The sequence below is a fragment of the Gorilla gorilla genome, chromosome 11 (genome assembly GCF_029281585.2).
Source record: "Gorilla gorilla gorilla isolate KB3781 chromosome 11, NHGRI_mGorGor1-v2.1_pri, whole genome shotgun sequence".
NCBI classification, from domain to species: domain Eukaryota; kingdom Metazoa; phylum Chordata; class Mammalia; order Primates; family Hominidae; genus Gorilla; species Gorilla gorilla.
The window spans coordinates 135,195,070-135,316,965 of NC_073235.2; the positions used below are offsets into that span (position 1 = coordinate 135,195,070).

Sequence of the window (121,896 nt, forward strand, 5' to 3'; positions counted from 1 at the left end):
TCCCAAGTGACCGGGGTGGCAGGGAGGGGGTGGAGGAAGGCCGGAGCCGCCGTGGCCGCCACAGCCGCCACGGTGCTGACTCAGGTTCATCTTGGAAAGCTCGGGGCCCACAGCCGAACTGAGAGACCCCAAAGGCCCAGTACCCCACCACTCTGCCCCAGGCCTCCACTCCTCCCCATTGCTGTGACCAGGTGGGGTGACGGGTGCCCGTTGGTCCTGCCTGAGCCTCCAGTGGGGCCTACCTCTGGCAGGGCAGTGGTGGGGACAGCCGGATCTGTCCTCCACTGGCTTTCAGATTCCTGTGCCTCAAGGGCAGCCCTTGGGCTCCCTGGCCTGGCCTATCACCTCCCCACACTCCCCGGCCCTCCTGGCCTGGCTTCCTCCACCCTGTCCAGACCTCTGGCTGAGCTCCTTTGCTAGGTCCTGACCCCACACCAGGCCCACTCCGGCCTCGACTGCTGGCACTGGCCTCCACTGCTGGACACCTGGCCTCTACTCCGGCCTCCACGGCGGAACCCCTCCTCACCCCTCACGGTGGAGCTCAGGCATCTTAGTGTGGCCCACAAGGCAGGGCCTCCTCCTGGCTCTTCTCTGTCTTTGTCCCTCTCTGCCTCCCCACCCCCATACCTCCCTCTTTCCTCTGGTCACTCTGATCTATTTCCATTTCCCAGAACATGGCTGGCTCTGTCATCCCTCAGGCCTTAGCACTTGCTGTTCCAGCTGCCTGGAACACCCTTCCTCCATCCCCTCTTACAGTGGCCAATTGCCAACCATCCTTCAGGGCCACCTGGAAGTGGCCTCTCCCATCTGGTCAGGTGCTGCCTCCCCAGGCCCCTACTCCACCAGATGCAAAGTCTCTCCTATGGCAGCCCCTGTTCTTCCCCTCCAGGTAGCCCGCGGCCCCTTCTGGAGCCCAGGACAGGGGACGCATATGATAAACTCAGGTGACGGCCGCGATCAGTTCATGGAGATGCCCTGTGTGAAGTATCTCTCAGCGCCAAGCCATACACCAGGCACAGCACCCAGGCAAAGCTGCCCAGGCTCTCAGATCCTGAACACCTTTCCTTTGCTCTGGAACCCACCAGATGACAAAGTGGGGGACATTTTTCCACCCTCCTGCACCCCTCCTCTCCACTCTGAACCCCGTGGTAGGCTTTGTCCTTGCCATGCATAGACTCCTCTTGGGGTCACCTCCCAACCTCTGGAGCAATGTTGTTTTTGTATAAGAAACATGTAAATATTCTCTTGTTTTAAAATATTGAAGCCACACAAGTTTGTAGAGGAGAAACATGAAAGTCCTCGTTCGCGCAGCCCCGGCCCTCCCAAGGTAAGGCCAGGTAGGCTCTGCGACCACTGCAGGGGGAGCATCTAGGCCCATCTGGGTATCTGTTTATTTTATCGTATTTTTTGTTGTTGTTTTAGAGATGACGTCTTGTTGTGTTTCCCAGAGAGAGTGCAGTGGTGCAATCATACCTCCCTGCAGCCTGGATCTCCTAGGCTCAAGTGATCCTCCCACCTTGGCCTCCAAAGTAGCTGGGACTACAGGTGTTCCTACCATGCCCCGCCAATTTTTTTTTATTGTGTAGAGACTGGAGTCTCGCTATGTTGCCCAGGCTTGTCTTGAACTCTGGGTGATCCGCCTACCTCGGTCTCTCAAAGTGCTGGGATTACAAGTGTGGGCCACTGTGCCCAGCCCTTATTGATTTATTTTTAATAAATAGGACACAATAGGATGGATGGTTGAGTGCCTCTCCTCCCCATGTGGCCTGTGCTAGTGTTTCCAAGCCAGAGGTCCTCGGGGTCACCCTCCGTGACTGAGGGACACTTAGGTTGTCTCACTCACCCCGTCTGGTCTCCAAATCCTAAGGCCTTGGCCCAGAGTTTTGCCTCGCACTCTCCCTCTCTGCCCGCCCTGTCCCACCTTCCCTGCCTCCTGCCCTTCCTCCATCCCCTGGATGCTGTGTCCAGGTGTTTGGCTCTGGTCCCAGGTCCCACCCACACCTGCTGGCGCTGGAAACTCACTGCACTCCAAACCCAGCCTTGGAAAGACTTCTCACCTCCTCCTCTCATTCTTATCCCTTTCCTGTCTCCAGCTCTGGCCCTCCTCCTCCCTTTCTTAGTGGAGAAGGGGGTCTCTCCCTCCTTGCCTACCTGGGTGGTGCTGCAGTTCTGCCTGTTCCCAGCCACAGCCTCTGTGTAGCCATGGCCATTGCGGCTTCTGAGGCCTCCTGGGTGTGCTCATGCTCCCCTGAGTGTCCCTCCTCTACCAGCATGGCATACGCATAGCACAGCCTTTGTTCGAGCTGTCCCCTCTGCCCAACTTCTGTGTCCCCAGATCTGTGTCCCTCCTTTAGGTCCATCTCAAGCTTCCAGGATCCCCCTGACAGGCCCCCACCTGAGGAAGCTGCCCAAGGGCCCCTGGCAGGGAAGGATGCATGCCCTCCAGTGCCCAGCCCGGAGCGTGGCACGTGACCCCAGAGCAGGGGTGCCCAGAGCCTGGGCCAGGCTGAATGGAACAAGGCCCCAGCTCCAACCTGGACAGGCCTGTCGCCAACTGTGGGTGGAACAGCCACTGTCACATGCGGAGCGGCTCCCAAGCGCCATGCTCTGCACCAAGACCTCTATCCCCTCCACACTGAACCTCACGCTGAGTAAGCCCACGAGGGAGCCCTGTCATTGTCCCCAGTTTACAGAGGAAGAAACTAGGGTGCATAGAAGGAAAGGAAGATGCCCAGGTTCACGCAGAGACTCAGTACTGAAATGGAGGCTTGACCCTGTGTCTGCTGCATTCAGAGTCTCAGGGCCATGCACACTGTGAGCTGGGAGATGGAAGAACAGCTCTGCAGAGGGCAGCAGGGCACTCAGGAACCCAAGTGACGGCAGCTCAGAGCCAGGGTCCCAGCCTGGGACCTCAGGCCCAGAAACTGCATTGGAGGTGCCAAAGGTGGCTTTGCTCAGCGACCTCAGGAGGCATCTCAGGGCCTGCAGCCGGGACCTTGGCCTCCTTTCCGATGTCGCCACCTCCACAGGCCCTTCCTGGATTTCCCTATCTGAAGAGGCCAAGCCATCTTCTGTCTGTGGCACTGGGTACATCCCATACCGCATTTGTCCCTACCTGACGTTATCTTGTGACTCGCTATTTTCACGACAGCCTCTCTTCCTCAGCTCTGCTGGAACCCTAGATTTTCCTATTGCCTTGTCCTTCCTACCCAAACTTTAAGTGGCAAGGCCTTGGCCACAAGGCAGGGAGTCAGGAGTGGGGGCCAGATTTGCAGAGTCAAAGTCGGATGGTGGCTATGGGGGACAGGAAGGAGGGGGCAGTGGAGAGTCTCCGGCCAGTGGTCTCTAGCGCTGACAAGCAGGTCCCTTGGGCTCCCCATCTGATGGACAGGCCACGACAGGAGCTCAGCTCCTGCTGCAAGAGGGATGCAAATGAGGCTGTGGGGGCTGGGGACACCCCTTCCTGTCAGGGTCTCCATGGCACATCACCTGGGACTGCAAGGAAGGGCGAGCCTGGGACAGGCAGAGAAGCCTGAATGGCCTGGAGGGCCTCTTCCTTGGCTGCCAGGGTCCTGGGCCTGCAGTCCCCTCCCCCAGCACTCCATCATCATTTCAAGTGATTGGAGCTGAAGGGGATCGTTAGCTAATTAAAGCTGAGGCCACTAATTGTCCCTTTTGGAGAGAGAGCAGGGCCGTGCAGGGGAGGAGACAGAGGGTCTGGGGAGGGGGATATTGGCAGGCGGGGGGCTGGGAACAGGGCCATGGCCCCTTGTGGGGCCTTCTTCCAGACTGTGTGTTTGAGGGGTCAGGCATTGTCAGAGGCTCCTTAAAGTGGGTAAAGGACTAGAGAAGCAGATCTGGCGCTCCCGTGATTCACCCTGCGTCACTGTGAATATCAGTGCCCACCTCTGCCCCACCTCTACCCACTGCCACCCACCCTGGGGCTGTGGGCTGGACAGCACGTGGCGGGGCCTCCCACAGGCCTCCTCCTCTGTTGTGTTGGTAGGTCAGATTGGAGGACGGGCAACTGGGTACAAGGTTCCCCCAACTCCAGCACGGCCCGGAGCAGGAAGCCTGGGTGCCAAGTTTCTGCCTCCCCTTCCACCTGTGACAGCCTCTTGGGGAGGTGCTCAGGCCTGCCAGGAGTAGCCAGCTGCAAGGTGCATATCCACATGTCACCGGAGAGTGCCAGCTATGCCTGGGGCTGCCCCTCAGCCTGGCACCAAGCTCCCCTCTTGGCAAGAGGTCCCAGAGCCTGTGACAGAACTACCAAAGAGGGTTATTAGTTTTGTATTGCTGCAAAACAAAGTAGCACAAACATAGCTACTTACAACAGCACCCTTTTATGACCTCACAGTTTCTGTAGTCAGTGGTCCAGGCACGGCGTGCGATTCTCTGCCCATGGCCCCGCTGCGCCAAATCGAGATGTCGGCTGGGGATACGGCGCTCATCTGGGGTTCAGAGGCCTCCTCTAAGCTCAGGGTTTGTGGCAGAGTTCAGTTCCTTGAAGTGTTAGAATCAAGATGTCCACTTTGGGGTTCTGCTGTCAGCTCCCAGAGGCCCCCTCCATTTCCACAGCCAGCAACGGAGAATTCCCTCCAGTGGAGTCTTCCACTTGCTTCAAGTTTCTGTTTTCCTCACACTGACCAGCCCGGGAAACTCTCTGCTTTTATTTATTTATTTTTTAAGAGACGGGGTCTCACTGTATTGTTCAGGCTGGTCTCAAAACTCCTGGGCTCAAGCAATCCTCCCACCTTGGCCTCCCAAACTGCTAGGATTACAGGCGTGAGCCACTGCACTTGGCAAAATTCTCTGATTTTGAAGGGCTCATGTGCTTAGGTCGGGCCCACCCCAATAATCTCCTTACCTGAAGGTCAAGTCTTTTGGAACCTTAATCACATCTGCAAAATCCCTGCACACCAGTCCCCAGATTTGTGTTCAGTTGAATAGTGGTGGGATACGCATGTGTACACCAGGGGCTGGGAATCTTGGGGGCATCTTAGGAGTCTGCCTACCACAATGATGTGGGTCAGAGAACAAAGACAGCGCTGAGGATAGAAGCAGCTGACTTCCAGGCCAGGCCCTGGGCATTGGTGCTGAATTATCTCATTCACTCCTCAGGACAATCCTAGGAGTAGGTGCTACTATTATCCCATTTTACAGAGGAAGCAGCTGAGGCCCTGAGAGATTAAGTGACTTTCACAGTCACACAGCTGGTAAATGACCACACTGAGAGATTAGGGGTATGTGGGGTCTGATCCAGACCCGGCTGTGTGTTCTTAGGAAAGTCATGTACCTGCTCTGGGCCTCTGGGAAATGGATGCTGAGGTCTGTTCCCCATAGACAAGTGGGTGAGACTTGGGGCCATGTTGCAGGGACTCAGCAGTCTAATCTGTGCCCCCACCACAGGTAGCTGGCATCTGTGACACCCAATGAGCTGGGGTCCCTGCTGTCAGCTGTCCATTCACTGCCAGTCTGACTTCTTTTTTTTTGAGACAGAGTCTCACTCTTGTCGCCCAGGCTGGCATGCAGTGGTGGGATCTAGGCTCACTGCAACCTCTGCCTCCCGGGTTCAAGCGATTCTTCTGCCTTGGCCTCCCGAGTAGTTGGGATTACAGGCACCTGCCACCATGCCCGGCTAATTTTTGTACTTTCAGTAGAGATGGGGTTTCACCATGTTGGCCAGGATGGTCTCAAACTCTTGACCTCAGGTGATCCACCCTCCTCGGCCTCCCAAAGTGCTGGGATTGCAGGCGTGAGCCACCTCACCTGGCCCAGTCTGACCTCTACAACCCAGTGATGATATTCCCTGACATTGAGGCTGGGAGGCTTCACAGTACAGGAACCCCAAGATTAATGGCCAGGAAACTGCTGCTCCTCCATGGGGGTTGGGCCCCTAGACAACTAAGTGGAGGCTTGCAGACCTTTGCCCAGGGGTGGTCATGCGTGTCTGTGGGGCGGGTCCCTCCTACCCCTGGGGCCTGGCTCTCCCCACTCATCTGGCTGCAGCTCTGGAAGGTAGGGGACTGCAGAGGTGTCAGTAGCTGCCCACTCCCCCTCCCATGAGAAAGGCTGTCAGCACCCCATAGGCGGCCTCCCCCCCAGCCTCCACCCCCATGCTTCAGCGGCCTCCCTCAGTAATGGGGCTTTATCATAGCATGCATTAGCTAAGGCCTGCTGCCTGCAATTATCCCTTCAATCAGCCACCCACCACCCACCGCCCCCAGCCTCAGGCCACCCATGGGGACACCTCACCCGCCCTCCCTGCCCCATCCCCAAGTACAGCACAGGTGCCCAAGTCTCTGCAGATGGACAGAGCAGTGACCCCTGGCAGCAGGCGCCTGGGGCAGGGGCAGCCAGCGGACAGAGAGCTACTGCTCAGGGTCACAGGCAATTATTTTAAAAGCCTGTTGCAGGAGAATGTGCTGCCTGTCCAGCACAGCCTGCTCATCCTGAGGGTTGCACCGCCCCAGGTTGCTGCCAGGCTCACGTGCACACACGGGTGTTCACACGTGCCAGTCATGCATACAGGGACGGGCACTGCCAGGGCACACGTGGTGTGGATGCAGAGCCCTGTGGTCTGCACGCAGACCCCAGAGAGATGGGGTCCTGGCCACCCTCAAGGTCTGCGCAGAAGGAGGCCCCACTTGCCCAAGCAGCCCTCGTCATTTGGGGGCTTTCCCTGCAGCCCCTGGCACCCTCGCACCCCCATCCCCAGCACAGACCACCTCCTGACCTTTGACTCGCCCACCCCACGCCTGGGGTACAGGGACGGGGGCCTGAGCTGAATGGGAGGACTTCCTGTCACATCCAGCCTCACGCTGGGGTTGCGAGGAGAAATAGGCGAGAAGGCGGACCTGGCTGGGGGAGTGGAGGAGGGGACTGCTGTTGTGCTGTGATTCTCTCTAATTGCTGTTTTGCTGAGAGGTAATTAAAATCTCTTTTTATTTCACACGTCAGAGCCTTCGCTAGCCTGTGGAGAGGGCGCAGGGGGAGGCTGGGGGGTGGGGGCAGTGGAGAGCCGGCGCATGGAGGGGTCAGGGAGGTGAAGCATCTGAGCCCAGCCTGCCTGCCAGGAGCCCCCAGCCCTGCCCGGGCCTGGCCTATGACCATCCCGGGTGCAGCCCAGGCCAGGGTCTATGCAGCCCATCAAAGTCAATGAAGGTCATGATAATGAAGTCAGTCAGCAATGTCTCTGGGGTGCCTCCCAGGTGCAGGTGTTCTGCTGACTGCCCAACCTGTGAAAAATACAATCATGACCCCATGTGTCAGGACAGAGATAAAGCTGAGACTCGGGGAGATTACGAAACAGCCAGGGTTTCTTAACCTATGGCTCTTCAGTGGTGGAACTGGATGTGAACAGGTCTGACTCCAAACTCGGAAGCACCGCAGCCGCCTGCCCATCCAGCCCACATAACTGTCTCCTCCTGTGGACCCCACTTGAGGTCCACAGCCCTACCCTGACCCTCCTCAGAGCCCATGGGATGGGCCACAGCCTTGGGACTCCTGCTCAAGACCCAGGCACCAGTCCATGCTTGCCACTCTGGACCCCATGATCACCTGCTGACAGGTCCTTTGGGTCTGGAGAACCGGGACTCACATCGGCCACCAGGACTTGTGGGTGCTTCCCAAAGACCTGGGTGGGGCCAGGGGGCCATGGCGAGACCAGAGCCCCAACCAATGCCCAGCCAGGGTCAGGCAGGAAAGAAGAGAAACCTCTGCCTTCTCCTGGGCTGGCTGGAGGCAAGGGAGTTAACAGTAGGTGGGGTAGGCACAGGATCCACAGAGAAGCACCCTTTGGCTTCATACCCCTGCATCACCAAGCTTCCTATGTGCCTTGCTGTCTTTCTTCTCTAGATCTGAATTGCAGCACCCCATCCTTGTCATCCTCCCCTTTTCTACCACCATCAGCACCATCACCTTATCTAGATCATCCTTTTCGCCTAATTCCCCAACATCATCACCACCCCCATCATCATCATCATCATCCCTTTCAACAAAATCGTCACCACCATCATCGCTATCAGGACTCACCTTGTACCAGCACTGTTGCATCTCACTGAATCCTTGCAACACCTACCAAGGGGCAGGTACCATTATTATCCTCCCACTTTGCAGGGTGAGGAGACCATAGCTTACAATGAAGGGGCTTTTCCAAAGTCATGACCAGGAAGTGTCAGAGGTAGGACTTGAACCTAAACTGCTTGACATCAGAGCCCAAAGTCATAACCACTATACTTTACCACAGTCCATCAAGGGGTTCTAAGGAATCAAGCTGGGGGAGGGGGGCAAGGGGGAAGGAAAGTGGGAGAGAGCAACTTGCCACTTGGACTACTCAGGAGCAGCAGCATCAGAGGCAGGCCCTCCCTGCAGCCAGCCTGTGCTCCACGCCCACCGGTGCGTGGCAGTTGTGCCCGAGCCTCCCTAGCTGAGCTTTCTACCCTGCAGAGTTGCATAGAGGGGATGTTAAAAGGGACTATGTTGACTTGAGAAGCTGAATCCTAGTTTTGTCTCCAGTCAGATGGAGGCCAGCTTGCCCCACCTCCCTCAACATCCCCTCACTTCTGGGCCACGGCTGGCTCTGGGGGCGCTCATTCGCCTCTCGTGGGTGGCGGCCAGGCTGAGGATGGACGGTGTGTTCGTTTGGGCTGCTACAGCAAACACGATGGGCTGGGTGGCTTCAACAGGGCGCGTGTATCCTCACAGTCCTGGCGGCTGGGTGTCTGAGACCAGGGTGCCGTGCTTCCGCTGGGGGCCTCCTGGTTTGCAGATGTTGTCCCCTGGTTGTTTTCTCCCACAGCAGAGAGCAGAGGGAGGAAGGAAGTTCTCTCCCATCTCTTCTTAGAAGGGCACACATCCCATCATGAGGGATCCACCCTCATGGCCTAATCACCTCCCAGAGGCCCCAACTCCAGATGCCATCCCACTAGGAATTAGGGCTTCAACATAGGAATTTGGGGGACACTAATATGCAGTCCACAATAGACAGTGAGGCCAGGGCCACGCGGCAGCCCAGCCGGACACTTGGTGGTGTCTCAGGACAGGTTATGGCCAAGAGAAGGCTCTTTCCTCAGCCTGCCAGCCTCCCTCTCTTCAGCCTTCCTTGTCCCCAGCCACAGCCCAGGGCATTGGCCTTGAAGTATTGTTCCCTTAGGGTGGTTGGAGTGGGCAGCCATATCCCCAGACACGAGCCATCTGATGGGGGTGCTAAGGTGGGAAATGGGGGCCTGGGGGACTGCAGAGTAAGAATTGGGGGTCCCTACTACCCATCTGATGGGGGTGCTGGGGTGGGAAATGGGGGCCCGGGGGACTGCAGAGTAAGAATTGGGGGTCCTGAGGCCCACTGGCAGGTGCTCACCTCTTACAGGCAGGGATGAGGACCCATGTGTGCAGGCAGCTGGGTGGACTGACTCAGAATTAAGCAGATCCGGGAAGCAAGGGACAGAGGGAGAGGGGAAGAGGCGAGGACTGCCGAGCAGCCCTGAGAGGGGAAGCCGGGGCTTCCTGGGGCTGCAGGAGTCGGGTAGGGGCTGTCTCAGCTGTGTGCAGCAGCCTGGGCCTGGGGGTAGGGAAGGAGCTGGTCCATCTCTGCATCCCCAGTGCATAGCGCTGGCACTAGGAGGTACTTCATATGTATGGAAGGAAAGAATGAATAAACACATTCTCAGGATTCAAACTGTTCTGATAGGACACGACACCCATGGAGGTGCTCCCCATCATTGAAGCAAAAGGGTTGAAAGGCGATGATGAGGGATGATGATGTCAGGACCAACCTCTCAGGGCTGTCATGGGGTTTATGAGGTGATGCTGTGAAAGTCTCGAGTGGTAGCATGTCTGGCACACAGCAGGGCCTGAGCCACACACACACCCACCCACACACATGCATACACATATATGTGCAGAAACACACACAGAGCTGGCTCTGGAGCCCCTTCCCCCTGCCCCTGGCACATCTGTGGTGGTGATGCTCTCCGCTCTCCCCTCCTGTCAATGTTCCCTGCCAGCTAATGGACCAATTTTTTAGCATTACGGAGATTTGGCCAATTTGGCGGCCTTGACAGAAAAGCGCACAGAGAACCGTTGCCTGGGGGCGGGGCGGGTGTGGAAGCCAGGGTGGGAGAGGAGGAGGAAGATGGGAAGGAGAGGGGCTGTGGGCTCCACCACCTTCGGCCTGCTGCCAGCCCAGCCCCTCCTAGTCCAGGCAAGGCAGGGTGGAGCCACTGCGGAGATCACAAAGATAATTAGCCCTACTTATGGGCCCCTCCTGTGCACTGGGCCCTGTGCTAAGCACTTTGCATATATTTTCTCTTTTAATCCTCCAATAACCCTATGAAGTTGGTTCTATTATTTGCTCTATCCTTCCTGGTGTGGAAACTTAGACACAGGAGGCTCGGAGCTTGCCCAAGGTCACAGAGCCAGGAAGTAAGGGAGCTGGAATGGAAGCTGAGGCTTGAAGCCAGGCCTCTTAACCATAACTGAGCTCAGTTTTTAACTAAAGGCTGAAAATTAGGACAGGACACCCTCCACCTAGCCACTCAGCCCCTACCGCCCACCCCCACCCCACCTATCCATTCCTCCACCCCAACACACACAGTCTCCAGGAGCCTCGGCTGTGTCACCAGCCTCTCCGAGCTCCAAGGGCAGGGGATCCCTATCAGTGACACATGGGCCTCATTTCCTTCTCGGGCTGAGGATGCTGTCACACCTCAAAGACCCCCAGAGCCAGCTATTTCTCTGCAGGGAGAGAGCCCTGCGCACCACAATTGCTGGGCATGGGCAGGGTTCCCAGCTCCTGGCTGGGCTCTCCTCTCCTGCCCAGGCTGTGGACTGAGGTGTCCTGGCCAGCTGTGGCTTTCAGGGCCCCTCCTGGGGTCAGTGCCAGGGTGGACGTGGGTATCAGCTGTGTCCTCCATTAAACATTCAGGGCCCTTCTGGGAGCAAGGAGGCAGATCTGCCAGGGAAAGGGGGAGGGGCGGGAGGAGGGGGAGGGGAGGGCTGCCACGGGCAGGGGGAGGGGGCTGCGGAGCTCCGTGCATTAAGCGATCAGAGAGCACAATATTTCATTGCCGGCAATCGCAGCCAAGACATCAACTACTTGGGGAGAGCAGCCTTAAAAGCCTTTTGATTTTATTTCTTCCACTTTATTATTTTTTTTTTTTCCTTTCCCTTGCTGGTGTCCTTGACAAGGCTTCCCTTCCCCCTATCCTGCCCCTTCCCCAACCCCAGCTGTAACGCTCCTCAGGGGCCCAGAAACCTGGCTGGGGAGGGGCTGAGGCTATGGGCTCGGCTTCTCTAAGGCTGAGAGGGTCCCCCTGGGGCCTGCAGCACCCCCAGCCAGACCCAGGACTGTGTGTGCGCACGCGTGTGTGCAGGTGTTGCTTGGAGACTCCTGTGCCCTTGCGTGCATGTATGTGTCCCTGGGCACCACGGCGTGCATGTCTGAAGTATGCTCCTGCTGACACACACCTGTGTGCGCACAGGCCCCCGTGTGCACACGTGTGTGCATGCTTGGGTGTCAATGTTCACGCGCGTATGCGTGCGTCCTCACCGTGCATGCGCCCACAGAAAATACCACCGAAGTAAGAGACGGAAGAGACGGGAGGTTGGGGGGAGTGGAGGGGGGTGGTGTTGGGGGAGGAGAGGGGGGCGGGGAGGCAAGATCAGACGACAAAGAAAGGGAAGGCAGAGGCAGGGGCGGGAGGGAGGTTTATCCGTAGGAGTCAGCCCAGTTGGGTCAAACTAAGGACCCAGTGCAGACCCCGAGGCCTAGAGACACAGGTGTGCGCACAAACACGCACTCTGCGGAAGGCCGGGGCGGGCCTGGCCGCTGCGGGACTCCTGGCCCGGCGCCCTTGACGTCAGCGGCTGGGCCGTGACGTCACCTCACCGCCCCCGCCGCGCTCCCGCCCCCGCCCGCGGGCACTCAGTCTCCGCTAATGGCAGGCGACGGGGAATGGCACATCTGTCTTGCCGGGAATTAGTTCATTGAATCAGGCGGCCCGAGCTGCGGCAGCGACCTTAGCCCTGGCCCCAGAGAGGGGTCTGGGCGGGCGGCGGGGGGGAGGTTCAGGCTGGAGGGCTGAGTGCGGGGACGGGAGGAGGGGACTCACCTGGACTCGCGAGGGGGACCGAGCGCTCTCCAAATATAGGTCAATGTCCCGCTCAGCCTCCCTCCCCCAGCACCGTGAGGACCGAGGCCTGGGGCCTGGCGCCCGCCTGGTGGACCTTGGGGGCAGGCTGGGGACCAGGCCCCTGCGGGACGCGGCGCGGCAGGACGCTCCCCGCGCCTTTCTTTCTGCACCTGCCCCTCGGGGTGGGTCCCCCTCTTTACCCTCGCTTCCCCCCGCGGGTGCCGATAAAGGCGGCTAATTCCCGAGCCCGGGGAGGGAGGGGGCGACTGTTCCAGTCAACACTTCCCCGCGCTCTTCCCCGACCCTCCCAGAGCGTTCCCGCTGCTCAGGGCGAGGAGCAGCTGCGGCCAGTTTGTCCTAGCGGTTTAGGAGGCAGGGAGGTTTCCTCCAGCCTGGAGCTCTGGCTCGGGCCCTCGGGCCCCAACACCTTCCCGCTGAGACCGCGGGCGTTGTCCCTGGGTCTCTCTGCCTCCATTTCCCCCACCTCCATTCTGGTTACCCCTTCCCCCCCACTCTTTCCTTCCTAACCCATGAGAGCACTGGAAAGATGCTAGAAAGTCGGGCTTCTAGAACCCCAGCCCTGCCTCTTGTTCCTGCGAGACTGTGGGCAGGTAATTTAGCCTCTCACCCCTTTCATCTGACGCTGGGAAGTAATGAGGAGACCTCACTTCTCTGGGAAGTTCAATGATATGCGTAAAGGGCTTAGAATTAGCAGGTTCTCGTAGCCAGTACGTTATGGTTTTGCACTGGGGAGGCAGAGCTACCGCGGGAGTGTGGCTTCTCTAGAAAGATCCCTGGGCACTTCAGTGATGAAAGTACCACAGTGAGGATTGTGGTGATGCAAAGGGCGGAAGAGTCTGGTGGGGCTGCCAAGTGGGTCCCTCGAGATGGAGTCCCTTGAGATAGGGAGGCTCACCCACACCAGGGATCCCATCCCAAACTCAGGCTTCGCCTCCCTCTGCTTCTACCAGGTTGCGACACCCACTGGGCTTTTCACATTACTTCCACACCTTTGCCTGGCCCTTCCCACTTTCACCCATTGGCAACTTAATTTTGAATGCTTAATCCATGAACAGTATCATCCCCATTTCACAGACAGGAGAAGGTTCAAAGAGGCAGAGGTTCAGAGAGGTTAAGTGGCTTGCCAAAGATCTCACAGCTATGACATGGCATAGCTGGGATTTGAACCCAGTGCTCTGGCCTCAAATGTCAACTACTCTCTAATACTCTGCCTCACCTCTGAGAACCACTTAGTTGCTAGGAGACAGCAAGCTGGCGGTTACTATGGGAACTGGGCTGATGTGGAAAGTGGAGAGTTGGTGTCCAGGCAGCAATGAGAAGGCTCCAAGTAGGTTCCACACCCCTCCCCTGTCCCTTCCATGAAGGCAGCCCTTGGCGTTCAGCTCTGGGTTCCAGATGGCACATGTCCTGATGGGACCTGAGGGAGGTGCATTGATGGTGAGTTACGCTGGACACTGCCCTGGCAAGCCAAGAGCCCTGGTGGAGGATGTGGTCCCAAAGATGGGTCTGAGGGGCGAGACAGGCCAGAGAACCTCACGATCCTGCTTTCCGGACATTTGCTGCAGTCACACCTGCCCTGCAGACAGTAGTGCAGAGCAGAGCTTTTCCTTGTGAAATAAGAAAAAGGGAAGGCAGGACCATGATGGGGCACAGACCCATGCCAGAGAGTTCTGGACCCAGGAGAACACCTCAGTTCTCTCAACTGTAAAATGAGGATGATACCAGCCCCTCTCTCATAGTGTGCTGAGAAAATTGACAAAGATACAAAGCACTATGTCTGACACATAGACTTCACTGACTGTGTGACCTTGGACAAGTCACTTAGCCTCTCTGAGCCTCTGTAAAATGGGGATATTAATAGGACCTGCTTTATAGGGTTGCTGTAGGGATTCAACATGTGCGTACAGGTAAAGGTCCTCCCAGGCTTTAAGGACTATCTACAGTGTTTGCTCTTCTGTTTTTGTTTTGTTTTGTTTTGTTTTGTTTTTTGAGACAGTCTTGCTCTGTCGCCCAGGCTGGAGTGCAGTGGCACAATCTCGGCTTACTGCAACCTCCACCTTCCAGGTTCAAGTGATTCTCATGCCTCAGCCACCTGAGTAGCTGAAATTACAGGAGCGTGCCATCATACCCAGCTAATTTTTGTATTTTCAGTAGAGACGGGGTTTCACCATGTTGGCCAGGCTGGTCTCAAACTCAGCCACAAGTGATCCACCAGCCTTGGCCACCCACAGTGCTGAGATTAGAGGCATGAGCCACCATGCCCGGCTGGCTGTTCTGTTTTTAGAGTAGATCTCCCCAGCCCCAGGAGTCCAGGTCACTCTGAACCCCCATGCTTTTCTCTCTTCCTGTCTCAGGAGAAAAGCCTCCTCCTGCCCCTAACCTTTTGCCAGGTGCATGAGGAGCTGAAGTGAGAAACAGGACACTCTAAGGCCCCAGGCCGCCCCTACTCCAAGGCCTGAGGTCCCTGCCAGGCCACACTTCAGGGACCCGGAGACTGGGAGGCTGGGGCAGCAGGGAGTGAGAAGTGGGGGCAGCGCTGGCAGCTCCATTTGCTCCTGGCCAGCCTGTCAGTCCCTTAATCTGATCCCGGAGGAGCGCGCAGAGGCTTCACTCTGGATGACAAACGAGGAGGGGAGAGTCCTGCTCTGCCTGGACTCCGGGTGAATAATGGCCATGCATTAAGATATTAGGTCGGGGCGACAAGAAATGTGCCCTCCCTTACATGGCTGTGAAGAGCTCAGAGAGGGGGAGGCTTCCTGAGGACTGAGCCCCTGGGAAGGGCCGGGGGAGCGGAAGGATTTCCGGAGAGGGCTTGGGAAGGGGGAGGGCGGGGTGAGGGACACAGAGACAGGCCACTGAGATGCCCAGAAACAGAGACACCGCAGGGAGAGAAGAAGCAGAAAGGGAGGGTGACGGGGGGAGACAGAGGCTCCCTGAGAGACAGAAAGAGGAGCAGGGGTGTCAGAGGGAGGCAGAGGCAGAGGCCCAGATGAAGGTGGTGGGGAGGGAAAGGGAAGGAGAGAGGAAAGAAGGACAAAGAGACAAACTTGGCGGGAGGGGAGCAGGGGGAGGGGGGAGGCCCTGCGCTCACACAGGGCAAGGATGTCTCCATCAGGGGCTTCAGATTCCCACTGGGGGCTGTGTCCCTAGCCCTCCAGGGAGGGCCAGGCTGGAGACAGAACTTCAAGGCTGGCCCCTTGATGTCCCTCTACTTGATCCTGAGCCTCCTGGGTGGGGAGACACTGGCTGGGGATGATTGTCCTCTCAGAAGTGGCTCAGGCGAACGTGCTGGGCTTCCAACCACAGGGGCAGCACCCTTCTGTGGGCAGCCTGCTTCTGGAGGAGAGGGGTCCTGGCCCCCAGGGAGGGGGGACACAGGGGCCAGCACAGAGGGTGAGCCCCAGCTCTGGGCTCCTGCACTGTTCTGCAAGCCCCATATCCCACGGCCTGAGTCCTGAGATGCAGGTCTGCCTGGGTCAGGGACCTCGAGATGAACCAGGCCCAGAGCAAGGCGTGGGGAGAGCGAAGCCTGGAGAGAAGAGGCTGGGAGAGCAACTCAGGCAGAGGGGATTCCTGACACGCTCTGGGGGGAGCCTGCCTCTCTGTCACCACAATTCAGCCTCCCTGGCCCCCACAGGCCCGGGTACAAATCCTAGCTCCATCCCTTTCTGTTCTGTGACCAGGTGCAGGTTGTGTGACACACTGTGCCTCACTCAGTGGCCCCGCGTGAAAAGGGGGATGATTATGATTACAGCCCCTCCTGCATGCAGCTTCTGTGGGGGTCACTGAGTCTGTACCTGGAGGATTCCCGGAGCCAGGACTTCCATGGGCTAACGGTTCAGCGAACCCCACAAATCATCATTCATCTTATTATTTCTCTAGGCCCAGCCATGTCTGTGTAAACAAGATGATACTGAAAACAAGTCCCTGCACCTCCTTTTTCTTCCATTCTCCCCAGCGGCTCTTGCCCAGACCTGAGAGTCCTGACTTACCTTGCCAAGCCATCCACCTATCCATATCTCAATTGCCGCATCTGCAAAATGGGTACACTGTGAGGCTCCATGGAAGTGGTGTGGGTAAGCACTGAATGAGGCCCACAGAAGCCTTGTTCAGATGCCCTCTGCTCTGAGGACCCCTCTCCTCCAGAAGCAGGCTGCCCAGGGAAGGGTGTTGCCCCTATGGTTGGAGGCCCAGCACATTCGCCTGAGCCACTTCTGACAGGACAGCCATCCCCAGCCAGTGTCTCCCCACATGTGCACACAAATGGAGGAAGGACTGGGAGCCTCCCAGAGTGGAGATGCTCAGGCACAGCTGTCAGATGAGGGAGACCCCCAAAACCAGGCCTAGGGCCCCACGTACTTGGGAGTAGAGGACCCCCTTCCCCTGCAGCCCTAGCCCCTCCTCATCAGGACCCCCTTCCCCTGCAGTGCTAGCCCCTGCCCTGCTCAGCTCACGGAGCTGCCCGCTGCAGACGGCCCCCACCTGGTGTCCCGCTGTGCTGTTGCCCCTGTGAATTGCTTAATAACTGTTGAACAAGGAGGCTGCGGCGTTGGTAGTGGACCCTGCACTGTGCTCACTTGGGATTGCACACGTGGGCAAAGCTGCCTGGTGGGCAGCTTGAACAGAGAGGGGGTGATTTGGAAACAGGAAAGGCAGCTTTGGAGAAGGAGGGGGGCAGAGTGGAAAGATAATGGGGAGTCAGGAAAAGCAGAAGGCTCACCTCCCTGAGCCCCAGAAAACTCCGAGGCAGAGAGGCTGTGTCCTGCTGGGTAAGCTGAGGGAGGAGGGTTGGGCTTTTTGTGGGGAGATGGGTACTGGGGCAACCACAGCCACTGAGATTTTCCTTCACTTGCCCCAAGATCTCTCCCTAAATCTCCCGGCTTGGACCCTTTGGTTTTATTTAGCTCCCAGCCCTTGTGGGGTCCTGGAATTTGGCCCAGGGCTGCCCAGGACTTCCTAGTCCTTTGAGGCCTGTGACTCTCACTGAGCGCCACCAGGAGGCACCCCCACACCTGCTCACCCAGGTGGGCCCTGGGACCCTCCAGCCTGGCAGGTGGGGAGGAGGGGCTTCCTCAGGGTAGAGGTGGGGAGGGTCTTCGGGCCTCAGGCCTTGCGGCTCAGAATCCAGCGGTTCAGTGGTTCAGCGGGGAACCAGCATGTCCCCACAAGGTGATCATTTATCTCTCCTGAGCTCCCAGTGCTTCTTGCCCTGACCACAGACCCCTGCCCCCCAACCAGCTCACACACACACCCACAGCCACACTGGGTGAGTGACAGGTGTCCCACCAGAGACTCGCTTCCCAGTGCCGCTGCAACTCCATCCACGGTCAGCTTTTCTGGTCACTCCCTCAGTCCCTACCCTCCGAGTCCTTGGCCTTAGTGTGGCCGGAGGGCCAAGTCTGGGGCCCGATAGGGCCACACCTGCTGCACACCCTCTTCTCTCTGAGCCTCCATCGCTTCCTGAAGGTTCCATGGACCAACTGTTCCTAAACATGGTTTGTTTGGACTCATCTGGCACTTTGATACTTTGATATTCATTGGGCACTGCCAGGCCACCTCAGGTTGAGGTAAGGCCTGAAGTCACTGTGTTTATCCCTGAACCAGCTCCCTACCCCAGCACCTCCAGTCATGTGCCCTCTGCCCTCCAGAAAGAAACAAAGTCCCTGAAATATCTTTACATTTTTTTTTCTGTGGATAATACAACCATATAATTAAAAAATCAAAGCAATTCAAAGTTCCACTCCCGTTCCCATATACCTGGTTTCCTCTTCCACCCCATAACCCCAGGGGGCTACTTTAATTCTGTGTGTAGTCTAAAACAAATTATGTGCTTTTCTTTTTGTCCTTTCTCACACAAAAAGTAGAATGTTCCTCATTTGAGTACACTGTTCCTCATTTTGTTTTCACTTAATCTATCTTGACATTCTTTCCACAGCAATAGATTCCTTATTCTTTTTTCACAGCTGTATAGTATTTCATCTCTCTCTGTCACCCAGACTAGAGCGCAGTGGTACAATCATAACTCACTGCAACTTCAAATTCCTGGGTTCAAGTGATACTTCAGCCTCTTGAGTATGTAGGATTACAGGTGCATGCCATCATGCCCAGCCTATTTATTTATTTTTATTTTTATTTTTGAGACAGAGTCTTCCTCTTTCACCCAGGTTGGAGTGCAGTGGCACAATCTTGGCTTACTGCAACCTCCGCCTCCCGGGTTCAAGCAATTCTGGTGCCTCCGCCTCCTGAGTGGCTGGGATTACAGTCGTGCACCACCATGCCTGGCTAATTTTTGTATTTTTAGTAGAGATGGGGTTTCACCATGTTGGCCAGGCTGATCTCGAATTCCTGACCTCAAGTGATCCACCTGCCTCAGCCTCCCAAATTTCTGGGATTACAGGCATGAGCCACCGCAGCCAGCCAATGCCTAGCTAATTTAAAAAAAATTTTTTTTTTTTTGCAGATATGGGGATCTCGCCATCTTGCCCAGGCTGGTCTCAAAACTCCTGGCCCCAAGCAGTTCCCACCTCAGCCTCCCAAAATGCTGGGAAGACGGGCATGAGTCACCATTCCCAGTCTCGTACACAGTTCAACTCAGTCCTTCCTCCATCACTACCTGAGTTGTTGCTACTTTTCTTTTTTGCTCTTTCTGTCAGTGTTGCAGTGAACATCTTTGTACATCTGTCATTTTATAACTGTGTTTTTATACATATCTGTAGGACAAAATGCTCTGAAGTGGGAGTACTGAAGAATAAGAATGCGTGAGACCAGGCACGATGGCATGACACTTTGGGAGGCCGAGGCATGAGGATTCTTGAGCTCAGGAGTTCAAGACCAGCCTGGGCAACACAGCTAGACCTCTTATCTATAAAAAATTTTAAAAATTAGCTGGATATGGTGGCAAACGCCTGTGGTCCCAGCTACTCAGGAGGCTGAGGAAGGAGGATCACTTGAGCACAGGAGGTCAAGGCTACAGTGAGCCGTGGCCACGCTATTGCACTCCAGCCTAGGTGACAGAATGAGGCCCTGTCTCATTTAAGAGAAAATAAAAATTAAAAGGAGAATAAGAGTGTGTGTACTGTGGGTAGGTATTTGTGTAGGCATTGTCAACTCTCACTGTGACTCTCCCAAAAGCAATGAATGAGACTGTTTCTCAACAGACTCACCAAAATCAAACTGTTGGATTTTTTGCCATAAATTCACTTGTGTTCAGTGCCCTCTCCCCCAGGAAGCCTGCCCTGACCTCCAGAGTGTAAGCAAGTCCCTTCCCCTGTCCCCAGCACTCAAGGCTTCTCCTACACAGCGCCATGTGCATTTGAGATGACTTACATAGTCCTTACTTTTTTTTTTGGTGTTTTTTTTTTTTTTTTGAGACAGTCTTGCTCTGTCACCCAGGCTGGAGTGCAGTGGTGCAATCTTGTCTCACTGCAAGCTCCGCCTCCCGGGTTCACGCCATTCTCCTGCCTCAGCCTCCCGAGTAGCCTGGCTAAATGTTTTGTATTTTTAGTAGAAACGGGGTTTCGCCATGTTAGCCAGGATGGTCTTGATCTCCTGACCTCGTGATCCACCCGCCTCAGCCTCCCAAAGTGCTGGAATTACAGGCGTGAGCCACCACACCCGGCCAGTCCTTACTATTATTACTTCTTTACCATTTGTCTACCACCAGGCTATTAGCTCCATGAGGGCAGAGACTGTGCCCCAGTTCTCAGTGCAGCATGGGCATGTCATAGATGCTGAGCACACCTTTGTCATCTGGGACAGCCCCCTGTGTGCCCAGCACCCTAGCAGCTGCTTTGGCTGGGTGGCCTGAGCTGAGCCCCTCAACAACCTTCTGAGGGAGGCCCTGGTATTAGCTCCACTGAGCAGATGAGGAGACGGAGGCTCAGAGACAGGAGGTAGTTTGCTCAAGGACTCACAGCTGGCCAGCTGGGAAGTCCTTACCCCTCACCCCCACCCCTCCTGCCAACATCCTGGCTTGATTTCTTCCCTGCTCTGGTCCATGGGGTCCCCAGTCCCCAGGAGGCGTGGTCCGGCCCAGGTCACAGTAGCAAGCCCAGGATCGGCCCCTCCACACCACCTGCAGTGATGCAGAGCCAAGCTGGGGGCCAGCCTGAGTCCCCAGGGGCCTTGTCAGCCTGCGCGGTCAGGTCCCCTGTGCAGTGGCAGTGGCAGGGACCACAGTGACCCTGGTAGCCATACAGTTGCTACAGCCCTTTCCCGGAGGCCCCGTGGCTGTGCTGGCTTTGTGCCCAACTGTCACTCTGTCCCCAGTGGCTCCTCATGCTGGCTGCCTGCCTCCCTGCCTCCCATTAATCATGTGTGCGGGATTTATTTTCTCCAGCAATTTATTTCAGCAAATGCAATCTGGGTGTGCCCGCAGGTGGGCAGGATGCTCCGTTGCTGCCAGAGTCACAGAGCCCAGCTTTATTGTCAGGCTGACAGGCATGATTCACCAGCGAGCACCCCCACCGCAGATGCCAGGTCTAGCCAAGCCCTGGGGCAGGATGCTAAGGACCCCTGGGACTGTTGCCACCCCCACATCACTGTGAACCTCAAAGTCCCATAGGCCTGGGAGCCCAGCTTGCCCCACTCTCTTTGTTGGTTTTGCTGCCCCTACCAATGCTAGCTGGCTAAAGGGGTGTAGGGGAAGATTAGCCCTCCTGTCCTTGGCCTAAAACAGGCAGCCAGAGGTCTCTTCCGAAGATCCAGGTGGTGGCTCTTTTCAGTTTCCTGACCTGGGGAAGGAGGAGGTCCTTCCTCTGGAGTCCCCTCCTCCCCAGAACTGCTGGGCAGCCCAGACCTGATTCCCATGACAGTCACGGAGGGAAACAATCAGCTAATGCAAACCCTGCCACCCCCTCACCACCCCCGCAACACGCATCCTCCTTTCGGGGGCTCCCTTTCATTCCTTAATCACCCCATGCCCCTCTCTCTAGGCCACCAAGTGTGGCCTCCCTGAGGCTAAGGAAAAGGACGTGGCTTTCAGGCCAGGACAGGAGCAAGTGGCTGCTCAGCTATGATTTCAGGTCCTGAGACACTGCTGCTCCCAGTTATCTGCCCACTTACAGGCCTTGGAAGTAGAAAGGGAAAGAGCTGTGGGCAGGGGTGGGCAGGGACCCTCCACTTGGCCTGGCCCTCACCAAGCCCTTTGCAGCCTGCACCCACTCCCCCCAGCCCTGCAGTGTTTCCAGGGGCCCAGACCCTAGCCTGCGGGCACCTGCTTCCTCTCTTAGTATCCCCCAGGTTCATCCTGAGGCCCCGCCCCCAGCTTGCCCTGCCTGGCCAGGCTGCCTCTAATGCTGCAGATAATTTCTGCTGTCGCAAAGCCATTACCCTGCAAATGGGCTGGCTCCAGCATGTGTGTGTGTGTGTGTGTGTGTGTGTGTGTGTGTGTTCCCGTGTGTGTGCATGCGCACGTGTGTGCAGGGGAGGGTTGGCTGCGGCAGGCAAAGCGCCTTGTTTATGCCTCGCTCATCACTGTAATTGCCTTGGGGGATTTATTGGCTTTGTAAGCTCTCCCTGCACCCTACATGGCCTCCACCTGGCCCTGAGTGATGAGGCTGGGAGCTCTGGGCAGGGGGCTGGACATGCCCAGCGGGAGGGTAAGTGAGGCCTTGCGGAGGGCCCCCTGACCTATGCACCCACCCCTTCCTGCTCCATGCCTGGTGGCTGGACATAGAAGGAGATAGTAGCTGGGGCACCCCCACGAGGCCTCCCCAACCTCAGAGGCTCTGAGGAGGTTGCCAGTCTGGGGGTGCAAGATGGATGCAGAAGGGACACTGGAGGAACTTTGGTGGCACCCGTGTCTCTGGTTTCTCCTCTTCCTCTCCCCTTTAGGTCCCTCCCATCATCTGCTGGCCCCAACCCCACGCCTATGTGTCTTCTCAGCTGTTCTGCCTCACCCACTCCTGCCTCACACAGCTGAGTCCCCTGGAAGGGAAGACAAAGCCTCGGCCCCAACCGTTTCATCCATTTCAAGAAGCTTCAACCTTTGTGTGGCTACCTTAGCAAACCCCTGCAGGGTTAGCAGTCAGAAGGCACCTGTGGACTCCCAAGGCAGGGCTGGGCAGAGGTTGAGGGTGTGGACTCCCAAGGCAGGGCTGGGCAGAGGTTGAGGGTGTGGCCTCTGGCAGCAGGCAGAACAGCCTTCCATCTCTTCTCCAGTTCCTAGCAGTGTGGTCTCAGCTAGGTCCATCAACTTCTCTGAGCCTCAGTGGCCTCATCTGTAAAATGGATCTGATGACACCTGCCTTAAGCAGTTATTATGAAGGTTTGATACATTGTAATACATCGAACTACATGAAATTCCCTTTACTCAACCAGCTTTTGACATTAATGAGTATTTACTCGGTGAAATATTATATCAATAAACTGTCTCATTGAAAAGATTTCTACTTGGTGCCTGTCCTTTTCTTTTTTACTCTTGATGTTTCGTATTTGTATAAATGCTACCTGCTGATTTTAAAGAATTCAAATAACACAGGGAAGCACACAGAAGAAAGTGAAAAGCAAAACACAATAAAATAAACCTCAATTTCAGAAATTAAGCCATCATTAATAAATAACCACCATTTCCAGAAATTTCTTTTTACATTGATGCAGATAAAAGTTTAGAGAGATAGATTGCTAGAAATTTGCTGTAAGGAAGGATCCTAATGAAAATTTTAATATGACTTATTAAATCTAATTTGAGTTTATGTTGGCAGCAGTAAATGAAGCAACCATGAAGAGAACCACATGACTCCAAGAACCATCTCTGCATCAGAGAGATGGTGTTTTCTAAAAAGATCATCTAAGGCTGGGTGCGGTGGCTCATGCCTGTAATCCCAGCACTTTGGGTGGCCGAGGCGGGTGGATCACTTGAGGTCAGGAATTTGAGACCAGCCTGGCCAACATGGTGAAACCCCAACTCTACTAAAAATACAAAATAAGCCGGGCATGGTGGCACACACCTATGCTACACAGGAGTCCCAGCTACTCAGGAGGCTGAGGCACGAGAATCGCTTGAACCTGGGAGGCAGAGTTTGCAGTGAGCCCAGATCATGCCACCGCACTCCAGCCTGGGTGACAAGGGCGAAACTCCATCTCAAAAAAAAATCATCTAAGTTAACAAAAAGATTTGAAAGCAATAGCAATGGGAAATACTGATCAGGGAGAGCCTACTATGTAGGAGGAGGGGAAAATGTGAATAGTAGCGTAGAAATTGAAGGTGTTAAATTAGCAAATTTCAAAGAAACACAGCCGTCAGCCAGACTGAAAAAAAGGAAAGGAAACTTATGGAGATCACAAGAAAAAAGACAAAAGACAAAAAAGAAGAACAGGAGAGGAAACAAGCAAAATTGTGAAATGGTTTGCATTCTTTTATCACAGGATTGAACAGTGGTCTTCAGTGGCATCAGTGGTGGTCTGGATGTATCCGTGCCCAAAATATTGAGTAAGGGGAGGGCGGGGAGGCCAGGGGTCTCACCTACTACGGAAAGCCCTGGATACAGTTCCAGGATCACTCCATTCTCAGAGAACCACAGAGCCTGCAGGCGCCCCAGCTTCAGCAGTGCTCCCTTCTGGGCTAGACAGCACCCCTGCCTCTTCAGAGCCCTCTTAAAGTCAAATACAGGCCAGGCATGGTGGCTCATGCCTGTAATTCCAACACTTTGGGAGGCTGAAGCAGGAGGATTACTTGAACCTAGAAGTTCAAGACCAGCATGGGCAATATAGCAACAAGTTGTCTCAAAAAAAAAAAAAAAAAAAAGCCAAGTTCAGCCCATGGGGAATAGGGAAGGTCAGAACAGAAAGCAAAGCTGAAAAGCTGAAAGGGACAGGCAATCCGTGAGGAAGGCCCCGTGGGGAGAAGCGAGCCCCTACTCAGACAAACTAGGGCCCAGGCCACACACAACCTGGGGAGCCACCGCCCCTTCTGCAGTTTCGCATCCCATCCTGTCTCATTCTCTGCGCTCCCACAGCTGCCTTGCTGTCTCCCAAGCTCAGGCCCTCCCTGCCCTCTCTATATTCATGCAGGGAAACAGCATTTATCGATTCCGTCACATTTACAAAGAGCTGATCTAGAGCAACGACCACAGTCCCCGGCAGCCCTTTGCTGGAGGCCTAACTGTGTCAGCTCCTTGAATCCCCACCAACAAGATGGGGGTTACTAGCCCATTTCCCAGATGAGGACATGAGGTTGAGAGAGGAGAAGTATATTTGTTTCCGAGGGCTGCTGTTACAAGTTACCACAAATTGGGTGGCTTCAGACCACAGAAATTTATTCTTTCACAGTTTTGGAGGCGAGAAGTCTAAAAACAAGGTGTCACTGGAGCCCTGCTCTCTTGAAGCCTCTCCAGGAGAACCTGTTCCATGCCCTTCTCATAGCTCCGGTTATTGCTAGCTGTCCTTGGCATTCCCCAGCTTGAATTGCATCCCTCCAGCCTCCGCCTCTCTTGTCACATGACATTCACTTGTGTGTCTCTGTCTCTGTGTCTTCTTGTAAGGACACCAGCCTATTGGATGAAGGGCCTGGTGTGACCTCATTATTAACTAACTACAACTGTTGCAACCTTATTTCTGAATAAGGTCATAGTCTGAAGTACTGGTTGAACTTCCACATGTCTTTTTAGGGACACGATTCCGCCCATAACAGGAAGAGATTCACCCAAAGTCACATGGAGGTGCAATTGAATCTCCATGCCAAGCTCTGAATCATGGTCTCAGGCCAAGAAGAACTTACCTCAACCTCCCCTCACACCTTCATGGGGCAGCCACACTGTAGTCAGCAGACCTGGCCTAGCTGCATGTCCCACCCTCCCATCTAGGGACACGGCCCCAAAGAAAGGCAGCCTGCTCAGCTGCTGCTCCCACTCTGCCTTTTTTTCTTTTTTTTTTTTTCTTGAGACAGTGTCTTGCTCTGTCTCCCATGTTGCAGTGCAGTGGCACATTCTTGGCTCACTGCAACCTCTACCTCCCAGGCTCAAGTGATCCTCCCACCTCAGCCTCCCCGAGTAGCTGGGACCACAGGTGCATGTGAACATGCCCAGCTAATGTTTGTATTTTTTCTTTTTTTTTTTTTTTTTTGTAGAGACGGGATTTCACCATGCGGCCCAGGTTCCTACTGTGCTTTTGTCCACTTCATTGGAGAGGCCTAGGAGGTCAGGGGAGTTTGGGAAGGAGGGAAGGACAAGCACCTCCATGACATGGGGGGTCTTCAGGAGCTTGGAAGAGGAAGGCCCTTCCCCAAAGGACAACTGCAGAGATGCTGCATCATAGGTGGGTGCCCTTCCAGGTGCCGGCTGTCTCCTTTCCATTTCCAGAGGCCCAGCCCTTCCCACATTCATTCCTCGTCTGAGGAGGCTGCAGGACTGACTCATATCACCTAAGCCCACTGGAACCTCCTGACAGGAGTCTGCTGGGGTTTTCCAGAGATAACAGTGACAAGGTCCAAAGTTCTTTCCCTGTCTCTTCTTGAAATGGGAAGGTTGAGACCAAGGCTTGCCTCTGCCTGTGGAAGGATGGAGATGGAGCATCTGTGACCTCGGAGGACACCCAGGTGTGGAGAGAGGGCCTGCAAGTGACAGACCAAGACCTCTCTCCTCCCAGGGAAGAGATGTGGAAGCCTGGAGTGGAGGCAGTGAGGGAGGAAGAGGAGAACTAGGGGCTTTCCTGGTCATCTTTGCATCCTTCCTGCAGCCTGGACTGTCACCAGGCCCCACCCAAAAGGAGAAGAAAGAGGGAGAGCCTGGGACAGCAGGGGTGGGGGTGAGCTCTGCACCTCTCTGAGCCACATTCTCTCCCTGTATCTGGAAATAGCTGCCTTAAATTCCCCTCAGAAAGCATTGCTTCTCTTTGCCTGACACAAACTCGAGAGAAGAGGAACTGCTGGGCCTGCCAGAGGCGGGCAACCGGGACTGAATAGGCTAGGTGTGGCTGTGAGAGCAAGGGCAGCAGAGCATGGACAGGGAGCTGGCAGGGGAGGGGAGACCCCAGCACTGCTTTGGGCAGGTTGAGATTGAAGTGCCAGGAGGCAAGAGATGCAGCCCTGGAGCAGGGGAGGGGCCAGCGCTGATCTTTTTTTTTTTTTTTTGAGATGGAGTCTTGCCCTGTCGCCCAGGCTGGAGTACAGTAGTGCAATCTCGGCTCACTGCAACCTCTGCCTCCTGGGTTCAAGCAATCTCATGCCTCAGCCTCCCAAGTAGTTGGGGTTGTAGGCGCCCACCACCACGCCAGCTAATTTTTGTATTTTTAGTAGAGATGGGGTTTCACCATGTTGGCCAGGCTGGTCTCAAACTCCTGATGTCAAGTGATCCGCCTGCCTCGGCCTCCCAGAGTGCTGGGATTACAGGCGTGGCCACCGCATCTGGCCGTCAGGGCTGATCGTTCATTCATTTAGCGCATGCGTGAGTCGGACTCTGGTCTAGACGCTGGGACAGCACGGAGCCGGACAGACAAGCCCTGCACCCTGTCCTCCAGCTGGGCACCGAAATGCGAGCCTCTCCCTCTTACCATCTTCCTTGATTCCTGATCAAGGAATTCAAATTCCATGATTCCTCCTGGGACCTCACCTGTCCTTTCCAGCTTGGCTGGGGAAGTGAGGGAAGCTGCTGTGCTGTGCCAAGGCCCCCCTCCCCTGTCCTGTTTTCCTATTCACTCGGGGAAGGGGCCATAGAGGATGGCATGGATTTCGGCAGGTCCCTGGCATTGAGCTGCTCGCTGGGAGGAGGTCTGGGGCCAACTGCTGGTACCCTTTTAACTAGACTATGGGAGACTGAGCCCCTTATAACAGCCAAGAATCCCCATCAACATCCTGCAACATAGGAATAAATACTCTAAAGAAAATACAAAGTCCGAGGCCAGGTGCAGTGGCTCATGCCTGTAACCCCAGCACTTTGGGAGGCTGAGGTGGGCAGATCACTTGAGCCCTGGAGTTCCAGACCAGCCCGGGCAACACAGGGAGACCCTGTCTCTATAAAAAATTTAAAAATTAGCCGGCATGGTGGTGTATGCCTGTGGTCCCAGCCACTCAGGAGGCTGAGGCAGGAGGATCACTTGAGCCCAGGAAGTCGAAGCTGCAGTGAGCCATGACTTGTGCCACTGCACTCCAGCCTGGGTGACAGAGTGAGACCCTGCCTCAAATATAAAGAAAGAAAGAAAGAAAAATAAAGAAAATAGAAGAGGGTCATATTATAGAGAATGAGACTGCAGGGACAGAGGCCTGGAAGTCTCTCCATTGCATTCCAATGGAGGAAGCAGACAGGGAGTGAGTGCACGCTTAAACAATAATAAACAAAGTAATTTTATGAGGTGGGATTTTAATGTGGCTTCTAAGAGGTAACCTGTGCGAGCAGATGAAATTGAGCCCGACTTGGTTGGGTGGGTCCGTACAGAAGAGAGGAGAGGGCTCGGGACCCAGCTGTGGGCACAGGAACCAGAGAACAGGAGAATGGGGTTAAGCAGAATTGCAGTCCACGCAGAAAGGTCCCTCCATTTTCTTTGGCAGTGGCTGGATTCTCACCCTGCCTCCCACCTGAAGACCAGAGGCAGGAGGGAGGCCCAGGGGCTCTGTGTGGGCTTGCTGTGGCCTGGCCTGCGTGACTCGGCAAGAATGGGCAGGACATACCTTCCTGGAGGGATTCCCTAGGGGAAGCGTCCATAGAGCTGCCTGGGGGGCTGTCTCCATCCCCTTATCCCCTCAGCTTGGATGCGGTAACCTGCAGGGCAGAAGCTCTGTTGAAGCTCTGTCGAATCCTCACAGAGGCCTGTGAGGATTTCCCACCCACCTTCTCTGCTCCTGGGTCCCCTGCTTCAGTGGCTCTTACCGGGAACCACAGGTGATCTTCCTTTGGACACTTTCTCTGTTTATGCTAAAATTCAAGCTGTGTTGAGCTAATGCCTTATCTACCAAGATTTTGGAGGTCATGGATAAAAAGATACCCTGCAAGATGGACAGATACTCTGGTGAATAGAGTCCTTTCCAACTTCACCAAATTCACTCACCAGAATCATCCGCAGACAGTATTTTCAGAGCATTCCTGAAGTAGAGGTATTGTCATGGTGAGGTGCGATGGTAACTGGGGAAAGGGGTCCTTAGCATGGTGTGCTGGTGACTGTGGAACAGCTGGCTCTCCAGGGGGAAAGAGCCCTGGGTCATAGCATTTGCTGATAAATATTCCCACCAGTTCACCTCACATGAATTGGGGAGCCTGGGCAGCGCAGATGGGCACTATCCTACCCCAGGTGGTAACTCAGTCCCAGGAGAGCTGTGTGGCCCTGCCCATGAGACTCCAGAGGACTCCAGAAGAATCCCACTGCCAGATCAGGGTCACAGAACAATGCCGGACAGGCAGAGCGGGCACCGTGCAGGGCCGGGGGTCTGGGAGAGCGTCAGAAGCTGCTAGGGCCTGTCCTCCCGGAACTGGGCCACTGTGGGCCTTTCATCTCCCGCCTCCCTTTCTGCGCCACTCCTGCGGCTGCCTGCCTCTGCCCCTTCCCACCCCACCACCCCCAGTGCAGCAATTACGGCGCTAATTAGGCTGCTTTGATCATCTTTAGAAATGGCCACATTGGGGAGGGACTCTGCCAAGCAATTAGGGGCAGAGGGGTGGGGAGCTCCAGGGCTTCCTCAGGGGGTGGGGCTGCTGAGAAACCCCAGACACCCCCTGCCCTCCTCCCTCCAGGAGTGTCTGCCCCGTCATAGCTGTAAGCTCCTCAGGGGGTAGAGGCAGATGGGGATCCCCCCCAATCCCAGCCCTGGAGCCAAGGCCCGCCCCCACCCAGCAGCCCCCCTCTGCCTGGCCTGCAGCCCAACCGTCAGCTCTTCTTCCCTGTCTTGGCCCCTTTGATGGAGCCGCAGAAACAAGGGCTCCTTTGACAGAAGGGGGGCTCAGAGCTGGGATGATGAGACTTCAAAGGTGAAGGTCAAGCCCACTACCCCACTCCTCCCCCAATCTTGGCCACCGTCCCGTGCACCCCTCCCCCAGGCTGTCCTCTATAAAGACCCCGCAGCCCCATTCCCCTGTGGGCTCCTAGGAGTTAAGGGCCAGGTGAGGGCTGACCAGGGAGGCGGGTAATTTTGATGTAAGAGAACGGGGTCAGATGATTTGAGGGACAAGAATTCAGTGCCTGGGGGCCGAAAGGCAGCAGAAGGCGGGCACCAAAGGATAGGCACCCAGAAGGTGGACTCCGAGGAGGAGAGAGGACGGGGGTCTCTCACCCCAGCTCCTGCTCACCATGCTGCTGGCTGTGCTGCTGCTGCTACCTCTCCCAAGCTCATGGTTTGCCCACGGGCACCCACTGTACACGCGCCTGCCCCCCAGCACCCTGCAAGGTAAGTCCAGGCTGGTCTGAGAGCCGCGGAGTTGGGAGGAATGTAGAGGAAGTGGGACCCTGGGCGGGCGGGGACAGAAGAGCTTGTCACCCCCACTCATAAGGACCTTTGGCCCCTTCTGCCCACCCTGCTGCGAGAAGGGGCCAAGAACTGAGATATAGGTGGGAGAGGAGGGGTGTGGCGGGAAAGGGAAGGGGAGCTGTTGAGCATGCTGAAAGGAATGGAGAGAAGGCCCCAAGAAGCAGAGAGAAACGGCCCGGGGCAGCACCCTGCCCTTGGCTGTCCCGGCCGAAGGTGGGCCACTCAAACACAGCTACTTTCAGTCAATAAAGCTGAGTTTTGCGATGTCTGTATCTTTGGGGTGGTGTCTTTAAAAAAAATTGTGAAGGAAAAGCACCTTTCAAAGATTCCAGTCCAGCTCAGTTGAATTAGGGAGACATCTTGGGCTGAGAACCTGGGACCACGGGCTCTGAGTGCTGGGCCCGGCGTCCCCGGGGCTCACTTGCCTCCTCGTTCTGTCCCAGGCGCGTGGGTCTCCCGAGGCAGGGCTCAGGGCTGGGGCCAGGAGGCTGAGGCTGAGGCTCCTCCCCAACCACGCATGATTGTGTGCCCCCTGTCCCAGCAGTTCTGTCGGCCCAGGGGACTCAGGCGTTGCAGGCAGCCCAGAGGAGCGCCCAGTGGGCAATAAACCGAGTGGCGATGGAGATCCAGCACAGATCGCACGAGTGCCGAGGTGCCCACCCTGCCCCCCCGTGCCCCAGTGAGCTTGCTGCCTACCCTGGGCCCATTCTGCTGCCTCTGTCCCTTCCCTTCAGTCTTCACTCCCCTCTTGGGGGCAGAGACTGTGTTGGGCCGCAACCTAGACTACGTTTGTGAAGGTCTGTCTCTCCGAGTGGAAAGAACACGCTAGGCTTGGGGCATGGCCTGGGCAAAGGCAGGGAAGCGGAAACACTCTGGGCTCCTGTGGTGACCAGAAGTTCATGGTTGCTGAACTAGAACCCTTGTGGGGTGGAGGGCTGAGCGCAAAAGGAGAGATGGGGAGAGAGAGGCTCGGCCCAGCCTGGGGTGAGGACAGGCGAGAGGGCAGCAGTGAGACTCAAAGGTCTGTTTCTCTGCAGGATCTGGGCGCCCCAGGCCTCAAGCTCCCCTCCAGGACCCACCTGAGCCAGGTGAGGCTGAAAAGGCTCGAGGGGGCAGGCCTGAGAGCCGGGTGGGCCTCGAAGGCGAGGATGGCCAGAACATGTCCCTCGTGACACCCCTTGCCCCTTTCTAGGGCCGTGCGGCGAGAGGCGTCCGAGCACTGCCAATGTGACGCGGGCCCACGGCCGCATCGTGGGGGGCAGTGCGGCGCCGCCCGGGGCCTGGCCCTGGCTGGTGAGGCTGCAGCTCGGCGGGCAGCCTCTGTGCGGCGGCGTCCTGGTAGCGGCCTCCTGGGTGCTCACGGCAGCGCACTGCTTTGTAGGGTAAGTAGGACCCCCAGGCCTTGCCCAGCTGGGGTCCCCGGCGCTGGGCCCCGCACCTGCCGGGTTGTCCGGCGGGCGACGCGCGGGAAAGGTGGTCTCTGCTGCCCCCTGGCGGCGGCCGGCCCCGGGCTTCCCCGTCTCAAGGCGCCGCGCCCGCCCCGCCAGGATGCCAGCCCGGAGGGGGTGGCACGGCCGGGCGAGTTCGCCCCCTCTGGGACGGGACCCCTCCCCGGCCCGCCCTCCGTGCCCCCCAGGTGGAGAAAGCCCGGCATGCGGGCGGAGGGGCAGGGTCTCCGAGGGGCCTGCGGGGTGTGCCCCTGTCCTTCCTGCGTCTCAGCTGCCGCTCGACCCGCAGCGCCCCGAATGAGCTTCTGTGGACTGTGACGCTGGCCGAGGGGTCCCGGGGGGAGCAAGCGGAGGAGGTGCCAGTGAACCGCATCCTGCCCCACCCCAAGGTGAGAAGGCAGTCCCCAGGCCCCCAAGGCTGGGCACCGCACCCCCACCCGTGCCTCCTTGACCCTGCGCCGCCTCCCCCTCCTCAGTTTGACCCGCGGACCTTCCACAACGACCTGGCCCTGGTGCAGCTGTGGACGCCGGTGAGCCCGGGGGGATCGGCGCGCCCCGTGTGCCTGCCCCAGGAGCCCCAGGAGCCCCCTGCCGGAACCGCCTGCGCCATCGCGGGCTGGGGGGCCCTCTTCGAAGGTACTGGGCGTGGGTGAGCCGGCGCGTGGTGGGAAGAATTGGGGGTCCGAGGTAATAGAGTGTGAGGAGGCCGGGTTGCCTTGGAAAAATGCTGCCTGCCCTTTCAAAGGGGGAGGAATCAAGGGGGGTGGTGGGAAGGGGACCCTCAAGGCGGGGCTCTTGACCTCCAAACCTGAGCCTTCCACCCCTTCCCTGCAGACGGGCCTGAGGCTGAAGCAGTGAGAGAGGCCCGTGTTCCCCTGCTCAGCACCGACACCTGCAGAAGAGCCCTGGGGCCCGGGCTGCGCCCCAGCACCATGCTCTGCGCCGGGTATCTGGCGGGGGGCGTTGACTCGTGCCAGGTATGAACCCAGTCTGATGAGAAAAGGCCGGCTGAGCCTTCCCAGGGCCACTACGGCCTCTTTTCCTTCCACGTCTGTCTGTCACTCGACTTCTCTGAGCCTCTCTGTCCTCATCCCTAAAATGGACACAAGTGGCAAGCTCACACCTGCCAGGCGTAAGGCAGGCGTCATAGGGGGCAGGTGAATGCAGCGTCCTCTCTCTTGGCCCCGCAGGGTGACTCGGGAGGCCCCCTGACCTGTTCTGAGCCTGGCCCCCGCCCTAGAGAGGTCCTGTTCGGAGTCACCTCCTGGGGGGACGGCTGCGGGGAGCCAGGGAAGCCCGGGGTCTACACCCGCGTGGCGGTGTTCAAGGACTGGCTCCAGGAGCAGATGAGCGGTGAGCGCCCTCTTTTCCAATGCCCCGTCCCCAGTGCCCCAACGGACAACCGTGGGACAAGCCCGTTTCCACCCGGCCCATGCCCATTCCCAGCTCCCTTCTGCCTCGGGAAAGCCTGTCTCCTTCCGGGGAAGGAGTGAGGGGGCTAGGGCCCCAAATAGAGGGTGAGCTGACCTCTGTCCCGCCCGCAGCAGCCTCCTCCAGCCGCGAGCCCAGCTGCAGGGAGCTTCTGGCCTGGGACCCCCCCCAGGAGCTGCAGGCAGACGCCGCCCGGCTCTGCGCCTTCTATGCCCGCCTGTGCCCGGGGTCCCAGGGCGCCTGTGCGCGCCTGGCGCACCAGCAGTGCCTGCAGCGCCGACGGCGATGCGGTCAGTTCTGTTCACCCGGACCCGGACGGGGGGCGGAGGGGAGGGGCCTGGCCAGCCTCTGACCGCCGCTCCGACTCCTGTCCGGTCCGCAGAGCTGCGCTCGCTGGCGCACACGCTGCTGGGCCTGCTGCGGAACGCGCAGGAGCTGCTCGGGCCGCGTCCGGGACTGCGGCGCCTGGCCCCCGCCCTGGCTCGCCCCGCTCCAGCGCTCAGGGAGTCTCCTCTGCACCCCGCCCGCGAGCTGCGGCTTCACTCAGGTACCCCGCGCCCTCCAGCCCAGCCCAGCCCTGGCCCGGCCCCACCCGCGCGGCAGAGCCACTTTCTCCGCCGAGGCGGGACCCTAACCCTGTGCCTCCCCAGGATCGCGGGCTGCAGGCACTCGGTTCCCGAAGCGGAGGCCGGAGCCGCGCGGAGAAGCCAACGGTAATGACGCCCCCTGCCGACCTTCAGGAGGGGATAGGCTGAGGGCCTGGACGAGGTCGGAAGCGCTTCTACTGCAGCTCCGGAAAGCGCTTACCCCGTGGGGCAACAGGGTGGACTCGCTCTCCCCTCCCTGCCATAGAGCTTATGACTCTTTTGGAGTACTTGTGGTTTTAGCTCTCATCAGTGTCAAACAGAGATGCTTTGCCTGGTGTTACTGCTTAACTTCTCCGAGCCTCAGTTTCCCCATCTATAGCATAAGAGGATAAGTGTGTCCCCTGGGAGGCCATCCTGAGGTGCTGGTGGGAGTGCCACCCCCAGTTCCATACCGCAACCGTTCATTATTCCCGGGGCCTCTCCTCTTCCTCCAGGCTGCCCTGGGCTGGAGCCCCTGCGACAGAAGTTGGCTGCCCTGCAGGGGGCCCATGCCTGGATCCTGCAGGTCCCCTCAGAGCACCTGGCCATGAACTTTCATGAGGTAGGTCCCCAGGCTTCCGGACTCCTTCACGATGGCCTGGGAAGGCTGAGACCCAGCCCAGAGAAGATGCAGAGGGCCCAGCCCCGATACCCTCCCAGCAGCCTGGGGTCGCCTCTGCCCCAGCTCTGGGGGTAGGTAGAGGGTCCGAGGGGAAGGGAGTGGGGCCTGCGGAGTGTAAGCCAGGCCACTGGGGGTGGTGGTGGGGAGAGTGAGTAGAGGGGTGGGTGGGAGTGTCCATGTGAGCGGGAAATGAGCAGGGTTTCCGGGTCTAGGTGAGAGTTTCTGGGGCCCAGGGGGAGAGGGGGTGACCTCTGGGGTTTAACTCAGGAGTAAGTTTCTGGGCCCCTGATGTCCACTCCTCCCTGTGTAGGTCCTGGCAGATCTGGGCTCCAAGACACTGACCGGGCTCTTCAGAGCCTGGGTGCGGGCAGGCTTGGGGGGCCGGCATGTGGCCTTCAGCGGCCTGGTGGGCCTGGAGCCGGCCACACTGGCTCGCAGCCTCCCCCGGCTGCTGGTGCAGGCCCTGCAGGCCTTCCGCGTGGCTGCCCTGGCAGAAGGGGAGCCCGAGGGACCCTGGATGGATGTAGGGCAGGGGCCCAGGCTGGAGAGGAAGGGGCACCACCCACTCAACCCTCAGGTACCCCCCGCCAGACAACCCTGAGCCATGTCTGGGCCCCCAGCCCCTGGGGAGGACCTACTGCTCCCAGGGGCTGAGAGGGGTTCGGGAGCATAATGACAAACTGTCGCTGCCACAGTGGCTGGGTGTGTGTGGGTGGGATGGGGTGGGGGTCCTGGGCCCCCCGTGTCTTCCCAGGTTTACAATCAGAGAATCACAGCTGCTTTAATAAATGTTATTTATAATACACGGAAACAACTCTGGAGCTTTCTTGGGATGGGACCTGGTGGGTGGACATTCAGTCTCAGGGGTGGGGCCCAGGCAGGGCTGCCTCTGGAAGCAGTTGGCAAGGGTAACAGAGGCTGGAAAGGGGCTGTGAGGCCCCCATCTGAGCCTATCTCCTGCCTCCTGAGAAGCAGCAGCAGCTGGCCTGCCTGTTGCCCCGCCCCCGTGCATGGCTGCCCAGCGCTGGCCCCAGTGCCCAGCGTCTCCGCCCAGCACCCCCCCCCGGCCCTCCCTCCCCACCCCCCGCCTCCGAGCTGCAGGGAGTCCCAGCCTGGGATCTTTGCCTCATGTCCTTGGGCTCCTGCCCTGGCTGGCCCGTCTCCATGAGGTATCAGATTGTGTTTCCGGCTGCCTCTTCCCGTTGACCCCCTCCTCCCCCAACACCTGTCCCCTCTTCCGCCCACCCTCATTCCACAGCCCTGTAGACAGGAGGGGCAGATGCACGTCCCAGTCAGAGGGATGGGATGGAGGGGCCAGTGCTGACACTGGGGCTGCTGGCTGCCCTGGCGGTGTGTGGTAAGGGAAGACACCCTCCCCACCCTGGGGTCCCCCGTGATGCTTACCCAGGCCCCACACCGCATGGCTCCTCACTCACTCCACTCCCACTCTGCCATCTCTCCCTGTGGGGGGCCGCCTTCTGGGGTCCCCACTCCCAGGGAGCGGTTGGGTTCCCCCCTGCTCATCCCAACCTCATGGTCCAGCAGGACCTCAGGGCAGCTTCCTTCCTGAGTCCCCTGCCCAGGGCCCCATTCAGTCCTTGTCCCTGACCCTCCCCAGGCAGCTGGGGGCTGAACGAGGAGGAGCGGCTGATCCGGCACCTGTTTCAAGAGAAGGGCTACAACAAGGAGCTCCGGCCCGTGGCACACAAAGAGGAGAGTGTGGACATTGCCCTGGCCCTCACACTCTCCAACCTCATCTCCCTGGTGAGAGGCCCTCCGGTGCTGGGTTGGGAGGGAGGGCAGGGATGGCTTTCCAGGACCAGGATAGCCATGGAGGAAGCTAGAAGCCCCCACCTGGCCTATGGCCACTCCCTTCCTGGGAAACGTGCTGCGGCTGCTCTGTGCCCTGAGAGGCTGCTGTCCTGCCCCTCCAGTGTCAGCTCTGTGGTGTCCCCCAACCACACCCATAGCATGCCCCATCTGTGACACACTTCAGAGGCCACCGGTCCTCTCTGCTCCCTGGTGGCCTACCCACTCCTGACTGCGAGTGATCACGGCCCAGATGCCACGGTTTCCCTGGGTGCCAATTGACAGTGGGTGAATGTAGGCTGGGTGTGGTGGCTCATGCCTGTAATCCCAGCACTTTGGGAGGCCGAGGTGGGCGGATCACCTGAGGTCAGGAGTTCGAGACCAGCCTGGCCAACATAGTAAAACCTGATCTCTACTAAAAATACAAAAATTAGCCGGGTGTGATGGTGTGCGCCTATAATCCCAGCTACTAGGAAGGCTGAGGCAGGAGAATCGCTTGAACCCAGGAGGCAGAGGTTGCAGGTTGCAGTGAGCCGAGCTCGTGCCACTGCACTCCATCCTGGGCAATTGAGCAAGACCCTGGAAAAAAAAAAAAGAGAGAGAGTGGGTGAATGTGTGCGGATAAAAGAATGATATGGCCCTGAAGGATGGCCCTACCGTCTAATTACAGAAAGAAGTTGAGGAGACCCTCACTACCAATGTGTGGATAGAGCACGTAAGAATGCCCCTCCCAGCCGGGCGCAGTGGCTCATGCCCGTAATCCCAGCACTTCGGAAGGCCGAGGGGGGTGGATCACGAGGTCAGGAGATCGAGACCATCTTGGCTAACATGGTGAAACCCCGTCTCTACTAAAAATACAAAAAATTAGCTGGGTGTGGTGGCGGGTACCTGTAGTCCCAGCTACTCGGGAAGCTGAGGCAGGAGAATGGTGTGAACGCAGGAGGCGGAGCTTGCAGTGAGCCGAGATTGCGCCACTGCACTCCAGCCTGGGCGACAGAACAAGACTCCATCTCAAAAAAAAGAGAATGCCCCTCCCAGAGCCAGTGGGGTCGGGAAGGGAATGCAGGGCACCAGATTGCTTCTGCATGGAGATCCCGTCTGCCTCGGACACTGTTCTCCAGGAGGGGTTGGTGCCTCCCTACAGGGAAGCCCCAGGCCCAACTGTCCTTCCCCCACCTAGTGCCCTCACCAGCCCTGATGTCACCTTCAAGTGGATTAGGATTCACGTGTTGGAAAATTGCCACTTTATCTTGATGTTTATTAGAAAACATTCTCCTCCTGCCTGTCAAAAGTCCACAGTACAGACACAAATCGTCTATGCTCACAGTAGAAATAATGCTCCCTTAGTTGTGCAGTGAGCATCCTGCACAGCTGTCCATGACAGACCTGAATCCGCACTCTGTACCTGCCTTCCCCAAACCTCTTTTGTCACAGCTCTCAGACCCTGTTCAGTCTTCTGTCAGGGAAGTGGGGGGAGCTAGGAGCCTGGATGGCTGCAGAGTGCACTGGTGACATGCCTTTGGGATTCCAGGGCTGGACAGACAACCGGCTGAAGTGGAATGCTGAAGAATTTGGAAACATCAGTGTCCTGCGCCTCCCCCCGGACATGGTGTGGCTCCCAGAGATTGTGCTGGAGAACAAGTTGAGCCAAGCCCTCCCTGACCTCCCCTCTGTCACCCTGCCTCCTTTCCTTAAGCCTCCTCTGCCTCCCCCAACTCTGCCAGTCGTGAGTGGCCAGAGCTCACTATGGTTCTTGTCCCTGTCCCCCAGCAATGATGGCTCCTTCCAGATCTCCTACTCCTGCAACGTGCTTGTCTACGCCTACGGCTTCGTGTACTGGCTGCCACCTGCCATCTTCCGCTCCTCCTGCCCCATCTCTGTCACCTATTTCCCCTTCGACTGGCAGAACTGCTCCCTCAAGTTCAGGTGTGCCCATTTCTCCAGCCACCCCTCACCCCAAAGCACCCTGCCAGAGGCCAAAGAAGGTGACTGAAGCGCCCTCAGACAGAGGCCCCTGCCCTGTCTGGATTAGTGCTGCCCTCCCCACAATGGTCCTCCCTTACCAGCCCTTCCCCACTCTGTGGCCCCAGCCACTGGCCGAGTGTCACTCTCTGCCCATTGCTCTCCCCAGTTCCCTCAAGTATACGGCCAAAGAGATCACCCTGAGCCTGAAACAGGATGCCAAGGAGAACCGCACCTACCCCGTGGAGTGGATCATCATTGATCCTGAAGGCTTCACAGGTGCTGGGAACAGCCGCCAGTGGGTGGGCAGGTCCCTCAGACACACACAGACACACTGGCCCTGCCCACCCCAGAGATACACACGTGCACACACACACACACTTAGGACACCAATACACAGCTACTCACACACGCAGCTAGACACAGAAGGGCAGACACATACCTGCCCACAGAGGAGCACACAGACACTCACACTTCCTGAATGCAAAGCTATCCCAAAGGCAGAGAGAGAAGGTGCCAGGGCCCTCCCCATGCCTCTGCCCAGGCCCGGAAGTCATGCTTCTCCCACATGAGATGCCTGTGGCTGACAGGGGTTTAGTCTTTCCTGTGCCTGGTGAGCCCAGGGGTGTGGTTGTCATGAGGGCTGTGTTATCCTGATGGGGGTGTCTGCCACCCCTCCTGACATCCTCATCCCCAATCTGTACCCAGGCTCGGATCCTCCATGGGGCCTACCACTCGCCCTGTCTATCAGAAGGGACCCTGTCTCACTGTCTCAGGCTGGCACATCATGGCAGGGATAGTTTTACTGTCACTGGCTCATTATCCCCAAGGCCCAGGCCGAGGAGTGGATCAATTAATGTCCAGGAGGCTTTTCTTTGTTACTCAGGAAGACAGGCTCAATGTCTGAGAGCATTTGTTTGACTTGGTGTCTTAATATGCAATACCTGTTTTTGGCTCGTGTATCTTTTGAGCCAAAAGATACTCCTTATTTGAGTCATGTATGGCCTCAGCTTCTATTTTTTCCGAAAAGGTAAAAAAGAAATCAGTCACAGAGGAAGATTTCCCCTCACAGATGGAAACTTCCATCCCGACCCCCCAGGGAACGACACCCAACGGGACCCCGTAGACAGCCCGTCTGTGTCTCTGGACTGGCTTGCCCTGCCCAGCCCCTCATTCTGTCCCCAGGACCTGCCTAGCCCCCTTGGCCTGGCCTGACCCTAAGATGTCCATGTGCCGCCCTCAGAGAACGGGGAGTGGGAGATAGTCCACCGGCCGGCCAGGGTCAACGTGGACCCCAGAGCCCCTCTGGACAGCCCCAGCCGCCAGGACATCACCTTCTACCTCATCATCCGCCGCAAGCCCCTCTTCTACATCATCAACATCCTGGTGCCCTGCGTGCTCATCTCCTTCATGGTCAACCTGGTCTTCTACCTACCGGCCGACAGTGAGCCTCCAGGCCCCGTCCCCTGCTCCCCCTCCCCAAGCCCACCTGAGCACAGCCAGCCCCAGCCCTGCCCCCTCACTTCCTCCTGGGAGCCACCTGGGGTCTCCATTCCTGGAGCTCCCTGCCTGGATCCAGGTGTGAGGGCCAGGTGGCCACCCAGAGGGAGGGCTGTATGACTCTGGGCAACATCCCCAAATGGACAGGGCAGGGCATCTCCAAGATGCTACTCCCCACGGACTCTCAGAAGAACTGCTAAACTGTCCCTCTGTCAGGGCAGAGACCAAGTCCCTCATGGTCACCAGTGTGTGACCATGGGCCTGGCACACAGGAGGCCCTCAACTGTTGAACCAGTGGGTGAATAACAGGGTCTCTAGGACAGTAGGGTGTGAGGCAGAAAACCCATCTGTGCTCACCTGACTCTATGAGGCAGTGGTTTACAAGTTCAGAATATTTACTATGAGCAGGGCATAGTGAGTCCCAGGGTCAAAGGCCACCCAGCCCCTGCCCCTGGCAGGACTTGAGGAGGGAGAAGTGGGGCACCTTCCATCTGCAGTGGGGTTGGGAGGGCTTCTAGAGGAGGTGGAGTTTGAATGGACTTGAGCAGGATTGGGTGGGGCTACCACAGGCAGGAGGAGCAATGCCAATAAGGAGGGGGCCAGGCAGGGGCTGAGGGGACCTCAGCAGGGGAGCCCCCCTTCCCGCCCTTGCCATCACGTGCAGGAGCTCAGGTGGGAAGAGCAAGACAGCACTGGGCTGGGGTCTCTGAGTGAGGGGCTGGGAGTTGGGGTGTTATCCTGGTTCTACAAGGACAACCTGGCGCTTTCTAAGCGGGGAGTAACGCACGCAGGTCTGTGCTCCAGGAGGGTTCAGTGGCGTGGGTGGGTTGTGACAGCTGATTTTCATGAGCACTTACCCAGTGCCAGGCAGAGTGATGCGTGTTAAACACACTCTGTCACCACATTTAACAGTTGAGAAAACTGATGCACAGAGAGGTTGGGCTACTTGCCCAAGGTCACCCAGCTAGTAAGTGGCAGAGCTGAGATTTGCACCCAGGCACTCTAGCTCCATAACCCATAATTTTCATCAGGGTACGATGGTACTACAGAGGTGCCAGGGGCCACAGCGGGACCCTCTAGGACCGGTGCCCCAAGGTCACAGCTAAGTCTGGCTTCCCCAGGTGGCGAGAAGACATCAGTGGCCATCTCGGTGCTCCTGGCTCAGTCTGTCTTCCTGCTGCTCATCTCCAAGCGTCTGCCCGCCACATCCATGGCCATCCCCCTTATCGGCAAGTGAGTGATGCTCAAGCCCGGCCTCACCCTGCTTGCCCAGCCCAGCCCTGGGAGCTCCAAGCTGAGTGTTTGCCCACAGGTTCCTGCTCTTCGGCATGGTGCTGGTCACCATGGTTGTGGTGATCTGTGTCATCGTGCTCAACATCCACTTCCGAACACCCAGCACCCATGTGCTGTCTGAGGGGGTCAAGAAGGTGAGTACTTGGCCCGGCGCAAGGCTCACTACTGTAATCCTGGCACTTCAGGAGGCTGAGGCAGGAGAATCTCTTGAGCCCAGGAGTTGGAGACCAGCCTGGGCAACATAGAGACACCCCTGTCTCTACAAACAATCAAAAAAAATTAGCCAGATGTGGTGGCGCATGCTTGTATTCCCAGCTACTCAAGAGGCTGAGGTGGATCACTTGAGCCTGGGAGGTCAAAGCTGCAGTGAGCTGTGATCACGCCAGGGCACTCCAGCCTGGGCAACACAGTGAGACCTTGTCTCAAAAAAAAAAAAAAAAAAAAAGAAATGAGCACTCTCAATAGCCAAAAGCTGGAGACTGAGCCAGGTACAGTGGCTCACACCTGGAGTCTCAGCTACTCGGGAGGCTGAGGTGGGAGGATCCCTGGAACCCAGGAGTTGGAGGTTGCAATGTGCTATGATCACAGTTGCACCCCAGTCTGGGCAACAGATCGAGACCCCATCTCTAAAAAAATAAAATAAAATGAAAAGCAGGGGCTGAGCATGGTAGCTCACACCTATAATCCCAGCACTTTGGTGGCTGAGGCGGGTGGATCACCTGAGGTCAAGAGTTCGAGACCACCCTGGACAACATGGTGAAACTCCATCTCTACTAAAAATACAAAAATTAGCCAGGCGTGATAGTGTGCGCTTGTAATCTGAGCTACTCGGGGGGCTGAGGTACGAGAATCGCTTGAACTCGGGAGGTGGAGGTTGCAGTGAGCCGAGATCTCACCACTGCACTCCAGCCTGGGCGACAAGAGACAAGAGCGAAACTCTGTCTCCAAAAAAAAAAAAAAAAAAATCTGGAACTTGTCCAAAGGCCATCTGTAGAATGGGTAAAGACACTGGACATATACTCCCACGGGAGTGCTGCTCAGCCGTGCAGAAGCACCTGCGGCTGCTGCAGCCCTGCACGTGTGAACCTCCTGGCACAGTGTTCTGTGAAAGAAACCAGACGCAGCAGCACATGCTGCAGGCCTCACTTTGTAAGAAGTTCAAGAACAGGCCAAATCAATGTTTGGTGATGGAAGTCAGAATGGTGGCTATCTCTGGGGCTGGGAGGGAACTGAGTGGGGGCAGGTGTGAGGGAGATTTTTGGGGATCATGTTCACTATCTCATCACTGGTGATTTACCCAGTGGAATGCATCTGTAAAAATTCATCTAGCTATATACTTAAGATGTGCTCATTCCACTGTATGCTGCAACTCAGAAGGAAAAAGGGGAGGACTGAGTGCAGGGTGCTCAGGAGGGGGCTGCCCTTGCCTCTTGGCTGCTGCAGGGCTGGCTGGCTGTTCTGGGACAGCTGAAGGCAGTTTAGCAACTCTTCTTTTTCTTTTTTGAGATGGAGTCTCCCTCTGTCGCCCAGGCTGGAGTGCAGTGGTTCGATCTCAGCTCACTGCAACCTCTGCCTCCCAGGTTCAAGTGATTTTCATGCCTCAGCCTCCTAAGTAGCTGGGATTACAGGCGCCCGCCAACATGCCTGGCTAATTTTTGTATTTTTGGTAGAGATGGGTTTCACCACGTTGGCCATGCTGGTCTCCAACTCCTGACCTCAAGTGATCCACCTGCCTCGGCTTCCCAAAGAGCTGGGACTACAGGCGTGAGCCACTGTGCCCGGCCTTAGCAACTCTTTGTCTTTCAGCATTTGATGGGGGAGACTCTAGCATTTGGAGCATTTACCTTAGTTTTTGGTCTTTAATCATTTTTAGTGAATGGGTTCTGCTCCGCACCATGGGTGATGTGGGAGAGCTGGAAGCAACCTGCATGTGCATCAGTAGGAGATCGAGGAATCAATGACAGAGTCAGACGGGGGAGCACTTTGTGGCAGCCAGGAATGAAGTCACAGATGTTAGCATGTGTAAAGGTCACCCCATGCTTGTAAAATGGCCTTTTTGGCCAGGCATGGTGCCTCGCCTGTAATCCCAGCACTTTGGGAGGCCAAGTCAGGTGGATCATGAGGTCAGGAGAGCAAGACCATCCTGGCCAACATGGTGAAACCCCATCTCTACTAAAAATACAAAAATTAGCTGGGCATGGTGGCGCGTGCCTGTAGTCCCAACTACTTGGTAGACTGAGGCAGGAGAATCACTTGAACCCGGGAGGTGGAGGTTGCAGTGAGCCGAGATCGCGCCACTGCACTCCAGCCTGGTGACAGAATGAGACTCCATCTCAAAAACAAAAAACAAAAAACAACGCCTTTCTTGTGGCCCCTTGACATGGCCCCAGCTCTTCCTGGAGACCCTGCCAGAGCTCCTGCACATGTCCCGCCCAGCAGAGGATGGACCCAGCCCTGGGGCCCTGGTGCGGAGGAGCAGCTCCCTGGGATACATCTCCAAGGCCGAGGAGTACTTCCTGCTCAAGTCCCGCAGTGACCTCATGTTCGAGAAGCAGTCAGAGCGGCATGGGCTGGCCAGGCGCCTCACCACTGCACGTGGGTCCCCGCTGGTCTTGGTTTTCAGCCCATCTGTGGGAGGTGGGTGGAGGCAGGCCTCACACCCACTCTGGCCCATCGTCTGTAGGCCGACCCCCAGCAAGCTCTGAGCAGGCCCAGCAGGAACTCTTCAATGAGCTGAAGCCAGCTGTGGATGGGGCAAACTTCATTGTTAACCACATGAGGGACCAGAACAATTACAATGAGGTAAGGGACCACAGGATTGCCATGTACAGGTGTTCAAGTAGGGCACTGATTAAGTGTATTCTATCTTAAGAGGGCAGGGTTCCCCTTAGAGGCACACACCAACTTAGATGAGGGAGTTAATGTGACACAGATTCCAGGCCCCCCCCCCCCCAGGGAGAGAGAACTCCTGCCTGGCACCCTATAGCAGCACTGGGGCCGGGCACACACACATAGGCACACAGCTCCACCCTGTCCAGGCCACACTCTGAGCATCCCTTAGGATCCCTTCTTTCTCCCAGCTGCCAATCATTTTCTGTCCCTACTCAGTTCCAAGCCTGATACTCCAGACAGAACCAGACATTTTAAAGGTAGCCGTATATGGTTATTCAATATTATACCACTTCTAAAAACTATCTCTTGAGAAAGGGCACCTTTTCCCAGTTCACATATGGGCTGGCAGCAGCCCTGACTTGCTGAGATGGGGGAGAAGAAGAGAGGGGTCTATCCACCTTCCTCAGCCCCTAGGAGAGACCCCTGGGCCTCAGTTCCTCTCTAGCCCCAGAGCCCTGTGCTACAGCTGAGAGGGAGGCTATGGTCTGTTCCTGCCTCCTCAACAGAGTGATCAGCCCTGCCTGTGGCCAGAGGGGCCTGGGACCTTCCTAGGGACAAGCCAGCACTATCCTGCAAGCCCGAGGCAGCCTCTGCAGGCACACTGAGCCGCCCTCTGCCTCCATGGCTGGGCCCCAGCTTGGGGGTGGGGCTTTGTGGCCTGAGGCCCTTCTCACCCCACTCTCTCTGCCCCTACCCACAGGAGAAAGACAGCTGGAACCGAGTGGCCCGCACAGTGGACCGCCTCTGCCTGTTTGTGGTGACGCCTGTCATGGTGGTGGGCACAGCCTGGATCTTCCTGCAGGGCGTTTACAACCAGCCACCACCCCAGCCTTTTCCTGGGGACCCCTACTCCTACAATGTGCAGGACAAGCGCTTCATCTAGGGTGGGCCTGTGGGGGAGCCAGGATACAGCAGGGTCTGAGAGAGGAGCCACGGTCCCTAATGACACCCACTCCTAGCCCTGAGGCTCGTGCCCCTCAGACTGGGGAAGAGTCCAAGGAAGGGAGGGAGCAGCCACTCCTCAATGCTCAGTGGCTCCCCTGAAATCAAGACAGGGGCCACCTGAGACGGTCTGAGGGTGGACATCGGCTACAGCGGGTGGGCAGGACGATTTGGGGGGAGGCCTGAGGCTGGCTCAGGGGCCAGGGGAGAGGCCACTCAGGGTGGCCTCAGGGGGAGAGCTCTGATAGGGGTGAGACAGATAGGGCCCCTTCTCTGCTTCTCCTCCCCCAAGGTGTGGGGGAGAGCTCTGATAGGGGTGAGACAGATAGGGCCCCTTCTCTGCTTCTCCTCCCCCAAGGTGTGGGGTAGAGCAGGCAGGAATCTGCGCCTTCACTCTCTGGCCCCTCCAGCCTCCCTCTTCCCACCTACCCTTCAACCTCAGGCTTCTGAGGCCTTGCCTGGGACTGAGGTTGAGGACACCTCCCTCCCTCCAGACCCCAGAGTATCCTTTCCTAGCTCTTTCTGCCTTGACCTCTCTGCCTAGGTCCCTTTGGGAAGTTGAGGACTGGAGTGGAAAGGTCAGGATCGACATCCACAAAGACTTGGGGTCAGCCTGAGGTTGCACACACAATCCTAGAGGACCAGAATGCAGCACCTCTCCCCAAAGGGTCCCTGCCCCCCAGCACCTACTCCTCTCCAAAGTAGGGTTGTCATGCATTATTTGGGGCATACATATTCTAAAAAATCATTCATTGTTTCTCTGAAATTTGTCCTGTATTTTTATTTGCTAAATCTAGCAACCCTATCCCAAAGGCAGCCTCCACTCAATCTTATCCTGAGGGCCAAAGGCCAAGGCTGCAGGAATTGGGAGACAAGGGTCTGTTTGTATGGCAGTCCACCTCCAAGATGGCCCCAGTGATGCCCAGTATTCACAACCTTGTGCAGTCCCCTCACTCTGTACCAGGGTGGGTCTGGGTAACCAATAGAATGAGGCAGAAGTGATGGTACCTCACTTCCCAGATTTGGTTAGGAAAGACACTATGGCCTCTTTCTTGCTCATTAGCCCTCATTCTCACATCAGTTGGATCTCTCACTTTGGGGAAGCCAGCTGGCATGTTGAGGAGCCCTATGGAGAGGCCCACATGGCAAGGAACTAAGGCCTCCTGCCAACAGCCACGTGAGTGAATGTGGAAGTGGATCCTCTGCCCCAGTAGGGCCTTCGGATGAGATCACAGCCCAGTAGACATCTTATGTGCAGCCCCATGAAAGTCCCTAAGCCAGAACCACCAGCTAAGTGACTCCTGGATTCCTGACCCCCAGAAACTGTGTGAGATAATAAATGTGTGTTGTTTTAAGTGACAACGTTTTGGTGTCATTTGTTACACCAGCAATGTGACCTTGAGTGAGCTGCTCCTCATCTCTTACCTTCCATCTTCTAATCTGCAAAATGTGTGTCTAGTAAGTCCTAGTCATGGGGTGTTGTGAAAATTGAATTTCTAGTAGGAGCATTTTCATGTGACCTGCACATTTAATGGGTGGTGATTTAACCCATTTCCCTCAGGGCGGAATTGGTGACCTCATTAACTCAGATATACAGGAGGTGAGATTTTTAATGTTTAGATGTAACCAAGGAAAAAGAAAAACCATTTAAAACCAAAACTGACCCCAGTAACCTCTGCCTTCCAGCATCAGCATGAACTATTCACAAAATTCAAGGTACAAATCTTTAATTGTCCTGTCTAAATAGGAAAGCCAGTTTGTTCTCACACCTGTCAGGTGAGCAGGAAGTCTGAGACTTCCCCAGGAATAGCCCATCAACTCAGGGAGGGTCCGTCTAGGGCCCTCAGCCACAGTCTTTGCTTCTCTCTGCCTCATGGTGGCGCTGGTGGCAGCAGGTCTTGGTTCAACCACCAGGTGAGTCCTCAGTTCTATTAGGCCCTGCTCAAGTGGCTGTGGACTTCCAGAGAAGACAACCCCAAAATGTGACACAAAACCGGGGGGGTGCCTCCTGCACAGGCTCCCAGGGTCACCACAGTTTCCACCAGAGGCACCCACTCCCCCAGCACGGTGGTGCTGTCAGGACTGGTCCACTCTGACTGACATGGAACTCCATCTTCTGTCCCCAGGAAGCCATGCTCACAGGCACAGCTTTCCGGGAAGCCAGAGAGTGTTCCTTACTCTCTCCAGACCAACAGGGCTACCCTCTCTCTTTCAATGGACAGCGAATCAGTAATACACTGGCCTGCAAGGAACAGAAAGCTCAAGGAATTGTAGCTTAAACACATAAGGTTTCCTTTTTCTCACATAGTAATAATAGGGAGGCAGAGGTGATCACGTTGGCTCAGCTGTCTAACAAAGCTATCAGGGACCCAGGCATTTTGCCATCTGCCCAGCCCTGCCTCCATGGCAAGTTGGCTTCTGTCCTCAGACCTGTTGGCCCCAGTTTGTGAGCTGACAGCCACAGCTGCACGCTTAGCACCTATGTTCAGGCAGAAAAGGGCCAGCCATTTCTGACCCCTTTCATCAAGAAGCAAAACTTTTCCATAGGCCGGGCACAGTGGCTCACGCCTGTAATCACAGCACTTTGGGAGGCCGAGGCGGCTGGATCACCTGAGGTCAAGAGTTCAAGACCAGCCTGACGAACATGGTGAAACCCCCTCTCTACTAAAAATACAAAAATTAGATGGGCGTGGTGGCGCCCGCCTGTAATCCCAGCTACTCAGGAGGCTGAGGCAAGAGAACCGCTTGAACCCAGGAGGCAGAGGTTGCAGTGAGCCGAGATCAAGCCACTGTACTCCAGCCTTGGCGACAAGAGTGAAACTCCATCTCAAAGAAAAAAAAAAAAAAAAACTTTTCCATAAAGCTCCAGTAGACATCCCGCAGGTCAAAACATCACATGGCTAGCCTATCTGAAGGGAGACTAGGAAATGAGTATCTTGCTCTACCAGCCATTATAACAGAGGGTGGCAAAGGAGAAGTAGTGTTAGACAATTCTACAGATGATTTTCTCTGAATGGGTCCTGTCCCTGCACACGTAACCCCTGCAAGAAACTTCCATTCCTCATTGATGATTTACCCTTCGGAGAACACCAAGAAGGCTTCTAGGCCGTCTCTCCCAGAGCAGAGAAAGGGAGAAAACAGGAGGGTTGGGGGTAGGGGATGCAGGGACAGGTGGTCCACTGTTTGGCAGTGCTTCCTGATCATGGAGGCCATTGAATTTGGTAAAATGTGGGCATGGAGGAGAGTAAAGAGGTGGAGAGAAACTGGTCTGCAAAAGAGGATAAGAAAACTGCATCTAGGGGGACCAGAGGGCAAAATGGAAAGGCAAGGGTCTCAGAAATGAGAAGGAAACGAGGGCTTTGTAAATTCCAGGAAAAGTGGGCCACACAGAGAGAAGCTCAGGGAGGGGGATGCCCAGGGAGGGGGAAGCTCAGGAAGGGGGAAGCTCAGGGAGGAGGAAGCTCAGGGAAAGGGAAGCCCAGTGAGGGGGAAGGTCAGCGAGGGGGAAGTTCAGGGAGAGGGATGCTGAGTGAGGGGGATGCCGAGTGAGGGGGAGGCCGAGTGAGGGGGATGCCCAGTGAGGGGGATGCCCAGTGGCAGGCCAAGATGGGCGGATCACTTGAGTTCAGGAGTTCAAGACTGGCCTGGCCAACATGGTGAAACCCCGTCTCTACTAAAAATACAAAAAAGAAAAAAAAAAAAAGAAGAAGAAGAAAAATTAGCCAGGCGTGTTGGCGCATGCCAGTAGTCCCAGCTACTCAGAAGGCTGAAGTAGAAGAATCAAGGTGGAGGTTGTAGTGAGCCAAGATCGCACCACTGCACTCCAGCAAAAAACAAACAAACAAACAAAAAAAACCCTCACATGCCTACCCAACAGCCTTCACACCCACCCAAATCCTGACTCCCTGGAGGGAGTAGGAGGGAGTCCACCTCAGCCCTCTCTGGAGCCGCTGTCAGGTTCCTCGGCGACCTGCCTTCCCTACCACACCCAGCTGGCCCTGGCTGTCCTTGGCCCCCATGTGGAACATGGAGGTGGGGCTGGGACAACTGAGTCCGAGTCGGGGCTGGAAGGTGGATGTCTCTTTTGGGGCAGACGGGGCCCCTGTCTCCCCTCTCCAGCACAGGTAACCTGAGCCCAGCATTGTGTCCATCCTGGAACAGCTGACAAGGCTGTGGTCAGACAGCTGGTGGGGCTGGGCCAGGCTGGCCGGGCTGGCTGGGCTGGCTGGGGTGGGAGTGTAGGCTGTTATATGACACCCAGAGCCCATCTCTCTCTGCCCCAGACCTTGGAGCTGTTGTCCCACCCCTGTCACTGCAGAGAGCTGAGGCACCATGCATGGGGGCCAGGGGCCGCTGCTCCTCCTGCTGCTGCTGGCTGTCTGCCTGGGTGGGACACAAAGGAATCTCAGCCTGGGGAGTCCCAGAGCTGGGGTCCACAGCCTCAGGGGATGGAGGGTCTGAGGGCTATTGGGGCCTGCCCTGGACCCAGTTCCCTGAGTCCCCACTTCACACCCCCAGGGCCTCCCCGCTCTTTCCGCCTCCAAGCTCCTGCTAGGCTCACGCCTGTCTATTGCAGGGGCCCAGGGCCGGAACCAGGAGGAGCGCCTGCTCGCAGACCTGATGCAAAACTACGACCCCAACCTGCGGCCCGCGGAACGAGACTCGGATGTGGTCAATGTCAGCCTGAAGCTAACCCTCACCAACCTCATCTCCCTGGTAAGCCGCAGGACGGAGGAGGGGTCAGCGCACCAGGCCCTGGGACCTGCTGGGGATAGCATGGGGTGGCTCCAGCCACCAAGAGGTTGGAGGGCCCTAAAGCGGACAGGCTGGGGTCTGGAAAACCCCCATGGTTGTGGGGGGAGTAGTATCAAGAGGCTGGGGGATGCTTGGCCCCATTGGTGGCCTGTGAGGACTGGCACTGAAGTCGGGGGCTGAGCCCTCCATACTACACCCTTGCACCCCCAGAACGAGCGAGAGGAAGCCCTCACCACCAATGTCTGGATAGAGATGGTAAGAGGCCACCCTGCCACCCTCCTTCCATCAGGGGTCCCACCCCACCACCCCAAGGCCTCCTGAGAGTTGCCTGCCCCGTTCCTGCCTCTTCTGTCCTCTTGGGCCGGATGCCCACTCCTAGGGGTGTGGTGCAGCAGAGGGCAGAGGCCTAGCAACTGCCCCTCCCCCTGCAGCAGTGGTGCGACTATCGCCTGCGCTGGGATCCGCGAGACTACGAAGGCCTGTGGGTGCTGAGGGTGCCGTCCACCATGGTGTGGCGGCCGGATATCGTGCTGGAGAACAAGTGAGGAGGGGGTGCAGGCAGGGGTGTGGGGGACAAAGGACACAGGGTCTGGGCCCAGCAGAACAAGGGGCTCTGGGAAAAGAGAAAGATGAGCAGAGGGTGCAAATCGGGCACCTGTGGGGCTAGGGAAGAACTGGATGGAGCAGGTGCCGAAGGCAGGGCCCTGGGTATGCCCTCTGACCCCAGGGCCAGCAGACCAGACCCTACGCCAGGCTCCATCTCCTCTGTGCTGGGCCACCTGGGTGGGCTGCTCCCTTCCCTGTAACATGGGGCCGCTGATGGGTCCTATAGAAGCTGGCGAGAGTCAACAAGACAGGCATGAAAAGTGCATCACTCGGGGGCTGGCACATGGTGTGGGCTTAACACGTTAGTCGCTATTATGACTATTATTATTATTATTAAAACAAGAGAGAGAAAGATAAGCAGAAATTAGGAGGTGGTGCCTGAGGAAGTCTGTCTGGGGCGGGGGGTGGCAGGAGGATTGCTGGGGGGACCTAGTGGTAGGGGTGGGAACCAGTCAGGGGGTGACAGGCTGGTAGGGACTGGTGTCCCCAGGCCCCTATCCACATGGGGCACAGGGGCTGGTCTGGGGCTGGGGTGTCGGGGGCTGAGCCCACAGCCTCGTGGCCTGGCCTGTTCTGTGCATACAGCGTGGACGGTGTCTTCGAGGTGGCCCTCTACTGCAATGTGCTCGTGTCCCCTGACGGCTGTATCTACTGGCTGCCGCCTGCCATCTTCCGTTCCGCCTGCTCTATCTCAGTCACCTACTTCCCCTTCGACTGGCAGAACTGCTCCCTTATCTTCCAGTGAGGCCATTTATTGGGGAGGATTAAGAGAGCTGCTCTCAGAGGGGCCTGGGCAGTGGTGGGGTAAGGCCTGGGCAAGGCTTCTGGCCTTGGCTCTGGCAGCACCTAGAGGCCTGGCTCCATCTCCCCTGGGCCTCTGTGCCCATCTCAGGCTAAGACACCTGAAGGTGCCCAAGCTCTCCCTGCTAAGCCCGAGTCCCCTCACTCATCCTTTACTGCCTCAGTTTCCTTGCCTGTGCTCCAAGGGGAGACATTCACGCCTGGGGTGCGTGGGTGAGAAGGCACACATGCACACAAGATGCGTGTCTGGGCACACACGAAACCACTGCACACTCCAGGCCCACAGGGAGGCAGGGCTGTCCTGTGAGAGAGGGGCCCTGGCAGGGAATCCAGTGGAAGCATGTATGCAACCAAGCCACCCCTGGGGGTCTCTGGGTCTGTTTCCTCAAACCTAAGTGTGGGGAGGAGGGCCCAGGGGTGGGTTCTCCTGTATCTTAGAGGAGCAGTCTTTCCATGAGCAAACTTGGCAGGGAGACTCCCCTCTGTAGACACAGGGCTCCTCGTTAGGTAGGCATGTATTTTCCACATTGCCATCATCAGCCCCTCCTGCCAGACAGCAGTGGGAGAGACAAATGCAGAGTGACCCTGGGCCCATCAGCCAGGTGAGGGCCCTGCAGCCTCCTGGGCCTTCAACTCCATCTTCCTGACCCCAAAGAGCCCTAGGTCCTCCTGCTCTCCATATCTCACCAGTGGGGTTTTATAGAGAACTCAGAAGCATGGGGCTGCATTTTGTTGAAGAAAAGCTGCCCACACTTGTCCCCAGAAGGTCATCCCCATGCAGTCGTGGCAGGTCTACCCGCTCACATTTAGCCTCTTTCCTCGGTGACTCCCAGGTCCCAGACTTACAGCACCAATGAGATTGATCTGCAGCTGAGTCAGGAAGATGGCCAGACCATCGAGTGGATTTTCATTGACCCTGAGGCCTTCACAGGTAACCCCCACCCAAGGGCTCCCCAGGCAGCCTCATCCAGGGCTCCTGCTGGACTCAGCTGTGGTCAAGGCTGGACCAAGGTCAAATCCCTCCCATGTAACTCAAAATGAAAACTACAGCAAACCATAAAATATGCTTTTTAAAACGTCCAACAAAGCTCTGACTTTCCTCATGATAATGACTCCAATTTTAGAAGAGGCTCGAGCATCCAATCTCCCACCCCAGTTCTGTCCCTCAAGGGTGCCTCCCCTGCTGGTGCTCCTTAGGGCACATGCTGCCCTTGCAGCTGGGTCACTCGGCTGCAGGGGATCTGCCTAGCTCACACTTCCTGTGCCCACTCCTGCCTGCCTGCCTGCCCGCAGAGAATGGGGAGTGGGCCATCCAGCACCGACCAGCCAAGATGCTCCTGGACCCAGCGGCGCCAGCCCAGGAAGCAGGCCACCAGAAGGTGGTGTTCTACCTGCTCATCCAGCGCAAGCCCCTCTTCTACGTCATCAACATCATCGCCCCCTGTGTGCTCATCTCCTCTGTCGCCATCCTCATCTACTTCCTTCCTGCCAAGGGTACCTGGAGCCTATGGGAAGGAGCCATCCAGTAGCACAGGGGACACCTGGGAGGCCGGGGTGGGCCCTGCCTGGGGAACAGAGTGGCATTACGACCCAGGACAGAGGCAGCGGGCTACTTCTGGGGTAAGGGGTTCCTCTGTGGGTGGGGGAGGTAGGAACCTGCTCTGAGAGCCTCTCGGTCACGGATAGCTGGGGGCCAGAAGTGTACCGTCGCCATCAACGTGCTCCTGGCCCAGACTGTCTTCCTCTTCCTTGTGGCCAAGAAGGTGCCTGAAACCTCCCAGGCGGTGCCACTCATCAGCAAGTAAGGCTGGTCTTCATGTCCACCCGCCTATCCCACTCTCCCTTCTTGGGAGCATGATGGCCTCCTGCATTGCCCTCTTGCCCTCCATCCACCCCCCCATCCTCAATTCAGGAGGCCTGAGGGGTGCAGCCACTAAGGGTGGGGGTGGCATCATGGTATGGGCTGCCAGCTCCTGCCCACCCCACCCTGACAGGTACCTGACCTTCCTCCTGGTGGTGACCATCCTCATTGTCGTGAATGCTGTGGTTGTGCTCAATGTCTCCTTGCGGTCTCCACACACACACTCCATGGCCCGAGGGGTCCGCAAGGCAAGGACCCTCCCCGCCCACTTCAACATCCCACTGCCCACTCCCCTACGCCTCCCTCTCGCACGCCCCGGCCGTACTCACCTGTGGCATTCCACAGCACACCCATCCTGGGTGTATCTGGAAGCATGGACCAAAATCGATTACAGTAATACAGGAATGAAATTGCTTCCTAGGTGCCCGGGATATTACAAATGTTAATGTATTTCATCTTCATAAAACGCATATCACCTCCAATTACAGATGAGGATGTTGAGGCACAGAGAGGTTAAGTAACCTGCCCAAGGAAGTGCACTACAAAGTCGAAAAAGCAGGAGTCTGCCAGGGCAGTCTGATTCCAGTCTGTGTGATCTGTAGCCCACCTGCAGCCTTCAGCTTGGGCCCCTGTTGCACATGCAGATTCCCAGGCCTGCCCCAGGCATTCTAGGCCAGAATAGCATGAGGGCTGGGGGCAGGAATCTGTGTTTATAACAAGTGCCCTGGTGATTCTGATGTGCACTGAAGTTTGGGGACCCAGGCTCGTGTCCAGTATAGAAAGCTTTACCAAGGCCACGTCACTGCCCCGGTATGCTGCCTCCATGGTCCCTAGCAGCACAAGCCCTTCACGCCAACCTCTGGCTTCTGCTCTGAAGCTCGGCCTGCTGCCCTAGTGAAGCCACCCCCTCTCTAGGTGTTCCTGAGGCTCTTGCCCCAGCTGCTGAGGATGCACGTTCGCCCGCTGGCCCCGGCAGCTGTGCAGGACACCCAGTCCCGGCTACAGAATGGCTCCTCGGGACGGTCGATCACAACTGGGGAGGAGGTGGCCCTCTGCCTGCCTCGCAGTGAACTCCTCTTCCAGCAGTGGCAGCGGCAAGGGCTGGTGGCGGCAGCGCTGGAGAAGCTAGGTGAGACACAGCAGGTGTGCCTGGGGACAGTCCTCCCCTGGGACCCCAGCTGGGGAGCCAGGCACAGCAGATGAGTGCTGGAGAAGTGCCCAGGTCAGGGAGAGAGGAGCTGGGGTCCCTAAGGAGAAGCCATCTTCTCTGCCTGTTTCTCTTCCATTCTACTCCCAAACCTTATCCTTTCTCTTTATCAGAGAAAGGCCCAGAGTTAGGGCCGAGCCAGTTCTGTGGCAGCCTGAAGCAGGCTGCCCCAGCCATCCAGGCCTGTGTGGAAGCCTGCAACCTCATTGCCTGTGCCCGGCACCAGCAGAGTCACTTTGACAATGTAAGCTGAGTCAGGGTGGGGTGGAGGTGGAGTGAGTACCTGGGCTTGGAACCGTGATAGAGACAGGATGAGTGGGGTTGCCAAGATAGGGCAGTGGGATGGAAAAACAGGAGGCCAGGTGCAGTGGCTCACATCTGTAATCCCAGTACTTTGGGAGGCCGAGGCGAGTGGATCACCTGAGGTCAGGAGTTTGAGACCAGCCTGGCCAACATGGCAAAACCCTATCTCTACCAAAAATACCAAAAATTAGCTGGGTGTGGTGGCGGGCACCTGTATTCCCAGCTACTCAGGAGGCTGAGGCAGGAGAATTGCTTGAACCTGGGAGGCGGATGTTGCAGTGAGCCAAGCCAAGATCGCACCATTGCACTCTGGCCTGGGTGAAAGAGTGAGACGTGAAACTCCGTCTCAAAAAAAAAAAAAAAAAGAAAGAAAAAGGAACAGGGGCAGGGGGCCATGGAATTAGCCACCAGTTGGGACCGGGACATAGGTAAGAAGGGCCCCAGGAAATGGAGACATGGGCCTGCTGGAAGCCCAAGGATGAGAACAGGACCCAGGGAAGACCTGAGGCCGCCGCTGATTATCCCACACCTGCCTCCCACCCTCAGGGGAATGAGGAGTGGTTCCTGGTGGGCCGAGTGCTGGACCGCGTCTGCTTCCTGGCCATGCTCTCGCTCTTCGTCTGTGGCACAGCTGGCATCTTCCTCATGGCCCACTACAACCGGGTGCCGGCCCTGCCATTCCCTGGAGATCCACACCCCTACCTGCCCTCACCAGACTGAGCCAACCAACCACTGCGGGGCATGTGGGAGTCACACACGTGGGTCACACTGAGTCTTATCAGCCACGTTCTCCTACTGAGGTCCTAAGTGTGCTCTTTGGGAAGTGCCTTTCAGGGCTGTGTGAGCCAAACAGCCCTGAGAAAAGCTGGGGAAAGAGTCTGAGCTGGAGTCCGGGAGTGGTTGGGGGTGGGCTGTGGTTAGTGTCCTGCTGCAGTCAGCACACACGCAGGATTGGCTAGCTCATCCTGGCACCAGCCACCCCTCCACTCAGTGCACTCCCCTCACTTAGGCAAAGCATTATTCATTCCCATCAGTCTGAAGCCCGAAGGACTGTTTTGTATAATACCTTCGGGCTTGGGACTGGCTCCCCTTTTACAAGTTCTCCCTGAAAGAGGGCAGTCACAAGAGGTGTGAAGAGTAGCAGCCGATGCTCTCTCCAAAGCAGGGCAGCAGCCCATGCCAGCTGGCATCTCCCCCCGTGCCTTCTGGGTACAATAAGCACCCAATTCTCAACAGCCCCAGTGGCCTTTCCATTCATGTGCATTTTTCTGCCACTGACCACAAGACGATTTCCTGAGTTTTGTAATCCTTTTTTTTTTTTTTAGTTTTTGATGTGTTGTTGTCGTTTTGTTTAGTTTTGAGATAGAGCCTCACTCTTGTCATGCAAGTTGGAGTGGAGTGGCATGATCACAGCTCATTGCAGCCTCAACCTCCGGGGCTCAAGCAATGCTCCTGCCTCAGCCTCCCAAGTAGCTGGCACCACAGGCATGCACCACTACACCCAGCTACTTTCAAATTTTTAGTAGAGATGAGGTTTTGCTATGTTGCCTAGGTTGGTCTTGAACTCCTGAGCTCAAGTGATCCTCCCATTTGAGTCTTGGGATTACAGGCATAAGCCACTGTACCTGGCCTCCTTTTTAATTAAGAGCTCCTCACAGCAGTATGGACAAGCAAGAGTCATTATTCCCTGTGTTATATAGGCAAATTGAGCCTAGAGTAAGCGGGACTCCACATAACAGTGGTGGTTAAACAAGGTTTGAAGTCCAGAATTCCTGACTCTGACCCAATCTGACACTCTAAGATTCTACGGCCTGAAAAACAGGCCCTTCTTCCCAAAGGATGGTTAAGACAAGGAAGAGCTAGGCAAGAGGAGGTGTGGAGTTAACAGAGAGCCACTGAGCTCTTCATTCCAGGAGGAGACTTTGACTGGCCTCCCTTGACCCCACTAATCAGGTAGTAAGGCAATAAGCTGGGGTCTTCCTGGGGGAGAGGCAAGGTCCTGCTCTGAGATTACAGCCGGCACACGAGTTTGGCTGGTAACCAGGGGACACCCTTGGGCAAGTTACCTATGCTCCCTGAGGCTGTTCCCTCATCTGTAAATAAGGTGCAAAAAATAATCCATTCCTGGCCAGGTGTGGTGGCTCACACCTGCAATCCCAGCACCTTGGGAGGACAAGGTGGGTGGACTGCTTGAGCTCAGGAGCCCACGAACCCAGGAACCCAGCCTGGGCAACATGGGGACACCCGGTCTCTACCAAAAAATAGAAAACTTAGCTGGGCGTGGTGATGCATTCCTGTAGTCCCAGTTACTCGGGAGGCTGAGATGGGAGGATCGCTTGAGCCCAGAAGGTCTAGGCTGCAGTGAGCTGTGATCATGTGACTGCACTCCAGCCTGATGACACAGTAAGACCCTGTCTCAAAAAAAAAAAAAAAAATTACAAAACTGAAAAAAGAAAAGTGAAAGTGCCACATAAAGGCCTGACAACAGGATATGCTGGCAGGAGGGGACCTTGGAAATATGCCCTCCCTCCAAGCACAGGATTGCTGTCTTTGGGATTCAATCACCAGCAAGTTCGTATTATTTACTCCAGTGTGAGTCTGTGTCTGTGCATGCACAGTGTGTTTGAAGCAAGAGCAGAGTCAGAGCTATAGAGTCCTAGAGGAGTTAGGGAGAGTGGGGGAGAACTTCAATCAGGGAGGGAATCTGACGACAGTGGGGCCATTTCAGGTTCCCATCAGCCCCTTACTAGTTGTGTATCTGGCACAAGTCTCTCAACCTCTCTGAAAGCCTCAGAGGGCAGAGGATTAGCTCCTTGTACACAATAAACACTCAAATGTTAACATTAGCTGCCATTACTATAGGTTACTGTCTCATGGGATCCATACAGCAACCTAAGGAGGTAGGTCAAGGCATACCTCAAAGACATTGCAGGTTCAGTTCCAGACCAACACAAGAAAGCAAGTCACATGAATGTTTTTGGTTTCCCAATGCATATAAAAGTTATGTTTACACTATACTGTAGACCAGCAAGAGTGCAATAGCATTGTCTAATAAAACAATATACATACCTAAATTTAAAAATACTTTATTGCTAAAAAATGCTGATTATCAATCTGAGCCTTCGGTGAGTCGTACTCTTTTTGCTGGTGGAGGGTCTTGCCTCGAGGTTGATGGTTGCTGACTGGTCAGGGTGGTGGCTGCTGAAGGTTGGGGTGGCTGTGGCAATTTCCTAAAATAAGACATCAGTGAAGCTTTTCGCATCAGTTGACTCTTCCTTTCATGAAAGATTTCTCTGTAGCATGCGATGCTGTTTGATAGCATTTTGCCCACAGTAGAGCTTCTTTCAAAATTGGAGTCAATCCTCTCAAACCCTGCTGCTGCTTTATCAACTAAGTTTATGTAATATTCTAAATCCTTTGTTGTCATTTCAACAATGTTCACAGCATCTTCACCAGGTGTAGATTCCATCTCAAGAAACCACTTTCTTTGCGCATCCATAAGAAACAACTCCTCATCTGTTAAAGTTTTATCATGAGATTGCAGCAATTCAGTTACATCTTCAGGCTCTACTTCTAATTCTAGTTCTTTTGCTATTTCCACCACATCTGCACTTTCTTCCTCCACTGAAGTCTTGAACCCCTCATAGTCATCAATGAGGGTGGGAATCAACTTCTTCCAAACTCCTGTTAATGTTGACAATTTGACCTCCTCCCATGAATCACGAATGTTTTTAATGGCATCTAAAATGGTGAATCCTTTCCAGAAGGTTTTCAATTTGCTTTGCCCAGATCCATCAGAGACATCACTATCCATGGCAGCTAGAGCCTTATGAAATGTATTTCTCAAATAATGAGACTTGAAGGTCGAAATTACCCCTTGATCCATGGGCTGCAGAATGGATGTTGTGTTAGCAGGCATGAAAACAACATTAATCTCCTCGTATATCTCCATCAGAGCTCTTGGATGACTAGGGGCATTGTCAATGAGCAGTAATATTTTGAAAGGAATCTTCTTTTCTGAGCAGTAGGTCTCAACAGTGGGTTTAAAATATTCAGTAAACCACGCTGTAAACAGATGTGCTGTCATCCGGGCTTTGCTGTTCCATTTATATAGTACGGGTAGAGTAGATTTAGTATAATTCTTAAGGGCCCTAGGATTTTCAGAATGGTAAATAAGCATTGGCTTCAACTTAAAGTCACCAGCTGCATTAGCCCCTAACAAGAGAGTCAGCCTGTCCTTTGAAGCTTTGAAGCCAGGCACTGACTTCTCCTCTCTAGCTATGAAAGTTCTAGATGGCATCTTCTTCCAATAGAAGGCTGTTTCATCGACATTGAAAATCTGTTGTTTAGTATAGCCACCTTCATCAATGATCTTAGCTAAAGCTTCTGGATAACTTGCTGCAGCTTCTACATCAGCACTTGCTGCTTCACCTTGCACTTTTATGTTATGGAAATGGCTTCTTTCCTTAAACCTCATGAACCAACCTCTGCTAGCTTCAAACTTTTCTTCTGCAGCTTCCACACCTCTCTCAGCTTTCATAGAGTTGAAGAGAGTTAGGGCTTTGTTCTGGATTAGGCTTTGGCTTAAGGGAATGTTGCGGCTGGTCTGATCTTCTATCCAGACCACTAAAACTTTCTCCATATCAGCAATAAGGCTGTTTCGCTTTCTTATCATTCGTGTGTTCATTGGAGTAGCACTTTTAACTTCCTTCAAGAACTTTTCCTTTGCATTTACAACTTGGCTAACTGTTTGCCGCAGGAGGCCTAGCCTTCGGCCTATCTCGGCTTTTGACATACCTTCCTCACTCAGTTTAATCATTTCTAGTTTTTGATTTAAAGTGAGAGATGTGCGACTCTTCCTTTCACTTGAGCACTTAGAGGCCATTGCAGAGTTATTAATTCGCCTAATCTCAATATTGTTATGTCTCAGGGAATAGGGAGGCCCAAGAAGAGGGAGAGAGATGGGGAACAGTCTGTGGGTGGAGCAGTTAGAACACACACAACATTAAGTTCCACGTCTTATAAAAGACGCTGTATGTGGCACCCCAAAACAATGACAATAGCAACATCAAAGATCACTGATCATAGATCACCATAACAGACGCAGAAATCATGAAAAAGTTTGAAATATTTTGAGAATTACCAAAATGTAACACAGAGACACGAAGTGAGCACATGCTGTTGGAAAAATGGCGCTGATACAATTGCTGGACTCAGGGCTGCCACAAACCCTCCATTTGTTTTCAGAAAGCCCTATCTGCGAAGCGTAATAAAACGAGGTATGCCATAGTACAGTGGCGCCCCGCCGACAAAGGAAAGCCTCCGGGAGGTCAAGAGAGATACCAGAGAGTGCGTCCCGCACTGGAGGAAGAGGAAGGTTTTTACCAAGCAGCGAGTCCAGAGCCCGCGCTGTCAACGACGCGGTGCTGCCTTTTTTCCGAGCCGCTGCGGGAGGGGGCCAGGACACGCTCCCTTAGGGGAGCGGGCGGGTCACAAGGACCTGGACAGAGACAGAACTGAGGCCAGCAGCCAGCTCCGCCGCTGAGTCCAGCCCTCTGCGCAGCCGCCCTGGGCTGGCGTCCCGAGATAGCCGCTTCCAAACCGGGCCTGCGCGCCGACGTTCCGCTGCGCCCCGCGCAAAACCGGAAGTACCCGGTCCCAAGGCTGAGGGACCCGGTGGAGCGGAAGTCACTCCCTGAGGCAGTGGCGACAGCGGCGGCGAGAGGATGAACAACAAGTTCGACGCGTGAGTGGCTCGTGGCCGCCCCCGGGGCCCCTTCCCCAAACAGTTCCCCCGCGCCCGCCCCCGCTGGGGCTGGGGCGGCGCAAACCCTGCGGCACCGGCTTCCCTGCTGGGATCCGGCTGCGGCCGGACCTGGCCTGGGCTGGCGGGGAGGAGGGGGCTGGGGAGCAATGGATACCGGAGTCCCGGAGACCCCAGGGCCGTCCGAACCGAGGGCGAAGAGCTGGGCCCGGGGGAGGGGTGGCTGTGCCGCCCGGTAAGGGGAGATTTTCGGACGCCCCGCCCTGGTGGATGCGGATTGCCTGCGACGTGGAGGGGTGGGGACCTCGGCGGTTTGGGTGTTTCCGCAGTCTGGCAGCGCTGCCTCTGAATCCAGCTTTCCCCACACACTCCCTCTCCCCTCTGAGCCTCAGTTTTCTCATCTGCAGAGTGGGGACGGTAACACCCTTTGTCGTAGAGTTTGGAGGATGCAATGAGGTAATGTGGCTGCTGCCCTCGACGCGGTGGAAGGCTGGCTTAGGAATTATCTTCCTGAGACTCTTCCTACTTTCTTTCTCCTCCGCTTCCCGTTCCCGTCTTCCAACACACTCGCCAAGACCTAAGTATACTTGTTGCCCTCTCCTGCCCGCTCCGGTTTCTAGTTTCAGCATCAAACAGTTTGGAGGTACAGAGAGAAAATGCAGAAGTATTTTTACTTATCCCCCTCCAAGGATTGTATCTTGAGGTAGAATATGTTCCTTCCTCTCTTCTAGTAGTCTAGTAAATCGACTGTCTCTTCATCCGAAAACCTGGATTTCTAGTCCCAGATTCACCACTTACCATCTGTTTGACTGTAGAAAAGTTACCCAGCCTCTAAGCCATTGTTGCTCAAACCACATTAGTGGCTAGTATCCTGCTGCCACACCGGGGTGTGATAAGGGTCAAATCACACTCAGCAATGCTTAAAGATGCTTGTGAACATTGCTAGCTATTGGGATATAAACGTAAAGTGGAATTACTATTAGTTTAGGTTGTGACCTGGTGCTTTTGATGGGAAATTGGGGTTTTTCCAATACAGAGAGTACTGTGCAAATTCAGGGAATACTGGATTTCCAACACTCCAGGCAGGTAGGTCCTCAGGAATGTTTTCTGGTTGCTGAGAGGTCTCTGCTACTTGAGAAAGTCTTTGCCCGACCTCTTCTCTATCCTGCTGTTTAACTGAGCCTGTCCCTCTACGAACCTCTCCCCCGCTGCCGCCCCATTTCATCTCTATTGTAAACCCTGCAACAACTAGCTCCAGATCCAAATCCTGCCTCAGTGGAGCTTTTTGGAACCCTTATACCCCTTCCTCCATGATTTGAACAAATCAAATGTCATCCTAAGAAGACATCTTATGGGTCATCTAGCTCAAGCCTACCCAAATCATTTGGGAGTCTGCAGTAAGAATGGTAATAATGGACTTCCACAGGGATCATATATATATATATATTTTTGAGACAGGGTCTCGCTGTGTCACCCTGGCTGGAGTGCGGTGGTGTCATCACAGCTCACTGCCCACTCAACCTCCCGGGCACCAGCAATCCTCCCATCTCAGCCTCCAGAGTAGCCGGACTACAGGCATGTGCCACCCTACCTTGCTAATTTTTTTGTATTTTTTGTAGAGACGGGGTTTCGCCGTGTTGCCCAGGCTGATCTCGAACTCGGGCTCAAGAGATCCACCCACCTTGCCTCCTAAAGTGCTGGGATTACAGGCATGAGCCACCACCCCCAGCCTCATATGTTATTTCTACTCTAACAATTCTGTGAAGGGGATCTTGTTGTCTCCTTTTACAGATGAGGAAAGTGAGACTCTGAGGTTAAGTAATGCCCAACACAAAGGAAGGGCTATCCCAGGTTTGTTGTGTAACCTTGGTTCAAGCACCTCTTGAGAAAAATTAAACTTGCCCTCTTTTTTTTTCTTGCCTCTTCTACGATTGAAGAACCTGGGTCATTTTAATTACTTTGAATTATTAACTATTGTATTGAGCCAGAATCTTTTAACATCTGCCCTCTAGCATTGCAGGGAAAAAAAAGAAAAACAAGCTTTCTTTCATTTGAAATTAGCAATTGAAAACAGCACTCCTGCCCCTAGTTTTATTTTTTTATGTTGTTTTTCATTCAGAAATTCTGCGGTGTTTAGGCCATTGCTGCATATTTGGAGTCTTTACCACATTGCTCTCTCTAGTAATCTGCACTTTTTACCACATTGCTCTTAAGGACATGTTCCAGTTTGCCAGAATCCTTCCAGATGTCCAGTGGCTGGAGCTGAGTACAGTAGTATATAATCTAATGGGCTCATATTAAAAATTAGCTCTAATCTCCGTTACTGTATGGACTCAACTTCTCTGAATGAAACCTTTGATTGTAATTGCTTTTGTGGAGAAGGGGTAGACCTATCAAGTCGTTAGATCTCATTGCCATTGATCCTATTGATACGTAAAACCGTAAGATGCTTTCACGAAAACTGCAGTCCTGACTTAAACATAGTTTTCAGATCTACACAACTGTACTTGATTTTGTCCGTATTCTACATCATTTGCTTTTTATTCTATATCGTTAACTTTGGGCCCATTCCTAACTATTGTCTAAACCACTTATTTGGCACTCATTGCTTTGATTCTATAGACCCATTCATTAAACGGAGATTTTTTTTTTATGCCACTGTCTGATGGTGAGGGTATAAAGATGAATTGAACCAAGGTCCTGCCCACAAGGTATTGGTCTAGTTCAGAGGGTGAGGAAATACGTGGGCAGAAGCTTAGCAAGCTAACTAAAGTGCCTCTCAGTCTGGACAGTCTCAGAGTTGCTAACTGCCTGAGTTTAGGGAGCACTGATTTTTCAGTCTGAGTTGTATCTTGACTCAAATCCACCTTGAAGCTGGGAAGAGTAGCTTGTAAGATTTGCCTTCAATGTAGGCTTAGAGGGCAGAGTGGTTGGTTAGTTCCACACTCAGGTAATAAAAGCACCAGATATAGGTCCATTAGGGTTCCCATTAGAAAGGAGCCCTAAGTGGTCCAGGGATCACAGGAGCATTGTTTCTTCTCTGACAATTATTTTTGTTTACTGGTAGTGATCAGCAGCAAAACCACTAAAAAGAAAGGAAGGTATATACTTTTCTTGGGTCTAGCAAAAACAAGATGCTGGGATGACTGTACCCCTCTTCAACCAAGATCTAAATGCAAGGGACCCCAGAGGCTATAGTGGGAGTTGGAAGCTAAGAAGAGAGGAAAAGGGTTTGCATCCCAGGGGTGTGCCCTAAAGAAGAGAGTTGTCCTGGGCCTAAGCAGAAGAACCTTTGAGATGTTTTTGATCAGGAGACAGAACTGGCCATGAGAGTATAGCTGGAACAAGTACAAACATTTATATGGGCAAGTTCAGAAGAGGAGACCCCAACTCAGCCTAGGTTGGAAGAGGTTAGGAAATGTTTCCAAGAGAAAGTGGCCCTCAATCTGAGTGCTGTAGGACAAGTTAACTAGGCAAAGAAGGACTTCTTGAGGAGAGACCACATTATGAGCATAACAGAAGGATAAAATGGGGGCACCAAAATTAGGGTGATACAACTGGAGTGAAAAGAGTTTGTTGGGACCAGGAAGGAGATGATATTGGGACATGTGAGCAGAGCAGGGGCCTTTGCACCGTGCTGAGGCGTGGGTATATATGTGTACCTTTTCTCCTCAGCTAGGTTCTTGGGGACAAGCACTCTGGTAGCTCATACACACCATAGATGCTTGGTAGATGTTGGTAATTTTTAATCTGTAGATCTTGTGTGCTAGACAGGCTCCTTTTGAAAAGGAAACCAAATGTTTAATAAAGGGGAAGTTTAATAAAGGGGAAGGGAATATCATAAGTACAGATGATGGTCTCCTGGAAGTCCAGGGAGGCTGAATAAAACCAGAGAGATGGTAGCATTAGCAACAACATGAAACTCCCCTCCATTTTCTCTGCTCATCTGCTCCATTCTTTTATCTCATACTGGCTTTCTGGGCTTTTGCTCATTGTCTTAATTCTCTCAGGGCTTTTCTTGCATGGGGCCCATATGGCTGCCCCAGCTCCTGAGTCTATGATCTTTCATCTGCTGGATGAAATGCTGAGGGGAGGAATCTGCTCATATTTTTGAGCAAGGCTCTGGGGCATAGGTTATTGCCCAGGCTGGACTACCCTTTGGTCAGGTGCACTTCCTAGTTGTGTCTTGACCAGGGTAGGGATGGGAAGGTTCATGGCACAGGGCATAACCTCCTGGGTATATCCTACAGCTAGGGCTGTGAAATGGGCAGAGCAGGCACCCCAACATGTGACTAGCTCATTCATTCTAATATTTATTGGATACTTTTAATGTACTAGGCACTGGGGATTCGTGGGCAAAAAAAACCAGACAACAAATACAAAGTACCCTGCAACGTGTTTATGTGTCAGCATAGGGTAGTATCTGAATTATAACTGGAGCATTTCTAGTACCATTCTTGAGAACTGCCTAATTGCGTTTGACCACACATATGGTTATTGGGGCGAGAAAGATGATTGGAGAGAAGATCTGTGATGAATTAATGGTCCAGCCCTAGAATAAATAGCTTTCTTATTGTCTTTGCAAACTCACCTTCCATTTATCTTTTTGTCTGGATCCGGTGATTTTAGGTGTACCTGAAAGCCTTGGGGTAGTTTCACTGCTCATGAAAGGGTAATCCCTAAAGTTCGTTTGACTCTGTGCTTATGAAGCAAGAACACATTTATTCTTTCTTTCAGTCATTTATTTTTCCTTTTGGTTTACCATTTATTCAGCATCTTCTAGTGCCGCATGTTAAGGCAACATCTTGCCCTGGGTGCTGGAGATACCGAGATGAAATAAGACACTGCTCTAAGGGAACTCTCTCTCTAGTAGGGAAAGCAGACATGGGAGGAATGGTGTGACAGACCGAAGGGGTGGTGTTTGCAAATGGCACCGATACGGCAACATAGATTGCTAGAGGAGGAGGATCCTGGCTGGCAGGAGTCAGATTCTAGAGGATCTTACATTTTGCTGTACTTTATCTTAGAGGGTAGGCATCAAAAAGCGAGGGACAGTTGAAAGTTTAAAGCATGCAAGTTAAACGTCAGATTTGCACTTAAAAACATAATGCTAGTGAAAGGATGGATAGAGAGTGAGAGATTTGTGTCAGGAAGACCACTGAGGAATTTATTATATGATTGACGTGTCAGGAGAAGAGGGCCTAAACTAAAGTAGTGACAGTGAGTGTAGAAGAGGTGGTAAGGAGAAGTGGCAAAGCAGATAGTACGTTTTTAACCTCCATTTGAAATGCCAAAGCATTAGAGACTCTTCTCATTTTTTACTCCATTTTTGGCAGGGAAAACAATCCCTTAAACTGTATACCTTAAACATTCCCTTTAACTGGTTCTTTGTGTGGCTTTTTAGAAAACTGAAAGACAGTGCTTTGTGGAATTCACAAGTTAGCTGATGGGTGTTTCGTTTTTGTTTAATCCTAATTTGCCTGTCTGTGTTATTTTGCCCTTCTCACATCTCAGGGCCTGAATTTGAGTGACTTTGGGTTGGTTACATAGTAGTTCGTATGACCTGGTGGCTTTGTTAGGTAAGCAAGAATTGACTTCGTCACAGAATTGTATTGTGTTGCCTTTCCATTCAGTTTGAAAGATGATGACAGTGGGGACCATGATCAGAATGAAGAAAACAGCACACAGAAAGATGGTGAGAAGGAAAAAACGGAACGAGACAAGAATCAGAGCAGTAGCAAGAGAAAGGTGAGTGTTGGCTGCACAGATGTAGTTGCCTTTGAACTTGAGACTTCATTATCTTGTGGAATCTGTTTATCTGGAAGATACCAGATTAACTTGATGGCATCCTATGTTGGAATATCTGACTTTGTTCTCAGAAAAACATTGTGCAATCATTGATGTTCATTTTCAGACCTAGAACTTTTCTCTTGCCACAGAATCTTGAGATGCAGCCTTGCTTTCAACATTCTCCTAGCCTGAGATGGAGATTAGTCCTGGAGCTTAACAAGGCTGTTAGCTGCTTCATAAGCCACTGCTGAGTGTTTCAAATCCTACATACCCCTTGAAATTGTAGACAGTTTAGTCAGCAATAGTCTAAGGTGAAAGTGACTTGGAAAAGGGAAAACTTAGGGAATGAGAGAGAGAGAGAGATCAATTTTTTCCTTGAAATATCAAAGCAGGCTGGGTGCCATGGCTCATGCCTGTAATCCTAGCACTTTGGAAGGCCAAGGTGGGTGGATCACTAGGTCAAGAGATCGAGACCATCCTGGCCAACATGGTAAAAACCCCATCTCTACTAAAAATACAAAAATTAGCTGGATGCTGTGGCACGTGCCTGAAGTCCCAGCTACTGGGGAGGCTGAGGCAGGAGAATCGCTTGAACCCAGGAGGCAGAGGTTGCAGTGAGCCGAGGTCACGCCACTGCACTCCAGCCTGGCAACAGAGTGAGACTCCGTTTCAAAAAAAAACAAAAAAAGAAATATCAAAGCAATCACTAATTCATTTATTCTACAATATTGAGTAACCCTCCAAGGGCAAGCCATTTTATGCTAGATGCTAAGAGGACACAAAGGTGAATGAGACTGTGGAAGGGGCTTACGTTTAATAGTACCAATAATAATACTGACATCTGTTGTGCACGTACTCTGTGCCAGGCACTGTGCTCAGCATTGTATATCCACTGATTCGTTTGATCCTCTCAGCAGTATTGTGAGATGGTTGTTACAATTTTCCTCATTTTGCAGGTAAGAAGATGAGGCACAAACAGGTTAAGTAACTTGACAGTGATGAATCTCATAGAGGAGGCAGTGCTTGGACTGGGCATATGCTGAGATAAGATACAAACATGAATACCTATTATATGAGGGAGAAAGTTACAAAGGCCAGAAGAACACAGGTAAAGTGTTTCAGGAATTTAGAATCAGTTAACCACTGAGGAAATGTACTGTGTAAGCAGAATCTTTGGCACATTGCAGATAGTTGAGGTTGTATATCCTTTTTTAATTGTGGAGGTGGTAAGGATTGACACTGCAAAATGTTCTCTCAGTCTTAGACCACGTGACAAATGCCCAGGACTAACACACCTTCTTTACTTCCCAGGCTGTTGTCCCTGGACCGGCAGAGCATCCCCTGCAGTACAACTACACTTTTTGGTACTCCAGGAGAACCCCCGGCCGTCCCACGAGCTCACAGAGCTATGAACAGAATATCAAACAGATTGGCACCTTTGCCTCTGTGAGTTCTTGGTGAATTAATGGAGTGTGCCTTGATAGTTCATTCATGCCTGTATTGATATGATGTTTATTTACCTTCCTAGTAACCTATTTAAGATTCTGGTTTTCTTAATTGACTGACCTGAGTCTCCAGAGTCAGATTTGTTCATTCTTAGGTTTCTCACTAGATATCCATGGTTAGCATGTAGGTATCAACAAATATGAGAATTGTAGAGTTGATCAGAAGGGCATAATACAAAAGAACAGATTTGGGTTTTTTTATTTTTATTTTTATTTTTTAATTGAGACAGTCTCTTGCTCTGTCTCCCAGGCTGGAATGCAGTGGTATCATCTCAGCTCATTGCAACCTCTGCTTCCTGGGTTCAAGCAATTCTTCTGCCTCAGCCTCCCAAGTAGCTGAGATTACAGGCATGTGCTACCACGCCCAGCTAATTTTTGTATTTTTAGTAGAAACGGGGTTCCACCATGTTGGCCAGGCTGGTCTGGAACTCCTGACCTTAGGTAATCCACCCGCCTTGGCCTCCCAAAATGCTGGATTACAGGAGTGAGCCGCTGCACCTGGCCCTGTTTTTTTTTTGTTTGTTTTGTTTGCTTTTTTTTTTTTTTTTTTAAGTATATATTTATGGAGTCCTTACTAAGTTCAAAGTGTCATGGATACAGAAGTTTATAATACATGGTGTCTATCTTCATGAAGTTTGACAGTAAAGTGAAAAATTTTGAAAGTTTTGTATTTAAGAACCTCCCATTAGGGTTTTGGCTGTGTTAATGATTATGCATAAAATATCTTTTTCCTGTGTTCAGAAAGAAAATGAAATCTCTAATAATTGCTTTTGTGGGTACTGGCAGTCAGAGAGCCCAGACTGTCTCATCTCTCTCCCAGGTGACTTGGTTTGTGTACCCCAAGAATCCATCTGCAACTAACACCACTCTAGTTGAACAAAGGTTATTATGTACCCAGTGTGTGCTGTACATTCAATCTCTGGGCAGAATCAAATGTGGGGTTTGTCATTTTCTTGAAATTGGTGAAGTATTAGTCCTGTTTAAAATGCAGAAACTAGAAAAGAATACTCCAGTAGGAAATACTACAACAAACTGCTAAGGAGGAAGGACATATAATACATACTTTATTTGTATAATTTCCTTCCAACATTATGATAGCCCTATGAGGTCAGTGATATTATCCATGTTTTACAAATGAGGAAAGTAAAACTTGGGTTAAGTGTCTGATCTAAAGTCTCAAGTTATGGTGGGGCACGGTGGCTCATGCCTGTAATCCCACCACTTGGGGAGGCTGAGGTGGGAAGATTATTTGAGCCCAAGAGTTTGAGACCAGCCTAGGCAACGTGATGAGACCCTGCCTCTACAAAAAAAGTTTAAAATTAGCTGGCTTGGAGAAAACGGGAGCATTAAAAAAAAAAAAAAAGGCTGGCCATGTTGGCATGCACCTGTGGTCCCAACTACTAGGGAGGCTGAGGCAGGAGGATCAGTTGAGCCTAGGAGGTTAAGACTACAGTGAGCCATTTTTGTGCCACTGCACTCTAGCCTGGGCAACAGAGATAGATCCTGTCTAAAAAAATTTTTAAATTCTCGAGTCAGTCATAATTCACTGGATTAAGTCGAGGAGCCAGTATAATTGAAACTCAGGTACAGAAGCTTCCAGATAGCTGAACACATGGAGGTGCCTGGAGGGTGGTGCGCCTAGAGGGGACATAGAAGCTCCCTGAACCTTCCTCCATACCTTCCCCCATACCTTGCCCTACACATCTCTTCATCTGTATCCTTTGTTTATAATAAACCAGTAATGTAAGGTACCAAGACAATAACTGGGGAAAGAATCGTCTTTTCAACAAACATTGCTGAGACAACTGGATTTCCAGGTGCAGAAGAATGAATTTGCATTCCTTCCTGACACCATACACAAAAAGTAACTAAAAATGGATCATAGACCTAAATGTAAGAGCTACAATTATAAAATTCTTAGAAGAAAATATTAGTAAATCCTAATGACCTTAGGTTAGGCAAAGCCTTCTTAAGTAACACACTAAACGCACAAGCAGCAAAAGATTAAATACTTGGCTGGGTGTGGTGGCTCACGCCTGTAATCCTTGTACTTTGGGAGGCCAAGGCAGGAGGATGACTTGATCTCAAGAGTTTGAGACCAGCCTGGGCAACATAGTGAGACCCCATCTGTATAGGATTTCATCAAAATTCAAAACTTTTCTGCTTCAAAGGACGCTATCAAGAAAGTGAAAAGATAGCCTACAAAATGGGAGAAAATATTGCAAATCATATCTAATACTTGTATCTAGAATACTCTTACAACTCAGTTATAATCTGCTTAATATGAAATCAACATCATTACTATGCTGAGCTGATAAAATTTCAGCCTAAAGCAAAGATCTTGTTTAGTTCGCCAGTGCTATCTTAGAATCAGCAAACTTAGGGGTTTTGTAATAATAAACTACCTTGTGCACTGGTTCATATTTGGTTCAATAAATGCTTGTTGAATGAATTCCAGGCCCTAGTAGGCTTCTAAAAGGAATGAAGGCACAGATCCTGTCCTTGGGGAAATAAGATGTGCCCAGGAATTTCTAATACAGGGAAGACAATAAGTGATACTGTGGGAAAGGCATTTAGAGTGCTCTTGGAGTTTGGAGGAAAGAAGGAATTGATTCCAGTTTGGGGAATACTGCCTTGGAAGAGATGGGTTTAAGATTGATTTTAAAGAATTTGGCCAGGCCTGGTAGCTCATGCCTGTAATCCCAGCACTTCGGGAGGCCGAGGTGGGAGGATCGCTTGAAGCCAGGAGTTCAAAACCAGCCTGGGCAACATAGTGAGATCTTATCTCAAAAAAAGATTTTTTTGGAGTAATTATGCATACTTCTTGCATTTTTATTTCCCTCTTGTGAAAAAAAAAGCATATAAGAATTTACCCAAATTGTACAAGGAGGGTTTTTCTTTTGTTTCAGTGTATATGTTAAGGAGTGGTTTATCATCAGGACTATCTTGGGTTAAGGCTTCATCCATGCTCACTGGATGTGTGACAGTATTTAAAGTCTGTCATTTTGACTCTGTAGGTCTGAACCTGAAAAATAGAAATAAAGTCTGTCGTGTAATTCAGGTCACTAGGAAATGGCTCACAATATTAAATGCATCACAGATAAATAATTACATTATGAATCCTTTTATCAAATTGAAAGCAGTGTTTCCCAGTGATTCTTAGCCTAATCATTAATAACATTTAAAAGTTCTTGAAGTCAGAGTGACTAGGAAGGCATCATCTTGAAATGGAAAGAGCACTAGACTTGGTAATCAGAGCTCACCTATTCTGATGCTTGACCCTCTTGGTTAGAGCAACTCAGTCCTGAAACCTTTCTCAACTATAAAACAAGTTGTTGACATGATTTCTGAGGTCCTTTCGGCACCTCATATTCTGAGTCTGTGAATGCTTATTTTTTTTTGGTTTCAATTAGAACTGTCAAATCTTTTAAAGTTTAATGATATTTCTCAGGCCAGGCACAGTAGCTAATGCCTGTAGTCCCAGCACTCCGGGAGGCCAAGGAGGGAGGATCACTTGAATCCAGGACTTCAAGACCAGCCTGGCAACAGTGTTAGACTTCATCTCTACAAAAAAAAAGTAAAAAAATAGCTGGGCGTGGTGGTGCCCACTTGTGGTCCCAGCTACTCAGGAGGCTGAGGCAGGAGGATTGCTTGAGCCTGGGAAGTCGAGGCTGCAGTGAGCCATGATCACACTGCTGCACTCCAGCCTGGGTAACAGAGCAAGACCCCATCTCAAATGATGAATGAATGAATGATAGTCTCAAGCTGTTTAACTTCATCTCTCTTATGGTTTGCATATAAGATTGTGCAGTGGGGCTGGGCGCGGTGGCTCACGCCTGTAATCCCAACACTTTGGAAGGCCGAGGCAGGTGGATCACCTGAGGTCAGGAGTTCGAGACCAGCCTGGCTAACATGGTGAATGGTGAAACCCCATCTACTAAAAATACAAAAATTAGCCAGGCATGGTGGTGTGTGCCTATAGTCCCAGCTACTCGGGAGGCTGAGGCAGGAGAATTGCTTGAACCCAGAAGGCAGAGGTTGCAGTGAGCTGAGGCAAGGCTGCACCATTGCACTCCAGCCTGGACAAAAAGAGCGAAACTCCATCTCAAAAAAACAAACAAAAAAAAGATTGTGCAGTGTAGTTGTAAGATTGGGGAGACCAAACTGTTAAAGTGATTATTGACTGGGGAATGGAGATGGTTGACATACTTTGTCCTCACCAAGCCCCTTTCAGTTCCTTATTCACAATGAGCCACTAGTGGGTGTACTTGGTTCTAGTGGGTGTATGTGGTTTTATTCAACTATGTTAGGGTGGATAAAGGTTTACATTATTGCATGATTGTATTCATATGACCATTTACTATTCCAAGTCACTACATGCAGCTAAGCTTAGCAGTTGCTGAGTATAAAGCACTGCCTTGAAGCCCTATTATAGATGGCATTAGTTCTGACTTCTTTTTACCATGTAAGATGCATCACGTGTTCTTGTGCTAGAGAGGAACTAAAGGGACAGCCATTTCACGCAGTGTAAGGCTGATTTCTCCTTAGGTGCTCCCCACATCTAGAAGTATGACCTGAATCTTTGTCTACTCAATACCCATTGTCAGCTCCATAGTTGTGGTATCTTGCTGTATGTTGATTTAGAGCCTGCTCAGCAGTTTGGCAGATACCAGCTATTTCTCATCGGAATGTTCCGTGTTTTCTCTTTCCTCCTAAAGTGTGCCGCTTCACTGGCCAGTACTTACTACGTATCCTCTGTGAATAAGGAAATAATCTTTCCTATCAAGACACTAGTGAACCTGTAGTCCCAGCTACTTGGGAGGCTGAGATGGGAGGATCCCTTGACACCAGGAGTTAGAGGCTGTGATGAGCTATGATCATACTGCTGCGTAGACCCTGTCTCTTTTTTTTTTCTTTTTTTTTTAAGGGGGGGTGGTGACACTAATGAGAAAAACGGGACTACTGTGATGAATACAAATAAGCATATACTTGATGGAAAAATATAAATCTAGTTTTCTCACGGGATTGTGAAGGAGCAGCAAGGAGAAACATAATTTTTCTAGCTAAGAAGAGGGCCTTAAACCCTAGCTATGAGAAGCTAAGTCCTGTATGATTTTGGATTGGCCTGGACTTAGCAACAGCACCATGATGTAGAGTGGTATGTGTGGTACATGTGGTTGATTCTATCACTTATGCTTAGTAACTAAACAGGTCTAAGAGGTATTTCATTCAGCAAATGCTATATTTGCCAGTTAAACAATCTTTCATCGGTAAGTGATTTGGTTCTAAAAAATGCATTCAGGCTGAGGCTGTGTGACACTTACATACCTCAAGGCTAAAGAGTTTCCATTGTGCAAAAACCTGGTCCTCTTACTGCACGTGATGACTACCCTGCAGCTTGAGTGGAAGAGTGCGTATTAACATGGTTTCACCAACTAAAGCTCCTGGTGAGGCTTGCATTTCTCACCAAAGATTTTATTCTTGAATTGCCAATGTTACATTTTTTATTTTGTCAAACTAGATGGTATGTTTTTCCTCTAATATGTCTTCCCTCACAACGCCACACATGAAAATGAGTCCTCTGAAAAGGGCAGCCTGTAGTATAGTGTCTTCCATGCTTATGTTCTTAACTAAATCTCAACCTTGGGATGCATTCAAAGAAAAGTAAAAGACACATCTTTTTTACTCTGGGGTCTTCTCTCTGCAGGTGGAGCAGTTCTGGAGGTTTTATAGCCACATGGTACGTCCTGGGGACCTGACAGGCCACAGTGACTTCCATCTCTTCAAAGAAGGAATTAAACCCATGTGGGAGGTAAGGACTAATGGCTTCTGACTGCTTTTTTGAGCAAGTTTGGGTTTTTTTGTTTTGTCTCTTAGCCCTGCCAAGGTTAAAAGTATTTTATTTTATTTTATTTTATTTTATTTGAGACGGAGTGTCGCTCTGTCACCCAGGCTGAGCGCAGTGGTGCAATCTCGGCTCACTGCAAGCTCCGCCTCCCGGGTTCACACCATTCTCTTGCCTCAGCCTCCCTAGTAGCTGGGACTACAGGCGCCCACCACCGCGCCTGGCTAATTTTTTGTGTTTTTTAGTAGAGACGGAGTTTCACCGTGTTAGCCAGGATGGTCTCGATCTCCTGACCTCGTGATCCGCCCGCCTTGGACTCCCAAAGTGCTGGGATTACAGGCGTGAGCCACCGTGCCCGGCTGGTTAAAAGTGTTTTAAAGTCTCTCAAAACTGCATCACTCTCCAGTATATCCTTGGAACCCGAGCCTCTAGAGAAATGCACTGATGCCATTTTTTGTCTGTGTGGGTTGGTGCTGGGTGTTTTTTAAAGACTGTTTTATGACTAAAATGGTATTAGAACATTAAAGGATTTTTGTTTTCAGTTACCTTTATCCTTATAGAACTTGTTTGTGCGTGTGTGTAATATTTTTACATAGTACACATATGATTAAAGTGGGTAAGAAAATAAGTTTAAAGGCAGGAACTGGAGACCTAGAACTGTTTGCAGAGCCAGTATTCGGCTGCGCCCTGGTGTAGTGCATCTTCTATTCTGATGCCATGGCATTTTTCGAGAAGACAAATGTGGTCACATCCACGCCACCCATCTTACACAGCTCCTCATTGCTCACATGATCTTGCACCTCATTTACCTTTCAAGCCTCATCTCCCATCATCTCTGAATCTTCCCTTCCCTGCAGGTGGACCCTCCTGTCAGTTTATGCACAGACATGTTCTTCCCAGTGCCCGCAGTGCCCTTCAGCTGCTTTTCCTGACTCACTCCTGTTGACCTTAAGACCCACTTCTTGGCAGGGCGTGGTGGCCCATGCCTGTAATCCCAGCACTTTGGGAGGTCGAGGTGGACAGATCACCTGAGGTCAGGAGTTTGAGGCCAGCCTGGCCAACATGGTGAAACCCCGTCTCTACTAAAAATACAAAAATTAGCCAGGTGTGGTGGCACGCGCCTGTAATCCCAGCTACTTGGGAGGCTGAGACAGGAGAATCACTTGAACCCAGGAGGTGGAGGTTGCACTGAGCCAAGATTGTGCCACTGCACTCCAGCCTGGGTGACAGAGCGAGACTCCATCTCAAAAAAAGAAAAGAAAAAAAAAAGACCCACTTCTTGACCGTTTCCAACTATCTTGTTCTTCCTTAACATAGTGTGCATATCTGTTAACAGCAGCACTTATAATTACAGTATCATTGCTATAATTAATATCCTTGGCTGTCTCTTCTACTGGACTGGATCTGAGTAGAGACTGGGGCTTCAGCCAGGCGCAGTGGCTCACTCCTGTAATCCCAGCACTTTGGGAGTCCGAGGTGGACAGATCACGAGGTCAAGGGTTCGAGACCAGCCTGGCCAATATGGTGAAACCCTGTCTCTACTAAAAATACAATAATTAGCCGGGTGTGGTGGCATGTGCCTGTAGTCCCAGCTACCCAGGAGGCAAAGACAGGAGAATCGCTTGAACCCGAGAGGCAGAAGTGGCAGTGAGCCGATATCGCACCACTGCACTCCAGACTGGGTGACAGCGGGAGACTCCATCGCAAAAAAGAAAAAAAAAAAACTAGATTGGGGCTTCATGTCTGTGTACTTGGTATGTAGTGACAGTCAGTACTTTTTTTTGTCGTTGTTGTTGTTTTGTTTTGTTTTTTGAGACGGAGTCTTGCTGTGTTTCCCAGGCTGGAGTGCAGTGGCACGATCTCGGCTCCCTGCAAGCTCTGCCTCCGGAGTTCACGCCATTCTCCCGCCTCAGCCTCCCGAGTAGCTGGGACTACAGGCGCCCACCACCATGCCTGGCTAATTTTGTTTTTGTATTTTTAGTAGAGACACGGTTTTACCGTGTCAGCCAGGATGGTCTCGATCTCCTCACCTCGTGATTCTCCCACCTCAGCCTTCCAAAGTGTTGGGATTACAGGCATGAGCCACTGCGCCCAGCAGACATTCAGTACTTTTAGCAAGTAAAGGGATGATCTGTGCTTGAAATATGACATCATTTCGTTTTGATTCCTAAAGTATTTCCAGTAAAGGGGATTATTTTTAAAAGGTCTGTTTAGCCATTTTAATAAATGGCTTATGCCAAGGATCCCAGCCTTGTTTTTCTTTTTTTCCCCATTTCTTCTCTCCCTAGTCCTACCATCAGTTTTTCTATAGAGTTGAATAATTGGAAAGTGATACGACTTCTTAGTGTTTAAGAGATTCTTGGCTTTTTACTGCCTTCATACAAAAAGAGAGCTGTGAAACCATATTTTAACTTCAGTGCTTTCTGTCTTTTTACAGGATGATGCAAATAAAAATGGTGGCAAGTGGATTATTCGGCTGCGGAAGGGCTTGGCCTCCCGTTGCTGGGAGAATCTCATTTTGGCCATGCTGGGGGAGCAGTTCATGGTTGGGGAGGAGATCTGTGGGGCTGTGGTGTCTGTCCGCTTTCAGGTAAGCCACCCATAAGCCAGGCTGGTTTCTTGTGTTGCCTTTGCTCTCCTCGATGCCCCTGATTTGCTTTGATGATTCCTTCTGTTCCTCTGGTAGGAGGACATTATTTCAATATGGAATAAGACTGCCAGTGACCAAGCAACCACAGCCCGAATCCGGGACACACTTCGGCGAGTGCTTAACCTACCTCCCAACACCATTATGGAATACAAAACTCACACCGACAGCATCAAGTACGTGTTGGGGGGTTATGGGAGGACGTGTCCCTAAGCTTAGTATAAGTAGATCTGTAGTTGGGCCCAGAGGAATATGGCCGGACAGGAGACTTACTTGTGGAGAAGGGACAGACCAGGCCTTCCCTCTAGGGCTTCTGGCTACTTGCTGCAGTTCTTTGTCAGCGAGGCTCCCTGCCACCTATACTACCAGGTGCTTTGTAGCAGAGAGAGCCCATCTGCAGAAACCCAGTTGTACTACCTGGGCTTGCTTAATTTCTACAGGCTGTCTTGTCTTTCATATGCTAACCACTATCTTAAAATGAAAGACAAGTGCTTTTCTTTTTCTTGCTGTTTTTTAAGATAATTTCACCCTGCCCACCCTCACCCCACTTCTGCATGTCTTTTTAACTTGTTAGCTTCAGTCTGTTTTCTTTGTCCTGGGATACTGACTACTTATCAGGAATGACTCCATTTCCTTGTGTATAGAGCTGACTCTTAGAAGAAGGGGGATAGTGTGTGTGAGAGAGAGCAGAATCAAAGGGAAGCATGAAGGCCACAGGGAAAATAAGCTTTGCAATCTCCCTAGGACTCAGGGAAATAGAGCTCTCTGTCCACAGTGAGAATCACTGTTAGGCTTGCTCCTCAGTGATTGAGTGTCAGAAGTAAGCTCAGGCTATTGTGAAAAAGTGTGGGGAGTGGCTGTCAGATTGTCTCAAAGCTGGAGGGAGAGCTAGCCAGCTAAGAGTTAGGACTCTTAGGTTTAGTTCTCTCATATGGCCCCATACCAATATGTGCCTTTGACAAGTGTCTTTGCAACTTTGCTTCAGTTTCTCCATCTGTAAAGTGGGAGACAGTACTTTATCTAACAAGGCTATTGTGAGGCTGATTTAATCTTTAACTGAGGGTCTTCAGATGGAGAATGCTTTTACGGGGCCAAGTAGTAGTATTGCTATCATCATCATCATCATTAGTAAGAATATCATCATGTTGTTATTATTGAAGGCTAGTAGTGAGCCCAGCAATTATGTTCAGCAGACAGACCATTTGGGAATCTCTTTCCCATGCATTCATAGATAATGTTGAGTGGAGTTGGCTTAAACCAGCTAAGTGCCAGTTTTTAAGTGGGAACACTGCTATGGGAGTTGGTCCATGATCAAACGGCTGGCATGACTCATCATAGTCACCAACAGTTATTAGCCAGCCATGGCCGTGGTTGCTTGCCTTAGCAGTCCTGTGTTAGCATTGTTTTACTCTAGGCACATTTTTCTTATTCTCTATTCTGGGATAGAAGTAGTTTCTGACTTCTAGCCACGTTCAGTCCAGGCTGGAGAGATCTACACCTGTTTCTAGGATTCTTGTTTTCAAGGTTTCTGAATATCCCCTACTCCCACTTACCCCCAAAATAAGCTTTTTACCTGGATAGGAGAGGGAAAGAGGTATTTTTCATCAATTCTCCCCTTCTCTGCTCTTCTCCCTTTCTAATACCATAAGGCAGTTCTTCGTGACTTTTACAGAAACATATGTACACGTCATTACAGAGTTTAGGAGAGCCTGTGAGCTTTTTGCCTTAGTCTGCTAGAAAGACTGGCCTGCTGCTCTCTGCTTTATCCAGAGGTCTGCCTCTGGGACTTCAGCCCTGTAGCTGTAGAGACCAGAAGACCAACCCTCTTTGAGACCCAGATGCTACTTTCCCTTGCGCCCCCCTCTCTTTCCTCTCCCAATGAGCCAACCTTTTGCACTTCCACTAGAATGCCAGGCAGGCTGGGCCCCCAAAGGCTCCTTTTTCAAAACCTCTGGAAGCCGCGGTTGAATGTGCCATGACCCTCTCCCTCTCTGGATGGCACCATCATTGAAGCTGGCGTCATCGGAGTCTCTTGTTCTGTTGGCGTGCTACCTGGAAGATCCTTCTGTCCTGGACAAGAGGAATTGGAAGAGCATTTTATGTTTTAAGAACAGGCTGACACGCAGCAGCTACAACAACAGCTGAGATCACTTAATAAATGGTGCTAAACTAGCTTGTCTCATGCTCTTGCTCTTTATGGTGCATCAAAGATGTGGCCTTTCGGACTGACTGTCACCATATTAAGGGATGGCACAGACTTTTCCATGGAGGGCCATCCGGGGAATGCAGCCTCATTTCCATAAGCCCATTGTGTAGTGTCATGTGGTGTTTTGTTCCAGGACTGCTGAGGCCTGACATAATAAGGTGACATCTAGCTTAGAAAATAAGACCCCATTTTCTGGTACTTAAATTTGAGTTCCCATCTAGTCACGCCGATGACCAGAACAGAGTGATTTCTGATATAGAATTCAGCTTGAAAGTCTGTTCAGGTTGGAAAGGGGGATCCTTGGCCTTTGCTTCGCTGACTTCCATTCGCCTTTACTTCAAAGAAATCTCTTGCTTGGAGGTAAATCCCTGCTTCTGTCTGTGTGGCTGTGTGTATATAGCTTCCTTGCTTTGTGCTAATGGGGTTTTCTCGCTGGTGCCAAAGCTGCCCAAGCCACAGCTCTTTTCCAGCCTTCTCCCTTCTGCTTTCCCTTTAGAGCCAGGTCATCTTCCTCTTTGAGTCAGCCCTGCTTGCAAGATCTCAGGGTTACAGCCCTTCCCTTTCTCCTGGGCCCGGTGTTACTGCACATCAGGATCTGGGGTAGGGGTAACGTCTTCATCCCGTGTGAGTTTGCTCTGTAGGATATCTGACCGTAGCACGTACGGACCCCTTGTGTGCTTTGTGGCTTTGGCTTGTATGTGCTGCAGCTTGGCCTTTAGGCCCCTAACCTGCATGTAGAGTTTCAGCAAGCCTCATGCTACTTTAGGTTTTCTTAGGAGCTACCACCAAAAACATAATAAACAATCATTTTTTTGCAAACACTGGGTCAGTCTGCCTGAGAGGATCTGTGAAAGTGTCTGTGGACTTAAGGTTGAGTTTTCCAGAGTGGCTGTTCCACTTTGGCAGTGATACCCTGTGCTTGTACCTCTGATCTCCATGTGGCCCAAGATCCTGCATAACACCTATTAGGATTAGCACTGTGGGCTCAGTATTCTAGGGGTGTTTGTGTCATTGCATCTTTGTTTATTACATATCCAAAATTGGTTGAAGTACCTATAAAATGAGAGATTTGCTGGAATATGGAAAGGCCCATTCTCTACGTTTTTAGTATTTGTCAAAGAATTACCTTCTCTGGCCCTTTCCCTCTTGCCTTCAAAAATTGTTACATACATTAACTTTAATTTCAGCTGTGTTGTAACTGCTCCAGGGGATAGGCTTGATGTCACCTCCCAGAGTAAGACTTGATTAGAAGCACCAAACTGACCTTGAGACCCTTCTGATCCTTGTCAATATGAACAAGTCAGAACTATTTCTGCTTTCTTCTATTCCTTGTGGCTCTTCCATGGATATGGCTTTGTTTGAGCCAAGGAACAGCTGCTACTGAGACTTAAGAATTCCAAGGAGGCCGGGCGAGGTGGCTCACGCCTGTAATCCTAGCACTTTGGGAGCTCGAGGTGGGCAGATCACAAGGTCAGGAGACCAGCCTGGCCAACATGGTGAAACCCCATCTCTACCAAAAATACAAAATTAGCCGGGCATAGTGGCAGGTGCCTGTAATCTCAGCTACTCGGGGAGGCTGAGGCAGGAGAATTGCTTGAACCCAGGAGGTAGAGGTTGCAGGGAGCTGAGATTGCACCACTGCACTCCAGCCTGAGCAACAAGAGCAAAACTCCATCTCAAAAAACAAAGAATTCCAAGGAAAATGAAGGAAGAAGGAACCAACATTGTTTTCCTCCGAGTACTCTGGAGATAGGACTGCTGGTGGTGAGGGGAGTTTTTTAAGAGTAGCTTAGATTTTTCAGTCAGGTGTTCCTGATTCCTGCTTGCTATTTTTGGCCCAGTTCCCAATGTCCTTCTTCAACCATTGGGTTTTTCCAGCCTTTCCCCAGTCACACTGCTTGTGGCCTTTTCCTGCTGTTCCCCTCAGTGTGCTACAAGGCACTGCCTGCCGCACAGAGCAGGCGGGTGATGAGCTGCTGTGCTGCAGAGGGCTCCTGCTCTTGTTTATTGCTGACAGTTCATTCACCCCTAAGACGTGGACAACTTGTTAAACTGAGTTCTTGCTCAGGTCATAGCTCCTTTTAATGAGGCCAACTTGTAGTCGAGTTTTCATAGATGTGGGTTCCCCATATTCTCTGCTTTGAGGAGAAATCTCATAATACATTCAGAATCGTGGGGCTACCAGGATAAAACTGGGCTTGGAGCCATATGAAACAGCAATGTCTTTTGTGAAGAAACTCCTCTTTGGATTAGTCCCACTGATTCCTTTTGCGCATCTAGCCTGGAATGGAAAAGGAAAACAGGCCAAATTCCCATAGTGGGCTACAGCACTGGGAAGGACTGGCCCGGCTTCTCTGCAGGACTGGAGGGTGGGTGATTCTCTTTATTCCTTTATCTTAGAGAAGAGACAGGTCAAATTGTGGAGGCTTTCCCACATCTAGATATCATTGTATTTCAACACTGAACTTTTATAGGCAAGGACCAACCCATTCCCTTCTCCTGGCATGGCTAAATCATAGTCCAGTAGCACCAGGTTACCCCAGCTTAATTGCTGGCCTGGCTTTGCATCTGTGATATGTACCACCGAACTGGTAGTCAAAGCGAAGAGAGCCCAGATTAGCAGGAGGCTGAGCCCCTCCCTAAGTATAGAGAGCCAGTGAGTGCAAGGCTATGAACCTTGCAGCCTTTGGGTAGAGGTAGGGGGAAGTGTAGAATTGCACAGGATTTGCTTTCTGGTACGTGCGATGGGCCAAGAGTGGTCTTAAAAGAGCTCTTTGTTCCTCTGTCTTTTGAATCTGTTCAGAATTCCTTGTTGCCTATATTAATCTCTGATTAATTTTTTCTGTTTTTAGAAACTCCAGTCATGACACTTCTTACATTTAACTTGTTCTTTCTTTACCTTTAAAAGAAGGAAGTTTTAATATTACCCAGTATGCCCGGAATGCCAGATGGAAAATAGCTAGACTATTCACACCTAGTTTTAGGTGGTAGATTTGCCTCTTGGCCGAGCTGTGGGCCTATGAGAATAAGAGTGATTATACCAAAGATTATGGCCCACTATTTTATTTCCACTGAATCCATGTGAAGAAATTTCTTTTTTTGTTTTGTTTTGTTTTGTTTTTCTGAGATGGAGTCTCACTCTGTCACCCAGGCTGGAGTGCAGTGGCGTGATCTCTGCTCACTGCAACCTCTGCCTCCTGGGTTCAAGCGATTCTCTTGCCTCAGCCTCCCGAGTAGCTGGGATTACAGGTGCCCGCCACCATGCTTGGCTAAATTTTTGTATTTTTAGTAGAGACGGGGTTTCACCATGTTTGCCAGGCTGGTCTCGAACTCCTGAACTCAGGTGATCCGCCTGCCTCAGCCTCCCGAAGTGATTACAGGCGTGAGCCATGGTGCCCGGCTGTGAGGAAATTTCTTAACCCGGGTTCTTCATGTTGAGCTTTAACATATAGTGAAGATACTAATGAAGAAACTGGGAGGGGATGTAATACTGGAATGGAGTAGGAGGGAGCTGTGAAGTCCGTATTTCTTCAGGTTCTTGACAGAGAGAACTGCTCGGTGTAGGCTAGTGTAAGGATGGCCCTTCCTGGAAATAAAAGGATAAATGACATGAAGCTTCAACACAGCCATGTAATTTCTTGTTGACACCTAAGTGGTTTAAAAAGGAATTTAAATCTCAGCATTACAGTGAGGGGTTTCCCTGGGTCATTGCCAAAGCATTGGACTTTGCTTTGCCCTTGTCTTCATTTGGAGTAAAGAGTCAAATTGCCTTCTGATGTCACTCAGGGATTCACAAAGTACATCACATCACCATCTTTCCAGAAAGAGCTCTGAAACAGGTGTCTTGGTGTGGACACTGAGTTTGGGAATTGACAAAGACTGGCACACTTGTTTGGCGTTCTTACATTTTTCCTTAATTTAATTAGCACATACACTAGGAGCTTTGGTAATAATTCTCTGAAGAAGCCATGAACTGCAGGTCTACCTCCTCTAAGAGGTAAATGGTTAACTTATAAATGTAGTGTATTGTCACCCTGGGTACTGTGTCACCAAATTAAACCAAGAATGGAGTAACAATAATGAGGAACTTCAGACTTAGAAGCACCATATTTTATATATAATTCCCAAGGAACTCCTCATTTTGGGGCTGAAAAGTGGCTAGGGCTTAGGTAGGAAATCAGCTCCCCTGAGAAAACTTGAGTTTGAGCCTCCAGAAGCATAGGGGGTCTGATTTTCTCCTGTGACTAGTCCAGCAGTCACCAGGAGTCTTTTCTCTGTAAGCGAAAGGCCACGTACCCCTTCTGTCACATTTCTTATCCCTTCCCAACCCTAATTTCATAGTTAAGCTAGTCAGCATGAAAATTGTAATGGGCATTGTTCCCTGGAAATTTTGAACTGCCGTGACTTTAAATTTTCAGATGGTAGTTACATAAGCACTTAAGAAACAGGTGGAACTTGACACATTGAAGGTCTGAGTGTAGAAGGGTTAGAAGGTCGGAAATATGAAAGCAGAGAAAGTGTATACTTTCCTTCTTGCATCTTTAGACATCATAATGCTGTTGGGAACTAGCCTTTACCCTCAGTGAGGCCTGATGAAGAAAAATTGTTTCTACCACCTGTGCACACATAGCCAAGGCAGAAAGTACAGGGAGTGCCACTGTAAATTGGAAGTGTTTTTGGTGACAGTTGAGCATTAGCTCTGACCTTACTGGCCTCCCCTGGAGCCTTGTTGAAGGAACACTGGTGCAAATCCTTGAGGGAACAGGGGCAGACTTCTCAAGTGAAGCAAGCAGAAGTGCCCGCTGGCCCTGAAAGGGTAGGCTGCTCTGCTCCTCGGAAAGGAAAGTCCAGTGGGACCTCGCTGCTCTGCTCCCAGGTACCTGTGGCTCCACTCGGCTTGGAGGGCATCTGAAGGGGGATGTGGGGTTATTGTGTCTGCTCTCTGTGTTCAAAAGCTTTTGATCTGAATGTGCTATTGTGTTTTTTGTCTCTGGTTTGCCAGGGCCTGGGAGGAGTTTCATGGCCTGGTGAACAGCAGCGGCCGCTGATCGGACGCTCCCCCTCTGTCTCTCACACTCAGGGTAGGGCCTTGTCTATCTTCTCTGTAACCCTGTGACATACCTCTCATCCATAGGACCCCTCTTCCCATTTACCCCCAAACTTGCCTCTGCCAACATTGAGCCTCAGAGAAAAATATAAGTCCCAAACCACTGGATTCTCATCCTCCCTGGGTCCCATGTCTCCTGGTGAACCCCTGAGCAGGCTACTTCACCTTATTATGCCCCTATTTTCTCATCTGGAAAATGAGGCTCCATGGATGAACAGGTCTCTGAGATCTCTTTTGATGCTAACATTTCATGATGGTAAATGTGCCACAGATGCTTTTTCTTTTTGCTCAAATGTGGCCATTTTTAAGCCATCTGGCAATGTCCTGTGAGTAAAAGGGCAGTTCCACAGGCCCCAACATGAGTTACATGAGAGGTATGTCTCCTGTTTGCTGGTGTCATGTGTCAGTTGTGAGGAAACAGTAATATAAATTCAGCGTTTCAGCAATGTCAGTAACGGGGCTGATTTCAGGACTGTGTGAGTAGCAGTTGTTCCAAGCTGTACTTTCACTAGACCAGCACAACTGTACTAGTAGGGAGAGGCACTGAGGTACAAAGACTGGGCCAACTAAAGCATTGACTTTGGGAATATTTGTATTTCAGTTAAGAGAGTATCAAGTCCATGTTTGTCTCTGTAGCAGAGGGAGCTGGGTAAATTTATTCTGAATGAGAGGAATGGATGAAAGGCCAATATCTGCATGTGCTAGAGATGACAGCCTTTTCCTGGACATCAAACTACCCCTGCCACTAACATCCCTAAGAAATAGAGTAGTTCTAAAATTGGAACAGAACATGTCAACTGTAGTAGCTACCTCAAAATTCTCCCTTCCCTCGAAGGAGACAAGCGTTTTCCAGAAAAGGAGACCTGCATCCCTTCCGTGGGCTAGAAGAGACAAGATGACACTCTGAGGGACAGCAGCAGGTGGCCAGGGGCCTGAGACATGGGCTAGAAGAGACAAGATGACACTCTGAGGGACAGCAGCAGGTGGCCAGGGCCTGAGAGCTCAGGGGTGTAGGTATGATATACAGATAAAACACAGTTGCAGAGTTCCTGCACACACAAGTGATGCCACCCGTACCTTTTTTGTTTTGATAGTTTGATTTCTTTATTATAAATTCAGTCTTCTGGTGGCTTAAAATTTAAAATGATTCTCTTTAAGATATAGTCAACATTAGTGCCTGGTATCATGGCACACGCCTATTGTCCCAGCTACTTGGAGGCTGTGGTGGGAGGATCACTTGAGCCCAGGAGTTCAAGGCCAGCCTGGGCAATATAGTAAGGCCCTTGTTTCTAAATATATGTCTGTGTATGTGTGCATATATATAAGTGTCTGTATATATAGTCAACATAGAATTCCAGGAGTGCTGCTAGTATACACAAAGAGGGAGGAAAAAGGTACTAGCTTTAATAGTAGATAAATCATTGATTTTTAGGCTAAAAAATAGTAAATATTTGAAATAAGATATTAAGTTAAATTTTCAGAAGCCAGGTGCTATAATGGAGCTGTTTTAAAAATACTACCATATTTAATTATTTCTAAGATTTTTTTGGCTTTTAATATTTTTTTTCAATCCTGTTCCTTCTGTAAGCCTTTCAATATTCTTAAAATTGGGGTGCTTTGCTGGGCACAATGGCTCACGCCTGTAATCCGAGCACTTTGGGAGGCCAAGGCGGGCAGATCACGAGGTCAAGAGATCGAGACCATCCTGGCCAACATGGTGAAACCCCGTCTCTACTAAAAATACAAAAATTAGCTGGGCATGGTGGCACACACCTGTTGTCCCAGCTACTTGGGAGGCTGAGGCAGGAGAATCGCTTGAACTCAGGAGGCGGAGGTTGCAGTGAGCCAAGATCATGCCACTGTACTCCAGCCTGGCAACAGAGCGAGACTCCATCTCAAAAAAAAAAAAATTGGGGATGCTTACAGTGAATGTGATTTAAAAAGGTTTTGTCATAGTTTAATGGGCAGTGTTTACTTCTTAAAATACATAAAATGATGTACCTTTAAAAATTGATGGCATCTGAGGTTCAGTGAAAAGTCTTTAAAATGAAAGCGGAATAGTCAGAATGGAAGAAAATTCAAAATAACTCCCACCCCTCTTGGCAGATTTAATCCCCTAGGAAAAATATCTTTGAATTGCCGTAAAAAGTCATATATTTGCATAATTGCCATTTTGTGGTCTCTTTGTGGCCCCCGTGTCTTTTTTATACAGTGTGGGAGGCAGACGAAGAGAACACTCGTGGTTCAGGTATTTTCCTTAAAGCACAGGCTTGGAAGTCCGTGAGGAGTGTTTGAATTTAAACCAAAAATTATTCTGAAAGTAGGGGGGAAAAATGAATTTACACAGCAACAACAAAAAATCCACTCACTTCATTGTCTTAATAGACTTGAAGAGGACTTCATGTCGCATTTCTGTTGATTTAACCTCGCTGTAAGTGAAAGAGATGTTCGAGAAGATATGCATCCCTAGCTTACGTTTGTTGGGTCTGCCATTTTAGAGGCCCCTTAACATTTTAGCCCTCTCTCCCTTTTCTTTTTCCTCCAAATAGATCGTGATCTATAAAGAAATTTGGCAGAGAAACTGCTATTTAAATAATTCTTCATGAATCACAAATATTTTTCCTCAATTTATCTGCTATTTTATGTCATTACCTGTGACTGTTAGTATTTTAGGACAATTTCATTTGACTCCTGTTGCAAGTAAGTGTTGCCCTTTTAACTATGACTTCAGTAAAACTCTCAGTGAGCTGATAGGAAAGGATTCTGATTACTTAGCTGTCTAGGCCGGTATACACAGAGCAGTGAGTCTATATTGTTGGGAAATGAAGTTGGAATAAAATAAAGTTGAAGACGAGAGACTGGAATTTGACTCACTGAAACTAGAAAGAGTTTGCAGCTTTACTGAATATGCAGGGAGAGAAGAGGAAGCCAGAACTGGCCTGGGGTGGACAGCTAATGGCCAAAGAATGTTCTCCTGAAGACTATGTGCACTTAGGTCTACGGGACCCCTCAGAGCCAATCTTCAGAGCAGAGACATAGGTAGCCTTCCTCCTTGGATGACTCCCAGCTTTCACTTGAGAACCCAGAATCACTCAGGTGCCTTTGCCAGGCACCAGCACAGTGGCAGTTAACTCCAAGAGAGGGGAGGACATTCTGAATGACCACTTTGCCCCCCGTCATCCATTTTCAGGAGTTAATCTCTGCCGTAGTTCATTGTTTTCAGAGTTGGAACTTGTCCATTTCTCTAAAAGTACTAAAAGATGACCATTTTAAGGTAGAGCAGATTGGAAAGCTGTTTCAGAGTATTTGGACAACCATTTTCCCCAAGATACCTGGGAATGTGAAGTTGGAAGCCAGTCTGAATGGGGCTCTCGGATATTTCTGAGACATCATCAGGACAAAGGAACATCCGGTAGAGAAAGAATTCTTTTTTTTCTTCCAGCATTGTGGGACTGTCAGCTTCTGTGTCCTCTTTGGTGTCCTAAGCATAGCCCATGTGCTGTCACAGTTTTGCCAGATTGTTAGAGGGCTAGCTTTCAGGAACTCACTGTGGATTTGCTAAATTTTAGTTTGCTTTTAAAAGAACAGAAGCACATTGTTTTTTAAGGGGTCGCCTGTGGCCTCTGCCCCTTCCTTTCTACATTCTCCGTTTCTCTGCCTCCTAATCTCTCTGCGCTGAGCCTAGGGTGAGGGATGTGATGGAGTATCACTTCCCAGCTGGCTTGAGGTGAACACATTCCTCAGACCAAATTTGGCATCAAGCTGTTCTCAACCCACTTTTTTAAAGAAGGCTGGACCAAAGCCATAGGGCATCACTGCCACCAGCCTGTGTTAGTCTGTCACTGTCAGGAGCAGGCCACCCCCATTTGCTGTTCTGTTTTCCTCTTAAATCAAACTGGAAAAACTCAGCTGGATTCTCCTGGCTTTTCCTTTACTCTTCTCCTCCCCCTTTTCACTTTGCAAGTGGACCTTAGAATATGATTTCTTAGGTTTTCTGACTATAAAGTGGTCTATATTAACAAAAATATTAAGTATCTGAATGAGGCTGGGCACGGTGGCTCACGCCTGTAATCCCAGCACTTTGGGAGGCTGAGGCAGGCGGATCATGAGGTCAAGAGATCGAGACCATCCTGGCCAACATGGTGAAACCCTGTCTCTACTAAAAATACAAAAATTAGCTGGGCGTGGTGGCGCACACCTGTAGTTCCAGCTACTTGGGAGGCTGAGGCAGGAGAATCGCTTGAACCCAGGAGGTGGAGGATGCAGTGAGCTGAGATTGTGCCACTGCACTACAACCTGGTGACACTCCATCTCAAAAAAAAAAAAAAAAAAAATCTGAATGAGAAAGTGTTTTTAGAGCTCTCCAGTTTATCTGCTACAGAGAAAGAATTTATTTCTGGCCCACCTAGTATAATAGAGAAATTCTTCCAAAAGATAAGATGACCTGCTTATGGTAATGATTACCCTGAAAATCCTTTTTCCATCACTAAACAGCTGAAAGAGTTGGGGCCAGACACTTGCCTGCCATCTCCTTTACTCCAAGACAGATAATTGCCCAAGTCAGCAAATTCTCTGCTCCTACCTTCCCATATCCCTGCCTTTCTAGTTTCTTTTAATAAGAAGAGCAGAATCCCTCCTGATAGACTTGTGGTGTCCAATGATTAGATGGGCATAGAGGTGCCTGTAAAAGGGAAGAAATGGAACAGAGCCATCTGTTCCTGTGAAATCACTTTCTTTAGTATTAAGTGTAGGTACAAAAAAAGTGTCTTTTGTAATGCATCTCTGTAACACAGCATATTTTCCCTAAGAGAACTCAGAAATAACACACACACACCAGTTATGCTTGCTTTTCTCTGTGTTATGATCAGATATGTTCCTTATCCTTTGCTAGCTACTTGTGGCATCTCAGAGGGGTCTATCCTTTTGAAAAGAATTTTTAAAAAATACCATTAGCCTTTTAAAAAGATGACCACCCTATTAACTTTGTTTTCAACCTTCAGCTCTTTAGTTGAAGATAGTTGAAGTGCTAAGTAGCCATTGATAAATGAACCACATGGTCATGCATGCCAGCTATAAAATACCAGTGGACTTTTGAGATAACATCAGTTTATTCCCAGCCTGAGTTCACCTATACCAGCTCCAGTTTTTCTTCTCAGTTCTTGTCTGCAGTCATTCTCTTTGTGTAGTCGGGGGCTGTTGGTCACTGTCAGCTGACTGCCGTCATGGAGGAGGATCTGTTAGCCAGTAACAGAAAGAAACTGCTGTTTGGCTGGGCTGAGCATATTCTTTCCTTAGCACATATTTACTCTGAACCAATTGCCATATGTCCCACTAATTATAACAATTTTAAGATAGGTCAGGCTGAGCTTGTAATCCCAGCATTTTGGGAGACCATGACAGGAGGGTCACTTGAGCTCAAGAGTTCAAGACCAGCCTGGGCAACATAGTGAGATACTAGGTCAGTTAAAGCCAGAGCTTCTAGAATGTCCCTTTAAAATCAAAGAGAAATAATGACTCCAGAATCCAGGTAAAATTTTCTGACAAAAGCACTGGGCAAGGGCAGCAACCTTAAAGTCCCTGCCAGCCTGAAATGTTGAGACTCAGATGGTGACAGGACCTGCTAAGATGTCATTAGATTTCTAGGGTGGGACAGGAAAAGTCACTAGTGGCTGGTCAAGCCTGTCTGCATCCAATAAAAGGCAACTAAGAGGACACATATTGGGATCCCCCACATACATACCACACACACACACACACACACACACACACACACTTTCAAGAATTAGAGCCATGTTTCTAAAGTAAAGTGAAAGGTACCCAGATTTTACTTCCTGGAATATCCTTTCCTTCTGTAAGCAGCTCTAAGTTTTAAACTGAGGATTCTTATTTGGTTAGTTGGTTGGTTGGTTTTTTGTTCATATAAGACCAGGTGAATCATACAATGTTTTCAAAAGTGTGTGTTAGATAAAAAGAAAGGTGGGGAGAGAGAGAGAACATCTCCTTCTCAGGCTTCCTCCATCTGCCCAGTTTCTAGTGTGCCCCTTCCACCTCCACTGCCCCATGTAACCACTGTTGTTGATTTCCTGTGTAGCCTTGCAAAGTTTCATAATGTATATATGAGCAAATACGAACCTATAACCTTGTTTCCCTACCCCCATTTACACAGAAGGTAGTATACCGTGTGTACACACTACACCTTAAGCTATCAGTTTATATGGGAACCCTTTCCACAGCAGTAGAGAGCTTCCTTGTTTTATTTACGAATGTGCCCTAGCATTAATATTTAACCAGTCCTCTCTTGATCGGCATTTGAACTGTTTCTAATCTTTTGCTGTTGCAAAAAATTGACTGGAAGTTTTGCAAGGGACTTGGGAGGTGGGTTGCCGTTTTGGCATTAGATTGGCAAGTGAAGAAGGCCCCGGGATATGTCATGGAGACCCCGAGGGCTGATGAGTCAGCGTCCCCCTGTATATGTGTGCTTCTGTATAGATGATCCTTGTATTGAACACTCTATTTTCTCCCATTTTTTTCTTTCAGGGACAATTCAAGCTTTCGAAATACAAAAATCACATTGTGAGAGTACACAAGCTGGCAATAATCCTTTTCTGTATGTGTGTGTTTGTCCGAAATGGATGGGAGGCCTCCAGCCAGTCCTTCCATTGCTCACTGAAGGGACGTCCCTGAGCCGTGCGCTCTCCTTTTGCACTCATTCCTGGAGGACGGATTCCGCTAGACACCCTCCAGCATCGCTGACTTTATAAAGCGGAAAAACGGAAAACGTGACTTTGTAATAGACAAACATTGTTTTTTAATGGGGTTCCATGGGGGGGCATTCAGCCTTTCTGTTTGCTGTGTGCTGTCCAGATGCCTCTTGGGCGTCCTGTTGTTCTCTTCCCGTGTTGTACGAAGGGTGCCGTGGCCACGTGTACATGCCAGAGCTGTTGATGAGAGTTACCAGTATTATAAATGTCTGTGCATCCAGGAAAAGTGTTCTGTTGGAGAGTCCCAGAATAGCTGTAAATGCTCTCTTCTAGCTCTGCCATTAAATTATTGGGACATTTTGTTTCTTTCTCTCCCCTCCTCCAAGCCCACCACTTTCTGAAGCTGTGTTACTGATGTGATGACTGTCCAGGATTTTGTATCATCCCCTGCCTTATGCCCTCCAGTCTCCTCTCCTGTGGGACTCTCTCCTTCTTAGGCATAGCTGCACTTAGAATTGTAATCCAGTGGCTCTTACTGGTTTCACTGAGGCAGCTTAGAGGGAATGCCTTAGTAAACTGAACTGGAGCAGAATCTAGTTCGATTAGGAGCTAGATTATAATCTAGGTTCCAAGTACAGAATTTGGAGCTAAGGACGGTGACTGAAATCATTTTCCCATATGAGCAGACCCTGTGTGTCAGGCCTGTTTCCCATATGAGCAGAGCCTGTGTGCAAGTCTGTTTCTGGCATGTCCCTCATTGAGGAAGGGAAGCAAAAGCTGGTTATTGCCAGGCCTATTAACACTTAATATGCAAATTCTATCATCCTGAAACTGGGGCATCTGAGGAAAAGGTGACCTTGCTGGATGGCTTTATTTGCATGGCTCTGCCTGTCTGCAGTGGTTGAGTCCTCATCACCTGGTATGTGTATGAGCAAATGTGTGCTGATCGTGATGCCCAGGCAGAAACCTCTTGAAGACTGCTGCAGGCATGCTTTAAAAATGACCACTCACTCATCAGAGAAGCTGGGTGATCTGACTCCAGAAGGACTGAAGTCAGAGAAGTCAAAAGAGCACCTAGGATTCAAATAAATAGAGTCAGAGTCCTATAGCAACCTCCAAGTAGCACCGTCTTACTTGGCTCTTGTGAGCAAAGACTGCAGTACCTTAAATTAAGGCCTCTCTTTAAAACATATCCTTGAAGACTAGGGGATCCTTGGCCACCTGGTCTCAGAGAAATCATATGAGAGTAACAGGCATTTCCTTATTGTATTTGTATTACACTCTTCCTACTTTTCCATTCCTGAACACCCTCTAATTACCACTGTTTTGGGGATACTTTTTTTCTGAAAGAATGGGGAGTACAGGGGCCAAAAGGGAGGTGCTTCTATTACAGGTCAAGATAGATCAGATAAGAAGATCTAGCAGTGATTTAAACTCCAGGAATATGAAGAGTGCATTCTGGTGTCCAGACAGTTGTGAAGGGCTTGGCAAATATAAGAGCACCATTGGCTACATGGAGAGCAAATGCTGTCTTTGAAGACCCCAGGGAGGTCTTCACTTTTGCCTAAATTCAGATTTGCCATGAAAATTCCAAAGAGAGCAGATATTTGGATTTGCCCTCCTTTGGGCATCTACCTGACTGTTGTGTGTGTGGGAAAGTCAGTGTGTATGTGTACAGTGTGCTTAGGAGTGAGTGAGTGGTCAGGCCTCCTGGCTAGGTGTGTTGTCCATAGTTTTGTTGTTGTTGTTGTTGTTCAGAGTTTTGAATCTTATGTTTTCTAGAGCTGCTCATGTTTTCCCTTCCTCTTTGTCATGTAGTATTTGACAGTTGTCTTTTCCATCAAAAACATACTGGCCCTAGGCTGGTTAGAGCAAGGGGTTATGCCTGTTAGGCAGCATCTTATGCCCAGTGTTCTCCCAGATATTCTGCCTAACAGGTTTAAGTAGGAGATTAAATAGTCAGTTTATCTAAACCCTCTATTTTTCCAAACTAGCTTGAGAGGTCTTTTCATCTATTTTTACTCCATGGGCCTCTGATATGCTGAGATGTGACACGGTTATGATTATGGTATCACCTGTTACAGAGACAAAGGGATAAAGGTCTACCAGGGCCAACGTAACGAGAATGTGAGGAGAGTGAAGAGTCGGTCTCCGCTTTGCACAGTACCAGAATGTGAGGTTGCCACTGGAGAGTGGAGAGTCGGTCTCCACTTTGCACAGTTGGAGCTGTTCTCCTCTAACTCCTTTGCTGGGTTTTCTGTTTGAAATTGGCCCCTACTCCTCTCCAGCCCTTTGCTGGGTTTTCTGTTTGAAATTGGCCCCTACTCCTCTCCAGTGTCTGCTTTTTGAATCCTTCTGTTCGTGTGTGTGTGTGTGTTCCCTGTGATACTGGCAGTGGCAATAATTTCCCACCCAGAGAGAAGCTTGTGGTCCACAATGCTCGAAGAATGAATTTCCAAGTATTTGCCAGTGGAAACGGAGCAGAGGCTATGACAAGAGTGATTTAGTGTTGCACTTTCAGAGCAATTATCTACTGCAGTAATAAATGGAAAATATCAGCAAGAACCAGGTCGTGGACTTGTCAATACAAGGGAACCGGGGGTACTGTTAATCATTCTACCCTACAGTGTATGAGTCCCAATCTTAACTGCATTCCAAAACAAAATATGTGGAATAGTGCAGGCAATGTCAATCTCAATGACACAAATTTATTGTGAAAATATTCTCTAATTGATATTAATCATTGCCACAACTCAGTTTACATTTTTATTATCAAAATATAATTGGTAACGCTCCTTAACTTGGGATAAGGAATATTGGAATAGAAGAAAGTTTAAAGAATTTGATTTTACTGTAAGAAATCACTCGGCCTAAGCTTGGAATGTTTTAGTTATATTAAGTATCTTAGCCTAAAGAGGGACACATGGGGCATGCCGATGGCTGGTGCCCACATGAAACACTGAGGGAGAAAGAGGCTTTGCTGAGCCTCAGTTTTGTTGACAAAGGATTTAAAACAATACAGTCTTGAGACTTAGTTTCTGTAGATAGAAATCTCCTCTCTGTGTCTATCAGTCATGGTCCAAATAGGAGACAGAAACCATGCCAGTTATTTCAACAATATGATAAAAAGAATTACTGACACAGTAACCAAAAAAGCAAAAAACGCACACAAGAATTAAGGAAGTAGCAACTTCCAGAAGCGCTCTGAGGATGGGTGTTGCTCACCTGGTCCTGGGTCTTTGAGCCCATCATGAAGCTGGTTCTGAGCCAGTCAGAAATGGCAACTGGGATCACATGCAGCTGTGAGAGCAAACTGCTGCAGCAGTGCTGACAGGAACGGGAAGGAGCACGCCCCTTCTTCCTGCAGCATGGAAGCTTCCCTCTACTGGAAAAATCCAACAGGATGCCAGCTGCGAAGCAGAGATGTTTGCAGAGTTCTGTCGCTGGTATCACAAAAGCAGAGCTAAAAAGAGCGGGTGTGGAACTGAGAGACAAGAGCTTCCTAACTGGCACAGCCCCTGTTAGCCACTCAGCATCTGCGCACAGCCTTCTACACCTTTGAACTTCTGTCCCACCACAAAAGCAATTCTTTGTGCCTAAGGAGATGTAATTAATTGGAAGCTGTTACCCTCTCTCAAAAATGAGGACATGTAAAGCTCACCAGTCACTGTCAATCTCTGAGCTGTGTTGACTCTTCTAATTCAGTTTCAATCCCATCTGAATAGAATACAGAACAAGAGAATGGTACCTAAACACTAAAGGGTAAAGTTTACTTCTAGCAAAAATTGCATGAAATAATGAGAAGAAAATTGTGCACATAACAAGCAAGAATATGTACATCAGCCGGGCACGGTGGCTCACGCCTGTAATCCCAGCACTTTGGGAGGCCGAGGTGGGTGGATCATGAGGTTAGGAGTTCGAGACCAGCCTGGCCAATATGGTGAAACCCCGTCTGTACTAAAAATACAAAAATTAGGTGGGCGTGGTGGCGTGCGCCAGTAGTCCCAGCTGCTCAGGAGGCTGAGGCAGGAGAATCATCTGAACCCAGGAGGAGGAGATTGCAGTGAGCTGAGATAGCGCCACTGTACTCCAGCCTGGGCGACAGAGTGAGACTTCGTCTCAAAAAAAAAAAAAAAGATTATGTATCATCTGTAATGATCATGAGGCTATAGTTATGTATCACTTTCTTTTCCACTGCCTATTCTGTATTTCCTTTGCCCTCAGCCAGGATCTCCGCTGGTCAGGATTCTTTTTTTGGTGTGGTTGATCCAAACCTTTATTCCTAGGGTGTCTGAATTAGTTGTCCTTCCTTTGTTACAGTCTTTCGTTTTTGCTATTTGTAAGAGGGACCTCAGAAAAGTATGGGTTCTAGACAGTTCTCCCTGCCCCTAGTATGCAGCAGCATTTGTTTCCCCTTGGTAATACACCCGAGTCAGTAAACCCCTTATTTGCTTGTTGGTTCAGTACCCAGAAGGGCCCAAAACAGCAGGTGAGCCTCAATGTACAATTCAGTGAGCCGTTGTCTTGTGTTCCCCGGAAGCATTCCTCCTGTAAAAACCAAGCCCTCCAAACCAGTAGAACTCCAGTTGAGGGGACAGGTGAGAGGAACCACTCCTACTTCTATCCCTTGATTCCTGGACCTGTGAATCCTGGTTATAGGAGAGACAACACATGCAAAGCAGAACCTTGGGGGCAGCACCCAAAAGTTGTCTCCCAAGTGGTGCTGTAACGGAGTCTTCACGAGGCCGTTTCACTCTAATGTTTGTCCAGCTGCTTCCTCCTGCTGAGATGCGTGGTATGACTGTGATTACCTGGTCACAAGCCCATTGCCTCACTTTCTTTGCTGTGAAATTTGTTTCTTGATTAAAAGCAATATGGAATACATGCTGGTGAATAAGGCATTCCATTAGTCCACGGGTGATCATGCTGGGAGAAGCAGGAAACGCAAATTCACATATAGAATATGCATCTATTTACCTGGTTTGCCAAACAGCAATGGAACTAATCCAGCACCATCCAATGGAACCTCCAGTTCCTCCAATGGAGCTAATCCAGCACCACTCTCACTTTTTTGGAGCTGTGTCCCCCGGCTACCTGGATGGTCACATTCTTTGGTATTTCTCATCTCATGTGATTGCCCCTGGGCCCCAGGTCTGCTTTCCCTTGATTGTAGTCTTGTCTGATGTCAGTTGAAAGCCTCAGCCAAATCCTGTCCTCCAGGCCTATTTCCATGAGACCTCTAACAGCTTCCCGTCAAGATCGTTTTGACTCAAACAAATATCTTGGGAAAAAAATAAACTGTCTCCATTCCAACAATTTGTAGAAGTACAGCGCACTGATGGGTCACCTGCAAGAGAGCAGGGTCCACAGGAGACCTCTGCAGCCCTCAGAATGTCCAGCGCACTGTTACCTCCCATCCAGTGGGCTGGCCAGTGTGGCAGGTCGGGTGAGTGGGAGATGAATAGGAAGCTATAGGCTGTTCCGTTGATCTTGCAGTCCAAAGGGGAGAAGAAGGAATGCAGCAAATAGAGGCAAGAAGGCCTCCAAGAGGATTGGTGGCTCAGGTGTAGTCCATGTGGGCCAAGTCCAGTGGACAGGTGACCTTTGCTCACCTGGACTCCAGAAGTACAGACATGAGGCCAGTGGGCTTCATGCTGGAGATGTTGCCTATGGGTGAGAGTAGTATCATATGTAGTAAAGTGTACCATTTATTGAAAACTGCTAGACACTAAAATTACATGCATATTTCATTTAAATCTCACAAGAGCCTTGTGGGTTCCCCATTTCACAAATGAAGAAACAGGCAGAGGTTAACACAAAGTCACTCACCATGTAAGGGCAGAGATCGGACTTGACTTAGAATTCCAGAGCTCTTAAGCCTGTCACACTGATAGATTATAGCTCACCTAGTCTGCAAGTCATTATTTTGATTGTTGGGAAAGAGGGCTTCGGAACAGATGAGGGCCAGTAGCTCCAAAATGACTCTTGCTGCTGCAGGGTGATCCTAGTAGATCAGAGGCCCCACCCCACTGGCCAAGGAGGATCAAGAGCCATGAGCAAGGCAGCTCCCCCTGGGGCTCTGGGAATGGCCAAGAGGGCACAGGGATTTACCAGCAAGGTGACATTTTCTGTCCTTTCCCCTAATCCCACACCCTCCTCCTGGCCTGAGTATTGGCCTTACCCTAAATCATGGCATGTAGGTTCCAGGCATCTCTGTTCCCTATTTCCACAATCAGACTTCCTTAAAGTCCCTCTGCATCAACCCCCACCTTTTTTTTTTTTTTTTTTTTTTTTTTTTGCATTGTTTATGGAGGTCCCTGGCGGGATTTTGCATTGTTCCCCAGACTGGTCTTGAACTTGAACTCCTGGCCTCAAGTGATTCTCCTGCCTCAAGCTCCCAAAGCTGGGGTTACAGGCATGAGGCACTATGCCTGGCCTCATTTAAAAAAAAAATTTAAGGTGAGGTCTTGGTGTGTGGCGCAGGCTGTATTTGAGTGATCCTCCGGCATCAGCCTGCTGAGTCGCGGGGATTATAGGCACATGCTGCCATGCCTGGCTCTGCCCAAATTATTCTCTCCACATTTGTCCAGCGGGCCCTGTCAGACCCTCTCTGTGAACTGTATGGGAAGTAAAACTCCCACGCTGAGAGCAAAACTTCCCTTTCTCCATCTCACCCATCCTCTTCCTTGTAGTAAACATAGACAATAGTATTTCACACCAGGGCCTGCCCTCTACCTTGACGTCTCTGTGAGGAGGCAGGGGAGGAATGCTCAGAGCACCTTCTACCTGTCATCCTCCATCCTTTCAGTCCGGACCCTGAATGGACAGAGAGAGGGGCATCAAGGCCTTGTCCCCTGTGAGCCCAAGAAGGCAGGTAGGTTAATCCAACATCCCCCTCCAGATGACTTTCCTCCTGTCCCTGACAAGAGGACTGTTAACGTTGACCCAAGAGCCAGAGCCCTGCCCTGTGGCCTCGTGTGCTCTTCGCAGGGTCTTAGCCCCCCGACCCCCGTCAGGATGCTTCCAGAACATGGTAAGAGCCCCTGCAGAGGCTGAGCTCATCTGTGGCCGAGCTGGCCGGGCACCACCCAGCACCAGGCTCCTGGAAGGGTTTGGAGGTCCAGCCTCCCACCCCATGCTCTCTGGCTCGCAGTGCCCACCATGCCCTGGCTCCAGCCACCCTGGCTGACTCACTGCCAGGCTCCTTTGCTGTCATCAGTTCTGCTGCAGGTTCACCTCAGCTCACTCCCGTCCCACCCACAGGCGCACGCACACCTCTGTCACCTGACCAGTTCCCACTTTATCTCCGAGTGATGTCCAAGACCCTTTTACAGAGGACAGGTGGCTGGTCCCTCCTATGTGACAGAATGGCCAGAGGCCCTCGGAGGAGACCCTGCTCCTCATCTTAGCACAGTGCTTCTTGGGAGGTTCTAATGGGCAGCCCAGGTCAGGACTATGATCTTGGAGAGACCCTCCTTCATTACTGCCCCTGGACCTATGCCCTGGCCTCCTTGGACAACTTCACACACACACATCCCTAGTATCTTCCCCACATCTAATCAAGGTGCTCCTGCCCCCTGCAACATCCTCGCCAGCCCCAGCCCATGTTGTGCTCACACCATTGAGCCTGGCACTGTTGAAGGACCTCACATGCTTCTTCATTGAAAGCCCTGCCACATCAGTTTTGACTAGATTTCCCAGGGTTCTGCAGATACATCCTTGTCCCCTGCTGTCATGCCATTCGTTCCCTGCTGTAGAAGGCCCTCACTCCACCCTTCACCCTGCCCACCTCCACCACCCTTCACATATTGCCTCTTCCAGGCAGCCCCTGGTCCCCTCCCGCCCTAATCATGGGCACCTTCTATTTTCCCACAGCACTAGGCCCAAGAGACTGGAACTGCAGGTGTCCTTGTCTGTTCTGGCTGCTGGGATAGGTTCCAGGAAGGCAGGGTCCACGCCTCCCTCATCTCTGAACAGGCCTGGCATGGATGCTGGCTGCGGAGAAATTCCTGCCAAAAGCAGATTTATAAAATGCCTTAGTCATCGTGTGCTGTTCCACCCAGCACTGCCTCTCGCTGAAGAACTCATTTCACAGCAAATGAAGTGCAGCAGTGGGCTTGAAGGAAACCTAAATATTTCTCTCTAAAATACTGAGTTTTACATAAGCGTAAAACACTACATAAATAAACTAATTAAAATACTGCCGGCCGGGCGCAGTGGCTCACACCTGTAATCCCAGCATTTTGGGAGTCCGAGGCAGACGGATCACCTGAGCTCAGACATTTGAAACCAGCCTGGCCAACATAGCCAAGCTCTACTAAAAATACAAAAATTAGCCGGGCCTGATGGCTCATGCCTGTAATCCCAACTACTTGGGAGGCTGAGGCAGGAGAATCACCTGAACCCAGGAGGCAGAGGTTGCAGTAGCCAAGATCGTGCCACTGCACTCTAGCCTGGGCTACAGAGTGAGACTCCATTTCTAAATAAATAAATAAATTAGCAAATAAATAAATAATAAAACACTGTGATTGTTGGGCTGAAGAAGGCTAAATGCAGGGGGCACTCAGCCTTTCCCTCTGCTTGCCCGATGGCAGGACAGCAATTCACAAAGACGAGATCCTTCTACCTCCCCTCCAGCTTTCCTGTGTAAAAGCAGAGATGGAAAATTTCCTCAAACAACTTGCTCATCAACTCAGAGATGGTGCCAATGGGACCAGGGAAATTTGGGAGCTAACTTTACTCCCTTCCCAGAGTTTTCCTGCCTTTGCAAGACTCTCCTTTGTCATGTCACCACGCCAAGATTTATGGCTTTTCACCGGGCGCTGTGGCTCAAGCCTGTAATCCCAGCACTTTTGGAGGCTGAGGTGGGCGGATCACGAGGTCAGGAGATCGAGACCATCCTGGCTAATACAGTGAAACCCCGTCTCTACTAAAAATACAAAAAAATTAGCCGGGCACGGTGGCGGGCGCCTGTAGTCCCAGCTACTGGGGAGGCTGAGGCAGGAGAATGGCATGAACCCGGGAGGCGGAGCTTGCAGTGAGCCGAGATCGTGCCACTGCACTCCAGCCTGGGCGACAGAGCAAGACTCAGTCTCAAAAAAAAAAAAAAAATTACAGCTTTTTGATAAAATACTATTTAAGGCAGAGCTTCAAGGCACTGCCTTGAGAGCTACACCTTTCAACTGAGGCTCCTCCCACATGATGTAAACTGTGCGCATTAACATAAAAATGGCTTTTCTCTTGTTAATCTATCTTTTGTCACAGAAGGCTTGTTCCAGCTATCAACTTTACGAAGGTAGAGGGAAATTACATGTTCTTCCCTCAGGCTCATGTTTATGAAGGTCCCTGGTCTTACTGGTACCCCATCATCCTAAAGCGGGAATGTGAGAGCTACTGACCTCTATGATTGAGTTTTGTTCACTGATAATTAATAAATTATTGCTATTTGTAGCATTTCACAGATCGTTTGCTTGTATTTGCCAGGTGTGTGTGTGTGTGTGTGTGTGTGTGTGTGTGTGTGTGTATATATATATATATATATATATATTTTTTTTTTTTTTTTTTTTTTTACATAGTCTTGCTCTGTCCCCCAGGCTGCAGTACAGTGGTACCACCTTGGCTCACTGCAGTCTCCACCTCTTGGGTTTAAGGGATCCTCCCACTTCAGCCTCTGGAGTAGCTGGGATTACAAGCGCACACCACCACACTCAGCTAATTTTGTATTTTTTGTAGAGATGAAGTCTCACTATGTCACCCAGGCTGGTCTGGAACCTCCTGCACTCACGTAATCCTCCCACCTCAGCTTCCCAAAGAGCTGGGATTACGGGTGCAAGCCACCATGCCTGGCTTTATAATCTTATTATCTTCAAATTATGAAGGTTTTACTTTCTCCTTTCCAACTTTGCTATCTCTGTTTTCTTTGCCTTACCTTATTGTGTGGGTTAGCACCTCCGGTACATTGTTGATTTACGCTGGTAACAGTGGGTGTGCTGTCTTGTTCCTAACTTGGTGGGAATGCCTCTAGGAGTCCCCCATTAAAGACAATGCTGGTTTTGAAGCTGAAATGTATTCTGTCCTGTTAAAGAAGAGAAGAGCTGCACGTGGTGGCTCACACCTGTAATCCCAGCACTTTAGGAGGCTGAGGTGGGCAGATCACTAGGTCAGGAGTTCGAGACCAGCCTGGCCTGTTCATGGTGAAACCCCATCTCTACTAAAAAAATACAAAAATTAGCTGGGCATGATGGTGCACACCTGTAATCCTAGCTACTCAGGAGACTGAGGCAGGAGAATCACTTGAACCCAGGAGGCGGAGGTTGCAGTGAGCCAAGGTCCCGCCATTGCACTCCAGCCTGGGCAACAAGACAGAAACTCTGTCTCAAAAAAAAAAAGAAGAAGAGAAGAAAAGATTTAAAAGTTGTATGGGAGAGTATATGGATGTGCCATCTTTTTGTAACCTAATTTTTCTTAAGAGATGAGATCGAGGTCTCGCTAATGTTGCCCAGGCTGGAGTACAGTGGCTATTCATGGGTATGGCCATCGTGCACTACAGCATTGAACTCCCAGGCTCTAGCAATATTCCTACCTCAGTCTCCCAAGTAGCTAGGGTTACAGGGGTTCCCCTTTGTGCCTGGCCCCATCTACTGATTTCATGAACATTTCGATTGTTTCCAGTATTTTGCTGAAAGAAGTGAATGGCTTTGTGTATATACCCATCATTTTGCATGTGTAGAACCATATTAGTAGGATCAGTTCTAGAACCAGAATTGTTGGGCTGCGTGATGGTTAATTTCATGTGTTCACTTGACTGGGCCAAGGAATGACCACATAGCTGGTAAAACATGATTTCTGGGTGTGTCTGTGAGGATGTTTCTGGAGAAGATGAAGATTGGAGTTGATAGACTAAGTGAAGATTCACCCTCACCAGTGTAGGTGGGCATCATCCATCCATTAAGAGCTGAACAGAACAAAAAGGCAGAGTAGGGGCAAACTTGCTTTGTCTTCTTGAGCTGGGATATCCATCTTCTCCTGCCCTCCAACATTGGAGCTCCTGGTTCTCGATCCTGGTTCTCAGGCTTTAAGACTCAGACTGCATTTCCCAGGCCCTCCAGCTTGCAGGCAGCAGATGGTGGGACTTCTCAGCCTCCGTAATCACCTGAGCCAATTCCCATAGTAAATCTCCTCATATATATACATATATGCTGGGTTAAGGAGTACATGATATTTGATTTGATAACTATTGCCAAATTGCTCCCCAGGTTACGCTCTCACCAGCAATGCATGTGTTTTATCTCAGCTCCACAAAGAGAATATATTATAAAATTTAGATTTTTGCTAATCCGATAGGTAAAAAATGGTATTTCAATGTCATTCTTTTTATGAGTGAGATTGAGTTTCTTTTCATATATTTAAGGACAATTTGTGTTGGGTTTTCTGTTCGTAACTTGACAATTTTTCTATTGAGTTGGTGGTCTTTTTCTTATTGACTAACAGGAGTATTTTACATATTAAGGAGATTATCCCTTTGTTTGTAATATGAGCTTGACCAGAGCAGGAACCAACACAATCAAATGAGGAGTCCAGGATGGCTTACCCAATGTTACAGGATGAGGACTTTACCGTGCTGGTGGCTAAGGGTGGGCGAGAGAGTCAAAGATGAGTTGTATCTGAACAGGAAAACCTGTTGTTCTGCAGGCAAGCTTGGCTCTAAAGTGGCTGCCTATATAACTTATTTTGGAGCCTCCAGGATATAAGCAGCCCAGGTGCCAAGAAGGTGATGCAAGCATTTTGCCTCTCCTCCTAGTGGGAGGAGTTCCAGCTGCCTCCTGCTGGTGGGGACTGATGACCTGTCCAGCTCCACTGTCTCTTGTCCCTCTGGACTGGGTGAATGAGGATTCTGGCCATGAACTGCTGATTTGCTTAGTTCTGTCCTCTGTCTAATGAGCATTATGTTCTATGGACAGTCCTTTGCTCTGGTCTGCTGGGGTGTCGGGTGATTTTATTTGCTCTCCTTGAAATCACTGACCAGTGGCACTGCAAGTGTTCTTTCCAAGCTTGTCTTGTTTTGCCCAACGTGTTTTTGCATCCAAAATCTTGTTGCTATGTATTTGAATGAATCAGTCTTTCTTTTTATGGCTTCTGGAGATTGACTCATACTTGAAAGCCCTTTCCTGTAAAACCTGGATCTATTTATAGAGAAGACTAAAGGTTTGAAAGAGCCATAGGGCAGGGGGTGGGGAGATGGAAACCCACTACACCTGCACACAAGGATGCTCAGGGAGTGCCGAGGGCATGGATTGGTGGCTCAAACCAGGAAGGAACTAATCCAGTCTGGATCCCCAGGTTCAGGAATTGGCAGAGCTGGTGGGCTGGAGACAGAGGGCACAAGCTGGAGAAGGCCCCAGTCACGGTACCTGAAGTGATTGGCCAAGGGGCCTCAGCAGGTGAGGGAGGTTATGGCAGAGTAACAGGGAGGGTTAGGGGTTCTGGGGGCCCTAGTGAGGCAAACAGCAGGTAGTGTAAGAGTCAGAGAAGAAGATGACTAGAAGGAAAGTCATTCCAGAAAAAGCAACTTCAGGTGATGGCAAAGGCCAGAGGACAAGCACGGGAGAGGACGGCTGGTAGGCCAGATGCTTTAGGCCAAGGAACCACGAAGGCAGGGAGGTATGGGTCCGGGATGTCTCCCAGGATGATGACGTGTTGAAGCTCAAAGGAAGACCAAAGCCAGGGTTAAAGCCCACCGTCACCATCGCTTAGCTCAGCACAGCTTAGTCCTGATGGTGCCTTATAATTGGCAGGGTCTGGACCCGACACCCATGATTCCAGTGTCAGCTGCAGTTATAAATTGCTGTCTTAACTTATGTCCCTGTTAAGCTTTCCACTGAAGTAAGGAGCATGAATTAAATGCAAGAGACCCTGTCAGTTCATCTTAGGCCTAACCACATGGACTTCCTAGCCTTTTCTTGGTGCCTCAGCAATCACAGGGCAGCCCAGTGCAGGTGCGGTGCTAACAGCCCAGACCCGATTTCCTAGTCCCGGCTCTGTTTCTGCTTAGTTGACATCACTTGCAGCCTCAGGGTGGATCCAGGATGAGCTTGGGCGCAGAAGGGTCATTCTGGCAGCACATCAGCTCATCTTGATGAGTCCAGTGTCAAGCAGCAAAATGCCTGCCAGGTCAAGGGTACGTGGAGATGAAAGACTCTGAAGTCATCAGGGATAATTGCCGTTTACTGTAGCCTCCCAGCAACCTACAACATTAACTACCACCATGACAGCCTTCAAAACTGCATGAGACTAGAATGAACCATGTAATGCTGGATTAGAGTAGAAGGTAGCCTACAATCATGTTTAATAGACACACACACAGATAGATACAGACATATAGATATGTGTGTATATGTGGGTTAATATAGGTAGACATGTTCCCTAGATTTGTCCTCTGAGACAGACTAGAGGCAGTGACACCCAGTAGCAATGAGTACACCTTACACCCAGATCTTGAGACGGGGTCTCTCTCGCTGTCGCCCAGGCTGGAGTGCAGTGGTGTGATTTTGGCTCACTGCAACCTCTGCTTCCTGGACTCAAGTGATTCTCCTGCGGCAGCCTCCCAAGTAGCTGAAACTACAAGCACATGCCACCATGCCTGGCTAATTTTTGTATTTTTTGTAGAGATGGCGTTTTGCCATGTTACCCAGGCTGGTCTTGAACTCCTGAGCTCAGGTGATCTGCCCGCCTCAGCTTCCCAACATGCTGGGATTACAGGCATGAGCCACCGCACCTGGCCCTAGATCTTGATTTCTAAATAGTTATCCAATACAAGGAACCAGACTCCTTGGTGAAAGAGCTGATTATAGGGCTGGGCAGGAAAAATATAAGATAAGCCTGGAGCATTTTATAGAGCCAGAAAGTTAAGGAGTGCTAAGAACAAGGCCCAGCGCAGTGGCTCACTCCTGTAATCCCAGCACTTTGGGAGGCCAAGGTGGGCAGATCACCTGAAGCCAGGAGTTCGAGACCAGCCTGGCCAACATGGTGAAACCCCGTCTCTACTAAAAATACAAAAATTAGCTGGGTGTAAGTGGCACGTGCCTGTAATCCCAGCTACTCCAGAGACTGAGGCAGAAGAATCGCTTGAACCTGGGAGGCAGAGAGGTTACAGTGACCGAGATTGCACCACTGCACTCCAGCCTGGGCCACAGAGTGAGACTCTGTCCCCCCCCCCCCCCCGCCCAAAAAAAGTGCTAAAAACAAAAACCAGCAAAGAAACCACATTGATGGGACATGTCAAAGGGACACAGGAGCCACCTGAAAGTGCCAAATGGCCAAAGCTGAAACAATTAAGCAACAAAGTAAAAAGTGGTATTGGATTATAGCCCAAAGGATAAAATAAGTGTCTTTGAATGCGTACTGATGTAAAATAAATAGGAAGAGCAGAAAAATTGTCTGTGGAGCATTCTAAATCCTGTGTGGAATAACTTCATTCCTTCAGTGTTGGCTGCATACAGTGACTCCCTTCCAGCAAGTGCAGCGTGGAAAGGAGATCACAAGTGTAAAGCTGAGAATGGAGGAAGCTGAGCAATCCTGCCTCAGCCAGGAGGCCAGGTCAGCAGCGACAGGGAGAAGTCACATGGTGGTGTGTACCCTTGACACGGTGTGATGAGGGAGGCACTTTACTTCTGTGGTCTTCTTTCTAAACACGCCCAACCCCAGTCTAATCATGAGAAAAACATTAGACGAATTCCAGTAGCGAGAGAGACGTTCTACAGAACACTGACTGTATTCCTCAAAGCCTGAGCAGCCATCGCAGCAAGGAAAGTCTGAGAAACTGTCCCAGCCAGGAGGAGCCTCCGAAGACAGGACAACCGGGTGTCATGTGGTATCTGGATGGGACCCTGGAGCAGAAAAAGGACATCAGGTAATAACTAAGGAAATCTGAATAAATTATGGACTTTTTTTTTTAAGAGACAGGGGTCTCACTGTGTTGCTCAGGCTGGAGTGCAGTGGCTATTCCAGGCGTGATTATAGCACACTATAGCCTCAGATTCTTGGTTAAATGGGATCCTCCAGCCTCAGCCTCCTGAGTAGCTGGGACTAGGGGCATGCCACCACACCTGGCTCAGAACACCTTATTTATTTATTTATTTATTTATTTGTTTATTTATTTATTTTTGAGAGGGAGTCTCACTCTGTTGCCCAGGCTGGAGTGCAGTGGCACAATCTCGGCTCACTGCAACTTTCGCCTCCCGGACCCAAGCAATTCTCCTGCCTCAGCCTCCCAAATAGCTGGGATTACAGGTGCACACCACCATGCCTGGCTAATTTGTGTGTGTTTTTTAGTAAAGACCGGGTTTCACCATGTTGGCCAGGCTGGTCTCGAATTCTCCGTCTCAGGTGATCCAGCCGCTTTGGCCTTCCAAAGTGCTGGGATCACAGGCTTGAGCCACTGTGCCCAGCCAGAACACCTTATTAATAAATGTTACAGGCAAGATCTGCAAATGAATGCTAAAAATAGTGAGTAAGACTTCAAGGAGAAACAGGATATTTCCTATAGCCTCCAAGTATCTCCCCTGAAAATATTTCTAATTACAGTGATGGTTTGAATGTATGTTTACAAATATTTGATATTCCTCATTCCAGGAGAGGGAGCTTAATTCCCCTCCCCTTAAATATGTGTTGCTGGAGCCATAAAAAAGGATGAGTTCATGTCCTTTGTAGGGACACGGATGAAGCTGGAAACCATCATTCTCAGCAAACTATCACAAGGACAGAAAATCAAACACCGCATGTTCTCACTCATAGGTGGGAATTGAACAATGAGAACACTTGGACACAGGAAGGGGAACATCACACACCAGGGCCTGTCGTGGGGTGAGGGGAGAGGGGAGGGATAGCATTAGGAGATATACCTAATGTAAATGACTAGTTAATGGGTGCAGCACACCAATATGGCACATGTATATATATGTAACAAAACTGCACGTTGTGCACATGTACCCTAGAACTTAAAGTACAGTAATAAAAAAAATATGTGCTGCTGGATTGGTGACTTGCTTCTAATGAATAAGAGCAGAAGGGGAAAAGCAGTAATTTAATAGTGGAGGAAACTGGCAGACACCACCTTCACCAAGTGGTCAGAGTCAACAGCATCAGTGAGGCACGTTGACATGGCATGCCTCGGGAGGATGTGCTGAGAGACGCAGTCACCTGTGAAGTCTTCTTCCCCCGAATCCATAACCTTAGTCTACTCATGAGACAATGTCAGACATACCCACACCAAGGGACATTCTACAAAATGCCAAAATACCTGACCAGCACTATTCAAAAGTGTGAATGTCATAAAAGACAAGCAAAGACCTAGAAACTGTCACAGATGAGTGAGGAGACCTGATGACTATGATCTGGAATCTTGAATAGGATTCTGGAACAGAAGAAGGTCAACCAGGGAAATCGGAATAAAGTCTGAAGTTTAGTTAGCTGTAGTGTACCAATGCTAATTTCTTAGTTTTGATCAATGTGCCATATTTAGGTAAAGTGGTAACATTAGGGGAAGCAGGGTGAAGGGTACTTCGGAACTCTGTGTACTATCTTAGCAACTCTTGTGTAAGTCTAAAATTATTTTAAAATAAAAGTTCAAGTTGGACCCCTTGGCTCCTGCCTGTAATCCCAGCTCCTCTGGAGGCCGAGACAGGAGGATCACTTGAGCCCAGGAGTTTGAGACCACCCTGGGCAACATAGCAAGACCCCATCTCTTAGAAATTTTATTAAAATTAGCCAGGCATAGTGGCGTGTGGCTGTAGTCCCAGCTACTCAGGAGGCTGAGGTGGGAGGATTGTTTGAGCCCAGGAATTTGAGGCTGCAGTGAGCTATGATTAAGCCCCTGCACTCCAGCCTGGGCAACAGATCAAGACCCCATCTCTAAACAAATAAGTGAATTACATTAAATTAAAGTATAGCCAGGCACGGTGGTACACGCCTGTAATCCCAGCACTTTGGGAGGCCAAGGTGGGTGGATCACGAGGTCAGGAGATCAAGACCATTCTGACTAACCTGGTGAAACCGTGTCTCTACTAAAAACACAAAAAATTAGCCAGGCGTGGTGGCACGTGCCTGTAGTCCCAGCTACTAGGGAGGCTGAGGCAGGAGAATCGCTTGAACCCAGGAGGCAGAGGTTGCAGTGAGCTGAGATCGCGCCACTGCACTCCAGCCTGGGCGACAGCGAGACTCCGCCTCAAAGAAATAAAATAAAATAATAAATTAATTAGTAAGTACAAAAACTTACACAGTGGTATGCTTGATTTCAATGCTTAGCTCTTGCTCTAAAGCAGGGCCTGGGTTCCTGCTCTCCGAACTGGCTCCATTAGTACTGGCACCAGGGCACTGTTGGCTGACAGGCCTCTTATTCAGGGAGAGTCCGCCTTTTGCTCCAACCCCCAGGCTCCATCTACCCCTCCGCATGTCCTGAGTCAGCATAGAGCCTGCAGGTAGGTGAGAGCCTGCAGGTAGGTGAGAGCCTGCAGGTGCTTTAGCCCCTACCATCTAGGCAAGCTCAGCCTGACAGCAAATGAATGAGAGCCCCACTTGGCACAGGGAAACATTTCCATGAGCTCAAGTCAGAAAAGTACATGCCTGGCCAGGCACGGTGGCTCATGCCTGTAATCCCAGCACTTTGGGAGGCCGAAGCAGGTGGATCACCTGAGGTCAGGAGTTCAAGACCAGCCTGGCCAACATGGTGAGACCCCGTCTCTACTAAAAATACAAAAATTAGTCAGGTGTAGTAGCTTGCATCTGTACTCCCAGCTACTTGGGAGGCTGAGGCAGGAGAATCACTTGAACCTGGGAGGCAGAGGCTGCAGTGAGCTGAGATCCCGCCACTGCACTCCAGCCTGAGTGACAAAGCAAGACTCTGTCTCAAAAAAATAAAAAATAAAAAAGTACATGCCTATGAGGCCTGATAGGATCCCCGCTTCCCTGATCTGTGGCAGGGTGCACACTAAGCAGGAGGAGAAGCAGTGGGACCCAAAGTGTCAGGTGGTAAAGAGAGGGACCCCACAGAGGAGATGGGCAGTCCCAAGAGTGGAAGGCATGGCCTACTTTCCCCATCAGGGAACCCCTCTCGACCCCCCACCTTGGGTGGGCTCTGGGTGGTCCACACACGACAGGTGACTAGAGTCCAAAATAAGGGGAGAACTGCCTCCAGCTGTGGGTCACTGGTGAGCCACAGCTAATGGTCAGACTGTCCCCTCCCAGGTCAAGGGCATGCTAAGGTGGTGACGGGTCAACCAAATCATGGAAAAAAGTTCGAAAAAAGGCACCACACCAATCCTAGGCTGACTCTCTAGGACAGCTGTTGCTAAGATGCCAGTCCAGAATGAGCTGAGGCTTGCAAAAACCACCAAGAGCAGTACTGTATCTTTTAATTGATGATCAGAGCATAAAAGAACAAGAGGCAATTGATGTGAGATTAACACAGGCAGACAAATTGCCTTCCCTGTTGGAAAATGGGTCATCAGTGTGGAAAGGGCGGGCTGCTCAGCATGGGTGCAGACGAGAAGTCATGCCTGGGAAATCATGGGCCCCAGCACTAACCCAGGTGGGAAAAGCTACACCCAATTCTCCAGAAGTGGGGAGAGGGTGTCGGCTACCTCTCCAGGGGCTGCTGCTCAGTGATCCAGCGGAAGATCTGAGGTCTCAGAGGCACCCCACCAGTACCACCCACAGCACAGCTGAGGCCCTGAACCCCTTTAGCCCTGAGAAGGGAACAGTGCCAGAGGAATGGTTTCAAATATCTAAATGATCAATCATGGAAAATGGCCTTGTGTGTGGAACTAGCACCTCTGGGTAGAAGTTACAGTGATGAGGCTTTAGGTTTAAGAAAAGCTCCCTGACCATTTGAGCTGTCTAAAAATGGAGTGGCTGGCTCAGGCACTGCAGGTGAAGAAGCAGAGCCCGGAAGGCCACCTGTTAGGGGATTTGCTGAGATGCCAGTGGTAGACCCAAGGGTAGGCCAGATGACCTTTAAGGCCCTACAGTCATGAGATCTGAGGGGTCTCAGAACTGAGACTGGGGGGAGCTTAACAGCCCCCTCTCCGGCAGCTACCCCAGCCCTGGGAATGCAGTGGTGTCAAAGGGGCTGTCGCAGCTGGTGACTTAGGCCCTGGAACCAGTGGCAACCTGGCAGACTGCCGGTTTGGCCCGGAAGGTGCTAAAGATCCCAGCTCTGAGCCCCTGGCCTCCTGGGAAATGTGAGCAGCTTATGGATAAAAGGATAGCTCTGTCTAGCTTCCCAGACCGCAGCTGCCAGGATGGGGCCAAAAGGGGTGATTTGACCATCCACAAGCTAGACAGGAAATCCCTCAAGACACGGGTCAACATGAAGGGACATCAGATCCCAGCGGCTCCTGCACCTGTCCCACCCCCGCCCTATCTCCCAGGACCCAGGGCTCCAGCTAAGCGCCTCCTGTGGCCACCATCCTTCTGCAGCCCCCTCCCCCAGGCAGCCTGGCGCCTCGCCCCCTCCCATGGAATGTCCTGCTCTACTCACTTCCCCACCTCACCAGGTGGCCCCAGCGCCGGCATTCAATGCCTCCTCTCCCTGCAAAACTTTTTTTTTGAGATGGAGTCTCACTCTGTTGCCCAGGCTGGAGTGCAGTGGTGTAATCTTGGCTCAATGCAATCTCCGCTTCCCAATTCAAGCGATTCTCCTGCCTCAGCCTCCCGAGTAGCTGTGATTACAGGCACGCACCACCACGCCCAGCTAATTTTTAGTAGAGATGGGGTTTTGCCATGTTGGCCAGGCTGGTCTCGAACTCCTGACCTCAGGTGACCTGCCCACCTCAGCCTCCCAAAGTGCTAGGATTACAGGCATGAGCCACCACTCCTGACCAACTTTTTTTCCTTTCTAAATGAAGGACTTTTTTCCTATTTCAAAAACAAGACAAAAATTAGACAAACTAAAAATTAGACAAACTATGATACATTCATACAATGGAATATTATTCAGTGATTAAAAAGAAATGAGCCATCAAGCTATAAAAGGACGGGGAGGAAATGTAAATGCATAATGCTAAGTGAAAAAAGCCAATCTGAAAAGGCCCCATACTGTATGACTCCAACTGTGACATTCTGGAAAAGGTAAAACTATGGAGACACCATGATCCAGTGGTTGCTGGAAATTGGGGAGAGGGAGAGAGAGATGAACAGGTAAAGCACTAGATTTTTAGGGCAGAGAAACTATTATTCTGTATGCGACTATAAGGGTGGGTACATGTCATTGTCCATTTCTCAAAACTCACAGAATGTACAACGCAAGCAGCGAAGCCTCATGTAAACTAGGGGCTTTAGTTAGTGATCGAGCATCAGCACTGGCGAACCTGGAGAGGACGTGGAGGTTCCGCGTTTCTTCCTGCGTGCCTCGCCCTGTGCATCTCTTCATCCTTTGCGACATCTTTTATAATAAACCAGCACACTGATTTCCTTGAGTTATGTGAGCTGCTCTAGCAAATTTTTTTTTTTTTTTTTTTTGAGACGGAGTCTCGCTCTGTCACCCAGGCTGGAGTGCTGTGGCGCGATCTTGGCTCACTGCAACCTCTGCCTCCCGGGTTCAAGCAATTCTCCTGCCTCAGCCTCCTGAGTAGCTGGGATTACAGACATGCGCTACCGTGCCCTGCTAATTTTTGTATTTTTATTTGTTTATTTATTTGAGATGGAGTTTCACTCTTGTCGCCCAGGCTAGAGTGCAATGGCGCAATCTTGGCTCACTGCAACCTCTGCCTCCCGGTTCAAGGGATTCTCCTGCTTCAGCCTCCCAAGTGGCTGGGATTACAGGCATATGCCACTACGCCTGGCTAATTTTGTATTCTTAGTAGAGACAGAGTTTCTCCATGTTGGTCAGGCTGGTTTCGAACTCCTGACCTCAGGTGATCCACCTGAGGTGGATCGGCCTCCCAAGTGCTGGGATTACAGGCGTGAGCCACCACGCCAGGCCAATTTTTGTACTTTTAGTAGAGATGGGGTTTCACCATGTTGGCCAGGCTGAACTCCTGACCTCAGGTGACCCGCCCGCCTCGGCCTCCCAAAATGCTGGGATTACAGGCATCAGCTCCTGCACCCAGCCTGCTCTAAAAATTAATCAAACCTAAGGAGGGGTTCGTGGGAACGCTGATTTATACCCAGATGTTCAGAATCAGGTAAAAGAACCATGAGTTTGCAATTGGCATCGGAAGTGAGGGACAGTCTTATGGGACTGAGCCCTCAACCTGTGGGATCTGAAACTGTCTCCAGATAGTGTCAGAATTTCATTGAATTAAGGGCCTCATGCGGTGGTTCACATCTGTAATCTCAGTACTTCAGGAGGCCAAGGCAGGTGGATCACTTGAGGCCAGGAGTTCAAGACCAGCCTGGCTAACATGGAGAAACCTCGTCTTTATTTTTTATTTTTTATTTTTAATGTTAAAAAAAAAAGGAAGAATGTAATCGAATTAGAGGACACTCAGCTGGTGTTCGCTGCAGAATTGATTGATTGGTGTTTGTGTTTGTTTGAGACAGGATCTCGCTCTGGCACCCAGGCTGGAGTGCAGTGGCTCATTGCAACCTCAACTTACTAGGATGAAGCAATCCTCCTGCCTCAGCCTCCCAACTAGCTAGGACTGACTACAGGCGCATGCCACCATACCTGGCTAGTTTTTTTGTTTGTTTGTTTGTTTTTTGAGATGGAGTCTCACACTGTCCCCCAGGCTGGAGTGCAGTGGCATGATCTCGGCTCACTGCAACCTCCGCCTCCCAGGTTCAAGTGATTCTCCTGCCTCAGCCTCCCAAGTAGCTGGGACTACAGGCGCATGCCACCACGCCTGGCTAATTTTTTGTATTTTTAGTAGAGACAGGGTTTCACCGTGTTAGCCAGGATGGTCTTGAACTCCTGACTTTGTGGTCCACCCACCTCGGCCTCCCAAAGTGCTGGGATTACAGGCATGAGCCACCGTGCCCTACCATTGGCTGGTTTTTTAAAAAAAAATTTTGTAGCGATGGGGTCTCACTTTGTTGCCCAGGCTGGTCTGGGAACTCCTGGGTCAAGAGCTCCTCCCACCTCGGCCTCCCAAAGTGCTGGAATTACAGCCGTGAGCCGCTGCACCCGGAATAGTTTCTTCCTACTGCACTCTCAACAATACAAAATCTTCTATGACCTCGGGTTATCAAGAAATGTGTGCGAATTTCTCCCCACCAAAAACCAATCAATTGGCTGGGTGTGGCAGCTCACCCCTGTAATCCCAGCATTTTGGGAGGCTGAGATGGGAGGATCGCTTGAACCCAGAAGCTTGAGACCAGCCTGGGCAACAAAGTGAGACCCCCATCTCTATTAAAAAAAAAGAAGAAGAAGAAAGAAGAAGAAGAAGAAGAGGAGGAGGAGGAGGAGGAGGAGGAAGGAGGAAGGAAGAAGAGGAGGAGGAAAGAGGAGGAAGGAGGAGGAGGAAGAAAGAAGAGGAAGAAGAAGAAATGAAGAAGAAAGAAGGAAGAGGAGGAAGAGGAGGAGGAGGAGAAGGAGGAAGAGAAGAAGAAAAACTACTAAGTTTTCTTCCCCCTCGCTCTCCTCGGATGACAATGCTTTGGCTTTTGTGAGCCTTTTGTTTTATCTCGTTTTGTGGAGAGGGTGGTGGCTCTGAGTTTTTTGGCTTTAAATCATGATAACCGTTGCCTCTCCCTTTCCCAGTCATTACACTACTTTATTTTTGTGTGTCATTGCGTTGGCCACAATATCCAGAAAAAAATGTCAAATGATTGCAGTGCCACTGGGATTTATTCCTTGTAGACTGAACTTCAGTGCTTCTAGGATTTCCTACAGCTACCTAGAGAGGATTCTTCTTCATATTCACTCAAGGAATCATTCTACTGCTAATTTACCAAAAGTTTCTAGCAGGGGTGGATGTTGACCTTCATCAGATGCTTCTTCATAGGTACCAAATGATCTTTTCTTTTAAAAAGACAGTTTCCTGTCCCCTTCTATCTTTTATTCATCTTACCCTTCACTGATTTCTCCTTTCTCAGCTAAAAACAGCTCCTCATGGCCACCTCCTTCCTTCTTGATTTTCTTCCCTCTCCAGCCTCTGAAATGAACGCTCTGGGCCAGCAGACACCACTCTTTTGCCACCGCTCTCTCCTGGAGCCTCCAGCCCACTCTGCCGGGTTCTGCATCGTCCCTGGCCTGGAGAACACCCTTCTCACTCTCATTTCAGGGTGGGTCTCCTGATCTCCTGCCTGGGCCGTGGGTCAGATCCTCCCCTCTCTGCTCCTCCATCTCATGCCAACAAGACCTCAGGTGGTCGTCTTCTGTGGTACCCAGGCTCTTGTCTCTCTCTCTACCTGCCCAGTAGACACGAGACTTCACCGTCACCCCACATTCAACATTCAGGGTCTGAAACACGGCTCATCCTCTTCCCTTCTCTTCCAGCTTCCCACTTCCCACAGCTCAGCAAGATGGGGAAACACACATGCCTGGGGCCAGGAGCCTGAGGCCTCTTTCTCTCCCTAAGTCCTGGCGCTGACGCCACGCTTCCCACAGTGCCCTTCCCCTTCAGGCCCAGCAGGCTCTTCCGAGTACATAAGCTCATTCAAGCCTTCCCAGCCCTGATAGCCAGATCATTGTGGTCCCATTTTACAGATAAGGAAGCACCTTACCAGCCTAGGCGTCTAGTAGGCGCAGAGGCCAGGAAGGAGGTGCCCCAGCCGACCCCGCCTCCAGGGCTGGCCGGTTCCAGCGTCTTCTCACCACCTTTGCTTTCTTCCCCAGAGGTGATGGAGTCAGACACCCAGATGCTATGCCAGAGCCCCCTGTCTTAGTGGGATGTTAAAGAATTAGGGGCCAGGCCGCGTGCGGTGGCTCACATCTGTAATCCCAGAATTTTGGGAGGCTGAGGTGGGTGGATCACCTGAGGTCAGGAGTGTGAGACCAGCCTGACCTATATGGTGAAACCCTGTCTGTACTAAAAATACAAAAAAATTAGCCAGGTGTGGCAGCACGCACCTGTAATCCCAGCTACTCGGGAAGCTGAGGCAGGAGAATCTCTTGAACCTGGGAGGCAGAGGTTGCAACTGAGCCGAGATCATGCCACTGCACTCTAGCCTGGGCGACAGAGTGAGACTCTGTCAAAAAAAAAAAAGAGGCCGGGTGTGGTGGCTCACGCCAGTAATCCCAGCACTTTGGGAGGCCGAGGCGGGTGGATCACGAGGTCAGGAGTTTGAGACCCGCCTGACCAACATGGTGAAACCCCGTCTCTACTAAAAATACAAAAATTAGCTGGGCGTGGTGGTATGGGTCTGTAATCCCAGCCACTCAGGAGGCTAAGGCAGGAGAATTGCTTGAATCCAGGAGACGGAGGTTGCAGTGAGCCAAGATTGCGCTACGGCACTCCAGCCTGGGCAACAGAGCGAGACTCTGTCTAAAAAAAAAAAAAAAAAAAAAAAGAGAGAGAGGGAGGGCGGGAGGGAGGGAGGGAAGGATTAGAAACCAAGTGATCAGACAGTTTGCTCTGTGGCCCCCCAGCTTCCTCTCGCCATAAGGACGTGGCTCCTCAGTACCAGAAAAACATTGCTGAATGAATGGATGAATACATGAAAAAATGCTGTGGGTATGATATTGGGATCGGGGCCGGGTGCGGTGGCTCACGCCTGTAATCCCAACACTTTAGGAGGCCAAGGTGGGAGGATCACTTGAGGTCAGGAATTCGAGACCAGCTTGGCCAACATGGTGAAACCTCATTTCTGCTAAAAATACAAAAATGAGCTGGGTGTGGTGGTGCGCGCCTGTAATCCCAGCTACTCGGGAGGCTGAGGCAGGATAATCGCTTGAACCCGGGAGGAGTAGGTTGCAGTGAACCGAGATTGCGCCACTGCACTCCAGCCTGGCCGACACAGCGAGACTCCATATCAAAAAAAAAAAAAAAAAAAATCGGTTCTGAGCAAATTTCGAGTCACTGACACGGCGGCGGTATCCAGCAGAGGGCGCGCCAGGCGCCAGCACCAGGCCCGAGGACGCCTGGCTCATCCCCAGGCCGGCTTCCGAGAGCCCCGCTAAGTGCAGGCGGATACCCCGGCCTTGGCGGCTGCTTGCCTTTCTCCGTACTGTCCCTGTGAAGGCCAAGATCTATAACGTTGACAGTCCCCAGACATACGATGGGAGAGTTGCAGTAAGTGCTCTTTAAATCCCCTTTCACCCTTGAGAGTCTACGATTTTCGACGTTTTCCAGGCGATTTTTACTCTGGTCCAGAATAGGTGCGCGGTAATTCCTGGCTTTCGCCACCGGAGGGCACTCCCGGCCCTCGCTTCCCTGCCCCGCGCAAGGTCTGCAATCGGCTGGGCTTTTAAGCCCTTCTCCGCGCCGGCTGGTCTCCCAGAGAATCTAAACTCAAAACGCTTGAGAGACACCCCAGCCTGCAGCAATCCCAGGGTGTGCTGAAGTCCCCATCGTCCTCCCCTGGAATGTCAGTGAATGAGGAAGGTGTCTTTTTTTACTCACCGCCATCCTCCGCTCCCAGTCGTGGGTAGACCCGGCGCTGGGGCTGGGGGACCCTGAGCAGTTTCCTCACCTGCACCGACCCTCATCTTTAAAGTTGGGGTGCGACCGGGCGCGGTGGCTCAGCCTGTAATCCCAGCACTTTGGGAGGCCGAGGCGGGCGGATCACAAGGTCAGGAGATCGAGACCATCCTGTGGATGGTGAAACCCCGTCTCTACTAAAAAAAAAAAAAAAAAAAATTAGCCGGGCGTGGTGGCGGGCGCCTGTGGTCCCAGCTACTGGGGAGGCTGAGGCAGGAGAATGCCGTGAACCCGGGAAGCAGAACTTGCAGTGAGCTGAGATTGCGCCACTGCACTCCAGCCTGGGCGACAGAGCGAGACTCCGTCTCAAAAAAAATAAAATAAAATAAAAACTTTAAAAAAATAAAGTTGGGGTGCACGGAATGGGCCTCAGTGGCACACCCCAATCTGGGGACACATCATAACTTTTTTTTTTTTTTTTTACTTATTATGTTTTTTCTTTTGAGACAGTCTGGCTCTGTCGCCCAGGCTGCAGTGGCGCCATCACGGCTCACTACAACGTCCACCTCCCGGGCTAAAGCGATTCTCCCACCTCAGCCTCCCGAAGTGCTGGGACTACAGGTCCAGGCCACCACGTCTGGCCCATTTTATTTCTAAATGGCTCATGCCTGTAATTCCAGCACTTTGGGAAGCCAGGGCAGTCGGATCACTTGAGCCCAGGATTTTGACACCAGCCTGGGCAACATAGTGAGATCCTATCTGTACAAAAGATTTAAAAAGTAGCCGGTCGGGCTGGGCGCTGTGGCTCAGTCCTGTCATCTCAGCACTTTGGGAGGCCGAGGCGGGTGGGGATCACCTGAGGTCAGGAGTTCAAGACCAGCCTGGCCAACATGGTGAAGCCCCGTCTCTCCTAAAAATCAAAAAAAAAAAAAAAAAAAAAAGTAGCTGGGCGTGGTAGCAGGCAACTGTTACCCCAGATACTCGGGAGGCTGAGGCAGGAGAATCACTTGAACCTGGGAGGCGGAGGCTGCACTTAGCCGAGATCCCACCACTGCACTCCACCCTGGGTAGCAGAGTGAGAATGTCTCAAAAAAAAAAAAAAAATTAGCTGGGTGTAGTGCCATGCGTCTATAGTCCCAACTAATCAGGAGACTGAGGTGAGAGAATAGCTTAAGCCCAGCATCAAGGCTGCAGTGAGCTGTGATTGTGCCACTGCACTCCAGCCTGGGCAACAGAGCAAGACCCTATCTCAAAAAAAAAAGGAAAGAAAATACAGGCTAATTTTTTTTTTTTTAATTTAAGGTTAGGGCCAGGCGTGGTGGCTCACGCCTATGATCCCAGCACTTTGAGAGGCCAAGTCGGGAGGACAGCTTGAGTCCAGGAGTTCTAGACCAGCCTGGGCAACACAGCAAGACCCTGTCTCTATTTTTTTAATTAATTAATTAAAAGTCAAATAAAATGAATTGAAGATAACCACTAACCAGATAATATGGAACTACAGTCCTCAGTATCTGAGGAGGCACTGGTTCTAGGACTCCCATACCAAATCCATGGAATCAAGTCCCTTATATAAATTGCTGTAGGCTGGGCGTGGTGGCTCATGCCTGTAATCCCAGCACTTTGGGAGGCCAAGGCAGCAGTTCACTTGAAGTCAGGAGTTCAAGACTAGCCTGGCCAACATGGTGAAACCCCATCTCTACTAAAAATACAAAAATTAGCCTGGCGTGGTGGTGCACATCTGTAATCCCAGCTACTTAGGAGGCTGAGGTGGGAGAATCACTTGAACCCGCGAGGCGGAGGTTGCAGTGAGTCAAGATTGGGTCACTGCACTCCATCCTGAGCGAGACTTCATCTCAAAATAAATAAATAAATGAATTGGTGTAGTATTTGCATATAACCTACATATACTTAAATCATCTTTAGATTACTTATAATACCTAATACAATGTAAATGCTATGTAGATAGTTGGCCTGCTGTATTGTTTTTTATTTGTATGATTTTTATTGTTATATTTTTTCCTGAATATTTTTGATCTACGGTTGGTTGAATCCCATGGGAATGGGGGGGCAATTGTACTTGGGAAAAACAGAAAAAAACACTTGATCAGCATTGCAAAGAGAGGGAAAGAAAAACCAGAAAACAGCCGGGCCCAGTGGCTCACGCCTGTAATGCCAGCACTTTGAGAGGCGGAGGCGGGCGGAAAATGAGGTCAGGAGTTCTAGACCAGCCTGGCCAATATGGTGAAACCCCGTCTATACTAAAAAATACAAAAATTAGCTGGGTGTGGTGGCTCATGCCGGTGGTCCCAGCTACTCAGGAGGCTGAGGCAAGAGAATCGCTTGAACCCAGGAGGCTGAGGTTACAGTAAGCCGGGATTGTGCCACTGCACTCCAGCCTGGCAACAGAGCGAGACTCCATCTCAAAAAATAAAATAAAATACAATGAAAAAGCATTTTGAAACATATCACTATCACAATACATTTGAATGGATGAATCTCTTCTATTACAAGACCAAAAAAATGTTTAAAACATGAGATGCATAAGTTCTTTTTTTTTTTTTAGATGGAGTCTTGCTCTGTCACCCAGGCTGGAGTGAAGTGGTGCAATCTCGGCTCACTGCACCCTCTGCCTCCTGGGTTCAGGTGATTCTCCTGTCTCAGCCTCCCGAGTTATTGGGATTACAGGCGCCCACCACCATGCCCGGCTAATTTTTTATATTTTTAGTAGAGACAGGGTTTCGCCATGTTGGCCAGGCTGGTCTTGAACTCCTGACCTCAGGTGATCCGCCTGCGTCAGCCTCCCAAGGTGCTGGGATTACAGGCATGAGCCACTGCACCCAGCCAAGATGCATGAGTTCTTAAAGTGAAAATGAAGTGTTTGCAAACATAGTCTGATCAGGGAAGGCAAGGTCAAGTGAAATATAAATTTTCACTTCAATTATTCCTTAGTTCCTTCCTTCATCATTTTGTTGCAGTGCCTAAGTGTGCCAGGCATGGTGTTGGGTACCAGGGATTCGGAGATGAATTGACTAAAGCCCCCCTAAGTGGCCCCCCAGTAGGAAGGATATCTGTCTTGACCAGAGTTAAACCCAGAGACAACCAAGGAGGAAGTCTCGGCCTCCTCACCTGAGCCACACTCAGCCTCTTCCACTCCCAAAGGTCTCCTGCTCCTTCACCTTCAGCCCAGCCCAGGCATCCCCCTGATGCAAGACTCACCCAAGATGAGACGGAAACAGTCCCGACACACAATCAATCCTCACCTTTCTGGCCTTTCCTTTTGGCACACAACACAAAAACTCCAGGTGTGCCCTGAGGCCTCTGCAGGGACCCGGCCAGGGGAGTGGTGGCTGAAGCTCCTCCGGGTCTCTTTTCTCAGAGGAGAGAGTAACGTGGGAGAAGCACCGTTTGCCTTTGATACTTACCAAGGTCACTGTGGTTGCTCCCTGTGGAATGACAGGGGCAGCGTCCCCAAAACACTGGCTCCTTCTCCAACCCTCACACATGCATTAAACCCCAAAGGTGAAAGGAGAGGGCTCAGGGCACAGCGCCTGTCCCGCCACATACCAGGAGGGGCTGGGTAGTCCTTGTGGGTTCTCCAAAGCCCGAGTTGGGGAAATGGGGACCCTTCAGACAGGGTTGCCTGTGTCTGTCCCTGTTTGTTTATATCAGAGCAGGTTTGTTCTGCCAGGCTGAGGCCCCAGGCCCACCTGCCATCAGCTCCTTGTGGAGGTTGGGTGTGGGAGTGCCCCTCTGGGGACAGAAAGCCCTCCCATCCCTGAGGCTGGGCCTATCTGGGGAGTAGGGGCAGGCGAGCTCCGCCAGCCACTGAGGAGAGAGGGCCTGGTCAGGACCCTGCCCCTGTCATTCCACAGGGAGCAACACACAGGTCTCTAATAAAAACACAAAATTCGCCAGGTGTGGTGGCACATGCCTGTAATCCCAGCTACTCAGGAGGCTGAGGCAGGAGAATCACTTGAACCCAGGAGGCGGAGCTTGCAATGAGATAGCACCACTGCACTCCAGCCTGGGCGACAGAGTGAGACTCCGTCCCCCAGCCCCAAAAAAATATACTGGGCTGGCAGGGCATGGTGGCTCACGCCTGTAATCCCTACACTTTGGGAACCTGAGGCAGGTGGATTGCTTGTGCTCAGGAGTGCGAGACCACCCTGGGCAACATGGCAAAACTACATTTCTGTAAAAATTAAAAAATTACCTGGGTGTGGTGGCATGCGCCTGTAGTCGCAGCTACTCAGGAGGCTGAGGTGGGAGGATCATCTGAGCCTGGGGATGTCAAGGCTGCTGTGAGGCATGATGGCACCACACACTCCAGCCTGGGTGACAGAGCAAGACCTGACTAAAAGAAAATACTGACATTAAGCTGGGCACAGTGGCTCACGCCTGTAATCTCAGCACTTTGGGAGACACAGGCGGAAAGATCGCTTGAGGCCATGAGTTCGAGATCAGCCTGGGAAACATAATGAGACCTCATCTCTACAAATTTTATTTTTACTTAGCCAGGCGTGGTGGTGTGCACCCATCGTCCTAGATACTCAGGAGGCTGAGATGAGGGGATCCCTTGAGCCCAGAAGGTTGAGGCTGCAGTGAGCTATGATTGTATTACTGCATTCCGGCCTGGGCAACAGCGTGAGACCATGTTGCCCAGGCTGGTCTTGAACTCCTGGCCTTGAGAGTTCCTCCCACCTAGGCCTCCCAAAGTGTGGGATTACAAGCGTGAGTCCCTGTGCCCGGCCTCCAGGGGCTTCTTGATAGAACAAGCATCCTGGGGCGGGGGGGGGGGGGCATCCCGATTAGAAAATGTCCCTCCTGAGTCTCTCTGAAGCCCTAAAGCCAAGTGAAGACCCCAGCTCTGCATCTTGGCCCACAATGGATCTTGAGAGGGGGCCATGGGAGTTCTCATCATCGATGAGACGTTCTATCACTGGAGGATCCCCAGTCACCTGAGAAATGAAGAAACGGGTCAGAGGACTCGACAGGGATGGGTGGGCCAGCAGTGCCCCCAGCTCTGCACCGCGTGATGGAGCCTCTTTTGCATTTGCATCTCCCTCCCCCGGGGCAGAACAGTTCTGTTTGTCTTCCCAAACCTCAGAGATTCCAAGAACGAACGAAATCTGATACCCCTAAGGCAAGAACAGTTCCAGCCCTATTCTGCCATCGGGAAGCCTTTGCCCACGCCCAAGAGAGAGGGCAAGTGAGAGGCCCCCGCCCCAGGGTTCCCACCAACCTTCCAGGGGACACCAGGAGCCATCTGCCATGTGGTTCCCGCAGCAGCCAGCAGGGGGCAGCCTGTCAAAGACTTCCTGGGGCCATGTTGCCCCGACTTGTGCAGGTTCCCACAGGCCAGCACCCAGTGTGGAAAACAGCATGTGGTAGCAGGGGGTTAGGTGTCCGGCATGAACCAGCCTGGCCTTTACCTTTTGGGCGTTTTTCCTGTCTAGCCCGCCCAAAATGTGGAAACCTTAACAGCAGACATGGGTTATGATGTCAGAGTTTGGGTTTTTTTAGGAGTATTGTTATGTTGCCCAGACTGATCTCCAACTCCTGAGCCCAAGCGATCCTCCCAACTGAGCCTCCTAAGTAGCTGGGACTACAGGCACCTGCCACTGTGCCCAGCTTGATGTCAGTTTGTAGCATTGCAACTTTGCTTTAGCCTAATTTCTGAGCAATACCCAATCAGCTAGGCCTGGAGCACCATCCCCACACTGAATTTCTCCCTCTTTTGGATATTTTGTGGACATTAAAAGCAAGCATGGGCTTCAAAAGACACCCAAAAGCTGGGAGAAAATATTTTAAAAGACAAACCACAGACTGGGAGAAAATATTCACAATCTATGTATCTAGTAAAAGACTTGTATCCAGAATATATAAAGTACTTTTACAACTCACTAAATAATAAGACAAACATCTCAACAGAAATGGGCAAAAGATTTGAATCAACATTTCATCAAAGAAGATATGTGGAAAGTCACTGGAGACATGAAAAACGGACCCCATCATCAGACATAAGGGAAATGCTCCTTGAAACCACAATGAGATGATACCATTTCCACCCCATTGGAGTGGCTGCAGTCCGAGAGGCTGACCACACCAAGACTTGTGAGGATATGGAGCAAGGCAGGCTCTCATGCACTGCTATTGGAAATAGAAAATAGTACAACTACTTTGGAAAACAGTTTGGTAGTTTCTTTTTTCTTTTCTTTTCTTTTCTTTTTTTTTTTTTTTGAGACGGAGTCACACTCTATTGCCCAGGCTGGAGTGCAGTGGTGTGATCTCGGCTCACTGCAACCTCCACCTTCTGGGTTCAAGCAATTCTCCTGCCTCAGCCTCCCGAGTAGGTGGGACTACAGGGATACACCACCACGTCCAGCTAATTTTTGTATTTTTAGTAGAGATGGGGTTTCGCCATGTTAGCCAAGCTGGTCTCGAACTCGTGACCTCAGGTGATCCACCCGCTTTAGCCTCCCAAAGTGCTGGGATTACAGGTGTGAGCAACTGTACCTGGCCAGTTTCTTTAAAAAATTGAAATGTAACATTTAGAGCATACACTATCCCATTCCTAGGTAATTAACCACCCCCTGCCCCCCACCAAAAAATATATGAAAGCATATGTCCAGGCCAGGCGTGGTGGCTCATGTCTGTAAGCCCAGCACTTTGGGAGGCCGAGGTGGGTGGATCACTTGAGCCCGGGAGTTCGAGACCAGCCTGACTAATATGGTGAAATCCTGTCTCTACTAAAAATACAAAAATGAGCTGGGCATGGTGGCGTGCACCTGAAATCCCAGCTATCCCAGAGGCTGAGGCAGGAGAATCACTTGAACCCAGGAGGCAGAGGTTGCAGTGAGCCGAGATCACGCCCCTGCACTGCAGCCTGGGCAACAGAGCAAGACTCCGTCTCAAGAAAGAAGCATATGTCCACACAAAGACTCAAACACAGAGATGAAAATTTCCACAGCAGCTTTACTAGTAACGGCCCCAAAATTGAAAACAACCCCAATGCTCACCATGAATAATGAGTAGATAAGCAAATTGTGGACTAGCCATCCAATGAACTACTGCACAGGGACAAAGAGGAACCACACACACACACACACACACACACACATACACACACACACAAATACACACACACATACACACAAATATACACACACACAAATATACACACACACATACACACAAATATACACACACATACAC

General features: G+C 51.2%; 5 protein-coding genes and 2 long non-coding RNA genes across 19 annotated transcripts; 4 read left to right on the top strand and 3 right to left on the bottom strand.

The window, feature by feature from the left end:
* Positions 1-27,428: 27,428 nt before the first annotated feature.
* On the bottom strand, positions 27,429-27,847 carry LOC134756627 (uncharacterized). The gene is made up of 2 exons (XR_010129517.1): positions 27,754-27,847; positions 27,429-27,546 (listed from the first exon to the last, which is right to left on the bottom strand). It is a non-coding gene; the product is annotated as an uncharacterized lncRNA (long non-coding RNA).
* Positions 27,848-29,152: 1,305 nt separating this feature from the next.
* Positions 29,153-34,479, top strand: PRSS56 (serine protease 56). Of its 2 annotated transcripts, none has more exons than XM_004033360.2 (13): positions 29,153-29,460; positions 30,086-30,193; positions 30,579-30,629; positions 30,734-30,923; positions 31,279-31,378; positions 31,466-31,625; positions 31,824-31,966; positions 32,180-32,342; positions 32,537-32,710; positions 32,803-32,967; positions 33,071-33,133; positions 33,502-33,608; positions 33,979-34,479. In XM_004033360.2, the coding sequence occupies exons 1-13, from the start codon at positions 29,364-29,366 to the stop codon at positions 34,267-34,269; spliced, it is 1,812 nt and encodes a 603-aa protein (XP_004033408.1). In that variant the 5' UTR covers positions 29,153-29,363; the 3' UTR covers positions 34,270-34,479. The 2 variants fall into 2 exon arrangements, with proteins under 2 accessions (XP_004033408.1, XP_030864663.1); XM_031008803.2 differs by having other exon boundaries at positions 29,364-29,460; positions 32,534-32,710.
* Positions 34,480-34,973: 494 nt separating this feature from the next.
* CHRND (cholinergic receptor nicotinic delta subunit) lies at positions 34,974-45,418 on the top strand. 4 transcript variants are annotated; one of them, XM_019021826.3, is made up of 12 exons: positions 34,974-35,025; positions 35,287-35,432; positions 36,148-36,192; positions 37,009-37,118; positions 37,248-37,403; positions 37,609-37,718; positions 38,683-38,883; positions 40,061-40,172; positions 40,252-40,366; positions 42,623-42,827; positions 42,916-43,034; positions 43,825-45,418. In XM_019021826.3, exons 1-12 carry the CDS (start codon positions 34,974-34,976, stop codon positions 44,005-44,007), a joined length of 1,554 nt encoding a protein of 517 aa, XP_018877371.1. In that variant the 3' UTR covers positions 44,008-45,418. The 4 variants fall into 4 exon arrangements, with proteins under 4 accessions (XP_018877371.1, XP_063550767.1, XP_018877373.1 ...); XM_063694697.1 differs by lacking the exon at positions 36,148-36,192 and having other exon boundaries at positions 43,825-44,007; XM_019021828.3 differs by lacking the exons at positions 34,974-35,025; positions 35,287-35,432; positions 36,148-36,192 and having other exon boundaries at positions 37,037-37,086; positions 43,825-44,007.
* Positions 45,419-48,398: 2,980 nt separating this feature from the next.
* On the top strand, positions 48,399-56,281 carry CHRNG (cholinergic receptor nicotinic gamma subunit). Its single transcript, XM_004033363.4, has 12 exons — positions 48,399-48,453; positions 48,643-48,782; positions 49,032-49,076; positions 49,253-49,362; positions 50,013-50,168; positions 51,062-51,159; positions 51,522-51,722; positions 51,915-52,029; positions 52,223-52,337; positions 53,005-53,218; positions 53,410-53,540; positions 54,146-56,281. Exons 1-12 carry the CDS (start codon positions 48,399-48,401, stop codon positions 54,317-54,319), a joined length of 1,554 nt encoding a protein of 517 aa, XP_004033411.1. The 3' UTR covers positions 54,320-56,281.
* A 388-nt stretch (positions 56,282-56,669) lies between these two features.
* On the bottom strand, positions 56,670-58,665 carry TIGD1 (tigger transposable element derived 1). Its single transcript, XM_004033364.5, has one exon. The coding sequence runs from the start codon at positions 58,482-58,484 to the stop codon at positions 56,709-56,711; it is 1,776 nt and encodes a 591-aa protein (XP_004033412.3). The 5' UTR covers positions 58,485-58,665; the 3' UTR covers positions 56,670-56,708.
* Positions 58,666-59,149: 484 nt separating this feature from the next.
* EIF4E2 (eukaryotic translation initiation factor 4E family member 2) lies at positions 59,150-91,729 on the top strand. Of its 9 annotated transcripts, none has more exons than XM_031008557.3 (8): positions 59,150-59,345; positions 64,997-65,111; positions 66,465-66,599; positions 72,366-72,470; positions 74,941-75,093; positions 75,190-75,326; positions 82,359-82,437; positions 89,001-91,729. In XM_031008557.3, the coding sequence occupies exons 1-7, from the start codon at positions 59,326-59,328 to the stop codon at positions 82,402-82,404; spliced, it is 711 nt and encodes a 236-aa protein (XP_030864417.1). In that variant the 5' UTR covers positions 59,150-59,325; the 3' UTR covers positions 82,405-82,437; positions 89,001-91,729. The 9 variants fall into 9 exon arrangements, with proteins under 9 accessions (XP_030864417.1, XP_030864418.1, XP_030864415.1 ...); XM_063695285.1 differs by lacking the exon at positions 59,150-59,345 and adding an exon at positions 59,494-59,598; XM_031008558.3 differs by lacking the exon at positions 82,359-82,437.
* Positions 89,252-120,135, bottom strand: LOC129531984 (uncharacterized). Its single transcript, XR_010129724.1, has 8 exons — positions 119,924-120,135; positions 118,895-119,031; positions 114,734-114,878; positions 99,093-99,239; positions 94,142-94,831; positions 92,390-92,627; positions 90,081-90,238; positions 89,252-89,401 (listed from the first exon to the last, which is right to left on the bottom strand). It is a non-coding gene; the product is annotated as an uncharacterized lncRNA (long non-coding RNA).
* Positions 120,136-121,896: the final 1,761 nt, after the last annotated feature.

What these genes read in the sequence shown, in the direction of transcription:
- PRSS56 (XM_031008803.2), top strand. Translation starts at nt 29,364, where the DNA reads ATGCTGCTGGCTGTGCTGCTGCTGCTACCTCTCCCAAGCTCATGGTTT. An exon ending in CCAGGACCCACCTGAGCCAG is followed by an intron (nt 30,630 to 30,733) that starts GTGAGGCTGAAA and finishes GCCCCTTTCTAG; the next exon opens with GGCCGTGCGGCGAGAGGCGT. An exon ending in GCAGCGCACTGCTTTGTAGG is followed by an intron (nt 30,924 to 31,278) that starts GTAAGTAGGACC and finishes CTCGACCCGCAG; the next exon opens with CGCCCCGAATGAGCTTCTGT.
- CHRND (XM_019021826.3), top strand. Translation starts at nt 34,974, where the DNA reads ATGGAGGGGCCAGTGCTGACACTGGGGCTGCTGGCTGCCCTGGCGGTG. An exon ending in CCAATGTGTGGATAGAGCAC is followed by an intron (nt 36,193 to 37,008) that starts GTAAGAATGCCC and finishes TTGGGATTCCAG; the next exon opens with GGCTGGACAGACAACCGGCT. An exon ending in GAGATTGTGCTGGAGAACAA is followed by an intron (nt 37,119 to 37,247) that starts GTTGAGCCAAGC and finishes CCTGTCCCCCAG; the next exon opens with CAATGATGGCTCCTTCCAGA.
- CHRNG (XM_004033363.4), top strand. Translation starts at nt 48,399, where the DNA reads ATGCATGGGGGCCAGGGGCCGCTGCTCCTCCTGCTGCTGCTGGCTGTC. An exon ending in CCAATGTCTGGATAGAGATG is followed by an intron (nt 49,077 to 49,252) that starts GTAAGAGGCCAC and finishes CTCCCCCTGCAG; the next exon opens with CAGTGGTGCGACTATCGCCT. An exon ending in GATATCGTGCTGGAGAACAA is followed by an intron (nt 49,363 to 50,012) that starts GTGAGGAGGGGG and finishes CTGTGCATACAG; the next exon opens with CGTGGACGGTGTCTTCGAGG.
- TIGD1 (XM_004033364.5), bottom strand. Translation starts at nt 58,484, where the DNA reads ATGGCCTCTAAGTGCTCAAGTGAAAGGAAGAGTCGCACATCTCTCACT.
- EIF4E2 (XM_031008554.3), top strand. Translation starts at nt 59,513, where the DNA reads ATGGATACCGGAGTCCCGGAGACCCCAGGGCCGTCCGAACCGAGGGCG. An exon ending in AGGGGTGGCTGTGCCGCCCG is followed by an intron (nt 59,599 to 64,996) that starts GTAAGGGGAGAT and finishes CTTTCCATTCAG; the next exon opens with TTTGAAAGATGATGACAGTG. An exon ending in ACTCACACCGACAGCATCAA is followed by an intron (nt 75,327 to 77,056) that starts GTACGTGTTGGG and finishes CACTTCCACTAG; the next exon opens with AATGCCAGGCAGGCTGGGCC.